The sequence below is a fragment of the Ambystoma mexicanum genome, chromosome 1q, assembly GCF_040938575.1.
Source record: "Ambystoma mexicanum isolate Mex_15411 chromosome 1q, UKY_AmexF1_1, whole genome shotgun sequence".
NCBI lineage: Eukaryota > Metazoa > Chordata > Amphibia > Caudata > Ambystomatidae > Ambystoma > Ambystoma mexicanum.
In genome coordinates, this window is record NC_090922.1 from 726797446 (window position 1) to 726941624 (window position 144179).

Genomic DNA, 144179 nt, shown 5'->3' on the forward strand with positions numbered 1-144179 from the left:
GCAGCAGGCCAGCAGCTGCAGCACCACACGTCCCCACATTGTCCACCACCGAAGGCACCGCTTCTGCAGGCAGCAGCACCGTAGGGGAAACAGCTGCCATTGCAGCATGCTCTGACTCCGATACAGAGGAGCCCGATGTTGGACGCCCCACTGACCTGCCTCATTCCCCCTGTTTGTCCCATACCAGCCCCCATGAGGATCCCACACAGGGGCACCCAGAGGAAGAGGACTGGCCATCCACCCCATGCCCCGCTGAAAGTCCACAGGAGGGGAGCAGCCCCTCCGTGACACCACCTGGAATGGGCATGGCCCAGCAGAGGCAACAGTCCCTTGAGGATGTCATTGCACGTCAGCAACAGCTGTCCACGCTCCTCAATGAGCATGCTGCGGAATGTGGGGGGGCTAGGGCAGCCATAGAACAATCTACGGAGACCCTAGTGTCCGAAATTGAGCAGAGCACGGAGACCCTGAGGGCTGCAATGCAGTCCACCTCAAGGGACATTTGTGGGGAACTTGCCGCCGTGCGCTGTGTGCTCTCGGAGCTGTCCCACACCCTTCAGGAAATATATGCACGTGAGCAGCCAGGGACATCCTCCGCTGCCAGTTCTGCCCAAAGCAGCCCCGTCCGACGATCAGGACGGAACCTGCGCTCCACAGGCAGGGGTGCCCCGAGGCCGGGAAAGGGGGCTTACAATAGCGTGTGCCAACTGTTACAGGCATCTTTAGCCACTCACAGGGTGTGTGTTGGGTTGTTCAGGGCGGAGGGGGTAGGGGGGACGGGGTGTGTTGGGGTGTTCAGGGGGGAGGGTGGAGGGGGTGTGTTGGGGTGTTCAGGGGGAGGGGGGAGGGAGGGTGTCACACATTTACACACCAGCCGTGTGTGCTAGAAGCATTGGTCGATGATATTTTGACGCGTTTCACGCCCCTCCTGTGCATCGCCTCCTCCATGAGGTGCGGTCCCATCTGCACCCTTCTCATCCTCATCGTCAGGTGGTTGCAGTTCTGCGTCAGGGGGCAGGGGCACATTTCGTCTGACGCACATATTGTGTAGCATGACACATGCCATGACCATCTTTGCCACCTTCTCATGGTGGTACAGGAGTGCCCCGCCAGACCTGCTGAGGCAGCAAAACTGTGCCTTCAAGAGGCCGAATGCCTGCTCAATGACCACACGGGTACGTGTATGTTCACGGTTGAAGTCCTCCTCGTGCTGGTTCTGTGGGTTCCGGACTGGTGTAAGGAGCCACCTCTTCAGGGGATAGCCTGCATCACCTGTATGTGGGCGAGAATGTATGTGTCAGTCATGACGTCTAATTCAGAACATGATATGCCACCATGGCTTGCATCCAACTGTTACTTTGGACCACTTCTAAATGCACTAATTGATTCACACTATGCGACCGGTATATGCTCATGGCTCTCATGGCCTGTTTTGCATGCCATCAACCAATGTATGCAGAGGGGTCGAGTGCCTTGTGAGTGGCCATCCACTGTGTTCGTTAATGCCGTTTGTTTTGGTGGCCTGGCACATGTCCTGTGATGGCAATGCGCACATCATTGCAACATTGCTGTCGGCCTCATCATGACCCCATTGAGCAATGCTGATGTAGACAGGGACATTTTGGGGGCCCTGCTGTCTGTGTAATGGTGTGTTGATGTTTCTGTCCGTCATGTGCCTCCTTCGTGCGCAGTTATGGGGGACAGGCCTTTCAGTTGATGGTGTTTGGTGACGTGCATGTAGGTGTATTTCGTTGTAGTCATTGTGGTCTGAATTGGTACAATGCACTTGCAGATGGTTGTGTCATGGTTGGGACACAACCTCATTCACATGGTAGGGCTGCATACATCATGTATTGGGTTTACTGGTGTTGGGTGAAGTTTGGGTTGCTTTAGGGTATGATCTGGCTCCGTTGTCTCTGCTACTCACAGCCAGGTGGAGTATGCATCATTCCCCCCCCTTTCAGCCAGGTGGAGTATGCATCATTCCCCCCCCTTTCAGCCAGGTGGAGTATGCATCATTCCCCCCCCCTTTCAGCCAGGTGGAGTATGCATCACTCCCCCCCTTTCAGCCAGGTGGCGTATGCATCACCCCCCCCTTTCAGCCAGGTGGAGTATGCATCATTCCCCCCCTTTCAGCCAGGTGGAGTATGCATCATCCCCCCCCTTTCAGCCAGGTGGAGTATGCATCATTCCCCCCCCCCTTTCAGCCAGGTGGAGTATGCATCATTCCCCCCCCCTTTCAGCCAGGTGGAGTATGCATCATTCCCCCGCCCCTTTCAGCCAGGTGGAGTATGCATCATCCCCCCCTTTCAGCCAGGTGGAGTATGCATTGGTACATCGTTCACCTACCCACTTCACATTTCCATGGTCATGACATTAGACTCACCGAGTAGCCAGGATCTTGGGCCTGCATGTCGCTCCATGTAGCATGGTATTGTGGAGTTCCGCAGGACCATTGAATCATGGGTTGCTCCGGGGACTCGGGCACAACAATGTGTGATGATCCTGTTGGAGTCACAGACCATTTGCACGTTGATTGAGTGGAATTGTTTCCGGTTGCAGTACGGTACCTCCATGGCATGTGGAACCACCAATTCCACATGGGTGCAGTCGATGGCACCAATGCAACCAGGTATGCCGGCTAGTGCATGGAAACCCACTTTGGTGTTTGCAATCTCCTGGGCAGTCCGTGGTAATGAGATGTGGTCGTCTGTGTGCTTGAGGAGGGCATCGAGCACTTGGATAAGTGTACGTGAGAATAATGGTTGTGAAATGACATGTAAGTGCCCCACTGTGTGCTGGTAGGTGCCTGTGGCCAGGAAGTGGAGTACAGACACTACCTTCAGTAGGGGTGGGATGGCGGTTGGTGTTTCTATCATGCTGACGATGTCGTTGTGTGTCATGTCTACGATGGCGGTGATGGTGTCCCGGTCCAAACGGTACAGGGTGTGGATATGCACACCCTGTGAGTGAGGTTGAATGGACTGGATCTGATGCGTGGGATTGGGGGCTGCCTGCGTGGTGGCACTGGCTGTGCTTGTGGGGCTTGCTGGCCCTGCCTTGCCCTCCTTCTCCTCCTGCGTCTCCTCTGTGCTGCCTGTTGTTGTTGTTGTTGTTGTAGCAAATGCATTGCTATCAGGTCCTCCAGCCCCAACATTGCTAGTCCTATTGGTATCATTGTGGAGTGTGACTGGGTGTGGGAAGGGGTGGGGTGTGCTCTTTTTGTACTTCATGAGTCTGTATTGCCTCCACCTGTGCTGTTTCTGTGCACCTGTGGCAGCTGGATTCACTTTACATGGCCATTTACGGTTGGTTCGCAATGGTGTAATTAGCACCATGGTGGTAAGGTACTTAACGGGCTGCGTGATGGCGTTAGGTGCATGTCCGCTTGGGTCGGCATTAGCGTACCTTTCCGCCATGCCGGTAATTACGGTGTGGGAGGTCGCGTGCACGCGTCCTTGGGGCAGTTAGCAGCAGCGTTAACTACGATGCCGCTAATGGCATCGTAGTTAACGGTCACGGGTCATAATCGGACCTAGCGGAAAACGATGGCGGTAATCATTTACCGCCATCGTTTTTCACTTAGCGCCAGGGTCGTAATGACCTCCATAGTGTTTATGGAATAAGACAACAATTGGACTACTGTGCTGTAATGGTGAAATTCACTATAAACTCACAGGAAGATCCACAAGAATGTCTAATGTACTTACTACAAGTACTGGAAAACAAAAACATACCTATAAATGAAATCTTTCAGATTTCATACATGTGGAAACATACATGCACTCTCTGCAACAATGTGGCACAAGAACAAATCCCCAATGAACGCTTTGTGTATGTATCAATACTTAATTGTGAATCCATTCAGCAACTTGTACAAAATGCAAACCATGGTAGATTATGTACTACCTGAAATTCGGATAATCGCTCCTCCTTACTAATACAAACACATACTAAATACATAATACTAATGCTTCTACGTTACAATGCAGATGGTACAAAAAACAACTGCAAGCTGACTGGATTCACACATGGTCAAGTATCACTTGGTAAGAAAACCTTCACAACAATGGGTATAATCTATCACTCAGAGACACAACCAGTGCAGGTCACTATACTGCATATAAAAAAAAAAATGTGGATGGTTTGAATATAATGATAGTCCCATTACTCTAAAGCAGAGATTACCTGCAAATCTTACAAACGCTTATTTAATCTTCTTAAAACCAAAATGTATTATCTAAACTGTACTTAAACCTTAACTAAACTTCTATTAAAAAACTATAAACTGTTAGAATATGCCAACAGGTATCTAACTGGCCCAAGATTCTACAACAACTAAACAGATAAATGAATACTACTAAATTATATCAAAAAATAGATAGAATACGCCAACTGGTATCTAACTACCCCAAGATTTTCAATAACCAAACAGATAAATCAATACCACTTCATTATAACAAAAAATAGACTGTTAGAATATGTCAACAGGTATCTAACTGCTCCAAAAATCTGCAACAAGCCAATATATAGAGCATTAGCCAGAAACAACAAGTGAACACTGAAAACAAACCAACAAATAGACTGTAGCATAACAAAAAAGTTTTTTTTTTAATCCAACATGGATTTTTTTTTTCTTCCACAGACCCAATGATTTTAGCAACAAACAAAGAAACTGAGCAAATTGTACAGTACACTGGTTTGTAATCTAATAAATATGAGGGTAAAAAAAAATGTTGATTATTCAATGTTATAAGTCATTACAAAATACCAATACTAACATTATCTTTTCTTTTATCACAGAAATAAACAAGAAATACATGTACTTCAGTTACTAAACCAAACAGTAAGTATATGATAATAAGTACAACCATCGCAGCAAATCACACCCATAGTGACTTATAACTTTGGTGCTTATAAATTTGGTGTTGTCCATGCACCCAAGGCTATACGCCCTGCCCACAACCACCACAGCATATCGCACCCATAGTGGCTTACAAGTTTGTTGCTTATAAATTTGTTCTTGGATCCCAAAGTTATAAACCACTATGGTTGTAATATGCTGCGGTGGTTGTGGCCAGGGCATAGAGTCTTGGGAGCATGGCTATATGGCCATGCTCCCAAGACTCTATGCCCTGGCCACAACCACCGCAGCATATCACACCCATAGAGTCAAACATTTTGACTATACCATATGGGCACTTTTAATGTCTGCGGACATGATGAGTGTTCTTCAAACACTTTCAACTTGACAGTGAACAATACGGACAGCGTCCTCAGGACACACCCATTTCGTCCATTTACGAACATTTCAGGACACCGCAGGTCTTCTTAGAACAGTTTCAACTTGCCTGCGAACAAAACGGACAGGCATACCGTCCTCAGGACCCCCCCATTTTGTTTATTCATGTACATCCCAGGACACATCATGGGTTATTAGAACAATTTCAACTTGCCAGCGAACAATACGGACAGCGTCCTCAGGACACTCCCATTTCATTTATTTAAGAACATTTCAAGACACCGCAAGTGTTCTTACAACAGTTTCAGCTTGCTTGCGAACATTACGAACATTCATACCGTCCTCAGGACACCCCCATTTTGTTTATTGACGAACATCCACTGTCCTGAGGAGACCCCCATTTTGTTTATTGACGAACATCCCAGGACACATGATACATTTTTAGAACAGTTTCAACTTGCCTGCGAACGAAACAGACAGACATACCATCCTCAGGACACCCCCATTTCGTCCATTTACGAACATTTCAGGACACCGCAGGTCTTCTTAGAAGAGTTTCAACTTGCCAGCGAACAATACGGACAGCGTCCTCAGGACACTCCCATTTCTTTTGTTTACGAACATTTCAAGACACTGCAAGTGTTCTTAGAACAGTTTCAGCTTGCTTGCGAACAGTACGAACAGTCATACCGTCCTCAGGACACCCCCATTTTGTTTATTGACTAACATCCACCGTCCTCAGGACACCCCCATTTTGTTTATTGACGAACATCCCAGGACACATGATGAATTCTTATAACAGTTTCAACTTGCCTGCGAACGAAACGGATAGACATACCGTCCTCAGGACACCCCCTTTTCGTCCATTACCGAACATTTCAGGACACCGCATGTCTTCTTAGAACAGTTTCAACTTGCCTGCGAACAAAACGGACAGGTATACTGTCCTCAGGACACCCCCATTTTGTTTATTTACGAACATCCCAGGACACATCATGTGTTATTAGAACAATTTCAACTTGCCAGCGAAAAATACGGACAGCGTCCTCAGGTCACTCCCATTTTGTTTATTTACGAACATTTCAGGACACCGCAAGTGTTCTTAGGACAGTTTCAGCTTGCTTGCGAACAATACGGACAGATGTAGCGTCCTCAGAACACTCCCATTGTGTTTATTGATGAAAATCCCAGGACACATGATAAATTCTTAGAACAGTTTCAACTTGCCTGCGAACGAAACAGACAGACATACCGTCCTCTGGACACCCCCATTTCGTCCATTTACGAACATTTCAGGACACCGCAGGTCTTCTTAGAACAGTTTCAACTTGCCTGCAAACAAAATAGACAGGTATACCGTCCTCAGGACACCCCCATTTTGTTTATTCACGAACATCCCAGGTCACATCATGTGTTATTAGAACAATTTCAACTTGCCAGTGAACAATACGGACAGCGACCTCAGGACACTCCCATTTCGTTTATTTACGAACATTTCAGGACACCGCAAGTGTTCTTAGGACAATTTCAGCTTGCTTGCGAACAATACGGACAGATGTAGCGTCCTCAGAACACTCCCATTTTGTTTATTGACGAACATCCCAGGACACTTCATGTGTTCTTAGAACAGTTTCAACTTGCTTGCGAACAGTACGGACAGTCATACCGTCCTCAGGACACACCCATTTTATTTATTTTCGAACATATCAGCACACTGCGTGTCCTAGAACAGTTTCAACTTGTCTACGAACCATACATACGGACATAGGGCCTGATCAGGACTTTGGCGGTAACCCTTAAATCCGGCGGTAGTGTTATTACTGCCGGATTTAAGGGTCCGCCAAATCAGGACTTCGGCGGATTTCACCCCAGCTCTGAGCTGGGGGGAAATCTGCTGAAAAGCCGGCGGTAAGAGCACGAAAAATTCTCCATTGAGCCCAATGGGGAATGGGGCATTCCCGAATGGGCTCAATGGGGAAAGGGGATTAACATTACCGCCGAACTCATGATCCGGCGCTATTAGCGCCGGGGAGTTTGGCAGTAGGGCTAATACCGCCGGCGGTATCATGATCAGGCCCATAGTATTCTCAGAACACCCCCATTTAATTTATTTAGAACATTTCAGGACATCCGTGTTGTCCGCAAACAAATCGAACACAACAAGGAGATCTACCACCTAAATAAATACAACATTTAACCCATTTCTTACTCCCCCACCCTCCCCAAGCAGTCTTACACACCAACACACTCTACTAAATAGCATTTCTTCACCAAGTTTCACTGCGCTGTCCGCGGACGTCCAGGAATTCAAGATGTCAGGCGTTCTGAAAATCTGACGTGCTTCACACTCTTCGCCGACCAATCAGCGAACACGTTGCATGTCCGTGGACATGACGCAAGCCGGTTGGCCAATCAGGACACTGTCCATGGCGCGAACAGGGAAATGGTCCGCGGACCGAACATAGATATCACTAATTTTTTTTAACCTATTTTTTGCTCATTTTATAAAAAAACTACTGGACGGATTTTCACCAAGCCGCTGCTCCTGGTCCAAATTTGGTGAAAATCTGTCGAGCGGTTTGGGCTGTAGGCGTGAGCAAAGTTTTTTCCCCATTCAGTCTATGGGAAAAAAAGAAGTTTTGAGACCTCCCGTATAAATTTGCCCCCCCTGGACCAAACCTCATCAAAGTTAGCATAAAAATTCAGAGAGACCTATATACTATTTCTGCAAAGTTTGGTGAGGATTTGTCCAGGCAGAGTGAAGTTATAAGCCACCCAAAAAGGGCTCTTCCTATGGAACCAGCAATTTAACCATAACTACACAGCCACTATATGTCATTTTGTATTGATGATGTTTTAGCAAATATTAAGCTTTTAGAGCTTTTAAAGATTTATGGATCGTTGTGATAATGTGTTTGTTGATGCTAATATGTATGTTTTACGATTGTGTTTTAGCTTTGTTTGTAACATTGTGGATTTGATGACTATGAACTTTTTATGAATTAATTTTAAGAATGAGTATATGTGTGTTAACTTTTACGTGTAAAGGTCTACGAACTAAAAAACGTTACATAAATAAATACATTAAAACAATGTATTTTGTAATCTATGAATTCATTTTCTTTTTCTGATGTTTATTTTGTCAATATGAACATTGGCCCTCATTCCGAGTCGGGCGGCAGGGGATACTGGGCACCGGTAAGCAGACCGGTGCTGGTAATCCCCTACCGCCCGATTCTAAGGTCCCCTAATGGGAACCGTAAGGGACTTGTGGTCGGACCACACATCCCTTACGGGTCCTGTTAGGGGACCAGGGCACAAATAACAGGCTTGCCATTCGCGAGCCCGTTATTTGCGCCCGCCCCATTCGCATTGAGCCCTATGCAGGCTCAAATGGGAATGGGGAATGGTTTGTTCAATTGGGGACTTACTGGTCCCTCCAGGGTCGGAATGGACTGGTAAATATCCATTGAACAACACCGGACTCAGTCCCGTTATTGGTGGCAGTCATGGAGCAAATAGTGCCATGTCTACCACCAATCGCGGAATGATGCCCATTGTGTTTTTACTGAGTTGACTTTAACGTTTTACTGAATAGATAGCATGAATATGACTCTGCTTTGTACCTCCATTCCACACAATGGGATACTGTGTATACAACCAAGACGCTCTATTTTTTATGAATAGTGTGCCCTGCAAATCTTTCACTTCTCTCAATGATGGGCATTTTTGCGCATAAAGCCCACCTTTACAGTGTACAATAAATCTCTCTATCGTTTGAAAGGGAGGTGAATGTGTACTGTAAACAGTAATCGTCACTTCCGGTTGCTCAGGTTGATGGAACACGTTAATACGCTTATATATCCACACCGTGGTCTTGAGGCTCTCTTTGTTACATATGATGCACGCTGTAAACGGCTAAATAGTGCAATAAATGGTGGTATTTTTCTTTGTTAACTGCAAAAGCAAATGCCTATTACAGCTTTTAGCTAGTATTGCAGCGGGCCATAAATAGTCCCTAAAAGGTTAAGCTCTTCATCTTGTATCCTCCATGGTCATATAGATGACACACAGCCATTAACTATCCGGGGAGTTCACAAATTGGAGTAAAAAATATAACAAGTCCCGGAGTGCTCATTTCGCGGCCGCATATTCAAAGCTGGCTTTCATCATTTTCGGCCGAACGAGTACACAGAGCATTAAACTATAGTGTATTATCACAGCCCGAACATCATTAAAATACTTATAAACAGTTTCTGCTTCACACAGTAACTTGCACTCGGTGGTAAATTGCTCCCAAGCAGTGGAAGAAAATGGAAGCAGTGTCATGTTTTACTCAGTTTCGAAAATGAAAAAGATATCGTGCAGCGTGGAGCTACTCCGCAATAAGAGCCAGCAGGAAAATCGCTAACGCTGGATATTGTGTTTGTAGAGAGAGCTGAATTGGCAGCAGTGCTAGAATCTGCTGCTCTTGTTTTTGTATTTCTTTTTTTTTTTTTTTTGACGACCAGATGCAGATGCGACTTATTCACTGCACACCCCTCTTAGTCTCCAAGAGGAGTAAGCAGAGGTTTGGTGCGCATCACTCATTAGATACTGGTTCATCTGCATAGCATAATGAAAAACGAAAACAATTCAATAAGCCTGGTCAGTGAGTTCACATATGACTCCATTTAAATTAGTATCTTTCCAAATGCACATTACTTTACATTATGTGACTAATAGTTGATGCTCCGAGGATGAACCAGGTGTGGGGTTGCCATTAGAGATTCACAATCTTGCTGTGGCAGCTGCACGTTTTGGAGAAATGGCTCACAGGATGCAAGTTGTGATACCTTGTACTAAAATAACTGAAAGGTAGCAATGGCTGAAAGCTATGTGCATGTAGCTGTGGGGTAAAGTATGCATGCATTATGCTATTTTGATTAACAAAAATAACTAGAGAAAGAAAACAGGAGGAGGAAGAGAAGGAAGGAAAATGAATCAAAGGGAAAAAAGAGGGGAAGACAAAGAAAAACAACGAAAATGGCAGAATGGGTAAAAGGTAGAAGTGAATCATTTGGAATGTGACATAGAAAATGAATGGTGGCAGAGAGAAAGGGCTAGTGATAAGCAGAGACAGTGAAAGAGAGAGTGAGGTGCATCCCAAGGTAAAGGAACAGGAGGACATAAAGGAGAGATATGAGTGCACAGAGAAAGTGAGTGAGATGTTGAGGAGCAAATAAGAGCTGTTGGGTCAATGATAGAGAACAGGAGCGAGATAGGCCGAGAGAAGAGAACAAGAGAGAGAGCAGCAGAGAAAGGCAGAAGAGAAAGAAACGATGAGAAAAGAAGACAGCAACAGAGGGCAGAGTGAAAGAAGGAACAGAGAAAATGGCGTGGGACACAGAAAGAAAGAAAAAAGGAGAATCCAAAATTGTAGAGGCAAAACGAGAGGGGAGGACCAAAAATGGGCAAAGGTGGGAGAACAAACAAAAAGAATGATAAATAGAGGAGCGGGTTGTCAGTGAATTGAATCTCAAAGATGAAGGTGCTTTATCTTCTAGAGAATACATCTAACATGCAATGTTTTCAAGATTAACGGTCTGTTTACGAGGTGGGTGGTTATACCAACAGTAATTTTGCTGGACGGAATTACTGTAGTTGTGGTGTCCATCGGAATTACCGCCTCATTACAAGGTGATGGGAGCACGGACAGACCATTGGCGGTAATCGTCTAGCAGAATCACCATGGGAAATCAACTTCGGACAGTAATTCTGGGGAATTAACATTGCCAGTGATTCTGGTGAGTATGAATGTTCACTCTCCCATGAGAATGCAGTGGCCAAATGCACATCACAAGCCTGTGTACCCCAGCATTAATGGACTCAATGGACAGAGGAATGGCCAACTACATGACAATGTGTAAAAAGCATTGCTGATACATGTGTGTGCAAGTGAAGAATGGAGACTGATCTAATATAAATGCACTTTTAGGGGATATGTGCATGTGAGACCATGCAACCATGAGAAGCAACCATATGTGCTATGAAAGACAAAGTGGCAAAAAGAACTCCCAAAGCCATATTTCCAGCCAACAAACTATGAACCCATGCATGCGCAGTGTACTGCCTTCACAGACGCTACTCCCACCTTGCATTAGCTGTTCTCATTGTCCTGAAACCGACCTAGTCCATTAGACCACGTGTATGTAGCATGACCATTTAACATATTGCATGAGTGTGGTGGTAGCCCATATACAAGTATGTATGATGACTGACAGCATGTCATTGTCCACCGAACAGGTTCATAGACCACTCAGTGTAATGAGGTGGGGCCATCAACATCCAGGTGAATGTCCACTGGCAAGCACATCAAACTCCACCCCTGCACTGCGTAGTGAAGGGAAAAGCGGAAGCAATGCACTAGAGGTAGGACACAACAATGCCACAGAATCCATGCCAACTGGAGACACTGCCACACCCCCCCAAAGTGTGCCAAGCTGCCCCTCCTCCAGCAGTGCACATGCCACTGCTGGCACAGCACCTGATGGCAGTACACGACACACAACTGCAGGTGCAGCAGCCCTGGCAGCTGCAACTTCCACTCCACAGCTGACCCCTGTGGTGGTTTCTGAGGAGCCACTGGCTCCCATGGCTCAACACCCATATCCACGTATCTGCCCCTGGTCCCTGCACGTCACCTGAGGCAGACATCCAATTACATGTGCAGTGTGACATGGATACAGGAAGTGTCATTGATGCCAGTGGGGCATATGACACAAGTGACAGGGGTTTCAGGTCCCCCTGCATCAGCCCCAGCCATCTCCATAGCCCGCTGTGCTTGCCTCAGCATTCTCTGGATGCAATCTGGAGGAGGCTGGACAATATGGGCAGCGACAGGTACACATTGAGAACATTGCACATTTGCAGGTGCACCATCTGCAGGCCATTCAGAACCCGATTCAGGGCTTGTCACGCAGGATTGCCAGATCCTTGGACCAGCAGTGCCAGCAGTTGTCCATGGCAACTGCTGCCATAACTGTTGTGGGCCTTAGTGTAAGGGAGCCCAGAGAGGGAATTTCAGCATTTGCTGAATCAAAGCATGGCATGCTCGTGACCCTACAGAACAACGGGACTCAGCAGTCTGACCCAACCACCTCGGTCACCTCCACGGAGGGGGTCATTGTCTGGGAGCCCACATCGCTGCTCCCAGCGAAATGTGGCATGTTCACTGCGGAACAGCCTATCAAGATTAAGTACAAACCAGGGTGTCCATTGGACAAAATCAATGTATAGCACAAAGTATTATTATAATTGCTTTCACTAAACTTGAATCTCTTCACTTGTTGGACATTGGAAACTGTGGGTTATATTTTATATTGAAAAAGAGCAAATTGCGTGTTTGCATCAGAGTGAGACATACAGCATGTATTTAACTTGATCAAATAATAACTGAAAAATGTACAGTTGATATATACATTCAAATTGCTGTGCACTTGGCAGTGTCAGCAATATTACAGACTAAGTGCTGAAAAGGCAAAGTATGAACGAAGAGTAAAGGTGGAACCAAAGAGAAGAAAAAAAAACATAGAGTGTACAGTACACTAAAGAATTTCCTATTTTCTGCAATTAATGCATGCATAGTCTTTCATATTACAGCATGCAGCCTGACTGCGAATACTCTGAGTTTATGCTTGAGACAATTCGAACTTTTCATAGCATTTCCTATTAAACACAATTACCACATTCAAAGCCTTTCATATTCCAGCATGCTACCTAACTGCTCATACTGTAAGGATTTATGCAACCATAATGTATCACATTGAAATTCATATCGGAGCAAATGGTTCTTCTGACTGTCGACGTATGTTGAAAGCCAATGCTGGCAGTAGAGGAGACTATTTGGTGGAATATACGCTTCGGTGGGTTGGCTTAGGTGGGAACACCTTCGTCAGGACTGTGACTTGAGACGCTGTATTTCAGAAACATAGATGTAACATGTACATTTAACCCACTGGTATTGGTTGCCAGGACTCTAATATTTGACGCCAGAATTAGCATGGTCACCAAATTCGGCTTGGGCTACAGTGAAAATATAGAGTGGTAAGTGTTAGACAGTGTCTTCACTATGATTTACCAGATTTATGACAACAATCAATTAAGTGTTAATTGTAACACGCACTCCTGGAGAAGTCATTAATTCGTTTTAAGAGGAGGAGAATCCTTTCCCATGTTTATGTATTTCAGCTGGATTGTGCCAAAGCTAATTAAGAACGAAAGGGAACAATTCAGTCTCTATCCTCCAGGGTGTCAATTGTAGTTAACACGTATCGAGAAGTCTTGTAATTTCATAAACTCTATGCAGCTTACATTTGATTAATTAATTCACTTACTAGTGCAACACTGAAATGTTGAGAGGATGTTTGTGATTCGTTTGTTCGTGTCTAGCACTGAATAAAAGGGAGTAGATCAGTGGTTGCCATCAGTGCTTTAAGTGGGGTAAGAAATTGGGGGGGGTCGTTTGGGGGTGCGGCTTCCATTGTGGGCGTGGCCTAACACTGCACGAATCATAGTAAGGTGCGCAAACAAATATATAAATGTATGTGAGCATTTATATATTTGTATGCATACCACTATGGTTTGTGTACTTTGCAAGCCATCTTGTTTAGTTACATATTTCTATGTTTATAAAAGGTGACTTGAAAGTGCACAAACCATAGTTTGTGTGCTTACCTTACTATGGTTTATGGACTTTTCAAGCCAGCTTTTTTAAACATAGATATTGGTAATATATCTCTATGTTGATAAAAGATGGCTTGAAAAGTAAACAATTCAAGTCATCTTTAAAGCGTTGAAGACGGACAAAACCCAAGGTGGCTTTGTCAGTCGACAAAGCTTTATAAAAGATGCCTTGAATTATGTACGTTTCAAGCCATCTTTTATAAATATAGAAATATGTCTACGTTTATAAAAGATGGCTTGAAACGTACACAATTCAAGGCATCTTTTATAAAGCTTTGCCAATGGAGAAAGGCGCCTCGGGCTTCATGATCTCTCCTCAGAGCAGACAGATCACAGAGCCTGAGGCGTCTTTCACCCTCTGCAAACCCGCGGCTCCATGATCTAATCTGCATATTAGATCATGGAGCCCGCGAGGGTCAGTGACCTGGACAGCAACTTCCTCTGATGAGGGAGTTACAGTGACTGACAGAAGTGCCAGCCAGCCTCAGCGATGCTGTGCCTGGCTGGCACTTCTATCATCTCGACTGACGTTAAACTGGCGGGTGCATCTCCCGTCGAGACTGCAGCCGTGGCGGGATAATGCATCCCGCCAATGTTTTGTGGGTCCGGGGTGAGAGGGAGCCGACTCAGCCCCACTTTTTGGAGACTGCCGGGGCGGCCCTGGCTGGCCCCAGCCCACTTAAAGCACTGGTTGCTATGGCAGTGTATCGAGGCTGAACGAAAAGAAACACATGGAAGAAGAAGTCAGTTTCTATCCTTGTGCGTGTGTGTTTAAATAAAGGTATGAACGTTGTATTTTCAAGGCGAAATGTTGTTTGGCGTACACAAGTTCAGTAGTTCTCATTTATCATTGCAAATGTCAGGTAGATTCTCGTGTCCTGAGATCAGAGGCGGTTGTCAAGGAGATTTAACAGAGAGAAGTAAAGGTTGACGTGCCCATTTTTAACTGGCCCATTACATAGTGCCATGGAAACACAGTTAATCAACCTGAGTGGGATTTACATTATACGTTGCACCCATTCACTTATTCAACAGTCACTCTCAGTTCAAGAACTGCATTAGATGGAAATGTTTCCTGTTTTAAAACGTCCATTGTGAGTTATCATAATCACTCATTTTAACAAGTAAAACGGGGGGATGCAAAAGTACATGCACTAATGGCTACACCCCATAAAAGTTTGGATTTTCATGTAATGCCGTGAGCTCAAGTAAACACACTGCAGTAATGACAGTGTCATACACCAGGTAAGAACAGAGTGTACAATATACGTTTATTGAGCAATAAAACCACACGCAGGTCCAGGCGCTAGGGTGCCGGGTCTGGAACCAACAGTTGGGTTCCAACTGTCAACGGTCACATCATGTGGTGCACACAATGACATTCCAGAATGGAACGTTGAGATGTCATTGCATGGTGAAACAATACAACATATGTTTCCTCTTACACTTATCAGGAAAACTGCAGGAATTGAAACTATCAATCATAAATAAATTATACATGTACCTAATATGAGTACAGTAGTGGAATCCGAAAAGAAGATGTGTTGATATAACTTGATGTGTGAAAGACAAAGCACAGGACAGACAAAAAACAAATAAATAAATAATCATCAAATTTAGATGGTCTTCTTAAACGACTTGAGGTGCAACCAGCACTCTTTCCCATGCCCATTCCATTATGCCCAGAACCTTCTTCAACCTCCCCACATTTTCCTTCCTGTGCATCATAATTATTGCCATAAGAACGAACATCACTGTATTGAGAGGACCTTCACCACTGTGCTCTGTACTACAGCCACTGTTCTGAAACCCCCTGTATCATTCATCACTCTCATCCTGCAGTGCATCGCTGTGCCCTTCCCTGGAATCACACCCCTTTATGTGGGGATGGCACACAAGGGCAACCCGGTCCATACTCCACCACCTGCCATCACTTGTCACCACATGCCCTTTACCAACTCTCACCAACTTCATAGGATTGAAATAACGACAGCATCCTTTGTGCACACTAAATGGCTTATTTATATGCACCACATCACCACAACACACCATCCTCCGTTCCACAAAATTATGCTCGTTCACACTGTGTCTGTCCGCAACCAACCAACGAGGGAATAACCCTGAACGCATCTTCCTACCCTTTATCATCTCAAAAGGTGAAATGCCCGCCAGCACATGATGCATATCTCAGAACACACTCCTCCTTTCCTGGATGCTTTTCTTCCAGTCAAGACCATTGGCAAATGCAAATCGGATAATTGTTTTAATACCATTGGTGCGTTCAATTTGACCATTGGCCTTGGGATTATATAAGGTGGTGCAGTGATTTTCAATTCTGTTACCATCCAAGTATTCACACATCTCCTATGACACCAATTGACACCAATATATGACTCATGATCTTGGATATCCTTGTCTGGAAAATAACCTTTCCATAAACTCATTCACATACTAGGTCGATATGCTTTCCACAAATTCCACCTCCAACCACCATGACGCATAATTTACCACTACAATGGCAAATCTATGTTCCTGACCCAACAGGTCCCCATGAAGTCCCCCATGAAGTTGATGGTCACTTTCTCCCATGCATGGTCTGGATATTCCGCACTCCCCATCTCCATATTCTGGATTTTTAACAATTTATCACTTGCCCCACAAGGAATGCAAAATCCCACTTCCTCCTCCACCATGTTGTCCATGCAGGGCCACCAGAACTTACCCCTCATCCTGCGCTTGATTAAACTCTTGGCAAGAAGGGACCCATGAGCACGCTTAACCCATTATCGCCAAAGTGATGTAAGAGGAACCAACATTTCACCCCTGGCCATACCCCACATCGAACTGCTCACCTCATCCCTAGTCTTATAGAAAGGTGAACTGATCTCCTCACTAGAGCACCACACCTCACTCAGTCCTAGACATGCCTTCCTTCAAATCCATATCACACTCACTGACTTCCAACCAAATCTCATTAGAAAATGCACTGTCCACAGTATTCCTCACCTCTGCAATCCATTCATCCCCCACTATCCCTCCCTCCACGTAACCCATCCTGGGAGTGCATGATAAACAATCGACAACAGCATAAGAGTGGACTGTAACAAACCTGACCATAAAGTTAAAACCTTGCAACGCAGATAACCATCTAGATATTCTTGGTGTAGCCTTACCCTGACCCTGCGTGGTAAATAAATGCACAAAAACGTGTGTAACATGGGTGCATGAGACACCTCCTGCTTCATCCTCCTGAATTCCTGATCTTGTTCCTTCCCCCACCCAAACTCTGCCCTCACTTTCAATACACCTCCTTAATACAGCACACTTTGCTGAAAAGTTCCCCACAAATTTGGCATAAAATTCCATCAAACCTAAGAATGACTTCAACTGATCCTTGTTTGATGGTGATCTAATCTCCAGAATAGCATCAACCATCTCTGGGAGAGTTTCCATACCTTTTCCAGACAACGTGTGACCCAAGAATGACACCTGATGTACTTTGAATTGGCATTCATCCTTTTTCACAGTCAATCTCGCCATCTCTGGCCTTCTCAAAACCTCATGCACTTTCAAATGTTCCAACTCCAATTTAGCTCCTATTATAATATCATCTTGGAAGCATTTTACCACGGGAATATCCCCAATCAATCTTCCCCTTGATCATTTTCTTCACTAACACGCTGAGTGCTGTGGGTTTCCTAACAGCTCCACCCCAAGGTAGGCCTGGAAGGCTCTCTTATAGAGTCTTCCCACACCTTCCCTGAGTGAAATTCTGCACTTTGTTTTTCATCTTGTTCGGGGGCACGGCATGGCCTGCTTTTAATTCCTGATTCAATCTTGCTGTTGCAACATCACACAGCTGTGTAGGCCTTACATGTGTACGCCGTTAGTGTTGAATCAGAGAGGTGAGCAGTACTTTTGTGCTTTGGCTGTGCTTCAGCCCCAAATTCTGTATTTTTAAAAGATGGCTGCTCTGTATACACCATCTTGTGGCTTTTCTTTGTGCAAGCTGACTGGCCATTGTGATTGGGCACAGTCCACCTCATTGCCCAATCAGGGACACCAGGAGGTGGGAGCAACTGAGCCACACATCAAAGGCACCTGTCTGCTCCCTGTACGCTGCCAGAACGCTACTTGGGGTCTTTTCTGCACCCCAGCACTTGTTCTTCCATGATGCTGCAATCTCACTCTTCAAAGACAGTTGGACTGCCATGAAATTCTCACCTCCTTAACTATGGGATAGTTCTGGCTCACCCCCACCCTCTTTTGACTTTCACTGTCCTTCTCCGCTTGTTTCTCTCATGTTAACACTCTCATTTGTATTGCATTTCTACACCGTTTGCTAGCATCTGAACTCAATTGTAAATTTCAAATCTTGCTGTGTTTTCCATTTTGGTTAAAAGTCAAATATTGCAATATTTTTGCATTTTGGTTAAAAGTCAAATCTTGCTTTATTTTGAATTTTGGTTATGAGTCAAGTGCAGTTGTGTTTTGCCTTTTGGTTAAGAGTCAAGTCTAGCTGTGTTCTGCTAACTTGCTCTGCACTCTGCTTGTATTGCTGCTTCTCTGTAACTTGCTGGCCCAGTGACTTCACTGTTCTCTATGTTCGCCTCTTACCTGCTCCACCTCCTGCTTCTCCCATTTTTCTCGCTACCACTCCCATGTTTTTTTCTGTTTATCCTATCTTCTCCAATTGCTTCTCCATTGACTATCCTTCCCTTCTCACTAAGTCTGGTAGGAAGAAGTTCAAAAAGGACAGCTTGGCCTCCAAGCCTGGTCCCCCTATCGCTGCCACCTATTCCAGCGCTTCCAGCGCTTCCTCCAGGCAGACCCTCATTGACATACTCTTTGTTGTTCCTTTGCCAGATCTATGGACTCTTCATATGATCTCTGTGCCCGCCTGTCTCCTCCTCTCCCATTAATGGTGGCACCCACTGGGATGTTCGCATGGCTCCCTTCAACTCCTTTAAAGTCCCCTAACTGAAGCCCCAAGGTAGATGCAATCGGCTTACTAACTAAATCATTTGTTTTTAAATTCCTTGAAAGTTGTTAATCTTCTCAGGTCTAGGGGGATCTGATGCCATGCTTTTGGGGCTGCCATGAAGAAAGCTCAATTACTGACTGCAGCAAGCTTGCATCTAGGCACCATGAGAAGATGTTTGTTATCAGATTTAAGGGATTTTACATCTGATTTCCAGAGCAATTTATGCCTAAAATAAGGAGAATTAAGACCATTCAGGCATTTAAATGTTATAGCTAAAAGCCTGTATTCTATTCCCGCTTCAATGAGCAACCAATACAGCTTCTGTCTTGCCTTAGATAGAAACAAAACCACATTTTATCAGTCCCAGCACTGCTCTTACTGTGCTATTTTGAAGAGTTTGTAGTTTCATACAGTCCCCTTTCAAGATCCCAACTAGAAGACCACTACGATAATCAATTATGGATCCAACTATTGCCCTGGCTACAGTCTCACAGCTTTTAGTAAAGATTTAATCTGTGCTCACATACCAAGGTTTTGATCAAAGTAAACTCCCAATGTTTTTACGTTCTCTTTGGTAGCGATTTTGCAGCCCACGAACTGGAAAAACTGATATTCAGAGCCAAGATTATTTATTCTGGTACTGGTGCCCATTCCCATAAATTCCATTTTACCACCATTGATAGATAAATTATGCGATAAACATCATTCAACAATTTTGAGTCTTCTTCATGTTTCTCAGAGAGCGGGATGACACATTGTGTGTCATCCGCATAGTTAGTAAAGCAAATGCCCTTTTCATCCAACCGCCAAAAAAATGGCACAGTGAATATGTTATCAAGAGCAGGAGAAAAACATACACCATGCAGGACACCATATTTCAGAACAATAGGACTTTCTTCTGGCATATCACTACAGACCCTAATAGACCTGTTTTCTAAAAAAAAAAAGATTGAACCACGCTCCTGCTTTGGCACTAAAATTAGTAACACCATTCGGCCTTTCAGCAAATAGCGCATGACTCATCAAATCAAATACTACTTACATGTCCAAGAGCCTGAGCTGTTATTGTTATTTATTTCTTATAATGTGCAACCCACCCATCCGCTTCAGCAGGGCGGTTTACAATCAATTTCAGATCAGATGACATATTAGCTAAAAAGCTGGGAAGATTAGTATGACCACATCCATTGATTATGCAGTCCCTATTGATTTAAGAACATCAGCCATCTTTCTTCGTCCTCCAAATAAACTTAAAATCAGAGCTTCTAATGATCCCAGGTCAAGTTCTTAGTCACAGCCAGGCCAGTTCCTTGCTCCTAAGAGCATCCCTGGGTTCAGGCCCGATTACGACGTAACATTATTGATGATGATATTTCTTTGTTCCAAAACCAGATCTTTCAGGGACTTGCCCACAATAGCTGGCATCTGTGTGTGTAGTCAAGCATAAGTCCATAAGATAATTAGAACAAGATTTTGAAGAACTACAGGGATCAAATAATAAAAGTCCTGGGTCTGATGGCACATCAGGGATTAAAATCTGAACATGAGCTTCCTCATCATTGGCACCAGGTAAAGGTGGTTGCATAATATTTATGCCAGATTGCTTCAAATTCTCAGCTTTCAATCAATCCCACATATTAACAAAATTATGCTCAGACTGGCTGAATGTATCTTCAAAACCACTGCCTTGTTCTGACATATCTAATACAGGAGACTGCTGGAGACTAATATTAGCAGCTTTCACAACCATCAGTGAATCCATTTGATATGAATTATCCACCATAACGGGACACCCTAGCTTTGCAACTTTGTCTATTAAGGCAAGCCATATGCCGAAATCATGGGAGTTTCTACACTGAAAAAGATCAGCAGCATTTGCCTCTTGTGCTTGTTGTCATTAAACAGTAAAGATGCTTGACCTTTATCCATATGTTGTAACATATTTGCCTTAAGATCAAGCAAAGCCGATTCTGTCCCAAAATCTGGTCTGAAGCCGTATTGCCTCTTATTTAGTATGTGTGCCTGTGCCAGAATCTGTACACACGCTACTCTGTCCAATATCTTTAGCAAAAAAGGAGTGTTTGTGATAGGTCCATAATGTGTTGGAATCTCAGGATACAAAAACGTTTTTTGATCAGTGGAGTGATTCAGGACCCATTCAACTCGACTGGCACATGATTTTCCAAGAAAGATCTATTCACAAATTTGGGAAGCACTGGTATTAAGTCAGGAACACGAGCCTTAACCATGATTGTGGGGCAACTGTCCCCCTTGCATTTAGTCAGCTGATGTGTCCTTGGCAGGATGGACTCCCACTGCCAAAAAGAGCTGAGAAAAGTCCAACCTGAATTTGTAATACTGCAATTTAAATGTGCAGCCTGACCTAAATATGGCATAGCGTTGAAAGCCAAGTGCCGGTCCCTTTAACCATGCCTGTATGAGCTATGGCTCACCAAAGGCTTACCAAACATTAAACAAATCGCCTGGCCAGACAATGGCATTACACCCACAGAACAGCCAGTGTATGACGCCAGCAGAATGGCTGTGGGAGAAGATATCCCACACAACCTTCAGCCAGCTAATGCGAGAACATGTTAATGTGGCATTCTCCCAATACTGCATTGTCACCAGGAAGCACAGCAGCAGTCACGGAGCAGTAGAGCTGCCCACATGGCACCAGAGGCACTTGTCCCAACAAGGGTTCTGGTGCTTTGACATTGATATCCCACCTCCCAGATCCCTGACACAGGGCCCGATATAAGGAGGCTCCAGAGCCAGCACTATGGGCTCCAATACAAGCCCCAATCAGGAAACTCACCCGGAGGCATGTAAGCACAGAAACAGTCACTGAGCAGTAGGGCTCCCCACATGGCATTGAGGGAACTAGCCCTGATAAGAATGTCCCGATATAGGGAGGCTCTGGCCTGGCTATTAGCAGCTTTCTCCAGAAGTGAGGAGCCTAGCCCCACCACTCCGAGTTCCAATATGAGCCCCAATCAGGAAACTACACTAAGGCTACCCCACCACCAGTTCCCGATGGGGAAATAGCAGGACTCAGCACTACAGCCCCGGTACAGAAAATTCTCCAGAGGCAATGGCACTGATGTGGAGCGTCCACCTAACTAAAACCAGCCCAAAAGCCCACCCGACCTTACACTGTCGCATGCTAAAAGCATGAATAATTCCTTTGAGTTAGAAACACACTCAGATTTGGATCCCATCGATAATTATTCCTTTTTGACCATGGTATTAAACTTAAAAGATAAGACAATGGTGATACCTAGCACAAGCAGATATGTGCCTCCCACAAATGAAGCTAGAAATGAAATTCCATCAACTGATATTGAGAAATATCCTAATTTAACTGATAGGGTTTTTCCGTCTATGGTGCGGAATAGATCTTCGTCCTCCTCTAATACCTCTGAGGAGGAAGAACGTTGTGAACCTAAACATCTTGGTCTACTAAAATAATTATTTATGATATGTAATTCTATATTTAAAGAGCAGAAAGTGTTGAAATAAGGTATAACTGTGTTGGTGGATATTGCGCTGCGTCATTAGTATGGGGTAGATAAAACAACAGAGAGGGGGCCCTCATAGTAGCACTAAGGCACAGGATATGAGACATGATAATGGAGTAATGGATGCTAACGATTCAATATTGACAACACTTGATACTGAGTAGAGTCCCGGGGAGATGATACATTCTACAAGACCCTGCACATACTCCCAAAAAAAGAAACACCTTAAAAGTAATAATGAAAATCTGATATGGCCAAATAAAATCGAAATTCCCAGCTGCTATTTCATCTGAAAGAGTTAAAATGTGTTGAGTCTCCCTCGTCCTACACATTAGCCGAAGAGAACAAACCAGTAAAGGGAAGAAAGATAAAACAAAAATCTATCTCTAAAGAAACAACCAAAATGAAGCAATTAAAAGGGCAGTTAACAAAATAATAAGTCCTAGAGACAATAGGAAACAAGTTTCTATTGATTTAACTGAGAGTTTAGAAATTGACCATAATGATGAGTTATGGGATGACAATATGGAGGGATGGGAGGAATTGGAATCTGATACTATCAGTAAATTGAGACCATTATCCACATATACAAGGGACAAATCAATAAGGGACATGGTCTCAAATGTGTAATTAAACACGTAAAGCTTTAAGATCTGGGCCCGTATGCCACGTCCTGCAGTCCTTTACTAAATATAAAACATATGCTGGAACGAATCCAATAAATCCAGGATTTGAGGATTATAATAACCAAAGATATTGCTAGAGTTGAGATCCCTCACACAGCACAAGAATCTAATTGGCAATGATATTTGTGATGTCATCTTTGATGTCCTGGGTGTTAGTCTTAGCAATGCACGTAGATGGTGCGCGTTATGGTTGCTTAGCTTACCATAATGGGGGAATGTGCAGTGGTTTTTGGTTTCACTATGAAGTATAACATTCCTTTAGTGACTTTTTTTACTGAATGTACATATATATGTATGGCAGGGAACGAAAAGAAAGGGGCTAAACAAGTGATGTCGTCATTGATGTCATCATTGACATTTGAGATGACATCTTTCATGGTCTGGGTGTTAGTGTTAGCCGTGCACAGGGGTGGTGGCAGGTTTGGGGGCTTAGTTTACCATAACTGTCGAAATTCAGAGGTTTTTCAGTTTTAATTTGAAGCATAAAGGGGAGGTGGAAAGTATTTTTTTAGTGACGTGTACAGGTTTTTGTTAGGGCAACTTAACCATAACGTTCCCTCAACAAAGTTTCTTTGTAGTGAATTTTACAGGTTTTTGGGAGGGCAACTTAACCATAACGTCCCCTTAACAAAGTTTTTTTTGTAGTGAATTTAACTGGTTTTTGGGTGGGCAACTTAACTATAACGTCCCCGTAACAAAGTTTTTTTGTAGGGAATTGCATAGGCTTTTGGAAGGTAGAACTTAAGCATGAAATGGTGGCAACACTGTAATCATATGATTTTGAAAATTATGTAGTATAATGTACGTACTTGACATAGATTTAACATAGAACATACAGAACCCCCTCCTTAATGATATTGAAAGGGACGAACTGAGCGCCTGTTTGCGGACGGGGTTGGACAGCATCAACATGACCCAAAGAGGCGGGGGATAGCTGAAAATGTACTATTGTCTTACACAAAATATGTGCAACGTAGAAGAAGGAAATAAAGATATTACAAGTAGTAATAAGTAAATATGGAAACCTGAAGTTAGGAAAAGAAGACCACACATTTTATAACCATGTAGAATAAAGTGGATGGTACCATAAAAAAGAAAGGATGCCTCCAGCGTAATCACTTCACAGAAACTCGGCAGCCTAGAACGACAGTGGACGGACGCAGTAGGACAAAGGCACATTACAGCAAAAGAGTGAGTACAGGTCACGTTTTTATATGGGTGATTTGTTTTGTGGTTTTGTGGTATGTAGTCCATAAAGAGTAATTTCTTTCTGTTGTTGTGACTCAGAAATGGCAAGTACTTTGGAGTGGTTGGAGGAGCATTGCCCACATGACAAAATGTCTGAAGACAGCGACAATAGTGTTGCAGAGTGCTCTGCATATGCAAAAAAGTGACCAGTATTTTAGAGGCATTCAACCTATGGATTTTTTTTTTTAACAGACCAGGGAAGAAAAGAAGAAAGGGCAACAAACGAGACAGAAGAAGACAGGATAAAAAGGATAGAGAAGAAAATAGACACATTGAACGACAATTTTCAAAGTTTATGGGAGTTTGTGGAGGACTGTGTGAGAGGAAAAGTTTGTTATCATTGCCCCACCTGCACCTACCCTGCTTCTCCATTCCCTAGTGAACCATCCCCAAACCATGAACTGGAAAATAGACGTTGTGATGAAATATCCATCCCTTCTTCCCCTCACAAATCTTCTCCTCATAACCAGCCCGTGTTGAATCCTAATTCCCCCATATTTGTTTCCGTGTCCGCTTCCCCCGCTATTTCTTTAGATTGATGTGTGTGTATGTGTGTGTGTGTGTGTGTGTGTGTGTGTGTGTGTGTGTTTAAAATGTTTTTGTGCAGTAGGTGGAGAGAAAGAGTGTCTGTGTAGAATTTTTTTTTAAAAAGACGTAAAATGTTCGCGAAAAGCGCGCCTGTTCGACCTAGCCACAAGCAATGGAATGTGGGTGCTGTCTAATGTGAAGTAAGACGGATGTGATGTGTGATTGCACCATATTTAGAAAATGAGCGTACATAATCAAAAATGGGTGCCCAAATGATATACTACGTCGGAGTGCCACTTGGAAACGATATAATACATGGTCGTAGAACACACAAGATGTCCGGAATGGGTGTAAATGAGTAAAAAGGGAGTGTGTGAAGGACACTATAGCAGTCCGTATTGGGCGCAGTCAAAATGGTGCCGTCCGTAGAACAGGCACAGTGGCCGGCAAGTTTGTAGGCAAACACAATGGAGTTCTCCTAAGTACACTGGAACTGGCCATACAGTGAACATAGCATGCGTGCACATGCGCAGTACAAACTTAAGTATTGCAAACAGTGCGCCAGTTCCTAACTGTCCATCTCACTTGTGTCGCACTTTGAAGTAGTTTGAGAACCCGAACAGTGTCGGTAGGGCACTTGTGCGCATGCGCATGTTTGATTCTTTGCATTTGATGTCCAGGGGACTTTCGTTATGGGGCGGATGTGTTGAGGATGTCATCTTGTGACCGCACCTACGCTGAGTGTGGGGTCTAGTTTCCGCGGTTTGTGTGCTTCTGCAACAATAAAAATGAACTTGTAGACACAAGGCAAAGTACTGTGGAGTATAAAAATGTAATTTCACACATCCCAAACAATAGGGCACCTCAGGAGTTGCTGTGTAAAATGTGTGTACCACTTTGTAGGGATGAAGACGGTCACAAGGCACACCCCTGCACTCCTACAAAAGGCCACGCCCCAAGCGCATCTTCATTGTCCTGCTAGCTATAGCAGATTGAGGTGTGTTGGCTTTACTGCTGTAGTGACCAAAAGGAAATTAAATGGTATGGCTTCCATGGCTGCTGTTGGGTTATTAGGCTCTGCACCACGCCCAAACCCGCCACCATCACCACCTCACCAAGGGCCTGCAGAGAGATATACGGGTGAGGATGTAGAGATTGAGAAAGAAGAGGAGGAAGAGAATGAAGTGGAGGAACTCCGCACTAGGAGCACTCGGCGGGGGTCGTGGGTGTGGCGGTTGTTTTCCATTTATGGGAACATACCAAAAGCACGTCCGAACCTGGTGAAGTGTAACCAGTGTGATGTGGTGTTGAGTCGCGGGAGATTTGGAGCGTACAGTTTTGGTACGACAACCATGAAGCGACACCTCACTTCGTTCCACACTGCGGACATTTGCAAGGTGGTGCCATGTGAAGAGCGTAGTCGTTTGAGTTCCTCCACAGCATCCTCGGAATCCTCTCCTCCCACCACAAGAGACACTCCTGTTGGGGAGCGCCTCCCTCCAGCTGCTTCATAAGCCATTCACAATGCTGTGGACCCTTACCTTTCAAAGGTGACAGTAGTGTGCACGTATTGTGACGCAGTCCTCTGCAAGGGGGAGAGTTTTCAAAGTGCTTTTGAGTCTGCAGTCACCGAGCACCAGAAGATTTGCTCCTTACCTAAATAAAGATCACCCATAATATTTGTCTGTTTAGTTGCCCTTTCTTATCCCCGTGGCTGGTGTCCCTTCCTTACCCTCCTTTTGCCTCTTCTCCTAGTGTGTCGAGTGCTGTTAATTAATGAACGTAAAAACAACAAAAATGACAGAAAAGGCTCTTTCAGAGCCGCCTTTCTCAGTGTAACAATAGAACTATGAAGTGACGGTCATAGACCCCTGCGGAGTTCTGAAAATGTTTGTGGACAGTCGTAGAGGAAAAAAGGGAGGGTGCAAGCGGAGCAAACACAATAAAGTGTACTTTGGCAGTAAGTGGCAGCTCTGAAAAGAGCCTTTTGGTGGTGTGTTGTGTGGGTCAAAAACAGTGGATTGGGGAAAATGGATTGTCAGATAGGTTAGTGTGATTGCAAAAGAGGGCGCAATGCATTTTGTAAATTGTGAAGAAACATCTGATTACCAGCATATGTGAGGTGGACTCCATCTCTGCGGAAAATGAAACTGCTAAGAAAAACAATATGTTATCATTGTGGAAAGAGGACATGCCAACATCTCTTAAAAAGGCACACACAGCCTTATTCACATTGTGTCTCGCTTTCTCCATTTGTGGACCAAATGCAGAAGAACGCAACCATTTTTGTCTTTGGGCAATACGGGAAACATGTCCATGAGCTTCGCGAGTCCTTCCTTCATCGCAAATTGTAAAGAAATGCCAGATACATGGCCTAAACTGTTTCCTCCACAATGAATGATGAGTATATCTGGAGGACGCTCTGTAAAGTAACACAAAGAGGTACCAAGTCCACCCATCTCATGCCACGCATGCCATGCCAGTGCACTTCCGCATGTTGAAATCCGAGATTTGTAGATAAACTGCAGCTTTCGGCATGCACCTTCAACCAATGTATCCATGAGTCTCCCACAATCCAGATAATCTGTTTCGGAGCATGGAAAGCCATGGCTGTGTGGTGTCCTGTGAGGGAGAAGACAGTCTTACTAAAGTATGTCGGTCAGAACACACCTACTGAACTTTATGGACCAATCCCTGGCTCCGCTCATTCTCATTTACATGCGGCTCCACCCTTCAACCCCCGGTGGTGATATGTGCTGGCTGCTAACTACCGCCATGTTCGCAGACATGTACAGGATCAGAGCATGATGACGGTACATTAAAGTACTATTCCCCGTGAAGGTAGGCTCTGAAAAGAGCTGTTTTTTTCTTATTTGTGGCCACATATCGTACAGACATGTGGTATTGTATGTATTTTTTTGTATTTTTTATCCTTCCTTTACTCTTGCAAGCATTACAGAACCTTCTCTAAAGCAAGTCTTATGTTCCAAAAAACATTGCATTTCCCAAAGAGGATAGCGCAACACCATCTCCTTCAAACATGGAGCAATGTTATCGTGGATACAAAAAAACATACCAACTCGTAGCATGAATGCACGCATGCCGAGATTGATGATGCACCTCCCAATGCTTTGATCTAGACAGAAAACAGACGTGTTGTTCCATTGCACTCTCGGGAGTAAAGCACAAAAAATAACTTTCGATGTTGGGAAGATGGTCATGAGTGCTTCAACCAACTGTGCCAAATCTGTCAACAAAGTACGTGAAGTCAGGTATCCCAAGTGGCAAGCACCGTAGTGAAAAAGTACCACATGAGGAGTGGTCATTCGACGCATGTCTCTGCAAACTTGCAGAATTGCCACAGCATTGGCATCAGTGTCAGCGCTCCACACCACCTCCACTCCTCGCACATCAAAATGGTGTGCCACATGCCTACTCTCGGCATAGTGTTGTAAGGCTTGCACAAAAATGTCTCCAAGCAGCAAAACCCTGATCCTCTGCACCTCTGCCATTTTCAGTGTGCACACCATCTTTCAACACAAAAGACTAATGTGAACATCTGATTGGCTGATCCCTACAGTCATCTTTCCATGCAGGATTAGCTGTAGAAACCCGTATGTGACACGCCCTACCAGCGGACAAGCGTTGCCTACGTGCGGCACGTAACTCTTACAAAGTCCGTCCACCCTTTCTACAGCAGTACCAAAGCGAGTCCCTCATTGGACACAACTAAGCGGGCGCACAAACATCCACCAATCACATAGAACATTGCTAATTTTAACTCTGTCATCAACATTGCACACTTCAAAATGACTGTTGATGATTCTTAATGGAAATCGCATACCATTGCAAAGCACCTACTTCACAAGCGACTGTGCAATGATTGCGAATTTCTACGTACAGCTCCATGCATGTGCACATGCATCAGTATAGAGTACAGGTATGTACATTTTAATCAGAGGACATATGGAAGCCTTATGATTTAAAACAGACAAAGTAATGGTGGTAAATTTCCATAGGGAACACATAACAATGGACCCCTTTTAAAGTGGAAAAATGCCGATTCGTCATTAACAAATCGCACAACCGCTTAGTGTCTTCTGCATAACCTGTACATACGTCGCAAGCATGCCTATTTAGGCACAGCTCTCAACCATTTTTGTCTTAAAGGCGGGTGAAATCAGCTGATTTTGTTTTTGGTGGGTGAGACGCCCATTGGATTGAATGGACATGCAGGAGGCTTGGCGGGTGAGTCATCCCTTTACAAGGCAGGTAACACCCGCCAAAAGCGGGTGTGTTGAGAAGTAGAATTTAGGACAGACCTCAATTTTTAGTCTGTACTGCCTACAGTAATGCTACTTGCAATGTGATCGCATGAGAATAGTAATCGCTCCCGATTGTGGTGCTGGCATGACCTTCGGAGGGTCTCCCGATTTTGGACATCGTGCTTTTCATTAACAAGTACAAAATGTTTGCCCATCTAGTACTTTGCCCTATCGCTTACAAACCTCTCTCCTATGCATACTACACTTTGTAAAGACCAAGGCATTTCCAAACCCTTAAAAAATGTATTTATTTTGAAGGACTTTCAAGTACCATATTGAAAGTAGTATGGAAAGACTGCACAGAGAGAAGTGAAATGTGCACGTGGACTGGGTTCAAATATGAAAGTTAAATCCTCTGACGAAAGAAGTACAAGTAAAGTCTGCAGTATCATGACCGCTGCAAACACACAAAGTAATTGATGTTGTTGATACTGTCCTGAGAATCAACAGCATCTACACTGCAGACGACATATCCAAAGAAACCTGGCCATCTTGTACAAAAAAATAAGTACAGTACAACCTTCATATTGTAACTACTCCTTAAAGAGGCTGCGTGGGTTATTTGTTTATTTTGGGCACCAAAGCAAGCATTCATTTGTAAACCATTGTACCTACAAATATCCATTTATTGAGCAAAGAATAACAGGTGGAATGCTTGACAAATCCCTGTGTGTTTGGTACTGAAATAACATAGGGAATCCTTAGAAGGTTAGATTGTGAAAGTAAGTTGTGGTAGCAAGTTTTTGCCATTTCGGTTATTAATAATGGTTCTCGTCACAAGTAGGGCACTTTGTACTCTCATCTAAAGCACACTGTACTAGTATACAAACAGTAAAGTAGCCTTACCAAATGATAGTTAGAGGTCACTGTGCGTTGACACACCATGCCAAAGAGCTTCCCCATCACACTTATGCACACATGCACACAGCACACATACATTGGACAACAGACCAAAGTATACTTTTTTTTCTCAACAGACACCAAAGAATGCCTACCAAAAAGCAGCTCCGTAGAAAGGAACGCAGAATTAGAGCAAATAAAAATAAAGGTGCCCAATGTAAGCATAGACCTGTTCTAGAGTTAGTGGAGAATCTTGTTACAAACCACCTAATGCAGTTGGGTAACATAATAAAAGAAGTCTCAACTACCGAAACTGTACCTCCTCCATCAAAAAGTGTCACAAAACACAGAAATGTTGTCAAATAAACAGCTGCCAGTACAGCTAACAATGTTCCTAATAATCCTGATAGTGTAAGAAGAACCCATAGTAAAAAAAGTATTTTAGCAAAAATGTTTCGTCACAGAGTCCTTCAGAATCTACTAAGAAGAGGACCAAAATCATCATCGTCCCTTAAAACGTACCATAGAAAGTTAATTCTACAAGCACTCGTGGACAGTGGAATACTTCTCAAAAGGAAGTTGTTCATATTAGTGTTAAAAAGGATGAAAGCACTAACAATACTAAGTACCAAACTACAAATGAAACTCAGCAATAAACGGAATGTGAACAACATTTCTTTTGCATGTTTGTGGTGGTGAATGAAGTCACACAATAACCACAGAGCCATATTTTAATGAAGAAGCATACAAACAAAATCAAACAAACACAATTATCATCCCTAGCAGTGGATGATGGTATGAGAAAATCAGTACTACCATCATGGAACAAGAAACACTGCTTACAAAACTATCTTCTAGAAACTCGTCTGGATCCAGCTACAGTATCCACTCCTTTGGACCATTACACAATTCATCCATTGCATTCCAATGAAAGTATAGATGATGCACTAGAAACTTACCAAATGCGACAAACCAAAGGTTCACCAATGAGTATTTGGGAAAAAAGTATAGAAGCATGTGCTTTTCCACTGCCGTTTCCTACTGGCAAAGGTAGGAGATACGATGATAGACCCACTCAGATTGGGCATCAGAATACCACTCATTATGAATGTATTCGCAAGATCCCAGATTTAGGCAAAATGTGGAATACATATCCACCTACTCTATGAAAGTGAATTAGCAACACTATGTTATGGAGTTTCACACATTCTTAAATCTGGAACGCACTTTCAAAATATGTCAGCTACGCAGTTAATACAAAATGTACAAGAAAAAAGATGAGGTTTTACAATCAAGTATAACAAATTTGTTTGCAAACATGCGTGGTACAAAGGAATACTGGTTTAGACAGCACGGAGACGTGCGTTGCCTGATCAGAAACCTTGGACCACCAACTTGGTTTGTTACGCTAAGTTGTGCAGAATATGCATTGGAAGATATACATGAGTTCCTACGCTTAGCAAACAGCAACAAAAACAACATAGATATATTAACACCTGGAGACCTTTGCTCTCTAGATCCAGTTAATGTCTCAAGATATTTCCATCATCGTTTCATTGCAATGCTATACTTTATTTGCAATAAAACTGTTCCTCCCCTTGGAGAAGTGCAACACTTCTTTTGGAGAAAAGAATATCAAGTGAGAGGAGCACCACATATTCACATACTGTTATGGATCAAAGGTGCTCTGAAATTTGGCACGGCAGTGATAGCACTGTTTTGCAGTTTATCCAAAAATATATCATATATGAAATCACTTCACAACATACACATAGTGAGCTGCATGGGCAGATTCTGCAATTTCAAAGACACAAATGTGGCAAATATTGTCGCAGTAAATACAAAAACAAAGATACATCCTACACCAAATGCTGCTTTGGTTTCCCTAGACCAGTTACAGAAACAGGTGAAGTAAACAACTTCATGTCTTCAGTTTGACATAGTGTTAAAGGTAAATCACCTAAAAACACGTATTACATAAAAAGAAGGGAAGAATCAAAATATATCAATGATTACAGTGCAATAATTGCCCTATTATGGAATGCAAACATAGATGTGCAGTACATTGCAGACAATTCAACTGCCGTTGCACGATATGTTACATCCTACTTAACAAAAGCAGAAAAAACAGAGCCTCAAGACCTCTGGGATGACCTAGCATCAGACAAAAGATAATCACAGAAATTTTACAGCCTACGCATACAAATGCTCTCTCATAGAGAATGTGGGGCCTGTGAAGCAGCAGATCGTTTAACCGGCACTGCTTTGTATGCAAAATCAGACAACATATTATGGCTCAGTCTCGGTCCTGCAAAATCTAGTAAAAGAGTGATAAAATCATATGAGGACATAGAAACAATTGCCAGAAATGACCCCAACAGCCAAGACATTTAAAAAACAATTTACTGGACACATACTATCCGAACAGGAGTACCACTCTGGAAAGCATGTGTCTATACCACATAGCTCAAAACTTTGCATTCAAAAATAATGTTAAACCCGATGAAAGCAAACGTAGATATAGAGTGGCCGATTGTGAAGGGAGTTTAGGAAACTTAACAAATGAATCATAATTAATCATATGAAATTGTCATTAAAAACTCCTCAACAGAAAGAACTATATTACATGTCTCTGTTACAACGTTTCAAGCCATGGAGAAAAGAGGATGACATACCAGATAATTATGAGTGCTATGAAGATGCTTTCAAAGCAAATGAAAGCACTATCACCGATGTTAACTTTACGCAGTACAAAACAATGTTACACAATGAGCAGCAACAGGAAGAAGAAATTCAGGCCCAACTAGATAAAGACTCTTCCGACAGTAGTCAACCTTCTGTAACAGGAAGTCAAGAACCATTAGGACAACCACTAATAGCAAATGAGGCTGAATTTGCTATGGCAGAAGTAGAAAACACCATGTATCAGTATCAAGAAGATACAGAGGACTTAACTGTACAACAAGCAAAACTTAACAACGATCAGTGCACCATTTTTGAAGAGGTAACAAAACAAATTGTGCATGGCGTTCAACACGAGAATAAAGAATGTACCTGCCAAAATTACAAACCTATACTGCTGTATGTCAGTGGTGAAGCTGGATCAGGGACAACATTCTTAATCAAAATTATCAGCAAGTTCCTTCAACAATTGACAAACAACAAACTGTCAGCTGTTGTAACAGCCCCCACAGGTTTAGCTGCCTACAACATAGGCGGTGTGACTTTACACTGATTATTACTGCTTCCAGTAGAGCATCAAAATAAATTAGACTACGACAAACTTTCTGCAGAAGCTGCAATGGAATTACATAGAGTATTGAAACAAATGAAAATGCTGCTAATAGATGAAGTGAGCATGGTCTCCAATCTAATGTTGGCTTTGATTCATCTCAGATTGCAAGAAGTACTTAAAGGTAATAACACTTTGCTGGGAAACACATTATCGTTATCGGAGTTCTTCTACAATTGACACCACTAAAAGGTGAACCGATTTTTAAAACCTTAGGCCACAAACTCTGCCGTAAAACTGTTGATCTCACTTATGCCAACATCTTAAAAAGTATTAGAGTTGGTGTATTATCGCAAGAAGCACAAGCTGTATTGAAAAAGCGGCATTTACATGCACTTTATGGCGATCATGCATGTGCAACTGATGTTATGGAACAAATAGTGCACACAAATGTCAATTGTATGACCTTAATGCCAACTCTAGCAAGCTGTTTCAAATTCAATGAAACAATGTTAAAGAAAGAAATCCAAGCAATAATAGAAATTAGCGCCACAGACAAACTAGACGTACATGGTTTGACAGTACCCATGTGTGAGCAAGCCACAACAAGACTAAATAGTTTAGAAAATTCAATCTCCGACACAGCTGGGTTGGAAAAAGTACTGAAATTATCATTAAATTGTAGAGTAATGCTTAAACGTAACCTTGACGTAGAGCAAAGGCTAGGTAATGGAGCACTGGGCACAGTTGCTGGCTTTCAATCATACCCACGTGATAGCAGCATTCAGTTTGTAAATATTCGCTTTGATAAAGTTTCAGAAGTGAAAAGGATAGGGCGCTCAGTGGCTCGATTTCTTCTCTTAAAAGACATGTATGTACGTAGAGAGCAATTTCATCTAACTCTTGCATATGCAGTTACCAATCATAAATCCCAAGGTCTTACTCTAGACAAAGCATTGATGGATATTGGAAAGACAGTGTTTAAGGAAGGCATGAGCTACGTAGCATTATCACGCTTACGTTTGATTCAAGTAAAGTCAAAGCTGATATTCCTTGCATTCTAGAATACAATAGAGTGCGTTCACTGTACACCCCTCATCTGAAACAATACCCTGTTCCAGATAAAGTGAAACGTGGTAAAAGAAAAGTAAATGAAACAGAAATGCAACAGAATGCAATAGTAAATTCCGCAAAAAAAAGAAAAGAAGCTAAAGTTTCATCAATTGCCGCAAACATAGAACAACCAATTAGGGAATGTAAACCAGGCACATCGGCAAAGAAGCAACAGAAAAACCAAAAAATGCACTCCGATACAGAACTTGCTGGCCCATTCATATTTACAAATGAAAGTGGGGTGAGTTGCTATGCAAATGTAGCAATGAATATTCTATTTCAATTGCCACCAATTGTTAACAATATTTACCTGCACAGCACAGACCAATTGTGTTTGCAAATATTAGTGCTGCATAGAAATGCAAGAAGCAATCCTGACAACACATACAGGGGCCGATTCATGGAACAAATGTGTGCTGAAAAAAGTGGCGCTGGCTGGCACAAGCAGGCGCAAGCATGAAAAAGTAAGCGCACGCGCACGTGTGCAATTCATGGAAGTCACTGCGCGTGTTTTTCTCGGGATGTGCGCCAAACCCGTGCATTGCACACATGGGCGCACATGTCATTGCAACATCCCGAATGCTGTGCGCGGCATGCACAGGGAAAGCGCTCAACATCCGCGCACACACCAAAAAGGGGGCAGGACACAGGGTGTAACACGCGGAATGGGGAACAACGCGTGAAAAATAAGGCGTAACTGGGGATGTACTGCAGGGAAATACACGGAACACCCACACGCACACGAACAACCCGTATTCATGGATTCGAAAACGGGAAACCCACGCACGGCAAAAGACGCGCATAGGCGTCAATGCGTCCGCCACACGAAGGAAGGCGGAAGCGTCCCCGCGCACTGTACAAAAGTGCGTGCAAACAACAAACACGTATATACAGCTACGATGAATGCCCCATTTACATGCCCAGAACACCCGCAGAAAGGCAGGCCGTGGTCCAGGACTTTTACAGGGTGGCACACTTCCCCAAAGTGCTCAGTGCCATAGATTGCACCCATGTGGCCCCATGTCCACCTAGGGCCACTGAGCACATCTATTGAAACCGCAAGCACTGGCATTCCATCAACGTGCAGGTTGTATGCGATGCTAAAGGAATCCTCACCTCTGTCTATGCAAACTACCTTGGCTACACTCATGACAGTTTCATATACAGAATGTCTGCCCTGAGCCGGGCCCTGGAAGCTGGGCAGCATGGCGACACATGGCTCCTAGGTGAGTACAAATGCCTGTGCACATGCATGCAAGTCACACACAGACAAATACCCAAACCCTAATAATCTCAACTATTATCACCTCCCCAGTGGACAGTGCCTACCCTCTGAGCAACCACATGATGAAACCAATCCGGAACCCCACCACAGCACCCCAGGTAAGATACAACGATGACCATATTGCAACACATTCGGAGTGCTCAAGTCACGCTTCCGCTCCCTTGACCGCTCTGGTGGGCAGCTACTATATACACCCCCAGTAGTGTGCAGGATCATTGTGGCAGCATGTGTCCTGCACAATTTTGCAACACAGCGGGAGGTACCGGGGGACATGGTGGTGCCCCCACATCCACAACCAAAGGCAAAGGCGCTGCCCATGGGAGGGGACAGGGCACGTGGGGAGGCAGCCCGGACCCAGCTTGTGGCCACATTTTTCACCTAAACTCCCACCCCTGCGGAGTGCACACAGTCCTGGCACATACCAGGTGACAATCGATGATGACAAAGAGACAGTCAACAGTCACAACCTTACCACCCTGAGAATGTTGCCACGGAAGTGCTACATTGTGTGCATCCCTAGCTACTTAAACATAACCAATCCTGTGTGACCAAAAGGAACACATGAAAGGTGTGTAGCACACACCCCTGCAAAACAGTCCATCACAATCCCTGGTATGTCACCCAATCCATTCCAAACCACATCACCCTTTTCTGCTACACCATGACATTGCCTGCAATAGCAAAAGGCCAAACCATGACCAATAACATTCAATGTGACATGTCATACATGAAAAATGGCATGCGACAATGATGTCGGACATGGAATCAGATGAAATGACTGACCAACAACCTCCCGCACATACAAAGTCAGACACAAATGCTTTCCAACAGTCGTAGCATGAACACAACACTGAATGCCCGTTCACATGCACATTGGGCATGGCCCGACTCCCGAACCTGTGTGCTGTGTGTGTCTCCTGCAACACACTGCTCAGCAAACAGCACTTTGATCAGCCATAGTGTTGCAGATACACCTTGAGCATCACATGAAAAAGACCAATGAAATCTACCACCAAATGACGCATGCACAGGGTACCCAAGTGGAAATAGATCATGTGCTGCATGGCCACCGCAGGCCTGAGAATGCAATCTGTGTGCACCTGTGTCCATGGAATGGTGGATGTACGTGTGGTGGATCATCGTGCAACTGTGTGTGTCATTAGGGACATGCACTCAATATATGCATGTGAATTCAAGTGATCCTCAGTGCCCTGTACACATCACATCTGAACATTGCCCACGTGAACACCCCAGCATGTCAAACCACACCAATCCCCTGACACCTGAAAAGTAAAGACAACACAGCAACAGACATTGAACAGCACAACACATCATGTACATAGTACCCCACGATTACAATGTCAGAGTGCCCAAAACACTGTAGGTCAAGCCAACTGTCCAACAACAAAAGGCCCTCCCTTACACATCACTGTGACCATCTGAACAACTGTCTCTGGGGTATGTAGCCTTCTTTCTTCAAGTCTACCTGGCTACAGGATCCCTACCCCTTGGTCTCCTTGTTCCAGCTTGCGTGTAAATAGGGTCCAGCCCCCTCAGAGCCAACTTGACTGGTAAAAATACCAAATCGCAGAGAACTCCAAGTAGGCAAACCCACAAAGCAGGGAAAAAGGCTGTAAGCACCAAAAAACCCTGTAAGAGTCTCCAGGAGATGACTTGACGTAGCAGGAAATGTCAAAGCACATGTACAAGCACAATGATAGAACAACCAAGGTAGCTCAGTTGAACAATGGTCCAACAGGATGGGTACCATTTACGGTACATTACATACAATGATGATGCAACAACTGATGGGTAGTGTCACAGCTCCGGTACCAGGCGCAGGAGTAGCACGAACCATCCACCCCCTCCTTGGTCTGGGTACCTGCAAGGTCAAACTAACACAGGCCTCTGAGACCCCGGCGGGGAAGGAGGGTCAGGGATATGTTGCATGGACAGGCATGGGTATTCAGGATAACCGGAAAGAGGGGCAGGAGAGTGGATGTGGATTTGCAAGGGACAGTAGGCAAAATACAACTGTTCAGTAAAACACATACTCAATTACAGCAAACATGTTCATCATGCACATTGTACCAAATCAGTCAAATGCAAGCCAAAGAGACACTTATCTCTGGGGTGAGTGTTGGCCTCCTGCCTGCGCGCTCTCAGGTCCGGTAACAGGAGCACTTCAATGCTGCAAAGAGAGCGTGAGTTACTAATCTGAATGTGTGTTTACAACACACACACAACCCCATCCATGCCTCAAATTAAGTGACTTCTCCACAAACAAACACCCCTGTCTGCTGCCATGTACCCATACGTTAGCTTGGCCCACCGATGGCTCATATACTGTCAATGCAGTAAGGCCGGCACATGTGGCTGCGCGGGAAATGGAAGACCAATGGGTAAATAATCAGACATGATACAATGGTCCCTGGGTGAGCTGCTAGACGCGTGTAGCACGGTGCAACTTCAGTACAAGTTGTGTTCTGGCCACCACTGATTCAAATAGGTAGTGCACGTGGCAATTTGCACATGCAAATGACATGCACTCACCACGAGTCTGAGCCTCGCTGGTCATCCCTGTGCACTGTATCAGTTCCTGGCTAGGAACGTTACTACCCTAATTACTCTGCTTCAATGGAGCAGGGGGTACTTGAGGATATGTTTGATGGCCCCTGCGTGTGCCCCTGACAACTTGCAAAGGAACTTGCCATGTGGCCCTCAAGGCATGTCAGCTGTACTGTGTGCTTCTCCAACAATGCCTGGCAAAGTTCCCCAGCACAGGTGCTACTTAGCATCCATGTGCACGTGGCCTGGTGGAAGGTAGTCTGCGGCGTGGGCCCTTGTGTTGTTCACCTTGCCAGGAGCTCCTGGAAACATCCACACATCTGTACCAACGAACGCGGCCAGTTTCCTGGATGACTGGTCCCTGTGTCTGCTGCCAAAGGTAATCTGGAGGCTCATCTTACTGCAGAAAAGGCATTAAACAAGGCAATAAGGCTGGAAACTTCCCTGTGTGTGTGTCTACATGTTGGTTGTCACGGGCCAGGTTACAGAGCTACATCCAAACTCCTCCTACCATCAGTGTCACTTTGACCGGCCAAAGGTGCAGGCTACTGTCTACAGCATGAAATGCATCAAGCACATATACAGGCAAGAAAATGATATACATCACAATCCACATCAATTAATGAATAAAACAATCACATACTCACCCAAATTCATTGCAGACATCGGGTGGATGAAATGCAACCAATTCGCACTAGGGGTGTTAACACAAGTAGTACAGCAGCAGACAGGCCACAGTTATCAGGCAAGTCCAAAGCTCTTGTTTAATATTTTGTTACACCGAACCATCCTAGCGAGCCCATGGATAAGGGAAGCAGGAGTGGCCTATGTGAGTCAGGACCCCAAGCTGCAAACACATACACAAGACAAGCTTCAAGAGCCCAGCTGGAACAGACAGTTGATGCTTTCAAAAGCCACAAAGCACAACACTGTCACATGAAAGCACAATAGACAAACAATATTAAACTATATTAACTAATTAAACTAACAATGAACAACCTACAAAACCTAATTAAAATTACTATCAAATAGTTGATATTAACTAAGTAAACTAAAATCATAAATCAAAAATGGCCACATACGACCTGGGGGGGGGCACCCAGGAGGGGGGAGGTACAGGGTGCACCTCAACACCCACATGCAATGATGGTGAGGCAAAAAAAAACTTGATTGGTTCAATGCCTGCACAGCGTGACCTGTGTGGGAGATATTTCATTGCCCAAGTCTGCCTCATCCAGAATAGGAGTACGTGGGCCAGGAGCCCGAACACGCCTAGGCGCAGCTTGCTCCTCATCGACAGCAAGTCTGCTGGAAGGGTGAGCCTGGTTCTGTGCGGCAATGACACGCAGGTCTGCATGCAGAACCTCCCGTGATACACGTGCTTCCTCTTGCAAGGTAACATGTGTAACACAGAGTTCTTCCTGCGTGGTCTGGCTGGACAACTGATGCACCTCCCGGCCAGCACGTAGCTCAGCCGAGATGGTAGGCTCATTATGCTCAAACCTCTCCTGCGACCGCACCCTCTGGGACGTCAAGAGGGCACGCAGAGTTGATCTGAGGGACTGATAATCAGCCCTCAGAGCCTCCATGTGTGCCTCTGCGTGAGCAGTAATTGCTTGATGCAGAGAAAACTTTTCAGCCTGGCATGCCCTGCCAGAGGCCGCCATGCCCAGCCTGAGTGAGCGGGCCGTGGACTGCGCCGCCTGCCGCTGGAGAAGCACCTGCCTAGCAGGGGGGAGCACGGATGGGCCACACGTCCCATGCTCACAGCGATGTTATTAAGTGCTGCCCCCTGACGTTCTGAATTGGCAGTCATGTCTTTCTCCCACTCAGTATACCTCGGTGGCGCGCGGCCACCGTGTTGCTGGGCTTGACACCTCGCTGGGTTGGCACCGCCCGCAGCTGCACGACTACATGCCCCCGTCTACGTGATGCCCCAGGCACATCAGCGACTGGTGTGGAGGGTGACCCTGCATCCCGATCCACCACAGGCGGAGGTCCCACCACTGTCTGGCCCCTCAGTGCAGGTGTCACGGTAAGAGGAGTGTCCACATCAGAATCACTCACCCCTGACGTATGGACCTGATGCACATCCAACTCGACATGGTCGTCAGAGTGGTCATCTGGGCTGGACTCATTTCCAGCCAAAGACAAGATGAACTGTAGCACACGTGGGTGCTTATGGTCTACCAGCCCACAACCCCCACTTGTGCCAGTTTGCGGCTTTGATAACAACCCTGTGCCTGGCATGACAACACCATCCTCTGCCTCCATTGCGTCATCATCTGAAGAGTGGAGAGAAAAAAAACATTAGTACACATGTTAGAAGCACATAACACAGTCACACATGGACATCACACAGACAGCCAACACATGAAGCAGACATGTCACACACAAATGAGAACCTGCCATGCATGCCTGGTCAATTTGACATTGCATCAGGGAGTACGCATGTAGAACGGTGTTGCATGGCTCAGAAGTGGGTTCATGCAGTGCAGAACATGTGTCCGTTACTCACTAGCTACATGAACAAGTACTTCATGATGTGTATCAATGGGTTGCATGGCTACAAGCGAACCCCCCGCCCTCCCTGAGTGAAATTCCAGGGATGCCTTGCATGGTAGCAAAAGGGTGACCAGAGACCTGTGTATTAGCAGCCAGTGTTGACTAGCATCAATGGCATCATCTGAGTCAACTGACAACACAGCAGATGATGATGGGACAGTAAGCAGGACACATGAGGAACCCTCAGTAGTACACCCATCTGTGCAAAACCCACTACACCAGTTGGACAGAGTCAGTGGGCCTGAAACTGTGGGAGGACTGTGCCCGACACAGACTGTGACACCCTAAACATGTGTGTGATGCAGGACTGGGCCAAAGTGGCCATGGGATGGATTGTGGAATGCCATGAAATGTAGGTCACCATGGACACGTACTACAATGATCATCCAGTCAAGGACACATAGGGGGGTGCATGGAATGCACATGGAGCATGAATGGGCAATCAGGTCCCTGCGGAGCTTCTGCCATCTGCACAGTCCAAGTGAGACACCCTGTATGAAGGACAGAGGATGTACCCCACTGCATGTGTCTGGCAGGTTGGCTGGTGGAAGTTAGCATGTACACAGGAGGCTTGAACAGACCATTGCAGTACCACAAAATGATGCACAACAGTGCAATGGTGAAATTGAGGTAGAGGGGGGTGGAGGGGCAAGGGAGCATGCCTACGTGGAGTACCCGCATGCAGGCAGGGGACACATGTACGTCACTCATGCACTGACATAATCCCAGTGCTGAGAGGAAGGACAACACAGGCTACATGCAGAAGGGCCAGTGAGCTGGAACATGGACCAGAGGGCCATCCGGGTGACTAGCATGTGAGTATGGTGCAAGTGTGGTGATGAGGACAGTCCCTGTCTGCTCAACATGTCCACCATCCTGCACAGCAGGCACGCATCAGTGAAGCATTGCATGACTTGCACATGAAAACGGTTCTAGGGCAAATGTTCGAATGCAAAGGATCGAATTACCAAAGGGTCCATTTTTTTTGCTTTTGCCCAATAGTTTGTGGTTTCCCCCCACAACCCCAGTTACTGTTGCAAAAACCACTTCTATTTTTAACTATACAAAAAGCATTAACCATATGTATATGATGTATGACAAATTTGACCCTTTTGTTTTAGGTCCAATAACCCCGACCCTTGCATCATTCAATCCTTTTGGTGTTGAATCTTCCACAGGACACCAATGAGAACCATGTACACATGACATGTAGTGGCAGTCATGTGCAACATATGACACGAGTAAAACAACCATGGCCTCGATAAACACGCAGCAACAATCACTGGACTGGGCATCAAAGTCCTGCATCTCTCCCACTCCTTCGACCAATTGTGGTGGTATGATCTCCGCTACGAGTGACTGGTGCGGAGTGAGGTCTACCTCCTCAGGTGCCAGCCCACTGCCAGTCACCAGGGTCATGTTGTAATTTGAGGCACGCTTCGCCCTAGCGCTGCGTTTGAGGTCATTCCAATGCTTTTTGCACTCTTGGGCTGTGCGCACCTCATGGCCGAATGCACTCACATCTTCCGCGACTTGCTTCCAGTGGGTATCACAGTGGGCAGCCGTAGTCTGACAATTCGGCCCCACTAGCATGTCACGGTTGTGGTCCCACACGTAGTCCATGAGGCAGTCCAGTTCCTGATTGCAGAAAGGCTTCTTCCTCAACGTGCAGGAGGCCGTAGTTGTGTCTGGGATCCCAGTCTGTACTGCAGGTGCAACATTCCTCCTTTTGGACACTGGACCGGACCCTGGCTGGCAAATGCTGCCCTGATCAGTATGGGCAGTGGCACTGGTGGAATGAGCTGAGGGAGTGGCAGGTGGAACATGGAGTGAGGACCTGACTTGCATCAGTGGCTGCTGGGTGCCCTGCAATGGACCCTGCACAGCAACATCCGCTGGGCCAGGGTAATTGACCGGGACTGTCCTGGTTGGTACACTCACAACCGTCGTGTGGGCTGCATCTGCCCCTGCAGTTGCCGACACCCGGCTGGTTGGGCCAGCAGATGGAATTACTGCCCCAGGGACACGTGCCTCGGTCTGGGCAGCCCTGCGTACACCTGGAAATCTTCCATGGACTCCTCAAGTGCCAGTGCAGCCTGCGCTGGCAGACCCAGAGCCTGGGTGGTGGTGTCCACAACTGCAACTGCAGCTACCACTACCCTTGGGCCCGTGGCAGTCGATGAAACAGACTGCCGGGTCACACGGGCGCCAGTGCCAGATGTGAGAACTGCATCTTGTGGAGCTGCAGGGGGTGGTGGCATGACTGCACCAACATGTGGCACAACATCGTCCCGAGCTGGTGCACCCCTGCCTCTTCCCCATCTGCAGCCACCCTGGACCCCCTCGAGTCCCCCTACTCCCTAGTCACCCCGGCCACATCCCTGACCACGCCCGCCACGAGGAGTATGCCCAGCTGAGGCATCTCTCACCTTTGGTGGCTTCCCAACCATGGCACAGATGGAGTAGCGCCGGCACAGATGGAGAAGTGCCAATGGGAGGTGTATACGGCAATTGTCCTGGGCAATCGGGGTGAAGGGGGTGGGATGCAAGATGTTAACAGCAACCCTGCACCTACAAGGCAGTATGTGACCCCGGTGATGTAGTGACGGGTCACGCAATGCTCAGGCACCCCAAAACTGCTGTAAAACCGTGCACACAACCCCTGCAGCCTACATGCGTGGAATTAACCTCCCGCAGTACACGGTGGCACCCAGGAACACGAAAAACTCGTATGCGTGGGACACGCAGGCTACTATGACCTTGAAAACGGGTACGCGATAAACAGGGGCACCCGCAGTGGGAAAAATAGCATGCGCGACTCACCCTCAGACTAGCGTGATAATGAAAAACACGCATAGCCAATATCCCCGTCAAAAGAAGAGATACGTCCTTGATCCGCTGTGAAGTAGTGATGGTGCGCGATACAACATGAAGTAGCAACACAAACGTCGGTCTCCACGAAAGGCACATACAACGAACTGCTGGCCCCGCTCACCTTTAACCCGTGCTGGGGGAAATGCCCGCGCGCCTCACGTCACTTACGCGCTTAGGCTCTTTCCTCGAATTACATGCATTCCCACACAGACGTGTGGTTTTTTCACGTGCTGATCCACTATGCACCCGTGTTGAGGGAAATGCCTGTGCACGATACGTTACAGACGCACTTATGCGCTAAGGGCCTTTCCTCGAATTACGCACTGACGTGAAATTTTCACGTGCCAAAACACTCCGTATCAAGCTGACCACGCGAAAAAACACACGGAAGACCACGCTCCTGCCCAAAAGGCCATTTGCCTGCCCCGAAGAGCCCCAAGCACACTCCCACCTGCCATCTGCTGCTGCCTGCCTGCTGCCCACATGCCCTGCTATTTGGTGCCTGCACGTCAGCCATCTGCAGAGGTCCAGTTGCTGTGCACACCCCTGCTGGAATAGAAGACTCCCGACTGGGATACCATCGCTCCACAGCCCAACCCCAGGACCCAGTTGCTCCCCCACACCTGCCTCGGGGGTCACCATGTTGGGGCAAACACCATCTGAGACCACTGGCGACCCCCAGCAAGAGAGGCAGATGGCCTCCAGCTTCAGTGAGAAGGAAGTTGGTGTCCTGGTGTGGCATGTCCTGCCGCATTATGATGCCCTCTTGTTAGGGAGAATTCTCTGTTTAGGCTGAATTTCCTAACCTAGTGAGTCCCTCAGCAGTTTTGCTGGATTTCTGGAGTTTGTTTTTTTCCATCCTGCCAAGAGTGAGACTCTTTTTCTCCCACTCTTGGACATGAATGTGTGTAATTCCTTTGATTGTCAATGTGTTCTATGGGCTATGGGGTCTTTTACTCCATAGGGTCTCATATGTTTTTCTATGTGTGTTACACTGCACCCTACGTGCCGTAACACTGGGGCGTCCTAGCGGACCTCCATCATAGACTCCATACCCGGGGACTGACTACTGTCTCCCCGGGCATGTAAAGTCACCATTGGCTTTACTAGACCTAAATTTACTAACAGAACTAGTACAAACCATCCTATTGTGGACGTACTAGTAGGGGTAATTCGATTACTCCTAGGTCTGTTATTGGAGGGGGCACTGTCCCATCCCCCCTCATCGAGTTTTGGCTGGAGGCAGTGGAAACTACTTGTTATATTCGACCACGAATATAACCCTATGGGATTCTTCCCATTGTTAGGGATTGATACTGTTTCTCGTTAATCTCTAACATACCACCGGTCTACTTATCTTAAATAAGTCTATCGGATGGTATTTTCTGCCAGAACTCGGTTTTTTAAAATGGCGTCTCTGTGACTCCTAAACCAAAGGTCGAGCCCTTTGTTCCACTTTTGGCAGGCTCTGTACAGAGACCCTCCAAAGTGGTGCCATTCTGTCTGGGTTACCACAGGGGTGTGGGAGGGGGTTTAGGCACCCTGGACCGAGTTGCCTTGCCAACTCCGGTCGCACTCTGGTGTGATTGGCCCAAGTGGTGAGCCTCCCCGCTCACCACTTAGCATGTGTTGATTGACAGCTAGGCTGAATGAATGGGGGTTTTCTGCATAAAAGCAGGGCTTTTGGGACTGGATCTTCAGAAGTCGCCACAGGACCTAAGAATCCGACGAGGGTAAAGCTGAGCCGACCTGCAACGACAACACCTCCGGTGGAGCCCTGCTGAACCGACTCACCACTTCCGACGACAGAGGAGATCTCCCTGCCGGAGAGTCTCTTCCCCTGACTGGTGGGAACAACAGTCCCCTTTGCTTTTTCTTCGCCTCAGGACGCAGTGGTCGAATTGCCCGTGGAGAGCACCTCGGCAACCGGATAGCCACTACCCCTGTACCACGACCAAAAGGTGGTGCCTTGTGACGGAGCACTCCGCGGCTGGTCTCTTCCCTGGTGGTGCACCGGACTTCACTTTTCTTCGACGACGAGATCATCTCTACTCTTGGCAAAGACCCGACGTGCATCCACCACCAGGAACAATTGCCCCCGCTGGAGCTGCCCTCCACAACAAGGTACCGTGTCCGCCTGGCTTCCCTTTCGATCGGTTCGAGTGAGGTGTCTTAATCCTCTCCTTTCCGTTGGGTTGCCTCCAAGCTTTCTCACGTATTGTTCTGAACTGGTTCAATCTGCTGATAACAATTTGCTACAAAGACTCGAACGCATTTCCACTAGAGACTTTTGGGACATATCGCCTTGCCTCTCTCCGAGTGGGCCTGGCCTCTGAACGTCATGATCTATTGTGGTTCTTGCCTTCTTGCCTTGCATTTTTCCCGTGAAGTATTGAACTGCGTTGATTCCGTAACCTGCTTATTTTTCTCTCCTGTCCTAACTAATATTAGAGTGCCATCTAAGTTGAGGCATACACATCTGTCTGCAAATAAGTGATGCTGGTAGAACCTAGACTTGTCGAAATATTGTTAGGGGGATTGATCGTTTCTTCTTCGTAGAGTAATTGTATTTGACTTGTTTGCCGTGATAGTGCCATAGTGTTTTCGATAGATGTTCCGTTATAAATAAATACCTTAATATCTTTACACTGAAGCCTCGTTGCGTGGTTGCTTGTCTTACTGTGAAGAATTGCCCTATATTGTATACTCCACATACTGCTTAACTCTTCTTGAGGGAAGTCTGACTGGTCAGCCACAGCTACCAAGTGAATCTGTGTGGTACAGACTGCTACCAAGTGGGTTTACTGCCAAACACCTGTAGTCCTAAATCTTTTGCAGTGGTCCCAGAGGGAACTGCACAGGTTTCCGCCTAACACTGGTGTACAGCGGTGGGATTTGTATCGAGTATACAGTTTAGAGTGCTTTTCGACATTTTAGGATAACTAACCACAAAGCTTAGCACTAAAACAGTAACTTTCAGAAACATGTCTGCGATGGAAACTTACAGTCAAGAGTCCTTGTCAGGTGAAAATACTGAGAGTTTGTGAACTCTCTGTAGGCAGGAGAATCTTCCTGTAAGAGGCAAGAAGTTAGAAATAATAGAGAGATTGCTGGCGAACCAAAGTCTGGGTACTGGTTCAGAGGAACCAATTTCTCCAGCAAATGTAGATAACACTGATGGTGTTGATCTAAACCGTAATTCTGATGATAGCGTTGAAGAGGCTGAAGAGGAAGGAGAGGCTAACAAAACTGTCTCCCCTGCTCCTCTACCTGCCTTACCAGCTGTGCCTACGGGGCCCATACCAGGTCCCACAAGTAACCCTGCTTATTTTGAACTCGAAAAAATGAAGCTCGAATTAGAATACAAACGGTTCTTGGCTCAATCTGAACGAAACCAAGAGCTCGAGTTCAGACGGATGAATGCCCAGGCTGAGCAGAAGCAAGCTGAGTTAAGATTCAGGGAAATCGAACTTAATCACGAATTAGAGATGAAAAAGTTGTCTATGGAAAATGCTTCTCTCTCCTCTGGTTCCTCTAGGAGCTCCAGTCCCAAAAGACCCCGGATGCCGAAGGAATTAGTGGGTATGTATGAACCGAGATTGGATGTGTTGGATTGGTTAAAACTGTTTGAGTACAATCATGGGCTCCAGGACATCACCGGGAATGATTTACTTCCCTGGTTGTTCTCTAGGCTCCCTCCTGTTGCGACTGATGTGGTAATGGACTTGGGGGAGGCGGATCAGACGGATTACGAAAGTGTGAAACTAGCTTTGATAGCTAGATTCGGGAAGACCCCTTCCCAGTATCTTAAGAGGTATAGAACCCTCAAAAAGCATGATGGTAACCCCTTGGGCTACCTGGGTGAGTGAAGGGTTGAAAAACTTAGAGGGATGGATTAAGGGTTACAAAGTGAACACTTATGAGGGTATGAGGAATCTTTTTATGTTGCAGTCTATTTATGATGCCTGTTCTCCTGAGCTCAGACAGCACTTGGCTGATTCGAAGGAATTGGATTCCCGGAAGCTAGCTAAGGCTGCTGACTTATGGGTTGCCAACAGGGCTACTCATAAGGATTCTGGGGCAACTCAGAAAAAGGATGAGGGAAAACAGCCTAAAAAAGACTCAAAAGAGAATTCTAATAACTCAAATTCCAAAGAGGGCCCCAAACAAAACCAGAAGGCTAAGCCACAAGGAAAACCACAGCAGAATAGTGTGTCTTATGGTGCCAAACCGGAAAGAGGTCAGAACAAGCCACCATTCCAGAAAGCATTCGGTATATGCTTTGTTTGTGGCTCGACTGACCACATGAAAGGAGATCCCAGATGTAAGGGTAAACCTTCAGGGGTCCAGCTTGTCTCCTTAGACTTCGCTCCAGAGGAGGAAGTCCAAATGGCAAGTGGAAACTTTCTACTGCTAGCTGACAAACACATTGGAGTCTCAGCCGGCGTTTCTTTAGTATCTCTGGGGTTGTGGGAACAACAGAATTTAGATGTCTATAATTCTATCCCCGATAATACTAAAGAGTATTATAAGGACAGTGTCCAGGTGAATGGTCAGGAGACTCCTGCCATTAGGGACACTGGGGCCAGCATAACTGTGGTGGATAAATCATTTTTTCAGGCTGAGGATGTTGCTAAGGCAACCAAACGCCTCACCAAGTTAGCTGGAGGGCCTGTGCAGATGCTTCCCCAATTACCAGTAATCATCCAGTGTAACGACATGACTGTGAAGATACCTGTCAGCATACAGAGTGAGGTACCAGGACGCGTACTGTTGGGTAACGATTTGAAAACTCTCAGAGTTGTATCGCATACTCCCAGACCTCCTAGTAAACGGTTACAGGAGCTAACCAGACCCGCAAGAGAGAGGACCATGCGCGGTACTCTCCAGGAGATGATGAAGAAAGAAATCACTCCTGCTCCACTGGAATTGTCGGCCGCTGTCTCCAAGAAATCAGAAGCGAAAGGGCAACCTAAGACTTCTATCCCGAAACCAGCAGCCAGCATTCCAGTGCAGCCAACACGGACTTCCCCGCGGTTGTCCAAAGTTACACCCGTAACTCCACCTCCAGCCGAGACTGAGAGGGAGGTACAACCCTGTGTGGTAGAATTAGACTCTGAGGAAGAGCTAATGGAAGGCCAGGAACTCATTGGAGATCTGGATCCTGTTGACCATCCTGAGCTGCAGTCTTTACTGGCAGAAGGTGGACCCAGCAGGGCAGACTTCAGTAAGGGACAGAGGGAATGTCCAACTCTGGAAGGTCTTCGCCACCAGGCAGAAGCTCAGGCTAAAGGGCAAGAGCCTGGGAAATACAGGTTGCACTGGGAAGATGGCCTCTTCTACAGTGAACCGACTGAGTCTGCACCTGGAGACTACAAACGACTTGTAGTACCCCAATAGAACAGACCACAGTTCTTGCAGTTAGCCCACGAGATTCCTTTGGCTGGTCACTTGAATTTCAAGAAGACTAAGGAAAGGCTCTCTCTCTACTTCTATTGGCCGAAGATGGGGGCCGAAGTGGAAAAACACTGCAGGAGCTGCCACACCTGCCAGACCTCTGGTAAGGTTGGCTCCAAGAATGTGGCACCTTTAGTGTCTCTCCCAGTTGTGGGAGTCCCATTTGAGAGAGTAGGTATTGACATTGTTGGTCCCCTTGATCCTCCAACCTCCTCAGGCAACAGGTTTATGCTTGTTGTAGTAGACCATGCTACTAGGTATCCTGAGGCAATTCCTATGAGGACTGTTACAGCTCCGGCTGTGGCTAAGGCCCTCCTTGGTATTTTTACTAGGGTCGGGTTTCCTAAGGAAGTAATCTCTGACAGGGGGTCAAACTTTATGTCCCACTACATGAAAGCCATGTGGAAAACCTGTGGAGTTACTTACAAGTTGTTTACCACACACAAACCAATGGGTTGGTAGAACGGTTCAACCGAACCATGAAGAGCATGATAGGTGCTTTAGAGGAACCCCTTAAGCGTAAGTGAGACCTTCTACTGCCATGCCTTCTCTTCGCTTATAGAGAAGTCCCTCAGGAGGGAGCAGGTTACTCTCCCTTCGAGCTTCTCTATGGTCATCCCGTCAGAGGTCCATTGGCCCTGATTAAGGAGGGGTTGGAGAGTGCTCCTTCCCCCAAGCCAGTCAGAGTGACTGACTACGTGATAGGTCTCCGGAGGAGAATGTCGCACATGATGACGGAAGCGAGCGATAACTTGAAAGCTGGACAAGCATTGGTCAAGCACTGGCACGATCAAAAGGCTAACATGGTTGAGTTCACTCAAGACCAGCTCGTTCTCGTTATGATCCCAACAAGGCAGAGGGCCTTGCAAGATAAGTGGATGGGACCCTTCAGAGTCATGGGTAAACTTGGAGAGGTCAACTATCTGATGGACTTGGGCAATCCCAAGGAGGCTCCGACAGTCTTTCACACCAACCGACTCAAAGCGTATGTCTCAAGACCCGATGTAGGAGTGTTGCTTCTAGCATCATCCGAGGAAGAAGAAGAGAGTGAAGCTCTTCCGGATCTCCTCAGAGGCTTACCTTTAGATGAAAAAATTGAAGGAGTAAATCTCTCCTCCAATCTGATACCCGAGCAGCAAGAAGAGTGCAAATCTATGTTTAATCAGTTTGCCTCTCTGTTCTCGCTTTCACCAGGCTTGATCCCTTGGGGCCAGCACGACATACTCACTAGTGACTGTCTGCCGGTCAAAAGCAGAGGATACCAAATGTCAGAGAATCTACGAACCCACATCAAAGGTGAGGTCAGCAAGATGCTTGATCTCGGGGTAATAGAGCCCTCTACTAGTCCATGGTCTAGCCCAGTTGTGTTAGTACCAAAGGCCGGATCTAAAGAACTTAGATTCTGCGTGGATTATAGAGCTCTTAATGCAGTCACCAAGACTGATGCCCACCCTTTGCCAAGAACAGATGAGTTGGTGGATAAACTTGGCGCCGCCAAGTTCCTCAGCACATTTGACTTGACGTCAGGCTATTGGCAAATAGCCCTGACACACCATGCCAAGGAGAAAACTGCATTTTCTACCCCCGTTGGCTTATACCAGTTTAAGGTAATGCCTTTCGGATTGAAGAATGCACCTGCTACGTTTCAACGGATGGTAAACCAGGTTCTGAATGGGATGGAGGACTTCTGCATGGCATACTTGGATGACATCGCAGTGTTCAGCAATTCATGGCAAGAACATGAAACCCACCTGAGAGATGTTTTGCAGGCTCTTGGACGAGCCAATCTGACCATAAAGGTGAGTAAATGCCAAATTGGACAGAGTAAGGTAGTCTATCTTGGACATGAGTTAGGATGTGGAGAAATAAGGCCTTTGCTCAGTAAGATTGAAGCTGTGCAAAATTGGACAACACCTACTACTCAAACCCAAGTGAGAGACTTCCTAGGCCTCACTGGGTATTACAGGAATTTCATAGAGAACTATGGGACCATAGCTTCTCCACTGAATGTCATCTCCTCGCCCAAATTTCCTAAAAAGGTTAGATGGAACGAGGAGTGCAATCAGGCTTTTGAAAACCTGAAAAAGGCTCTTTGCCAAGCCCCAGTACTCAGAGCTCCTGATTACCGCCAACACTTCATTGTGCAGACAAATTCTTCAAATGTAGGAATAGGTGCCGTACTCAGTCAACTGGATGGGAAAGGTAGGGAGCACCCCGTTTGCTTCATCAGCCGCAAGCTGAAGGATCCTGAAATAAGGTTGGCAACAATCGAAAGAGAGTGCTTTGCTATCGTGTGGGCTCTGAAGAAGTTTAGGCCGTACTTGTATGGTTCTACTTTTGTCATTCAGACTGACCACCAACCCTTGAGATGGTTAATGCAAATGAAAGGGGAAAACCCAAAACTATTGAGATGGTCGATCTGCCTGCAAGGGTTTGATTGAGCACAGGTCAGGATGTCACCACCAAAATGCTGATGGTCTCTCTAGGATGTATGTCATCGACTAGATGTATGAGATTCATCCAGGAGTGGATTAAATCCTCCTGTCCCTTAGTCTGGGGGGGGTGAGTGTTAGGGAGAATTCTCTGTTTAGGCTGAATTTCCTAACCTAGTGAGTCCCCCAGCAGCTTTGCTGGATTTCTGGAGTTTGTTTTTTTCCATCCTGCCAAGAGTGAGACTCTTTTTCTCCCACTCTTGGACATGAATGTGTGTAATTCCTTTGATTGTCAATGTGTTCTATGGGCTATGGGGTCTTTTACTCCATAGGGTCTCATATGTTTTTCTATGTGTGTTACACTGCACCCTACGTGCCGTAACACTGGGGCGTCCTAGCGGACCTTCATCATAGACTCCATACCCGGTGACTGACTACTGTCTCCCCGGGCATGTAAAGTCACCATTGGCTTTACTAGACCTCAATTTACTAACAGAACTAGTACAAACCATCCTATTGTGGACGTACTAGTAGGGGTAATTCGATTACTCCTAGGTCTGTTATTGGAGGGGGCACTGTCCCGTCCCCCCTCGTCGAGTTTTGGCTGGTGGCAGTGGAAACTACTTGTTATATTCGACCCCAAATATAACCCTATGGGATTCTTCCCATTGTTAGGGATTGATACTGTTTCTCGTTAATCTCTAACGTACCACCGGTCTACTTATCTTAAATAAGTCTATCGGATGGTATTTTCTGCCAGAAATCGTTTTTTTAAAATGGCGTCTGTGTTCGTCTCTGTGACTCCTAAACCAAAGGTCGAGCCCTTTGTTCCACTTTTGGCGGGCTCTGTACAGAGACCCTCCAAAGTGGTGCCATTCTGTCTGGGTTACCACAGGGGTGTGGGAGGGGGTTTAGGCACCCTGGACCGAGTTGCCTTGCCAACTCCGGTCGCACTCTGGTGTGATTGGCCCAAGTGGTGAGCCTCCCCGCTCACCACTTAGCATGTGTTGATTGACAGCTAGGCTGAATGAATGGGGGTTTTCTGCATAAAAGCAGGGCTTTTGGGACTGGATCTTCAGAAGTCGCCACAGGACCTAAGAATCCGACGAGGGTAAATCTGAGCCGACCTGCAACGACGACACCTCCGGTGGAGCCCTGCTGAACCGACTCACCACTTCCAGACGACAGAGGAGATCTCCCTGCTGGAGAGTCTCTTCCCCTGACTGGTGGGAACAACCAGTCCCCTTTGCTTTTTCTTCGCCTCAGGACGCAGTGGTCGAATTGCCCGTGCAGAGCACCTCGGCAACCGGATAGCCACTACCCCTGTACCGCGACCAAAAGGTGGTGCCTTGTGACGGAGCACTCCGCGGCTGGTCTCTTCCCTGGTGGTGCACCGGACTTCACTTTTCTTCGACGACGAGATCATCTCTACTCTTGGCAAAGACCCGACGTGCATCCACCACCAGGAACAACTGCCCCCGCCGGAGCTGCCCTCCACAACAAGGTACCATGTCCGCCTGGCTTCCCTTTCGATCGGTTCGAGTGAGGTGTCTTAATCCTCTCCTTTCCGTTGGGTCGCCTCCAAGCTTTCTCACGGATTGTTCTGAACTGGTTCAATCTGCCGATAACAATTTGCTACAAAGACTCAAACGCATTTCCACTAGAGACTTTTGGGACATATCGCCTTGCCTCTCTCCGAGTGGGCCTGGCCTCTGAACTTTATGATCTATTGTGGTTCTTGCCTTCTTGCCTTGCATTTTTCCTGTGAAGTATTGAACTGCGTTGATTCCGTAACCTGCTTATTTTTCTCTCCCTTCCTAACTAATATTAGAGTGCCATCTAGGTTGAGGCATACACCTCTTCTGCAAATAAGTGATGCTGGTAGAACCTAGACTTGTCGAAATATTGTTAGGGGGATTGATCGTTTCTTCTTCGTAGAGTAATTGTATTTGACTTGTTTGCCGTGATAGTGCCATAGTTTTTTCGATAGATGTTCCGTTATAAATAAATACCTTAATATCTTTACACTGAAGCCTTGTTGCGTGTTTGCTTGTCTTACTGTGAAGAATTGCCCTATATTGTATACTCCACATACTGCTTAACTCTTCTTGAGGGAAGTCTGACTGCTCAGCCACAGCTACCAAGTGAATCTGTGTGGTACAGACTGCTACCAAGTGGGTTTACTGCCAAACAGCTGTAGTCCTAAATCTTTTGCAGTGGTCCCAGAGGGAACTGCACAGGTTTCCGCCTAACACCTCTTCACACCATCACGCGCTGACAAGGAAGGATGGGAGAGGATCAGGGAGGACGTTGTGGTTGCCATCAACGCGGAGGGGGTGGCAACCAGCGACATCAAGCACATCCGGAAGCGCTGGGAGGACTTCAGGTCCAGGACCCTCAAGAAGGCCCGGCGCCTCGTGGAGGCAGAGGATGCAGATTGGTGCTGGGTCGACCTGAGCAACATCCAGATGAGGGTCCTGGAAAGCATAAGACCAGTGCTCCACGCCCAGATCCTTCGGAGGAAGACCCGCCTGGAGTCGAGCAGTAAGTGGCCATGTATTGCTGTGTGAAACAGGGCATGTTGCAGTGTGCTGGTAGTCAGCTACTTGCCTGTATGTGTAACATAGGCCATGTATGGATGTGTGTGCGCCGGGACATCATGGTAATGTATGTGAGACCAGTAATGCATGAACCACATGGATGATGCATGTCTTCCAATGAGACATGGTGAGCTGCATGCGGAATGCACACATGAATGCATGCCAGTCCCTGTTCTCGGACATGGATGGGGGTGAGTGATGGGTGCTGCTCTCATGTACATGTATGGTGTGCATGTCTGTGTGTCTGAGAAGCGTGAATGTGACTTTGAAAGGCCATGGGTGCATGACACATGTCTGTGACGATGTGTAGATTCACTCATGCAGTGTTATTACTGTTGTATCCATTGTGTCTGTGGTGTACAAGCCATGATGCATGACCCTCCGGTGATGTGTGTGCATGGGATCAGTATGAGCTTTGATGCATGTGAGTTTAAAGGCAACATTTATGTCCATGGAGGGCCTTGAACATGGATGCTGATATTGATTGCATGCGCCGTGCCTGTTTCTACATATGTGTTGCGTGCATTGACCTATGTGTTGTGGAGGGACAGGATGGAAGTGACGTTTGACAGTGCCACTCATGTGTTATTGCTTCCTGTCTAGGGGACTATTGTACAGTACCCTGATGCTTGTGTTCTATGTCTCCCTCTACGCACCGTCGAGTGAAGAAGAGGGCGGAGACAGCACTGTGGAGCTAAGCGGCGGGGAAGCCTCCACCGGGCGGCGACGCAAGGCCCAGCCACCCTTCCAGGAATTGCCATAATCCGGGAGCAAGGGGACTGGTGCCGCTCTGCCACTACGGCTGTAGAGGAAGGGCCGGGTGAGCCCCCACAGGGGCTTGCAATGGCGGAAGATGGTGCAGAGACATCCAGGTTGCTGGTCTCCACAGAGGAGGAGGAGCCCGCTACTGAGCCACACATGGGGCCTGGTGGGGGTAGGACCACTGGTGCAAGTGGTGCAGTCCAGGGCCAGGGTCAGGAGGCAGCACAGGTCACCGCGGAGGGGCCTGTGCATGTTGCTGTCCCTGACCCTGTGACTGCACCACCATGTACCAGCAGGGATGACCCATCCCAGGCCCGTCCGCAGGTAGGGGGAGGCCCACGTCATCTGGCTCTCCACTACCTGCGTGCGAGGAGTCCCATGACTGTATAGGCTCCGTCCTGTATGGTGTCACATTGCGCACGCGTGACATTTGTGATGACGTGCGTGCTTCCTGGTCTAGAAAAATGGATACCTCTCATGATGAACGACAAACGTATTTTGGTGGCCGAAGGCCACCCATCTCATACACGAAACAATAGAAATACAGGTTTCTGAGTTTACCAATGAACGGCCATTTTGATGTAACAAGGATCGCCATTTTGTTTTCTAACAATTGCTCATTGCTTTCTGTTCATATTGTTTCGCAGCACATTTTCTGCTTACACTGCTCGACTGTTAACATTGTTGTCTGAACGTGAAAGGACAAGGCCGCAGGGCCACGAGGCTAATAAGAGTTAGTTGAAACACAACGTAGGCAGCGCCGGGAAGGAATGCCCGGCTCCCTCCCGAATGTAGCCTTGAAGCAGAGCCACAGGGCATTTAATCATTTCACAGCTGCCAGCCAGTCTCGTTATTTGGTAGAATATGTTAGAATAAAGCAGCTAAAGGCTTGAATTATGCTCTTCTTACAGCCCCCCTTTTCCGAGCTCTGTAGAGCGTGTCGGCTCCCAGGACACAAATAGCACCTCATAGATAGCAAGGTCTGGAATGTGACTCTTCCCCCGTATGTAGCTTGCTTCCAAGAACAGAAGCACTGTGTTCTGTTCAACAAAGAAAAGATGCCTCCGCACTTGCAAAGTTGCATATTGTTGCTAGGATAGACGTTTGAAGGTGTCACATTCCTCGAAAGTGTCCATCATCAAACCGAGTTCAAAGGAACCCAATAAATGGGGGTGTTAAACATGTCACAGCTGATTGTATGATATGCATTTTGTATATATGTATGTACGTAATTCGCTCTCTTGCATCCGTAGAGGTCTAGAGATACACGTTGCGGGGCGTGAGACCGAGTTGGCCAACTGAGACTATTTGCTTTGCAATAAACCCTAGCTTTGGGAATACCACCTCGTGTCTGGCGTATTTATCGTGTGTGGTGACTTGCCTTGTTTCCACAGACGTGAGGGGCCCCTAGGGGCCTCTTTCAGGAGCACGCACACCATCACGAAAAGCTGCGTGGCAACTTGGCACTGTTGGGAGGGGCCATGGTCGGTGGGTTCCTACATGTGTCGCGCACTCTGGCGGACCTCTTCTCCTCTGTGGAAACTGGGCACCAGTCGTTCTCCCTGCCGTCTTCCGGCCCAGATTCCACCAGGGCCCCCTGTGGACCTGGCCTGACCAACACAGCCAGCTTGGTGGAGATCCCATCCCTGCCACAGTTGGGAGTCGGCGGTCCAGCAGGGGTGGACACCCCAACAACTGGAGACCAGCAGATGGAGGATGTGCAAGCATAATCGGACAGGGCACACGGACAGCAGCAGCAGCATGCTCTAGGAGGGAGCGATGATGGCTCTGGGCCATCAACATCAAAGGGGCAGGCATCGGCCAGAGGGCAGGAGAACCCTGGAATGGGAGTGTTTTCTGTGTGGCTGCGGTTGGGCCAGCGGATAGATGCGGAGCGGCGGCGGGTGGAAGAGGCACGGCTCACCATGGTCAGGGCAGAGTTCTCCATGCGTCGGGCGTTGAGGCGGGCTGAGTGCCTCGAGGCAATTCGCAGGGAGTTGGAACAGGCCATGAGTGCATCCCTGCGAGACCTCGGGTCCAAGGCAGAGGCCCACCTCCGGGACATCGACATGGAGTTTGATGATGACCTGGGCCACAACATCACAGTGTGACAGAGTGAGCCGAAGGGCTTGCCCGCCGCCATTGTATATAGTTAGTTAGTGTTAGGTTTCCTTTTTTTTTTTTTTCTTTTCGGACGCTTGGACAATGCCCCACGTTTTTTTATATAGTTGTAAATTAGGTAGGGTTTTGTATATAGGTTTCATTTCATTTGTTGGGCTCATGGACCCTTGTTGCAATATTTGTGCATAGTTGGACAGTGGATTTTTTTTCTTACATCATTTACCCTCACTATGGATCAATGAATTTTTGGATTTTGGTTTCCTTTGGATTTACTTTGGTGGACAAGGATTTTTGACAAACTTTATTTTGGATTCATTTGGATTGTGTCATTATTATTTTTTTTGGTTTTGGACATGCCTTTTTTCTCGTTTATAATTATTTACATGCTTTGAATCATTTTAATTATTTTTGTGCACAATACATTTTGATTTCTTACTTCCATGTGTGGTATTTGCTCTTTAGTTTGCTGCATGTCACAATGTGGGTTTACACAATCACTCACACCCAGTGTGTGTGTGTGTGATGGACATGTGTTGATGTGCATATTTGACTTTTGGTTAGTGACAAGTAATAGGCCTTTCAGTGTCGGGTGGATGGAAAACATGATTGTGTCTAAAGACTGGGGTGGCATGCAGTGGGATTTTGGTGGACATGAGGCCCATGAATGTTCATCTTTATGACATGTTGGGTGGGGACCAGAGTCAGGGCCTGCTGGCAGGTGCCCGTCAATGATGGGGGGGTGGGGGTGCTGGGGGACATGAGTCAGGGCCAGACCCTCAATGCTGAGGGGGTGGGGCTGCTGGGGGATATGAGTCAGGCCCTGACCCTCAAAGCTAGGTGGATGGGGGTGCTGGGGGACATGAGTCGGGGCTTGCTGGCAGGTGCCCGTCAATGCTGGGGGGGTGGGCATGCTGGGGACATGAGTCGGGGCCTGCTGGAAGGTGCCCGTCAATGCTGGGGGTGTGGGGGTGCTGGGGGACATGAGTCAAGGCCTGCCTACAGGTGCCCGTCAATTCTGGGGGAGTGGGGGTGCTGAGGGACATGAGTCGGGGCCTGCTGGCAGGTGCCCGTCAATGCTGGGATGGTGGGGGTGCTGTGGGACATGAGTCAGGGCCTGCCTACAGGTGCCCGTCAATGCTGGGGGGGTGGGGGTGCTGGGGGACATGAGTCGGGGCCTGCTGGCAGGTGCCTGTCAATGCTGGGGGGGTGGGGGTGCTGGGGGACATGAGTCAGGGCCTGCTGGCAGGTGCCCGTTAATGCTGGGGGGGTGGGGGTGCTAGGGGACATGAGTCGGGGCCTGCTGGCAGGTGCCCATCAATGCTGGGGGGGTGCTGGGGGACATGAGTCGGCGCCTGCTGGCAGGTGCCCGTTAATGCTGGGGGGTGGGGGTGCTGGGGGACATGAGTCAGGGCCTGCTGGTAGGTGCCCGTCAATGCTGGGGGGTGGGGGTGCTGGGGGACATGAGGCGGGGCCTGCTGGCAGGTACCCGTCAATGCTGGGGGGGACGGGGTGCTGGGGGACATAAGTCGGGGCCTGCTGGCAGGTGCCCGTTAATGCTGGGTGGATGGGGGTGCTGGGGGACATGTGTCATTTCTCACTTGTGCGTGGTGAAATGTGGGCTGGCTGGGGGGCTTCGCCAGGGTGGATGTGATGCCTGTGGGGCATGGCCAGGGGTGCAGTGTGTTCCCCTATGTTGTGGTCTGCCTGCAGGCCCTGGGGAGGGGGGAGAGGGCACACCTGGGAGGACACACACTGCCAATTCGTTGGGGCACCCCCGTAATACACGTACCCCACTCGCACAGGGCCAATCGCGTGTAAAACTTCCTGCACACCCCCGAAATACACGTACCCCGCTCGCACAAGGCCAATCACGTGTAAGACTTCCCGCGCACCCCCGAAATACACGTACCTCACTCACACCAGGCCAATCGCGTGTAAGACTTCCTGTGCACCCCCGAAATACACGTACCCCGCTCGCACAAGGCCAATCGTGTGTGAAACTTCCCACACACCCCCGAAATACACAGTCCCCGCTTGCACAAGGCCAATCGCGTGTAAGACTTCCTGCGCACCCCCGAAATACACGTACCCTGCTCGTACAAGCCCAATCGTGTGTAAAACTTCCCGTGCACCCCCGAAATACACATACCCCGCTTGCACAAGGCCAATCGCGTGTAAGCCTTCCCGCGCACCCCCAAAATACACGTACCCCACTCGCACCGGCCAATCGCATGTAAAACTTCCTGCGCACCCCCGAAATACACGTACCCCGCTCGCACGAGGCCAATCGCGTGTAAGACTTCCCGCGCACCCCCGAAATACACGTACCCCGCTCGCACAGGGCCATTCACGTGTAAAACTTCCCGCGCACCCCCGAAATACACTTACCCCGCTCGTACAGGACCAATTGCATGTAAAACTTCCTGTGCACCCCTGAAATACACGTAACCCGCTCGCACAGGGCCTATCGCGTGTGATTCTCCCCATGCAGCGGGGTACGTGTATTCGAAGGGGTGCGCGGGGAGTTTTACAGATGTTTTTGTGGTTGGGGGGGCTGTATGCTGATCCACTGGCCTGTGTGCCATGTACGGGATTTGTGCGCTGTTCATGGCGCACAGGGAGGGTCTGGGGACGTAACTGGCACTGCTGCAGGGTCGCTGTGCCACTCTGCGCCATGGCTGGTTATGGGTGTTAAAATCCATGAATACGCTGTGCGCAGAAATGGATTTTGGCGCACGCGGCTGGTGCAGCCTGCCGCATGCGCACCCTGTGCGCCAGCCGGGTGCGCCACTTGTGCGCTGAATTCTATGAATTACCCCCACAGTGTTCATGGAGAAAGGCAACAATTGGACGACTGTGCTGGAAGGGTGAAAATCACTATGATATCACAAGAAGATCCACAAGAATTTCTAATGTACATACTATTAGTGTTGGAAAACAAAAGCATACCTGTAATGAAATCTTCCAAATTTCGTACATGTGGAAACATACGTGCACTCTCTGTAACAAAGTGATACAGGAAGAAATCCCAAATGAGCGATTTGTGTATATTTCCATACCAAATTGTGAGAGCATTCCATTTCAGCAACTTGTACAAAATGCAAACCATGGCAGATTATGTAGTATTTGCAATTCAGACAATCGCTCTACCTTACTCATACAATCACATAGCGCCTACATAATAGTTATGCTTCTACGTTATAATGCAGATGGCACCAAAAACAACTGCAAACTAACTGGATTTACACACTGTCAAGTGTCACTTGGAAAGAAAACCTTTACAACAGTAGGAATAATCTACCATGCAGGAGCTACAACCAATGCAGGTCACTACACTGCATACATTAAACAGAATTTTGGATGGTTTGAATGTAATGATAGCACCTTTACTCTAAAGCAGAGGTTACCAGCTAACCTAACAAATGTGTATTTAATGTTCTTGAAGCCAAAATTTACGAAATAATATGTACTTCAAAATTGTCAATAAAGTATGTGAAAGACTACAAACAGTTAGAATACACCCACAGGTATCTAACTACCCAACATGATGGAAGAATGACACAAATAAATGATTATCACAGATCGTTTGAACAAATGCACAGGCAGAATACACCTAAACGTATCTAACTGTTGTTAAAAATCGGCAGAAAGGCAACAAAGAAAACATTAATGGGAAAGATAAAGGAAACAGGATATGTCAACGACACAAATGAATGAGTATCACAAATCTGTAGGAACAAATGCACAGTTAGAATACGCCTACAGGTATCTAACTACCCAACATGATGGAAGAATGACACAAATAAATGATTATCACAGATCGTTGGAAACAAATGCAGAGGCAGAATACGCCTAAACGTATCTAACTGTTGTTAAAAATAGGCAGAAAGGCAACAAAGAAAACATTAATGGGAAAGATAAAGGAAACAGGATATGTCAACGACACAAATGAATGAGTATCACAAATCTGTAGGAACAAATGCACAGTTAGAATACGCCTACAGGTATCTAACTACTCAACAGGATGGAAGAATGACACAAATAAATGATAATCACAGATCGTTGGAAACAAATGCAAAGGTAGCATATGCCCATAGGTATCTAAGTGTTAGTAAAAATCGGCAGGAAGGCAAAAAGAAAACATTAATGGGAAAGATGAAGGAAACAGGATATAACAACGACACAAATGAATGAGTATCACAAATCTGTAGGAACAAATGCTCAGTTAGAATATGCCTACAGGTATCTAACTGTTGTTAATAATGGGCAGGAAGGCAACAAACATAACATTGATTAGAAAAATGAAGAAAACACTAAAAGGAAAAAATGAAGTACTTAGTTGCATAAGAAAGGATTTTTTTTTAATCTGACAAGGATTTTTTTCCCCAGACCAACGGATTAGAAAAACCAACACAGAAACGGAGCGCAATGCACAGTACACTGGTTTGTAAACTAAATATGAGGGTCTAAAAAAAAAGTTAACTGTCTATTATGCAATGTGGCAAATGTGGAAAAACTGCAAACATTAACACACCTTTTTCTTTCATCACAGAAATGGAAAAAGTAATACTTCCGCCAAGTACAATAACCAATTTTTAAAAAAATGTATGGATTCTGAACAAGGTAAGGAGTAAGTATGTTGGCAGGCATTTTCTACACATGGGAATCAACTTGTCTAATATATGGTAGTAATATGCTGCAGTGCCTGTAGGCTGGCCTTTCATCTGCGGTAAGTAACCTACCACCTACGCCTTGCAACCAAGTTCCAAGGAGTACAGTTCCTATCCACAACCATCGCTGCATATGTAAAACATGGTCCTTGTAAATTAGCTGCTTATAAATGTACTTTGCGGACCATCATCTTAAGCCATGAAGTGAAGAAACTAGGGCATCAACACAACAACCACAATCCACCACACCCATATTAACTTGTAACTCCAATGCTTATGACTTCAGTCTTGCATGCATGGGCTTTAGCCATGCACCCAAGACTGCAGGGTCTCCCCACAACTCCCTCGGTGATGTGTGGTAGTGGGGGTTATTCTATAGGTGTGTTATCGTTAAGCACCTCTGCCCAGAGGCTTCCCTCCTAGGTGTATGTCTGTAAATCCTACATGGGATGGGTGTGCAGCCTTCGGCCATCCACCCAAGACTGCACACACTCCCCACAACTTGCCAATCAAAATGCAACACTACAGGTGTGTGCATGGGTGGCACATGTGGCAGTGGTTGTGGCCAGGGCCTACAGTCTTGTATGTACGGCCTTCGGCCTTTGGCCGACGGCCATGCATCCAAGACTCTAGGCCCTGGCCACAACCACCGTAGCATGTGCCACCCATGGTGGCGTACTAATGAATATAACGATAACCATTAGAAAAAATAATGCATTCATAGCATGTTGTCAATTTCAATGTTCCCTAACACCACACGTGTCCTTACAAATCTAACAACTCCCCCGTGCACTGCAACGGCTGAAATACTGGCCTTATTGGACCCCTCATTTTCTGTGCGTACAAAGTGGCCAAAGGACATATGTCATAAAGTAGGTTTAAGTGTACTATTGGGTGCATGGCCTTCGGCCCTGCACCCAAGAGTGCAGAATCTCCCCACAACCACCTCTTAGTTCTTGGGTGCATGGCCTTTGGCCATGCACCCAACACTGCACGCACTCCCGACAAATTGCTAATGAAAATGCAGCACAAGGGGTGTATGCATGAGTGCCACATGCAGCGGTGGTTGTGGCCAGGGCCTACAGACTTGGAAGTAAGGCCTTCGGCCTTTGGTCGATGGCCATGCATCCAAGACTCTAGACCCTGGCCAAAACCACCGTAGGATGTGCCAAACATGGCAGGGTACTAATGAATATAATAATAGCCATTGGAAACAGTAATGTATTCACAGCATGTAGGCAATTTCAATGTTCCCTAACACCACACGTGTCCTTACAAATGTAACAACTTCGCCATGCAGTGCACAGGCTCAAATACTGGCCTTATTGGACCCCTCTTTTATGTCCGTACAAGGAGGCCATAGAACATACATCATTAAGTAGCTATAAGAGTACTGTGTGTACAAGATGTCCATACACATTACATCATGATGACCAACCCCCAGAACAAGTGCATTCATTACCCATATGTTAAGACTGTAGCCCCTGGCCACTACCACCGTAGCATGTGCCACCCATGGCGGCGTGCTAATGAATATAAAAAAAGCCATTGGGAAAAATAATGCATTCACGGCATGTTGTCAATTTCAATGTTGCCTACCTTTACCCGTGTGCTTTCACGAGTTACAAAATTTCCTGTCCACTACATGGACTGAAGTGTTACAAATTTCCTGCCCACTACATGGACTGAAGTGCTATCGTTATTACCGCCCACATTTACTGTACATACAAGGTGTCCATAGAAATTACATCATGACGACTGAAGATCAAATGCATACATCACCCATTTCTTACTGTCTGAACCTTTTTCAATGCTCTGTGACACAGCAAAATAGGTTAATAAAAAAAGCATGTGTACGCTGGTTGTTGGTCCGCTTTCCGCAGATCCAAGATGTCGGGCGCATCCAAACCATCTGACGCAGAACACGTCTCGCAGCAGCCAATGGGCAGAGACGTCACGTGTACGCGGTCATGACGGAAGCCCCTTAGCCAATTGGTTTCTTGTTTGTCGACCGAACAGGGAAGTGTGACCGCGGAGCGAACATAGATATCGCTATTTATTTCAGACCTACATTTTAATAATTATAAATAAACGTACTGCACGTATAGTGACAAAATTTACAACAGCACGCTTTCTGGACCAAGCCCCTGTACTTGCTGCAGATTTCGTCAAAATCCGTCCAGCGGTTTCACCTGTAGCCATGCGCAAAGTTTTTCCACCATTCAGTCTATGGGAAAAAAAGACGTTTTGGGACCTCCTCTATAACTCCGCTCCCCCTCGACAAATTCTCACCAAACTTTGAAAAAGAATTCAGAGTGGCCCATAAACTTTTTTTAGTTTGGTGAGGATTCGTACAGGGGGAGCAGAGTTATAAGCCGCCCAAAAAGTGCTCTTCCCATGGAAACAGCAGCTTAACCATAACTATATGGCCACTACTGTGGCCATGTAATTAGAACTTTACACAAAATCATTACAAATCTAAAATTTAAAAAGTCAATAGAAACATCTCTTTCACGATTATACAGAATTCCCAAAACTTCATAGCTCTTCAATCTGGAAAGAGCTTCAAATTACATAAATTACATAAAATTAGTGTATCTCTAATTTAAACAAATAAACATACAAACAAATACATGGCTCAGAGCAGTACCAAAGCATGCTGTATAAATCAATATCGGCAACGCCAAAACAGAGTTCTATAGCAGTATAGTCAAATCAGCAATACTAAGTTAAATTGGTAGCAATAACTTTCTAGCCTGTGACCACACTCTAAACAGGACACGTTGAGAATATTTTGTGTATGCGTTGAGATAGTACACCCAAAAGGAGTCTCCAACTATACTCTCATATCTATGTACCAATCTTCCCAGCAAGTTCATACATAATGGGCCCAATTTAGGACAAGAGGTAAGAACATGTCTGGCAGTGTCCAGAGAATCTGGTCTCTTACAAATAATGCAAGACCTGTCACTTAAAGCTAAACCCTGATGAACACCCGTTATAGCGAGGACCTGCAATTGGTTAGTTCCCAGCCTTAGCAGAAAATCCCTCACCGCCGGGTCGGGGCATAGTTATAAATAGGGCTGTGTTCTCCTATAGCTATGAATTACGTTACACACAGCCTCGTACCCTTTCAGCTTTTCAAGATGGGAGTAATTTTCACACCAGTCCCAGCGATTTAATTTACGCAGAAATTATTTTTTTCAGATGGATAAATGGTTGCATATTCTTTTCAGCATGAATCCAACCAATCTCTAAGAAAAGTGATTCATTGAGTTTTTTAAAATTGTTTTACCGCAAAACCTTCTCAGCATCATAGTTGTTTCTCACTATCGCAAGCAACTTACATTTTGGTAAAGTGCAAGATTTTAGATAGAAAACTAAGCTCGAGCCTCAGGAATTGCATAGAGCAAGACGGCCCCGAACCTAACACTGCTCGCCAATACTGGCACTCTAGAATATTGAGCCAGTTTAGGTCCCGCATAGCCAATGCTTCTAGGCCATAGAGTATAGCTGGGACAAAGCACTGCTGGTATAACTTTATGGTACCTGCCAAGCTGAATCCCACATTCCCTCTTGAGAATGTACAGGCCTGCAGTGTCAGTAATTTGGCCTGTCTTTTTTTGCAAGCAATTATCCTTTTATAATTTGATGATGTATCGAACTCCAAACCCAAGTAAGGATAGGAGTCGGCAAACTCTATCAGGCCCAAACTAGATTGATTTCCCAACCTGGTGGGACCCTTTCTGCTAGTCAGCATTGTCTTTGTCTTCCTTAAATTGATAGCCAGACCCAGTTCGGAGGAGTACTGTGCAAGTTCCTCCAGCATACTCTTGATGCACAATAATGGTCTGTCGAACAATATCAGGACATCTGCATAAAGCATACCTGCTATTGGAATGGTCCCCAACTTGGGGGGAAGTTTGACTTGAATCCCATACGTTGGAGTAGATCAGAGATGTAAAGATTATAAAGCGTGGGTGCCACCACATGAATGAATGGTTATACTATACATGTGTACATTTGCATTGTCACTACGAAAAATCCTGTTCACACAGCTCACACCCACCAGTTGTTAAACACATGGCCTGTTCAAGGATTTTTCAATGTGCATGTTGTCTGTGTTAGCCCTGTGCGGTGATGTGATGCATGTGCCCTGGAGGGAATTTGGTTGTTGTTTTGCATGTTTCAGGCTTCCGTGTTCCTGGTATAATGGATTCACATACCTGGCTTGCAGCTTACATGCCATCACTGTCCCTATTTATTGTGGTTCCTGTAGTCCTCTGTTTCTGGATATGTACTTGTTGGAACAATTGCATCACTAATATGACACTGCATTGTCTTGCAGGGAATGGTATTTTCAATTGGTGGATGTCATGTATGGGGTGAGGGGGCAAATCCAGCATGTACTGGGCCTTTGCAGGGCATGCATTGATTAGTAGATGCAATGTCCCCCGTCACATAGCATTTCACTTGCAAGAGTATTATGTGTGATGGCACTTGTACCTACCCAGTAACTATGTCCCTTGGTCTCTGTGGCTCTCCATGTATGCAGGAAAGTGGGCACAGCATTGTGTTATTGTAAGGTCAGCATTGCAGGCCACCTGTACATGCATAGAATGATAATGCTTCCTCTTGCGGTATACCACATCTGCTACTTGGGGGCAACCAATACTACAGTGCAGTCCAGAGCGGTGATTACGCTGGGCAGGTGGGCTGTCATGTAAAAAGTGACTTAGTGGCATATATTTGTACCTGGATGTAGGGCATGGAGATGTGCTGGGGTGCAGGAGTGCTTCCAGCACTTTCCAACTGTGAAAATGTGGGCTGTAACATGCTATGTCCACGTGTGTTGGTAGGTGCTAGTTGCTAGGAAATTAATCACTGACACAAGCTTAAACAGCATGACTAAGGCAGTTCTGATGTTTATCCTGGTCTGGATGTCAGCATGGATGAGGGATAGTATCTCTGCAATGGTCTCCCTGTTCAGCCGGTATAGGGTTATCAGCATGACATCAGTTAATGCCAGGGTGGGGGCCCAACTCTGGACATGTGCTTGCCTTGCATGGCATCTCATCTTCCTCTCTTCTCCATGTGCTCTCTGGTGCTGTTCCTTACTCTGTACCTCAATGTGGAGAAGGAGATCCTGCATATCCTAGTTTGCAACTGCTATTGGCAGCATGGTTTTGGAAAGTGTGGTTGGTCATGAGTGGGCCTTTTATACCGTTTCTCAGTGTCTTCAGCGCCCCTGTATTTGATTCTCATCACCTCTATGTATTTACTTCCACCTCTTAAGTGGAGGAAACTGCACTGTGTTATTGACAGAATAATTGCCCATTTTGGCAGTATTTCGGCAGTACTTCTTCTTGTAATACGGAGGAAACACCAATTTGCATCCTGGTGGTAATGTTGCTGTCAGAATTACTGCTGGAGATTATTCAGCCATATGCCAACTGTTATTCAGCTAGCGCTAATTCTCCAGTGTGGTTAAAGTGGAGGTAATTCTATTACCACAACATTTACTGAACACCGCGTACTACCTATAATGAGCCCCTAAGTGCCTTAGTCTGTGACTAAAAACACAAATAACCAAAATCAATCAAAGGGAAGCCACGGTGGAGCCAACCACAGATATTTGTTTTCAAGATTCTCTTAATATTATTATTAGATATAATTGTCTTAACGTGATAGAACATAGGATGGAGGTATTAGCTAAGGCCAACCACCAAGAGCTAGGTGGAAGTTCTAAGCTCACGTTCTACCTTCAGGAGTCTCTGGAAAAAATCCTATTCTGGAAATAGCTTGGAAAAAAGCTGGAAAAGGGACTGGTGGGTTGTGAAAATATCAGTTCCTGTCAGCCACCCAGCCTCAGACTAAGGAATTTCTGCCTCACACACCAATATATCCATTACCTTATGGACCCTAGAAAGGATTAAGACTTAGGAACCTCCAGGAAGGTGTACTGGGGCTTCATCCCTCAAAGAAGAAGTGTTTGAAATCCCACCCTCAAATGTGCCCATATTTCTGCCCACATTCACCATCCATAGAACCTTGCCGTTCATGGCTGTTCGGCTTAGGGGATTAAGCAAAAGTGCTTTGCATGCTGTCTTTTCTTGGGCATGGTACCATGCCTTGGCTCACCATGACACTGTGGACGGCTCACCAGTCTGACCATGGCTAAGCCATAGACAGGCTTTGTGTCTTCAAGAACCTTGCACACAATTCTAGGGTTTTGGCAACCATGACATAAATAGGGAAACCCAAACAATTTAAGGTTTCATGGAGCTTTTTGCCAAACTTGGTAAATTTGGATTTCTGAAATACAGCCCTTATAAAATGTTGTTGGGGATACCGGGAGGTAAGTATAAGGGCTTTGCTGTCTGTGTTTTCTTTGACATGGCTTCAACATGCCATAGGCTGACTGGGCAATTTTAAAATTCTAGACATAACCCCCTGGAGCAGCAAAAACCTCTTCTCGAGCTCTCTCTCCTTTTGGTGATGTGCCTCATAGAATACAGTTGAATCCCACAATAAATGTGGTACAACTGTACACATAGCTTCTCCACCTTTTCCTTCTGATGCCTTCCTGAGCATCTTATCTATCCCCCACCTTCATCCAAACTCTCTACATGACTTTGCTCCTCTCTACCGGAATTAGCCAAGTTGATCATAAAAAATGTGACCGATTTCATCAGTACCATTCAATCGATTTTTCAAAATACCAAACACGGAGAGCAGGGGTTGCAGAGATGCCCCTGCTCCCCATGTTCTGTATTTTTGGCTTTCAGTGGTGCAGGGGTGTCCCCCACTTCCTCAATATTGGAGTCAGAGGATAAATAAAGAAAAAAAAGAAAGAAAATAGAAAAAGGGACCCTGCAGTGTTGGATCCAACACGCATTAGAGGGAGAGAACTGTTGGCGCAGGGTACAGGAGTGGCAGTGGATGGTGAAAAGGTAAGTTGGGGGATGAGGGGAGTTTATGGATGTACTGGGGAATTGGGGGGACATGGGTTTGTTTTGAATTGATGCAGTAAAATTGTATTTGCAGTGAAAATGACTACGATTAATTCCACCACAAGCAAGGCAATTGCTCTCTGGAACAAGCTTCCAGGCCACCTTAGATTGGAAAGTAACTACTTTTCGTTTAGAAAGCAGCTGAAAACTTTACTTTTTCGGTAGTTGTTACATACTCAGCTCTGGACTCATACTGAGTGCTTCTCTTCTCTGTTTTATGTAGTCCCGTGATCTCTTCTACTTTGTGTTTTTGTCACGCCCTAATGCTTGCGAGCTGCGGCTCGTTATAAATATATAAATAAAATAAAATAAAATAAAGCAATTCTACCACAGTCAAACATCCCAAATCCTCTCTACCACTACTGAATGTTCTATTGTACTCCTACTTTGCTTTGCTGACATGCAGAAACACTACAACACCATTAACTATGGCAGGAGGCACCATACAAATGCATGATAACATAGCAAGATAGCATATGTTGGTGAACATTTTGGGGCCCTTTTAGCCTTAGATATTTTTGTACCAACCATACCTTGTTTCTGATTTGATACTATGGGGCTTTAATTTGTTTTTTTTTATCAGTATATTTCTTTTATTTCAGTTATTGGGCTGTCACAGATGATCTTGTGCTGACTTTACTGTGTCTTGTAAGCCTGTGTGGTGTTATTGCACGAGAGTACTAGGGTGTCGATGGTAGAGCTGCATGAATGAATCCTGTACACACAATAGAAAGGGGAGAGGGCTGTTGACAAGTTGGTTTGTGTTTCTATATGCAAATTATGTGGTCCACAGTAGATTGAGCCAATCCTTCTCTTCTTTGGTCATGTTACATAAGATGTACAGTTCTAGCGTTTGATTGGTACGTTCTGTTTGCCCAACCGTTTGTGGGTGGCTGTTAGTGGATAGGCTAACATCAATTCTGAGCTCCTTGCAAAAGGCTTTACAAAAGTATGATGCAAATTCTCCATTGATCTGTGATAATAATTTCAGGTAGCCCATGGAGTTTAACATCCTGTTGTTAACGACTTCTGCCAAAGTTGTGAAGGATGATAGGCACTTCAGAGGCACAAAAGGTGCAATTTTTGATAGATGATCCACCACCACTAATGGTCTGTTGTAATCATAGTGGTTGGGAAACTCCAAAATGAAATACTTCCCCCATGTGTGCCATTGTTTGGGAGGGATAGGCAGAGTTGGATCAGACCCCAGCCGCAGGTGATTTGAGTGATTTTTTTCTGGGCTCATGCCACATACTTCTCCACACCTTGACAAGATTGGCCCACGAAAAGTGTTGTTGTATCAACTGAAGAGTCAACTTGGTTCTAGTGTGCTCCTCGCCAAATGGGGAGTCATGTTTTCTTTCAGGGCACATTTTTATGGGCCCTTAGTAATGTGAAAGAGGAGTCCATCATGTAATGGTAATCCATGTTCCACACTACGGTGTGAAAAGGTGCTCATGAAGCAAAGCTACAAAGAGTAAAGTGCATTTTGATTTCTTGGTTAAACAATGGTTTATCTATCTTGAATACTCTGCCTAAAACACAGCAGGGCGACCAGACTGATGGAGATGATGGCCCTTCTCCTTCAGGGATAAGATTGAGCATCTGCTTTGCCATTGCTTGTTCCATGCCTGAACTTAATGATCAATTGGTACTCAGAAAATAACTGCATCAAGTGTAGTATGTATGTAAGGCAGGGCAGAATTGTGATGGGCCAAGATGGGCGCTGATAGGAAGAGTCTTTTCAGAAATCCAAAGGCCTGTTCTACTACCATGGTTTAAACAAACTTTTTTCTTTTTGGAAGCTCCAGCAAAACTGCATGTACATTGTGCACATGCTCCTCCAGAATCTTAGAACAAAATTGAATATTGTCTGTGTACTCCCTGAATACTTCATTCATGAAAGACTGGAATGTGGCTGGAGCATTACAAAGCGTAAAAGGGCATCACTTGGTATTCAAATAAACCATACTGTGTCCGAAAAGCTGTTTTCCACTTGCTGGACTCCTTGTAGGTCTAATTCCATTGATATATTTGCCTCTTTAATTTGGTCCAAGAGTACCAGAATTAATGGCAGGAAATGCCAGTTTTCAACAGGGATACTATTCAGCTCCTTTTGGTTGTAAACCCATCTCTATAATTCGATATGACAATTCAAGGCCTGAATAGGACATGCACTCATCAGTTTGGCTCACATGCCACAGAGTATGCTAGTTTTCAGTCTGATTCTTGCCTTTCGCATTGCCATTGGCTCCTTCCGTCCCATCTCCCCTCAAAATCGTACATGTTATCTTGGAGTGAACTGTGCATTCCTGAAAGAAATGTGCCAAGGCTCATCAGTATAAACATAGTTTCCTTAGGCTTGGAGCTATCCTGTTTATTTGTTGCAGGTTTCTACTTGATTCTGACCACCACAGACAACCAGCCAACTCAGAACATGCCCCTCATCTGCTCAGATAAGTAGTGATCCAGTTGAACTAATTATGTGTAGTCATCGTCTGAATTGACGACCAGTGCCAGAATGTCCTTCAGTACCCCTCTGAGGCCTCTGTAATATGCAGGTATATTTTCTCAGCAGGCTAATTGGTTTCCACTACCAAGCTCTTAAAAGTGGTGATATAAGTGATTACATTCTGGTGACCCTGTCGTAGGGTCCACAGCTCATTATCTAGTGTTTGTTCATGTGTCCTGTGTGCAAATCATTTTCCAGTTTTCTTTGGAACCCCTGATAACTTTTCAGAATTATGCCATCTCCTTCTACCAGTGGAAGGGACCAATTAGCAGTTTTGCCCCCCAAATACGATGACATGAAAACGACCTTGGCACTGTCACTTACAAATGCCTGTGGCCGACATATGAAATGCAGTTGACTTTGATTTATTAATATAGGGTACTTATTTGAGATCCCAAAAAAGTGCTCTGGGGGAGCCAATGGTACATTAACGGGGTTCAGAACTTGTATGGTTTGTGCTGTGCAGTGGTCGAAGTGTAAGAAAAGAAGTAGTGGAACTATGTTCCCTGCTAGCCTGTCCCGCTCCTAACAAACCCCATTGCCCTGCTTCCTCCCACGCACAATACAAGCCCCCAAACACATGTGCCTGCTGATTAAGGGAATGTTCAGTGCAGTGCACTGAAAACGCAAGTTTCAGCTTCTTCCTACACTGTTATTTTAAAACAAAACCGTTCCAATCTGCTCTGTGATCATTTACAGATGAGGAACCTCTGCCAGAGAAGGAGAAGGCATCCTCATCAACCAGCACACGGCAGTGGCCAGTTGTTGGGGAGAATACACAGGGCTTGCATACAGTCATCAGCAGGCCCTAATATTCTCTGTCCTCTGAGCATATTCCTATTGATGTTTGGGAAATAACTAAAGAATGTCTGGTGGAGTAAGAGTCCATGCTCATGATGACTCAGGGTGCGTTATCCCTGCAGGGGACAGCATCATCTGCTAAGTGCTACCTGAAAATAGATCCACTTCTGTTGCATGTGGCCAGACCACTGCTGCAGACATGCCCCCTGAGGCAAAGTTGCCTGGCTCCAGATTGTGTGCAGATACTTTGGAACACAGACCTCGACGATGTAATCCTGTTTCACAGGTAGCAGTGCCTACTGAAGCTGCTGGAGCGTTGACTGTGCCACCTGCAAAAGAAGTTGATAATGTGTAACGATTCTGTCCTGACCCATTGCCTCTGGCCTTTGTAGGTTCCCCACGATTTGCTAACCCTTGTAGGTCGTGCTCATGGCAGCGTGCTGCCTCTGGTTTGACATTGAGATATGAAAGACTGATGTCTTCCAAGCTTTAGAGGTCCCCACATTTGGGGGCTTCAGTTGGGGAGGCAGGTGGACTTGGACATGATCAATGCAAGCAGAAGGCAACAGTGGTTCTCGGAGAACTTGTCAGCGAACACCATGAAGATTTAGTAGGAGGTGGTAAATATCATTGCTTAGAATTTTCGGTAGGTGTACACACCTAGGGTGTGGGTACAATAGGTGGTCTTGTCCAAGCATCTTTCTCTCTTGTGAAGTGGAAATGGAACATCTGGCTTTGGCACTGGCACTGGGTGGGTGGAGAGGGGATGTAACGCAGCATCTGGTAATGAGGAACAATGACATTTTCATGACCTGGAAGGGTAAAATCTGAGAGATTGTCTTTTTTTTATTGTGTAGACAGTTTTGACAATAAAAAACAAAAACTTTTACACATTAAATACATCTTCCAATTTACATCACAAAATCATTCATCAATATCGTATTAATATTTAAAAAAGGAAGCAAAAGCGATATTAAAAATCATCTAAAAATACATTGTCCTAATATAATCCTAAATCAATAATAAAAAAGAAATAGAAAAAAAGTTAATACATATCTATCAAATACAATGCCATTTATATATAAGTATCAGCTATTATCAAGCTCTTCAAGTAGCTTAACATCAGCCTCAAACGTATGCAGTTTCTTATCAACACATCTCCATACTTGTGTTATGGCAACAATGTTACTACGACTATATCCTGCTAGGCATCTCAACCAAAATAATTCACTGGCAATTCCATACATATATAGTAGGCACGTTCATATATGTTCACATCTAGTGAGGACTTGTCGAGCTGATTCAAGTTCTTGCTTATCGCAGCAAATTCGACACGTTCTTTCATCTACTGATGTACCCGTCCATGCTCCTCTAGCTTCTAGGAAATCCAGTCAATTGAGCTTAATATTTAAAAATATCTGTCGCGTTATCTGAGACATTCATTGACATGGGGACTGTAAATCAGACGTGGTGCCTACCCCCTCCTCCCACTCCTTCTTGTGTCATGTGCACTTCAGAACATTTGTTTGAGCACTACAATGTGTTGACCATGTTAGACAATGATAGTTAGTATCAGTGTTACTGTATTATTTGCATGCTTTAGCTTGCATAACTTTATTTACGTGTGCGCCTCTGAGTGTATTTGGCTGGGCCATCACATTGTGTTTTTTGGGATGAACTTTGACATGTTATGTGAGCTGCCATGAGTGTTCCCTGTTCCACTCCACATGCATTACACTGATGTGTCTGCTACAATGATTGTGATGTCAATCTAGTTTATGGTTTGACATAAAGTGCTTCTGCAATCTCTGTCCCAATCCCTGCCTGACGCAGTTGTCCTTTAATAGAATCATCACTATTATTTGGTGACTTGTATTTTTCTTTGATAATCACACAGATTGACAGGTATAGTGCATTGTTGACTGTGTCCTTCTAGTGATATTTTGATATGTAAGGTGCATACGCATGCCTCTAGTCTGTGTGCATGCTATTTAGTAATGTGCATATTGGTGGCACAGTGTATATAGGGCCCTAGGTGCAGTGGACGTGTATGTGATTGTTTTTGAAGGATGCATGCATGAGTTAATGTTGTTTTGTGTTTCATGATGTATGTTTGCAGCATATATGTTGAGGCAAATTTCACATGTGTTTCTTCTCACATTGTGGCATGACTGATTATGCCACCTGGATGGGCACATTCAAGTTGATGTGTTAGCCAAACAGATATTGGCTTCTATCATCATTCAGTTTCGTTTATGTAGAGAGTTTGCATCCTGTCACAGCATGGGATGGTCTTCTTGTGAAGAATGTACTATCACAAAGTACCATGCAGTCCCTCCCTGGGCCCCTACACCCATTTGAGTTATGGGTGCAGAACATTGAATGGGAACCACATCATCCTGCAATGTTACGTGTAGCAATGTTGTGCAAGACACAACACGCAAGTATGGTTTTGGTGCTTATAGCAACATGCTGCCACCAGCATGGTCAAGGCAACAGAATTGTGATTTCTGCACACCAAAGTGTCACTCCACTACACCTCTAATTGTGATGTGTGTTCCATTGTAGTGTTGGTCAGCAGGCATTGAGGCATTCTGCATGGGCGCGAGTAGCAATGGTGACAATGGGTGCCCATTGTCCCCTGCAAAAGGATACGATAAGGAGCATTACATGGATTTAATTTCTGGAGATGATATATTGCTACGATGTGGTTTGTTGTTTATATTTAATTATGTATGGAATATGTTGTCCTCAGCAAGCAGTAACATGTGACCAATGGTTCCAGATGTGAGAGTCTGGTGGAGTGGTGAATTGTGGAGGATGAAACTATGAAGTTTGGGGCCAGAAAAAAACGTGTTGACGTGCATTATGATGCTCTGAGCATCAAAGATGACTTGGACATTGACGGAATGCCAGTTCATCCAGTTCCTGTGTAGGTGTTCTGCCAGTCTGGGTGGCTACAGGCACACATGTAAGCATTCAATAGATCCCAGAAACCTTTGAAATCTAAAGTGGAATAGAAGACTTACACTACTCTCTGCCTTGCCAGGATGGTAGGGTGCATTGGTATGTGTGCGCAAAGTTGAGCCCTGATGCATTGCAGCACCTGATTTTGTTTGGTTCATCCACCGTCCATCGTTTTTGTGCCTCATTTCATTGTGAAGGACCCCTAGCAGGGTTGCAGCATCACTATGATAATAAATGCCTGGTGCCACATCAAAACCTGGAGAGTTGTGGATGTTGGTGGGATAGGTTCATTTTAGACTGTGTGAGAAGTGTTTTTTTGCCCTGCCCGGACTGGTTCTGCCCTCATGAGTAAAAAGTCCCAGAAGGCCACTGAGCGAGCATGTTAGTGAGATTTGAGGCATCTCACAACATGCTAGCCAATTTATTGCGTAAGGTGAAATGCGGACCTGTGGTCATCACATTTCAAGCAGCCCTTCCTCTGAGCCTAAAGCTCTTGGAAGATAGCTCACAATAATGGCTACGTTTCTAACCTGCACCTTTCCCTTGCATACTGACTCACAGATGATTGTTTTGTTCCTTATGGGGTACAATGTATATATATATTTTTTTTCATTATTTTTATTGGTTTGTTACAAACCTTTAAAAAATAGAAAAAGAAGAGAAAAAAAGAAAAAAAAAGAAAAGATCTCAGAATACATTAGAAAGTTCATTCTTGAAGAAGAAAGATCGGCAGAAGGAGCTCCAATCGGAAAATAAGGGCAAAGATAGACAGAAAAACTAGAGGAAAGCGAAAGGGAGAGGCATAAGACTAAGTATGCAGCGTTGCAGTCCAAAACACTCTTAGATTGCCAATGTTCAAGCTGAAATTAGGGCGACTTTGATGTCGTTTTCATGTTTTTCCAGCTTTTCGATCATCTTTTCAAGAAGGAAAGTCAATTCGATTGTTAGGCTGCGTTCCACGTCTTGATGCATCATATCCCACCAATCCTCAGCAGACAGAGTTGGTCTTGCCACAATATATTTTCTCAAGTGGATAGATCGTTCCTGTCGCAATTGTGTGCAGAACAAAATAAGGTGTTTCAAAGTTTCATTTTCCTCCCCACATAAGCAACAGGTCATTATTGGACCTCCATCTTTTTGTCGAATTGCCAACATTTCTCTTGTTGGAAATTGGTTCAAGCGAAATTTCATATAAAGGAGTCTACGGACAGTATCTGGGAACTTAAGCAAGTAAGATTGAGGATCATTTAGTTTTCTTGCTTCGGCTGGACATGTTCTCATAATTCTATGAGTTCCTCTTATGTCACCTATGTCAATCGAATCTTGTTGCCATAGTAGTAATTTTACTTTGACAGGATTCATATGAAGTAACTCTCTATTGGTGCATAGATCACTGAGGATGTTGTCACAGCGTGTTATCCATTGGGACAGAATACAGTTTGTCGGTCCTGTGTCTGCATTGGTTAGAATCTGATATTGAGGAGCAGTTGAATCAGAGGTTATTTTTCTAAATTAGTTTAGAGTGGTCCACGTTACTATTGCATTGATTGACAAGAGACTTAGCTCGTATCTTATGCAAGCAGTTGGTACGCCCATTGGGAGACGCAAGACTTTGGACCAGAAGTGATGTTCAAGCGATGGCCATAATGTGTCTGGACATCCCAGAGCACTATTGGCTCCATGTGTAATTGCCAGAATGAATTTCATTTTATAGAAGTCCATGACAGGTTTTAATGAATGTTTACCAAACTTCTTGTTAAGTATACAGGCCTGTGCTGTTAGTTGTTTACATTTATCCTTTGTTTTCGCAACCCAAGGAGACTCGTTGATACTTGAGCTAAATCACATGCCAAGATACATGGTCTGGTCAACGCTTTTTAAGGACTCCTTCCCAATTCTCCATTTAAACTTTTTCAGGCCCTCTGTCTTTTTGTTTTTTTGAAGATCTTGCAGAGTTAGGCTTACAGATTTTTTGGAATTCACAGTTAATCCGTTTTGCGTGACATATTGATCAAGGATCTGCAATTTCCGTTGCAGTCCTATTGGTGTTAAATCCAATAGGACTAGATCGTCCGCATACAGGAGCCAATTTACTTCATTTCTGTTTATTTTTGGAGCGAAGGCATTGTTATTTTCAAAGGCAGTCCCCAGGTCTGAGATGAACAGATCAAATATTATGGCAGCAAGTGGGCAACCCTGTTTAACTCCTCTATAAGTTTTTATTGGCTCAGAGAGAAGTCCTTGTTGATTCAGTCTCACCCTTATCACTGTATCGGAGTGAAGTGCTTTAATTGCCAAGAGTAGACTGAGAGGGCAGTTCCAGGTCGCCATTTTCTTCCATAATAATTCTCGGTCAATGCTATCAAATGCCTGGGATAAGTCCACGAATGCAAGATAGATTTTCTTGTTTGCTCTTATAGCATCCATTTTCAAAATGTTCAACAGTAGCAGATTAAGGCCGCAACCAACGCCTCGGACAAAACCAGTTTGTCGGAGGTCCAGATGTTTTGTAGATTCAATCCATTTCATCAGTTGGTTTTGTAGCTGGATAGCAAAGGTTTTTCCAAGGACATCTAATAATGCTATGGGCCTATAGTTTTTCGGATCTGCTCTGTTTCCATTCTTGAAGATGGGAATTATAATTGCTGATTTCCAGCTAGATGGTATGGTGGCTTCTTCCGCGATCTTTGTAAACAGTAGCATGAGGAACTCAGACCAATCCTCTGGGTTTTGTTTTATTAGATGGTTGGTAAGTCCATCTGGACCCGGTGCTCTTGAAGAAGATGCTCGTAGGATGCTCTGTGCTATGCTCTCCTTGTCGGACCTTAAATCCCACTTGGTGAGCTTCGGAAATTTAGGTTCAGTTGTTGAGCTGTTTTTTCTGTAAACCGAATCGAAATGGGTAACCCATTTAGCTTGCGGGACCATGTTTGTCTGAATTGCACTTTGTTGACAGTTCATGTTGTTAATCAGATTCCAAAAGTCGGCTGAATTCTTGTTGCTGAGCACCGCTAACATGGCTTCGCTATCCTGTTGGTATTGGATGGATTTGTGCGAAATTAGCCAGTTTTTATATTGCTGCTTTGAGGCTTTTTTAGCAAGCTGTCGCTGATCAAGATCGAGTTGTGCGTGATGTCTTAGCTCTTTTCTTAATTGCCTCTTTCTTACTGCAATTTCGTGATTATGGCAGTGTTTGGGAGCAAAGTCCGGTCTTTTTCAACCATTATGAATTGTCATAAACTGTTTTAATACAACAGTGTATTCAAGGCTAGCGTCTGTTGAGTTTGTTATGAGGTTATGGTATAGATCTGTAATCCACTTCACCTCAAATGGCTTTATTTTCAGGCGAATTCTATTAGATTCTGCTTCAACCTGATTCCTCCAGCTGTTTGGTTTCACTACAGTCGGAGAAAGCAGAGTAAGTGTTAGCTTACTGTGGTCACTGTTTAGATCTTCTAATACCGTTAGTTCCACGGTTCGTTGGCTCAGATTATCAGAAATAAAGAAGTATTCTATACTGGAAGATGATTTTCCACTTTTCCATGTTTTTTGTGCTGGAATATCTCCACTAGTGTTCCCATTTGCCATTGTTATGTTTCTTTCTTGCAAGGCCGAGCACCATTTTGCTGCCAACTTTTGCGTTGTGGTTGATGCTGCAGAATCTTGCACATCCCTTAAACATGATAGATTGAAATCACCACAGCAGATTATGTTGGGTACTTGTTGCTCGCAATTAATCGCGTCAATTAGATCCAATACTGTATTCATAAATTTGTATGTACCAGCTTCTTTATGATGCCCGTATAAATTGATTATGTTGAGCTGGATTTTTTCCCGGGATTCATTGAAATAGCGTCTGCTATTGTGTGTTGGATGTATGGAGTATAATTACAGGCACTTTTCACTTTCCAACCCGAGTTTTTTCCACCATTGTTATTAGACCAGCAGATGGGCGACCTTTTTTTCTCGCTATGGATGGGTTCATGACTATTTCATACTCATCTGACAATGGGCACAGAGTCAGCCACGTTTCCTGCAGACAAATCACTGTTTGATTCAGAGGATTTTTTTTAGATTCATTAAATAAATGCATGAATCCTCGGGTGTTCCATGAGAGGACATTCATGTGGGGACTACAGCGTCCCTGATGACATTAGCTAGATTGCCCTCCCAGAACGCCAGCTAGCCAATTTCAATTTTTTGTCGTGTTATTGTCTTCCAAAGTTTGTGAGTGGATGTTTTGCTTGCAACTGCAGAATTTGTTCCCAAAATTGTAATTTTGATGTTTTCTCCCAAATTAAAAATGTTTTCTTCCTGTGGGAGGCTGTTTAGTTCCTTATTGATTTCTGGCTTGTTGTTCGGTGTCGTAATGACAGCTTTATTGGGAGGATTTAAGTTAGCATTGTTTCCAAAGGTAACCTTGTAGGTTGAGGACAGATTGTTATCCATTGCTACCATTGCCTTTGTGGAACAAGGGTCTGCAACTTTATTTTGAGTGACCTCATGGATGTCAAAGCCCAGAGATAGCAGAAACGAGACTGCATTTAGGAGTAAATCACAGACAAGTCTGGAATTTATATGCAGTCCGACTTCGCCATTCTGATGATCATTGATGAAGGCCACTGTTTGAATGTCATTGGACTCTATTGACCGAAGTCCTGGAACATGATGTAAAAGTCTAAGGACATTGTTTCGATTCAAAGTTAGGCCATCTTTAGTGTCCACTATTCTTTCCAATATTAGCATATACTTTGCAGGTTTTACCAGTTTGTCTTTGTTTACGAAGAGGTTTTGTTGCGAACTTCGTTGGTTTTTGTTAACCACGTTTGATGTTGCAGTTGTTTTGGGATCCTTCAGGATGGGCTGAATTGTACTAGCCGTATCAGTCATGTTAAGTTTTGATTTAACATTTTCTTCAGTCTGCATTTTGCTATGGTCATTCCAGCAAGCTGAGCTGTTTTCAGTTCCAAATTTTGGGCTTCTTTCCGAGCACCCAGGCGTCTTCTTTTTTCCGCCATAGTTTCAAATTTGTTAGAGTTTTCAATGGGGGCCATCGGGATCGCTTCTGTTGGCGGGAGTATTAGTTCACAAACTTGCCCGTTACTGGCTCGGGGAGCTCCATTCGAAGAGTTTGGCCGATCAATTTTTCCTCAAGACTTGTGATTTTGTGTCCCGACTCCTCATCGTCTATTTCAGCATTTGTCACATCTTCATAGACTGATAAATTTAATAGCTCTTGCTCATCAGTTTCGGCGCTTTCATCTAGCACAATTGTCGGTTCAGAGTCATCAGGGCACTTTTTCAGGACATCTATATTGGTCTTTTTAGATGGTTCATTTGCTTTTTCTGTATTAACAAATACATTAACTGATTTTAGATTTCTTAGAAATGTCCTTGATCCCATGTTGTTACCTTTTCGTTTGCATTTTTGTTTCTTTGATTTTTTTTCCTGCAGTTTGCTTACATCGGCAATGTGTGCTTTCTGGAATATTTCATAAGTTTTATCTTTTGTATCATAACAGCGGCTTGCTTCATGTTCTGAGAATCCAGTAATTCCTTCAGCATTAGCAGACGTAGATGGCACAGGGATACCTACATCCAACAAATTGTTTTCAGGATGAGTAGATGGAGTAACTGAGGGAGGTTTCATTGAGGTTTCAGATTGATCGATAAGAGGTGATATAATGTTTACGTCTGGCAGATGAATAACATCAGCAACCCGAACAGTCGGTGGTAGCTTCTGTGACGAATCTGAATGAGACACATCCGAGGGATTGGCTCCCTCGCTCATGGATTTTTCATCACCCAGGGGAACCCTATGGGGAATACTCACAGTCGGCTGCGTTAGTTGAGGCCTAGAAGTATTTGCCTCCTCTTGTCCATTCATTGTTCAAAGTGAAGCAATTGTCCTCAATGACTTTCCTGGATCATTATTGCAAAGGACACAGCCTTCCCGCACAGTTGATAAGGTGTCTGCCATTAATGGTGTGGACTCAGATTCCCAAGAAGCTGGATGGGACTCATCATACGTTCTCTTTGGTGGTTGAGCCTGTTTCAGCAGACTTAACGCTTCCAATGTTATTTCAGACATTAGTCGTTTCTCATCAACGTTTAAGCGTTTCTGATCCGCAAGATCCTTGGTTAAGGCTTCAAATCTTTGGATATAATCCTGCATTTTGGTATTTCCTCCATTTTGGCGACAATTCTGCTGTTGCAAGTTTGGAGTTTGTCAATGCTGCAAGTGTAGTTAGATCTTTGACATTGTCATTTAATTGCTCATACAGTTTGAGCATTGGAGCCATAGCTATGGTCAGCGAGGACAAAACAAACGGTCTAAGATCATTTAAGGCTTCTTTCACCATATTCTGCAGCTTGAGATCTTTCAATGTTTGGGAGGTGGATTTTCTGTAGTTGGATGATTTCCCTTTGGGAGGATGATGTCTAATAGGAGAGGCATTCAGCGATTCGTCCAAAGATGAAAAGTCAGACAGCTCCTCATTACATGAAGATATGGGCAGCCTTGTCTTGGTTTTCGTGTAACCTCTAGGTGACGCTGGAGAGGTTTGAGCCAAAGAAATTCCGTTCCGTTGATTTCTATTTTGGGAGCATGGCATGGGGGGAGAGTCACTGGAAGCAATTTGTCTTCTTTTTCTAAGACCCCTTGGCCATTCGCTACTTGGTCGTACGTTAACCTCAAGCTCTTTTGCCATGAAACAGGTTTCAATGGTGGTCAGTCCACTATTCGGATCAATGTCATTTGATGTTGATTTGGCATTCAATGAGCTGTTCCTTTTTGTTAAATCCAAGAGGAGTTTGTTCACTATGGCCAAGGAATTGCTTTTTTCTTCATAAGGAGTTTTCGAGTCATTAAGGTTGATGAAGTGATGAAGTTAAAGGAGGGATGGTTGCATTTAGCTTCTCTAGCGCCTCGTTCCGCTGCTTCTGTCATAATTTCAGACAAATTACTTATCAGAACTTCGTTGGCGAGGACTCTTTCCTCCGTCTTGGAGGAAGTTTTATTGGGAGACGAGGGGCTGGGAGCGTCTAACAGAGGTTGAGAGACACAAGACTTGGGGGACAGTGAAGAACTCCCCGTGAGAGAAGTCATGGTTATCAGGGAAGTAGTATCAGAAGTACATTCAAGCCATGAGCCAGTAGCTTCCGAGGTTAGCTGTTGCGATTTGCGGTTGATTGAACCCCGCATATCAACAGCTAACACTGCTGCTCCCGGTAAGCATACAGGCTCTGCCAAGTCAATGGGTTGTACGCATGGGGGTCGGTCTCCGTCAGAGCCGACAACATTGTCTACAAATGGGGACTCTCCCAGCGCTTGTGCACCACTCCCAGGAGGATAACGTACACTTGTGTACATATTACTTAGCGGGACTCCATTACCTTCTCCCCGTACTTCACTGTCACAGGGCCCCCCTTCATTCACTCTGGAATCAGAGTTAATAGAAACATTTCCTGTTTTTTTTTAAACTCAATAGGCTATCGGGAGAAGGGCAACAGTCTGGCTCACTGTGGGAGCGATTTACACAAGTAACAACAGCATGCGTGGTTCGCACGTCGCTAGCACAAACGCTCAGTTCTTCCATTGACACGCGCGGCAATGATATTATGCGTGCGGCTGGGGGAGAGTGAGATTTGGATTTCCTTACTTGATTGCTCCCGGCTGTTGTAGTAGACACGGCAAAGCGGTTCCAGGACACAGGTAAAGTTCCTTCAGATCCTTCTTTAGCACGTTTCAGCAGCAGGCGGGTAAAGGGGTGATGTACGATTCTTGTCGGCACTTTAGATATTTTTCCTTGATCCATGGGGGTTGTGCGATGGGGGTTGTGCCCCTTGAGCCTCGGGAGCCTCCAGAGACTCACGAGACTCTGCACCGACTCTGCGCCGCTCCGCGGAGTACAGGGGGTTATGAGCACACCCCTCGCAGTTGATGAAGGTAGAAAGAGGACTGTAAAGTTCCAGTAGCAGTCCAGCAGGCAAAGCAGACTCACGAGACTCTGCACCGACTCCGCGCCACTCCGCGGAGTACAGGGGGTTATGAGCACAACCCTCGCAGTTGATGAAGGTAGAAAGAGGACTGTAAAGTTCCAGTAGCAGTCCAGCAGGCAAAGCAGACTCACGAGACTCTGCACCGACTCCGCCTGTATATATCTGAGACAAGAAATGTGATGAATGATCACCTGGAATGAGTATGCATTTACAGATACAGGGAAGCTTAAGTGTGGACCACTTCGTGTATTCAGAAAGGGGCATAACTTAAAACAGACTTAAGTGAGGAGGTGTAGTGAATGCAGGAACCAAGCATTATATACCTCTTTGCACTACCACTGGATGAATTCCATTGTAAATATGGGTTATGAGGATCATGCCCTTATACCTAAGAATGCAAGGACTGTGTGTAAAAAAATACGGAATAGAAATGACATTTTTATTTAAACTGTAAATATCCACATGTGGTCCAGATAATTAAGAATCTATGTGAAGTATGTTTTTTGCAAGGCTTACACCACAGAAGAAGGCCATCAGGTTTAGGACACAGTGTCAGAATTCAAGCAGGGCTCCCATGCAAAAAATGTGTTGGCAATTTTATAATCAAGACCCATACCTTCTTCGAATAGCATTTGTAATTGTGCCACGCAGAAGACGTAATGTGGGCACGTTGTTGTCCCGTGGATCACAATATGTGCATCTGACTTTGCACTCAGCTGCTGCAGGTCTTAATAGTCAGGTGGATTTTATGTTGTCAGTGAAGCACTCAACATGCCTGACATCTACCATCAATCTTGCATTTTATCTATAAGACGTAAGCTTGGTCTTTAAATTGCCATTGTGTAGGGTTACACACATGGACCTACAATCATCATCAACAAGCCATTCGGCGGAATGGGTATGGAGGCACCTATACTATTTCATTTTCAAATCATTCAGTTTATAAAGACACAATGTTGTGGCCACTCAATTGTTTTGATTGTATGTCAAATGACTGATATTTGGACTATGAACTGACTGATATTGAGAATCTCGATGTCCCCTTCCACTTAGCTTTACAGTAACCCCATCCACTCCACTGACTGTTCTATTATGGCAACGCCATTCACGGGTTGGTTCGATATAAAACATGTAACATCTGTTTCTACGACTGTTACAGTAGCAATTTGCTTCTCCCTACTTGATTGATGGCAATCATCTCTATTTCAAAACAATGTGCCAAAAAGGTTCGAATCTCTGCCCAAAAACATAACCACGGGAACAATAATGAATCATTGCCTCGTGTTGCTGGTGCCAGTCATTCCCTTGGATGTGTGTGTTCACGCACTCACTGGCAATGATTTGAACATTTAACCTTCATACTAAATGGCAAATAGATAATGTTCGACAACTGATGGTGGGGATTATTGCATACTGATATGTGGACTTCTACATGTCCTACAGTTCTTTAACATATGTTAACTCCTGGACAGAAACTCAACCTAGTTTATTAACATCTGAAATACCGATCAGGGTTCTCATGGATGTCTGTGACATCTAGCACCACCCATTGTCTATCAGGCAACATTGTTGTGTGTTTAGAATTATATCAGTTACACATTTCATTGGTTGCCTTGCCATTATTTTTAGGAGGCTTCACTTACATAACCCATAATGGTCAAACGCTTACAAGGTTCTCATGGGTTGTCCGCATAGACACTGATTGTAATTCCTGTAGTACTAATGGTCTTTGTGTTTTGCTGTGCAGCCGTTACATCAGGTATAATCCTGGGATCCCCATTAAATAACTATTTCTTGTCAAACTGTAGGATGTCAAAGGGAACAATGGGGATGTTTGATTCATTTCAGTATTCTGAAATATTTGTGTCTGTTGTTTATGTGTGAGTATCTATCGCCACTGGTTGATACGAAAACCGTATAATATGCAATTACATAGTTTGTGTTGTCAAGTAATGTCTATGAAATTTGCACGAGTTAGTTATGCATGTGATGTGTGATCCAACCGTAGTAAATGGTAAGTCCCTGCATGACCCCTTCTCTGAATGGCTATATGGTAGCTGTAGTTCCATTTGTGTAACCATGAAATATATACCAAGGTGAGCTTAACACGTTCAAGAGGGAAACAACGTTTGGTGATATTCGTGGTGAACCTCCCCAGCACTAAACCAGGGAAAGTTTGGTTACATATTTGATGCAAATGCATGCTCTTGAAAAAGAGAACATGTCTATTTATTTATTTGTGCTGTTTCGTAACGCTTCACAGACAGAATCATGCTGCTCCAGAGTGCTCAGAGCTATATATGGCTGTGGGCGAAGGGGTACGAAGGGAATGTGTATAGGCAGGGTAGGACGAATTGAAAGCCGGCTATAAAGAGAGCATGAGAGAAGCCTCATTCTTGTAGAATGTAATACATTATTTGATGTGTTTTGTTGTAAATTTTACATATCACATTACGCGATATGTCAAAATTTCATTATCTTATTGATCTGTGAATTATTACATAGGCATGTAGTTTGCAGGAAGGGGTTGCCACAACCCAGAGAATGTGGAGAACACAATGCCAGGAGGGGGAATCATGGGAGTGTTGATGGGGGCAAAGGGCAAACGGTCTGTGAATGCCATTTCTTGGGGACTGGTTGTGAAACAATTGAGTTTTAAGGGTTTTCCTCAACCAAGAATTGTCTTCTTGGAGTCTAAGTTTCTCTAGGCGGCCATTCCATAAATCAGGGCTAATATGCACCAATATTCCTCCTGCAGGTCGTGCCTTTTATGCTTGGAATAACAGCAGGCCTGATCCAGAATACCACAACACCCAGTGGGGCTTCATTTGTGCCTTAAATTCAATAAACATCTATTGTCATTTGCACTATGTACACGATGTTGAAGTATACCCTATTTCCATTTAGTAGCCAGTGTGGGATTTGAGCACCTCAGTTATGTGATTCTGTTTTCTTGAATTGAGTACCTGACGGGTGCCCAATTCTCGATCACGTGTGTTGCTTCAAGGTGTTTAATGGGAGTCCATATACACACAGGTGCAGTTGTTGCTCTTCACAACATTAATTACCTGATGGTTTCCATTCTGACACAAACTTTAAGGAATCACCTTTCTGGGTCAGGGATGGGTATTCTTGGATAAAGTACCGGCCTAATTATGGATGGGCAGCTTGCTATCAAAGGTGGCTTTGTGCCCCTTCACAGGGATTGGTGGGTAACCCATTGTTTTCCAGCTAGGTGAAAAGAAGTTGGGGTATGCCAGACATCCGAAACAGTAGTATCTTAGATTTGTAGCCGTTCAGAGAGGGCTTGCTGCAAGACATCCAATGCTGTAATATCCATCACAGCTGTGCTGCGATATCCTTTGCTGGTGCTGTCACTTGGCCGAGGTTAACCAGGATCTGTGCAGTGTTGGAATGGATTGGGAAGGGACATAATCGATTTGGGTAACGGCCACATGTGTATGTTAAACAACCATGGTGAGAACGCAGAGCCATGGGGAAAACCAGGTTTCAGGTGGGCAGACTTTGAGGAAAACAGAACCAGGGCACCTGCACTAAACAGTCTGTGAATATGGAGCGGAGCCACATCTGGGCAATGCCCGTGTTTACCACATAATGATCAAGTTGGTGAAGCAGGGACTCGTGTTCTACTCTGTCATATGCTGCTCATACATGAGTAACATGCTGCTAAAATACATGCAAAAATGCATGATACTGGAATGACATCACTGAGGGTTTAGCAAGTATCAACATTCTGTCCAATATTTAAAGTAAACAATCTGATTGTAAAATACAATTTTAATTAGAACACCATTGGGCCTGACTCAGGGCCTCAACCATACTTGTACATAGAGTAATACAGGCACTCAAGCAGCTGTTTAGCACGCCTCTATGAGGTTCAGGACTCCCAAACCTCCTAGAGTCTCATTAAACACCTACCCAGGACTCGCTTTAGATGCTTGCCTGCATCTGTTTTTTATTTATCACTATCCCTGAAGACGGCAACGATTTGCCGTCTTTAGGGATAGTATGAAAACAAAACAGAGGCGAGCAAGCAAAACTTACTGCGCAGTGTTCAGTGTCGAGATGATGAACGAGAGCCAGGCCATGGACTTGTGCTGCCTTCACCAATCCTCTAACCAGATACAATTTAAATTAACTGCATTTGAAGAAATGGCTAACCTAAGCATTGTATAGCATATATAGCAGATCAGGCCAACAAGACGAATCATGAACTATTTTGAAAGGACACATGTTAATTCAATAATGTTTTTTCACCTAAGGACTCAGTATCCGGTAAGCAACTATGAGTTCAGAAAACATTTGCTCAACATAGAGGTGGCCTCCTGATGAACGAGATAGTGATGAGTCAATGTATGGTTTAAGATCGAATGACTTTCCATTGCACTGTTAGATTAAACGTTTGCAGATATTGTGGCAATGCTTTAGTTATTACAAAGATGCCCCTGGCAATGCCACCAGCCTCATTATTTTACTTGTAGTGTTTGCTTTCTTGGCCATTGTGATACTATCATGGATTACATGCATTTGGACTCAGAAAAAGGTTTTGTTCATTCTGATATTTTTCAGCATTAGATACACCAGAGTTTACGACCCATTCTTCTTCAAACCAAGTTTTACATACATTGCAGCTGGAATGAGATAGTGGATGAGGCAGGTAGCACACTGAATGTTTAGATATAGGGTGATGTGTCCCCAAGGATATATTAGTATGGAAAATAATACTCTTTGGAAGCCTCTATGTATCTATTAACTTAGGGGGTAATTCATAGAATTTAGCGCACAAGTGGCGCACGCGGCTGGCGCACAGTGTGCGCGTGCAAATCCCTGCGCAAGCCGCGTGCGCTAAAATCCATTTCCGTGCACAGCGTATTCATGGATTCCAGCTACCAAAATCAGCCGTGGCGCACAGTGGCGCAACGACCCTGCAGCAGCGCCAGTTACGCCCCCAAGAACGCCCGTCGTGCAGGGAAAAGCCATCAAAATCCCCAAGCTAGCGCAAAGGGCTGCGCTAACCCTGTACAAGCACGGCAAGCGGGGAACGTGTATCACTGGGGATCGCGGGAAGTTTCACACGCGACTTGCCCTGTGCGAGCGGGGTACGTGTATTACTGGGGTGCGCGGGAAGTTTCATACGCAATTTCAGCAGGGTACGTGTATTACTGGGGTGCGCGGGAATTTTCACACGCGATTTCAGCAGGGTACGTGTATTACTGGGGTGCGCGGGAAGTTTCACACGCGATTTCAGCACGGTACGTGTATTACTGGGGTGCACGGGAAGTTTCACACGCAATTTCAGCAGGGTACGTGTATTACTGGGGTGCGCGGGAAGTTTCACACGCGATTTCAGCAGGGTATGTGTATTACTGGGGTGTGCAGGGAGTTTCACACGCGATTGGCCCTGTGCGAGCGGGGTACGTGTATTACTGGGGTGCACGGGAAGTTTCACACGCGATTTCAGCAGGGTACGTGTATTACTGGGGTGCGCGGGAAGTTTCACACGCGATTTCAGCAGGGTACGTGTATTACTGGGGTGCGCGGGAAGTTTCACACGCAATTTCAGCAGGGTACGTGTATTACTGGGGTGTGCAGGAAGTTTCACACGCAATTGGCCCTGTGCGAGCGGGGTATGTGTATTATTGGGGTGCATGGGAAGTTTCACACGCGATTTCAGCAGGTTACGTGTATTACTGGGGTGCGCGGGAAGTTTCACACGCGATTTCAGCAGGGTACGTGTATTACTGGGGTGCGCGGGAAGTTTCACACGCGATTTCAGCAGGGTACGTGTATTACTGGGGTGTGCGGGAAGTTTCACACGCAATTTCAGCAGGGTACGTGTATTACGCGATTGGCCCTGTGCGAGCGGGGTACGTGTATTACTGGGGTGCGTGGGAAGTTTCACCCACAATTTCAGCAGGGTACGTGTATTACTGGGGTGCGCGGGAAGTTTCACACGCAATTTCAGCAGGGTACGTGTATTACTGGGGTGCGCGGGAAGTTTCACACGCGATTTCAGCCGGGTACGTGTATTACTGGGGTGCGCGGGAACTTTCACATGCGATTGGCCCTGTGCGAGCGGGGTACGTGTATTACTGGGGTGCACGGGAAGTTTCACACGCAATTTCATCAGGGTACGTGTATTACTGGGGTGCGTGGGAAGTTTCACACGCGATTTCAGCATGGTACCTGTATTACTGGGGTGTGCGGGAAGTTTCACAAGCGATTTCAGCAGGGTACGTGTATTACTGGGGTGCGTGGGAAGTTTCACACGCGATTTCAGCAGGGTACGTGTATTACTGGGATGCGCGGGAAGTTTCACACGCGATTGGCCCTGTGCGAGCGGGGTACATGTATTACTGGGGTGCGCAGGAAGTTTCACCCGCGATTTCAGCAGGGTACGTGTATTACTGGGGTGTGCGGGAAGTTTCACACACGATTTCAGCAGGGTACGTGTATTACTGGGGTGCGGGGGAAGTTTCATGCGCGATTTCAGCCGGGTACGTGTATTACTGGGGTGCGAAGGAAGTTTCACACGCGATTGGCCCTGTGCGAGCGGGGTACGTGTATTACTGGGGTGAACGGGAAGTTTCACATGCGATTTCAGCAGGGTATGTGTATTACTGGGGTGCGCGGGAAGTTTCACACGCAATTTCAGCATGGTACGTGTATTACTGGGGTGCGCGGGAAGTTTCACACGCGATTTCAGCAGGGTACGTGTATTTCGGGGGTGCCGGGGAGTCCTACATGTGATTTGGCAGTGTTGGTCCTCCCAGGTGTTCCCTGTACACCCTCCATGGCCCCTGCAGGCAGCCCACACCACAGGGGACTACCCTGCATCCCTGGTCATGTCTCGCAGGCAGCCCACCTAACATGGGCATGCCCCCCAGCAAAGGCACATGTCTCCTTGCACTACTGATCACCAACTCATATCCCCTTGCACCCCCACCCCTCAGCATTGCGGGGCACCTGCCAGCAGGCCCCCACTCATGTCCCACTCATGTCCCCCTGCACCCCCACCCCCCAGCATTCCGGGGCACCTGCCAGCAGGACCCACTCATGTCCCACTCATGTCCCCCTGCACCCCCACCCCCCAGCATTGCGGGGTACCTGCCAGCAGGCCCCCATTCCTGTCCCACTCAAGTCCCCCTGCACCCCCACCCTCCAGCATTGCGGGGCACCTGCCAGCAGGCCCCTACTCATGTCCCACTCATGTCCCCCTGCACCCCCACCCCCCAGCATTATAGGGCACCTGCCAGCATGCCCCCACTCATGTCCCACTCATGTCCCCCTGCACCCCCACCCCCCAGCATTGTGGGGCACCTGCCAGCAGGCCCCCACTCATGTCCCGCTCATGTCCCCCTGCACCCCCACCCCCCCAGCATTGTGGGGCATCTGCCAGCAGGCCCCCACTCATGTCCCACTCATGCCCCCCTGCACCTCCACCCCCCAGCATTGTGGGGCACCTGCCAGCAGGCCCCCACTCATGTCCCACTCATGTCCCCCTGCACCCCCACCCCCCAGCATTGTGGGGCACCTGCCAGCAGGCCCCCACTCATGTCCCCCTGCACCCCCACCCCCCAGCATTGTGGGGCACCTGCCAGCAGGCCCCCACTCATGTCCGACTCATGTCCCCCTGCACCCCCACCCCCCAGCATTGCGGGGCACCTGCCAGCAGGCCCCCACTCATGTCCCACTCATGTCCCCCTGCACCCCCACCCCCCAGCTTTGCGGGGCACCTGCCAGCAGGCCCCCATTCATGTCCCACTCATGTACCCCTGCACCCCACCCCCCAGCATTGTGGGGCACCTGCCAGCAGGCCCCCACTCATCCCACTCATGTCCCCCTGCACCCCCACCACCCAGCATTGTGGGGCACCTGCCAGCAGGCCCCCACTCATTTCCCACTCATGTCCCCCTGCACCCCCACCCCCCAGCATTCCGGGGCACCTGCCAGCAGCCCCCCACTCATGTCCCACTCATGTCCCCCTGTACCCCCACCCCCCAGCATTGTGGGGCACCTGCCAGCGGGCCCCCACTCATGTCCCACTCATGTCCCCCTGCATCCCCACCCCCCAGCATTGTGGGGCACCTGCCAGCAGGCCCTGACACATGTCTCCCAGCCAACACGTCATCATAATCTAGATCCCTGGCCCTTATGGGCAGCCTCCACATGCCAAACACCCACCCAAGTATTGCATCCACCCACTTAGAAATGCCAATTACATGATACAACCCCAATGGCAAGTATGTAAATGAACACATGTCCCTCACATACACACAATGGGTGTAAGTGAATGTCAAAACCCATATCATGATATGCATGAAACCAATGAGATGATACTACACATTGAAGTTTGATGAAGAAAATGTATTAAAAGCAACATAAATGGAATTAAAAATAAACAAACGACAATGGGAATTAAAAACCAAAAGCAGCATGTCCGTAAAATAATGAAAAAACACAAATCATAATCCAAAGGAAAGGTGTCCAAAGTCACAGTTCAAAAAAGTAAATCCAATGGAAAAACAAAACCGAAAATCATTGCTCCATGGGTAAATCCCAAAAAAAAAACTATAATCCAACAGTCAACTATATACAGATAAACAATCCAGAGTCCATGATCCCAACTGAAGAAATGCTACCTAATAAAAAAACTATACACAAAAATGTGGTCCATTGTCCAAAAGGTCCAAAATAAATAAAAAAGCAAAGGAAACCTAACACTAACTACATAACTATTTACAAGTGCATGGGCTAGTCCGACGGCTCACTGGTTGTTGTCATGGGCCAGGGCATCATCGAACTCCTGTTCAATGGCTTGAAGGTCTCTCAGGGATAATGCAGTGTCCAGCTCCAACTCCCTGCGAATACCCTCGAGGCACTCAGCCCGCCTCAGCGCCCTCCGCATGGAGTTCTCCGCCCTGACCATTGTGAGCCGTTCCTCCTCTGCCCGCTGCCGCTCCACACCTATCTGCTGGCCCAACCGCTCCCACACGGAAGACACTCCCATTCCAGGGTTCTCCTGCCCTCCGGCCGATGCCTGCCCCCCTGATGTTGATGGCCCCGAGCCATGATGCCTCCCACGTCGAGCCTGCCGCTGCCTCCGACGCAACTGCCTGTGCCAGCACGACAGCATCCAGGCTGATGGAATCCACCGACACCATCGTGCACGTGCCCTGCCCGATGATGCCGTCACATCCTCCATCTGCTGGGGTCCAGTTGCTGGTGTGTCCACCCCTGCTGGACCTCTGACTCCCGACTGTGGCAGGGATGGGATCCCCACTGAGTTGGCTGCTTTAGTCGGGGCAGGTCCACAGGGGGCCCTGGTGGCATCTGGGCCAGAAGACGGCATGGAGAACGACTGGTGCATAGACTCCACAGAGGAGGAGAGGGTCGCCAGAGTGCCCGACACATGTACGAAACCCCCGACCACGGCCGCTCCCAAGAGGGCCACGTGGGCACGGTGCCCTTCGTGATGACGTGCTTGCTCCCCCCAGGAAGCATGCACCTCATCACGAATGACACCCGTGCGCAACGCAACACCAATCAGCACCTTCTCCATACGGCCAGGGGTCCCCTCGTCCGCAGGTGGAGGGGAGTCAGATGACATGGGCATCCCCCCTACCTGCGGACGGTCCTGGGATGGGGCATCCCTGCTGGTGCATGGTGGTGCAGTCACAGTGACAGGGACAGTGACATGCACAGGCACCTCCACGGCGACCTGTGCTGCCTCCTGCCCCTGCCCCTGGACTGCACCACTTGCACCAGCAGGGATGCCCCCACCAGGCCCCATGTGCGGCTCAGTAGCGGCCTCCTCCTCCTCTGTGGAGACCACCAACCTGGATGGCTCCACCCCGTCTTCCGCCGTTGCAAGGCCCTGTTAGGGAGAATTCTCTGTTTAGGCTGAATTTCCTAACCTAGTGAGTCCCCCAGCAGCTTTGCTGGATTTCTGGAGTTTGTTTTTTTCCATCCTGCCAAGAGTGAGACACTTTTCCTCCCACTCTTGGACATGTATGTGTGTAATTCCTTTGAATGTCAATGTGTTCTCTGGGCTATGGGGTCTTTTACTCCATAGGGTCTCATATGTTTTTCTATGTGTGTTACACCGCACCCTACGTGCCGTAACACTGGGGCATCCTAGCGGACCTCCACCATAGACTCCGTACCCGGGGACTGACTACTGTCTTCCCGGGCATGTAAAGTCACCATTGGCTTTACTAGACCTAAATTTACTAACATAACTAGTACAAACCATCTTATTGTGGACGTTCTAGTAGGGGTAATTCGATTACTCCTGGATCTGTTACTCGAGGGGGCACTGTCCCGTCCCCCCTCGTCGAGTTTTGGCTGGTGGCAGTGGAAACTACTTGTTATGTTCGACCCCGGACATAACCCTATGGGATTCGTCCCATTGTTGGAGATTGATACTTTTTCTCATTAATCTCTAACGTACCATCGATCTACTTCTCTTAAATAAGTTTATCGGATGGTATTTTCTGCCAGAACTCAGTTTTTAAAATGGCGTCTGTGTTCGTCTCTGTGACTCCTAAACCAAAGGTTGAGCCCTTTGTTCCACTTTTGGCGGGCCTCTGGACAGAGACCCTCCAAAGTGGTGCCATTCTGTCTGGGTTACCACAGGGGTGTGGGAGGGGGTTTAGGCACCCTGGACCGAGTTGCCTTGCCAACTCCGGTCGCACTCTGGAGTGATTGGCCCAAGTGGTGAGCCTCCCCGCTCACCACTTAGCATGTGTTGATTGACAGCTAGGCTGAATGAATGGGGGTTTTCTGCATAAAAGCAGGGATTTTGGGACTGGATCTTCAGAAGTCGCCACAGGACCTAAGAATCTGACGAGGGTAACGCTGAGCCAACCTGCACGACGACACCTCCGGTGGAGCCCTGCTGAACCGACTCACCACTTCCCGACGACAGAGGAGATCTCCCTGCCGGAGAGTCTCTTCCCCTGACTGGTGGGAACAACCAGTCCCCTTTGCTTTTTCTTTGCCTCAGGACGCGGTGGTCGAATTGCCCGTGCAGAGCACCCCCGGCAACCGGATAGCCACTACCCCTGTACCGCGACCAAAAGGTGGTGCCTTGTGACAGAGCACTCCGCGCTGGTCTCTTCCCTGGTGGTGCACCGGACTTCACTTTTCTTCGACGACGAGATCATCTCTACTCTTGGCAAAGACCCGACGTGCATCCACCACCAGGAACAACTGCCCCCGCCGGAGCTGTCTCTCCACAACAAGGTACCGTGTCCGCCTGGCTTCCCTTTCGATCGGTTCGAGTGAGGTGTCTTAATCCTCACCTTTCCATTGGGTCGCCTCCAAGCTTTTTCTAACGTGTTGTTCTGAACTGGTTCAATCTGCCAATAACAATTTGCTACAAAGACTCGAACGCATCTACACTAGAGACTTTTTGGGACATATCGCCTTGCCCCTCTCCGAGTGGGCCTGGCCTCTGAACTTTATGATCTATTGTGGTTCTTGCCTTCCTGCCCTGCATTTCATCCGTGACGTATTAAACTGTGTTGATTTCGTAACCTGCCTATGTTTCTCTCCCGTCCTAACTGATATTAGAGTGCCATCTAGGTTGAGGTATACACCTCTGTCTGAAAATAAGTGATACCGGTAGAACCTAGACTTGTCGAAATATTGTTAGGGGGATTGATTGTGTTCTTCTTTGTAGAGTAATTGTAATTGAATTGTTTGCTGTGATAGTGCCATAGTGTTTTCCATAGATGTTCCGTTATAAATAAATACCTTAATATCTTTACACTGAAGCCTTGTTGCGTGTTTGCTTGTCTTACTGTGAAGAATTGTCCTAGATTGTATACTCCACATACTGCTCAACTTTTCTTGAGAGAAGTCTGACTGCTCAGCCACAGCTACCAAGTGAATCTGTGTGGTACAGACTGCTACCAAGTGGGTTCACCGCTAAACGCCTGTAGCCCTAAATCTTTTGCAGTGGTCCCAGAGGGAACTGCACAGGTTTCCGCCTAACAGGCCCTGTGGGGGCTCACCCACCCCTTCCGCTGCAGCCGTGTGGGCATCCCCGCCACTTTGCTCCACAGCGCCGTCTCCGCCCTCTTCTTCACTTTGCGCTGTGTAGAGGGAGACATAGAACACAAGCATCAGGGTACTGTACAATGGTCCCCTAGACAGGAAGCAATAGCAGATGAGTGGCACTGTCAAAGATCACTTCCATCATGTCCCTCCACAACACATGGGTCAGTGCAGGCAAAACACATGCAGTAACAGGCATGGCGCATGCTATGGACATTAGCAAACATGTCCAAGGGACTCTTGAAACATACAATGTTGTTTTTGAACTCACATGCATCATGGGTCATGCCTATCACATGCACACACTTCACCGTACTTTCATCCATCTGGACTCGTACACCCCAGACACAGTGGATGCAAGGATTACTAGGCTGCATCAGTGATTCTGAACATTGTCACAGACATGTGTCATGCACCCATGGCATTCTCAAGACACAAACATGCAGGTCAGACACACAGACATGGACACCATACATGTACATGGCATCAGCACCCATCCCTCACCCCCACCCATGTCCAGGAACAGAGACTGGCATGCTCTCATGTGTCCATTCTACATAGGGCTCCCCATGTTGCATTTAAACACATACACCAACCGTGTGCTTCACACATTACTGGTCTCACATGCATGACCATGATGTCCCTGCACACACACACACGCGTACATGGCCTATGTCACACATACAGGCAAGTATCAGACAACCAGCACACTGCAACATGCCCTCTCTCACACTGCAATGCTTGGCCACTTACCGCTTGACTCCAGACGGGTCTGCCTCTCAAGGATCTGGGCATGGAGCGCTGGGCGTACGCGTTCCAGGACCCTCAGCTGGATGGCACTCATGCTGCCCCGGCCCCCCTCCACGTGGCGCCGGGCCTTTATGAGGGTCCTGGACCTCAAGTTCTCCCAGCGCTTCTTGACTTGCTTGATGTTGCGGGATGCCACCCCCTCTGCGTTGATGGCAACCACAAAGTCGTCCCAGATCATGTCCCGTCCTTCCTTGTCGGCGCGTGATGATCCAAAGAGGGCATCATAATGCCCCAGGACAAGCTCCACCAGGACACCAACTTCCTTCTGACTGAAGCTGGTGGCCCTCTGCCCCTCTGGCTGGGGGTCACCAGTGGTCTCAGATGGTGTTTGCCCCGACATTGCGACCCCCGAGGCAGGTGTGGGCTGTCAACTGCGTCCTGGGGCTGGGCTGTGGAACGATGGTATCCCAGTCGGGAGTCTTCTGTTCCAGCAGGGGTGGACACAGCAACTGGACCCCTGCAGATGGCTGATGTGCAGGCACCAAATGGCAGGGCACGAGGGCAGCAGGCAGTCAGGCAGCAGCAGATGGCAGGTGGGAGCGTGCTCGGGCTCTGGGGGGCAGTGATTCGGCCTTTTGGGCAGGAGCGTGGTCTTCCGTGTGTTTTCGCGTGGCCAGCTTGATACGGAGTGATTTGGCACGTGAAAAAATTGCACGTCAGCGTGTAATTCGAGGAAAGGCCCTTAGCGCGTAAGAGCGTCTGCACGCATACGCAATTTCATTGGACCGAAGGCCCTTCAAGCGTAAGCACCTCTGTGACGTGCCTCTGTGATGTGATGCGCGCAGGCGTGCACGGGCATTTCAGCACATGTGAAAAACTGCACATCCGCGTGGGAATGCGTGTAATCCGAGGAAAGGGCCCATGCGCGTAAGTGAGGTGATGCGCGCGGGCATTTCCCTCAGCACGGGTTAAATGTAAGCGGGGGCAGCAGTTTGCTGTACGTGCCTTTCTTGGAGACCGACGTGTGTTGCTGCTTCCTGTTGTTTCGCGCACCATCACAACTTCACAGCTATCAAGGACGTATCTCTTCTTTTGGCGGGGGTATTGGCTACGCGTTTTTTTCTGCATCGCGCTAGTCAGACGGTGAGTCGCACACGCTATTTTTCCCACTGCAGGTGCCCCTGTGTATCGCACCCATTTTCGAGGTCATAGTAGCCTGCGTGTCCCACGCGTACGCGTTATTCATGTTACTGGGTGCCACCGCGTACTGCGGGAGGGTGATTCCACGCACGTAGGCTGCAGGGTTGCGTGCACGGTTTTACTGCAGTTTTGGGGTGCCTGAGCGTTGCGTGACCCGTCACTACATCACCGGGGTCACATACAGCCTTGCAGGTGCAGGGGGGCTGTTATCATCTTGCTTCCCACCCCCTTCACCCCAATTGCCCAGGTCAATTGTGGTGTACACCTCCCATTGGCACTACTCCATCTGTGCCTACACTACTACATCTGTGCCATGGTTGGGAGGACACCAAAGGTGAGGGGCGCCTCCGCTGGGCGTACTCCTCGTGGCGGGCGTGGTCGGGGACGTGGTGACCAGGGAGTAGGGGTACTCCAGGGTGTCCAGGGCAGCCACAGAGGGGGAAGAGGCAGGGGTGCGCCACTTGAGCACAATGTGTGCCATGTGTTGGTGCAGTCATGCCACCACCCCCTGTGGTTCCGGGGGATGCAGCTTCTGCATCTGGCACTGGTGCCCGTGTGACACCACTATTGCACCCTACTCACATGCTGGTTACAAGTATGTCCCTCCGGTCCATGTTCCAGCTCACTGGCCCTTCTGCATGTGGCGTGGGGTGACCTTCCTCTCAGCCCAGGCACAATGTCATTGCATGACTGACGTGCATGTGTCCTCTGCCTGCATGCGGGTACTCCATGTAGGCATGCTCCCTTGCCCCTCCTCCGCCACTGTGCACCCGAGTTCCACCTTGCACTGGTCTGCTTCAATCTTGCCATTGTGTACTTCCTGTTTATGCGTCCTGTGTACATGCTAACTTCCAGCGTACAATCTGCCAGACATATGCTGTGTGGTACAGCCTTAGTACTTGATGCAGGGTATATCACTTGTACTGTGCATAGGTCCGATGTCCCGCAGGGACATGAGTGCCCTTTTATACTCCTTGTGCATTGCACGCATGCCCCTATGTGTCCTTGACTGGATGATCACTGTAATACAAGTCCTGGATGACATACATTGCATGACATCGCATCAGCCTTCCCATGTCAACTGTGGCTCAGTACTGCGTTGCACACATGTTTAGGGTCTGACAATCTGTGTGGGTCACAGGCATCAGCCTGTTTAATGGCCAATGACTCTGTCCGACTGTTGTAGTGTCTTCTTCACACGTGGGTGGCCTACAGAGTTTTCATCATGTGTCCTGCTAACTGTCCCATCATCATTTGCAGTGTTGTCACTTGAATCACATTAAGCTGTTGATGCCAGTCAACACTGCCTGTCAATACACAGGTCTATGGTCAGCCTTTTGATACCATGCTAGGCATCCCTGCTTTTGTACTTGGGTGGAGGGGTGCTTTGCTTGTAGATATGCTACCCATTGAATGCACAGTGCACGTGATGCCTGAATTTAACCTTGCACTGCCTTCACATTTCCTGACACACACCATGGAGTCCTTGTACATGTAGGTAGTGAGTGACATACAGATTTTCTGCACTCCATAGACACACTTCCATGCAAACTGCTACCTTTCAACAGGTCTGATCACAGAAGCAATTCAAAGTTGACCCAGCATGCATGCCAGGTTCTACGTTGTGTGTCACATGTCTGCCTGATGTGTTTGTTGTCGGTGTGTGTTTGTGTTGTGTGCTCCTGACATGTGTAGTGAACGTTTTTCTCTCTATTTTTCAGGTGATGACGCAATGGAGGCGGAGGATGACTGTCCCGTCCCCCCTCGTCGAGTTTTGGCTGGTGGCAGTGGAAACTACTTGTTATGTTCGACCCCGGACATAACCCTATGGGATTCGTCCCATTGTTGGAGATTGATACTTTTTCTCATTAATCTCTAACGTACCATCGATCTACTTCTCTTAAATAAGTTTATCGGATGGTATTTTCTGCCAGAACTCAGTTTTTAAAATGGCGTCTGTGTTCGTCTCTGTGACTCCTAAACCAAAGGTTGAGCCCTTTGTTCCACTTTTGGCGGGCCTCTGGACAGAGACCCTCCAAAGTGGTGCCATTCTGTCTGGGTTACCACAGGGGTGTGGGAGGGGGTTTAGGCACCCTGGACCGAGTTGCCTTGCCAACTCCGGTCGCACTCTGGAGTGATTGGCCCAAGTGGTGAGCCTCCCCGCTCACCACTTAGCATGTGTTGATTGACAGCTAGGCTGAATGAATGGGGGTTTTCTGCATAAAAGCAGGGATTTTGGGACTGGATCTTCAGAAGTCGCCACAGGACCTAAGAATCTGACGAGGGTAACGCTGAGCCAACCTGCACGACGACACCTCCGGTGGAGCCCTGCTGAACCGACTCACCACTTCCCGACGACAGAGGAGATCTCCCTGCCGGAGAGTCTCTTCCCCTGACTGGTGGGAACAACCAGTCCCCTTTGCTTTTTCTTTGCCTCAGGACGCGGTGGTCGAATTGCCCGTGCAGAGCACCCCCGGCAACCGGATAGCCACTACCCCTGTACCGCGACCAAAAGGTGGTGCCTTGTGACAGAGCACTCCGCGGCTGGTCTCTTCCCTGGTGGTGCACCGGACTTCACTTTTCTTCGACGACGAGATCATCTCTACTCTTGGCAAAGACCCGACGTGCATCCACCACCAGGAACAACTGCCCCCGCCGGAGCTGTCTCTCCACAACAAGGTACCGTGTCCGCCTGGCTTCCCTTTCGATCGGTTCGAGTGAGGTGTCTTAATCCTCACCTTTCCATTGGGTCGCCTCCAAGCTTTTTCTAACGTGTTGTTCTGAACTGGTTCAATCTGCCAATAACAATTTGCTACAAAGACTCGAACGCATCTACACTAGAGACTTTTTGGGACATATCGCCTTGCCCCTCTCCGAGTGGGCCTGGCCTCTGAACTTTATGATCTATTGTGGTTCTTGCCTTCCTGCCCTGCATTTCATCCGTGACGTATTAAACTGTGTTGATTTCGTAACCTGCCTATGTTTCTCTCCCGTCCTAACTGATATTAGAGTGCCATCTAGGTTGAGGTATACACCTCTGTCTGAAAATAAGTGATACCGGTAGAACCTAGACTTGTCGAAATATTGTTAGGGGGATTGATTGTGTTCTTCTTTGTAGAGTAATTGTAATTGAATTGTTTGCTGTGATAGTGCCATAGTGTTTTCCATAGATGTTCCGTTATAAATAAATACCTTAATATCTTTACACTGAAGCCTTGTTGCGTGTTTGCTTGTCTTACTGTGAAGAATTGTCCTAGATTGTATACTCCACATACTGCTCAACTTTTCTTGAGAGAAGTCTGACTGCTCAGCCACAGCTACCAAGTGAATCTGTGTGGTACAGACTGCTACCAAGTGGGTTCACCGCTAAACGCCTGTAGCCCTAAATCTTTTGCAGTGGTCCCAGAGGGAACTGCACAGGTTTCCGCCTAACAGGCCCTGTGGGGGCTCACCCACCCCTTCCGCTGCAGCCGTGTGGGCATCCCCGCCACTTTGCTCCACAGCGCCGTCTCCGCCCTCTTCTTCACTTTGCGCTGTGTAGAGGGAGACATAGAACACAAGCATCAGGGTACTGTACAATGGTCCCCTAGACAGGAAGCAATAGCAGATGAGTGGCACTGTCAAAGATCACTTCCATCATGTCCCTCCACAACACATGGGTCAGTGCAGGCAAAACACATGCAGTAACAGGCATGGCGCATGCTATGGACATTAGCAAACATGTCCAAGGGACTCTTGAAACATACAATGTTGTTTTTGAACTCACTTGCATCATGGGTCATGCCTATCACATGCACACACTTCACCGTACTTTCATCCATCTGGACTCGTACACCCCAGACACAGTGGATGCAAGGATTACTAGGCTGCATCAGTGATTCTGAACATTGTCACAGACATGTGTCATGCACCCATGGCATTCTCAAGACACAAACATGCAGGTCAGACACACAGACATGGACACCATACATGTACATGGCATCAGCACCCATCCCTCACCCCCACCCATGTCCAGGAACAGAGACTGGCATGCTCTCATGTGTCCATTCTACATAGGGCTCCCCATGTTGCATTTAAACACATACACCAACCGTGTGCTTCACACATTACTGGTCTCACATGCATGACCATGATGTCCCTGCACACACACACACGCGTACATGGCCTATGTCACACATACAGGCAAGTATCAGACAACCAGCACACTGCAACATGCCCTCTCTCACACTGCAATGCTTGGCCACTTACCGCTTGACTCCAGACGGGTCTGCCTCTCAAGGATCTGGGCATGGAGCGCTGGGCGTACGCGTTCCAGGACCCTCAGCTGGATGGCACTCATGCTGCCCCGGCCCCCCTCCACGTGGCGCCGGGCCTTTATGAGGGTCCTGGACCTCAAGTTCTCCCAGCGCTTCTTGACTTGCTTGATGTTGCGGGATGCCACCCCCTCTGCGTTGATGGCAACCACAAAGTCGTCCCAGATCATGTCCCGTCCTTCCTTGTCGGCGCGTGATGATCCAAAGAGGGCATCATAATGCCCCAGGACAAGCTCCACCAGGACACCAACTTCCTTCTGACTGAAGCTGGTGGCCCTCTGCCCCTCTGGCTGGGGGTCACCAGTGGTCTCAGATGGTGTTTGCCCCGACATTGCGACCCCCGAGGCAGGTGTGGGCTGTCAACTGCGTCCTGGGGCTGGGCTGTGGAACGATGGTATCCCAGTCGGGAGTCTTCTGTTCCAGCAGGGGTGGACACAGCAACTGGACCCCTGCAGATGGCTGATGTGCAGGCACCAAATGGCAGGGCACGAGGGCAGCAGGCAGTCAGGCAGCAGCAGATGGCAGGTGGGAGCGTGCTCGGGCTCTGGGGGGCAGTGATTCGGCCTTTTGGGCAGGAGCGTGGTCTTCCGTGTGTTTTCGCGTGGCCAGCTTGATACGGAGTGATTTGGCACGTGAAAAAATTGCACGTCAGCGTGTAATTCGAGGAAAGGCCCTTAGCGCGTAAGAGCGTCTGCACGCATACGCAATTTCATTGGACCGAAGGCCCTTCAAGCGTAAGCACCTCTGTGACGTGCCTCTGTGATGTGATGCGCGCAGGCGTGCACGGGCATTTCAGCACATGTGAAAAACTGCACATCCGCGTGGGAATGCGTGTAATCCGAGGAAAGGGCCCATGCGCGTAAGTGAGGTGATGCGCGCGGGCATTTCCCTCAGCACGGGTTAAATGTAAGCGGGGGCAGCAGTTTGCTGTACGTGCCTTTCTTGGAGACCGACGTGTGTTGCTGCTTCCTGTTGTTTCGCGCACCATCACAACTTCACAGCTATCAAGGACGTATCTCTTCTTTTGGCGGGGGTATTGGCTACGCGTTTTTTTCTGCATCGCGCTAGTCAGACGGTGAGTCGCACACGCTATTTTTCCCACTGCAGGTGCCCCTGTGTATCGCACCCATTTTCGAGGTCATAGTAGCCTGCGTGTCCCACGCGTACGCGTTATTCATGTTACTGGGTGCCACCGCGTACTGCGGGAGGGTGATTCCACGCACGTAGGCTGCAGGGTTGCGTGCACGGTTTTACTGCAGTTTTGGGGTGCCTGAGCGTTGCGTGACCCGTCACTACATCACCGGGGTCACATACAGCCTTGCAGGTGCAGGGGGGCTGTTATCATCTTGCTTCCCACCCCCTTCACCCCAATTGCCCAGGTCAATTGTGGTGTACACCTCCCATTGGCACTACTCCATCTGTGCCTACACTACTACATCTGTGCCATGGTTGGGAGGACACCAAAGGTGAGGGGCGCCTCCGCTGGGCGTACTCCTCGTGGCGGGCGTGGTCGGGGACGTGGTGACCAGGGAGTAGGGGTACTCCAGGGTGTCCAGGGCAGCCACAGAGGGGGAAGAGGCAGGGGTGCGCCACTTGAGCACAATGTGTGCCATGTGTTGGTGCAGTCATGCCACCACCCCCTGTGGTTCCGGGGGATGCAGCTTCTGCATCTGGCACTGGTGCCCGTGTGACACCACTATTGCACCCTACTCACATGCTGGTTACAAGTATGTCCCTCCGGTCCATGTTCCAGCTCACTGGCCCTTCTGCATGTGGCGTGGGGTGACCTTCCTCTCAGCCCAGGCACAATGTCATTGCATGACTGACGTGCATGTGTCCTCTGCCTGCATGCGGGTACTCCATGTAGGCATGCTCCCTTGCCCCTCCTCCGCCACTGTGCACCCGAGTTCCACCTTGCACTGGTCTGCTTCAATCTTGCCATTGTGTACTTCCTGTTTATGCGTCCTGTGTACATGCTAACTTCCAGCGTACAATCTGCCAGACATATGCTGTGTGGTACAGCCTTAGTACTTGATGCAGGGTATATCACTTGTACTGTGCATAGGTCCGATGTCCCGCAGGGACATGAGTGCCCTTTTATACTCCTTGTGCATTGCACGCATGCCCCTATGTGTCCTTGACTGGATGATCACTGTAATACAAGTCCTGGATGACATACATTGCATGGCATCTCATCAGCCTTCCCATGTCAACTGTGGCTCAGTACTGCGTTGCACACATGTTTAGGGTCTGACAATCTGTGTGGGTCACAGGCATCAGCCTGTTTAATGGCCAATGACTCTGTCCGACTGTTGTAGTGTCTTCTTCACACGTGGGTGGCCTACAGAGTTTTCATCATGTGTCCTGCTAACTGTCCCATCATCATTTGCAGTGTTGTCACTTGAATCACATTAAGCTGTTGATGCCAGTCAACACTGCCTGTCAATACACAGGTCTATGGTCAGCCTTTTGATACCATGCTAGGCATCCCTGCTTTTGTACTTGGGTGGAGGGGTGCTTTGCTTGTAGATATGCTACCCATTGAATGCACAGTGCACGTGATGCCTGAATTTAACCTTGCACTGCCTTCACATTTCCTGACACACACCATGGAGTCCTTGTACATGTAGGTAGTGAGTGACATACAGATTTTCTGCACTCCATAGACACACTTCCATGCAAACTGCTACCTTTCAACAGGTCTGATCACAGAAGCAATTCAAAGTTGACCCAGCATGCATGCCAGGTTCTACGTTGTGTGTCACATGTCTGCCTGATGTGTTTGTTGTCGGTGTGTGTTTGTGTTGTGTGCTCCTGACATGTGTAGTGAACGTTTTTCTCTCTATTTTTCAGGTGATGACGCAATGGAGGCGGAGGATGACTGTCCCGTCCCCCCTCGTCGAGTTTTGGCTGGTGGCAGTGGAAACTACTTGTTATGTTCGACCCCGGACATAACCCTATGGGATTCGTCCCATTGTTGGAGATTGATACTTTTTCTCATTAATCTCTAACGTACCATCGATCTACTTCTCTTAAATAAGTTTATCGGATGGTATTTTCTGCCAGAACTCAGTTTTTAAAATGGCGTCTGTGTTCGTCTCTGTGACTCCTAAACCAAAGGTTGAGCCCTTTGTTCCACTTTTGGCGGGCCTCTGGACAGAGACCCTCCAAAGTGGTGCCATTCTGTCTGGGTTACCACAGGGGTGTGGGAGGGGGTTTAGGCACCCTGGACCGAGTTGCCTTGCCAACTCCGGTCGCACTCTGGAGTGATTGGCCCAAGTGGTGAGCCTCCCCGCTCACCACTTAGCATGTGTTGATTGACAGCTAGGCTGAATGAATGGGGGTTTTCTGCATAAAAGCAGGGATTTTGGGACTGGATCTTCAGAAGTCGCCACAGGACCTAAGAATCTGACGAGGGTAACGCTGAGCCAACCTGCACGACGACACCTCCGGTGGAGCCCTGCTGAACCGACTCACCACTTCCCGACGACAGAGGAGATCTCCCTGCCGGAGAGTCTCTTCCCCTGACTGGTGGGAACAACCAGTCCCCTTTGCTTTTTCTTTGCCTCAGGACGCGGTGGTCGAATTGCCCGTGCAGAGCACCCCCGGCAACCGGATAGCCACTACCCCTGTACCGCGACCAAAAGGTGGTGCCTTGTGACAGAGCACTCCGCGGCTGGTCTCTTCCCTGGTGGTGCACCGGACTTCACTTTTCTTCGACGACGAGATCATCTCTACTCTTGGCAAAGACCCGACGTGCATCCACCACCAGGAACAACTGCCCCCGCCGGAGCTGTCTCTCCACAACAAGGTACCGTGTCCGCCTGGCTTCCCTTTCGATCGGTTCGAGTGAGGTGTCTTAATCCTCACCTTTCCATTGGGTCGCCTCCAAGCTTTTTCTAACGTGTTGTTCTGAACTGGTTCAATCTGCCAATAACAATTTGCTACAAAGACTCGAACGCATCTACACTAGAGACTTTTTGGGACATATCGCCTTGCCCCTCTCCGAGTGGGCCTGGCCTCTGAACTTTATGATCTATTGTGGTTCTTGCCTTCCTGCCCTGCATTTCATCCGTGACGTATTAAACTGTGTTGATTTCGTAACCTGCCTATGTTTCTCTCCCGTCCTAACTGATATTAGAGTGTCATCTAGGTTGAGGTATACACCTCTGTCTGAAAATAAGTGATACCGGTAGAACCTAGACTTGTCGAAATATTGTTAGGGGGATTGATTGTGTTCTTCTTTGTAGAGTAATTGTAATTGAATTGTTTGCTGTGATAGTGCCATAGTGTTTTCCATAGATGTTCCGTTATAAATAAATACCTTAATATCTTTACACTGAAGCCTTGTTGCGTGTTTGCTTGTCTTACTGTGAAGAATTGTCCTAGATTGTATACTCCACATACTGCTCAACTTTTCTTGAGAGAAGTCTGACTGCTCAGCCACAGCTACCAAGTGAATCTGTGTGGTACAGACTGCTACCAAGTGGGTTCACCGCTAAACGCCTGTAGCCCTAAATCTTTTGCAGTGGTCCCAGAGGGAAGTGCACAGGTTTCCGCCTAACAGGCCCTGTGGGGGCTCACCCACCCCTTCCGCTGCAGCCGTGTGGGCATCCCCGCCACTTTGCTCCACAGCGCCGTCTCCGCCCTCTTCTTCACTTTGCGCTGTGTAGAGGGAGACATAGAACACAAGCATCAGGGTACTGTACAATGGTCCCCTAGACAGGAAGCAATAGCAGATGAGTGGCACTGTCAAAGATCACTTCCATCATGTCCCTCCACAACACATGGGTCAGTGCAGGCAAAACACATGCAGTAACAGGCATGGCGCATGCTATGGACATTAGCAAACATGTCCAAGGGACTCTTGAAACATACAATGTTGTTTTTGAACTCACATGCATCATGGGTCATGCCTATCACATGCACACACTTCACCGTACTTTCATCCATCTAGACTCGTACACCCCAGACACAGTGGATGCAAGGATTACTAGGCTGCATCAGTGATTCTGAACATTGTCACAGACATGTGTCATGCACCCATGGCATTCTCAAGACACAAACATACAGGTCAGACACACAGACATGGACACCATACATGTACATGGCATCAGCACCCATCCCTCACCCCCACCCATGTCCAGGAACAGAGACTGGCATGCTCTCATGTGTCCATTCCACATAGGGCTCCCCATGTTGCATTTAAACACATACACCAACCGTGTGCTTCACACATTACTGGTCTCACATGCATGACCATGATGTCCCTGCACACACACACACGCGTACATGGCCTATGTCACACATACAGGCAAGTATCAGACAACCAGCACACTGCAACATGCCCTCTCTCACACTGCAATGCTTGGCCACTTACCGCTTGACTCCAGACGGGTCTGCCTCTCAAGGATCTGGGCATGGAGCGCTGGGCGTACGCGTTCCAGGACCCTCAGCTGGATGGCACTCATGCTGCCCCGGCCCCCCTCCACGTGGCGCCGGGCCTTTATGAGGGTCCTGGACCTCAAGTTCTCCCAGCGCTTCTTGACTTGCTTGATGTTGCGGGATGCCACCCCCTCTGCGTTGATGGCAACCACAAAGTCGTCCCAGATCATGTCCCGTCCTTCCTTGTCGGCGCGTGATGATCCAAAGAGGGCATCATAATGCCCCAGGACAAGCTCCACCAGGACACCAACTTCCTTCTGACTGAAGCTGGTGGCCCTCTGCCCCTCTGGCTGGGGGTCACCAGTGGTCTCAGATGGTGTTTGCCCCGACATTGCGACCCCCGAGGCAGGTGTGGGCTGTCAACTGCGTCCTGGGGCTGGGCTGTGGAACGATGGTATCCCAGTCGGGAGTCTTCTGTTCCAGCAGGGGTGGACACAGCAACTGGACCCCTGCAGATGGCTGATGTGCAGGCACCAAATGGCAGGGCACGAGGGCAGCAGGCAGTCAGGCAGCAGCAGATGGCAGGTGGGAGCGTGCTCGGGCTCTGGGGGGCAGTGATTCGGCCTTTTGGGCAGGAGCGTGGTCTTCCGTGTGTTTTCGCGTGGCCAGCTTGATACGGAGTGATTTGGCACGTGAAAAAATTGCACGTCAGCGTGTAATTCGAGGAAAGGCCCTTAGCGCGTAAGAGCGTCTGCACGCATACGCAATTTCATTGGACCGAAGGCCCTTCAAGCGTAAGCACCTCTGTGACGTGCCTCTGTGATGTGATGCGCGCAGGCGTGCACGGGCATTTCAGCACATGTGAAAAACTGCACATCCGCGTGGGAATGCGTGTAATCCGAGGAAAGGGCCCATGCGCGTAAGTGAGGTGATGCGCGCGGGCATTTCCCTCAGCACGGGTTAAATGTAAGCGGGGGCAGCAGTTTGCTGTACGTGCCTTTCTTGGAGACCGACGTGTGTTGCTGCTTCCTGTTGTTTCGCGCACCATCACAACTTCACAGCTATCAAGGACGTATCTCTTCTTTTGGCGGGGGTATTGGCTACGCGTTTTTTTCTGCATCGCGCTAGTCAGACGGTGAGTCGCACACGCTATTTTTCCCACTGCAGGTGCCCCTGTGTATCGCACCCATTTTCGAGGTCATAGTAGCCTGCGTGTCCCACGCATACGCGTTATTCATGTTACTGGGTGCCACCGCGTACTGCGGGAGGGTGATTCCACGCACGTAGGCTGCAGGGTTGCGTGCACGGTTTTACTGCAGTTTTGGGGTGCCTGAGCGTTGCGTGACCCGTCACTACATCACCGGGGTCACATACAGCCTTGCAGGTGCAGGGGGGCTGTTATCATCTTGCTTCCCACCCCCTTCACCCCAATTGCCCAGGTCAATTGTGGTGTACACCTCCCATTGGCACTACTCCATCTGTGCCTACACTACTACATCTGTGCCATGGTTGGGAGGACACCAAAGGTGAGGGGCGCCTCCGCTGGGCGTACTCCTCGTGGCGGGCGTGGTCGGGGACGTGGTGACCAGGGAGTAGGGGTACTCCAGGGTGTCCAGGGCAGCCACAGAGGGGGAAGAGGCATGGGTGCGCCACTTGAGCACAATGTGTGCCATGTGTTGGTGCAGTCATGCCACCACCCCCTGTGGTTCCGGGGGATGCAGCTTCTGCATCTGGCACTGGTGCCCGTGTGACACCACTATTGCACCCTACTCACATGCTGGTTACAAGTATGTCCCTCCGGTCCATGTTCCAGCTCACTGGCCCTTCTGCATGTGGCGTGGGGTGACCTTCCTCTCAGCCCAGGCACAATGTCATTGCATGACTGACGTGCATGTGTCCTCTGCCTGCATGCGGGTACTCCATGTAGGCATGCTCCCTTGCCCCTCCTCCGCCACTGTGCACCCGAGTTCCACCTTGCACTGGTCTGCTTCAATCTTGCCATTGTGTACTTCCTGTTTATGCGTCCTGTGTACATGCTAACTTCCAGCGTACAATCTGCCAGACATATGCTGTGTGGTACAGCCTTAGTACTTGATGCAGGGTATCTCACTTGTACTGTGCATAGGTCCGATGTCCCGCAGGGACATGAGTGCCCTTTTATACTCCTTGTGCATTGCACGCATGCCCCTATGTGTCCTTGACTGGATGATCACTGTAATACAAGTCCTGGATGACATACATTGCATGGCATCTCATCAGCCTTCCCATGTCAACTGTGGCTCAGTACTGCGTTGCACACATGTTTAGGGTCTGACAATCTGTGTGGGTCACAGGCATCAGCCTGTTTAATGGCCAATGACTCTGTCCGACTGTTGTAGTGTCTTCTTCACACGTGGGTGGCCTACAGAGTTTTCATCATGTGTCCTGCTAACTGTCCCATCATCATTTGCAGTGTTGTCACTTGAATCACATTAAGCTGTTGATGCCAGTCAACACTGCCTGTCAATACACAGGTCTATGGTCAGCCTTTTGATACCATGCTAGGCATCCCTGCTTTTGTACTTGGGTGGAGGGGTGCTTTGCTTGTAGATATGCTACCCATTGAATGCACAGTGCACGTGATGCCTGAATTTAACCTTGCACTGCCTTCACATTTCCTGACACACACCATGGAGTCCTTGTACATGTAGGTAGTGAGTGACATACAGATTTTCTGCACTCCATAGACACACTTCCATGCAAACTGCTACCTTTCAACAGGTCTGATCACAGAAGCAATTCAAAGTTGACCCAGCATGCATGCCAGGTTCTACGTTGTGTGTCACATGTCTGCCTGATGTGTTTGTTGTCGGTGTGTGTTTGTGTTGTGTGCTCCTGACATGTGTAGTGAACGTTTTTCTCTCTATTTTTCAGGTGATGACGCAATGGAGGCGGAGGATGGTGTTGTCATGCCAGACACAGGGTTATTACCACTACATCAACCCGGCACAAGTGGGGGTCGTGGGGTGGTAGGCCACGAAAACCCCCAAGTGCTACAATCAATCTTGTCTCTGGCTGCCTATGAGTCCAGCCCTGATGACGACTTTGATGTCCATGTCGAGTTGGATGAGAATCAAGTCCATGTGTCAGGGGTGAGTGATTCTGATGTGGACACTCCTCTGTCCGCGACACCTGCACTGAGGGATCAGACAGTCTTGGTTCCTCCACCCGTGGTGGATCGGGACGCAGGGTCACCCTCCACACCAGTCACTGATGTGCCTGGGACATCAGGTCGATGGGGGCATATAGTCGTGCAGCCGCGGGCGGTGCCAACACAGCGAGGACACCCAGTCCTTGGGTCCCGCAGGGGTCAAGCCCAGCAATGCGGTTGCTGCGCGCAACCGCAGTATACTGAGTGGGAGCAAGACATGACTGCCAATTCAGAACGCAGGGGGCAGCAATGGAGAACATCGCTGAGAGCATGGAGTGTGTGGCCCAATATGTGCTCCCCCCTGCTAGACCGGTGCTTCTCCAGCAGCAGGCGGCACGGTCCACGGACCGCTCGCTCAGGCTGGGCATGGCGGCCTCAGACACGGCACGCCAGGCTGAAATGTCGTCTCTGCGTAAAGCAATTGCTGCTCATGCAGAGGCGCACATGGATGCCCTGAGGGAGGAGTATGCTTCCCTCAAATCCACCCTGGGTGTCCTTATGATGTCCCAGAGGCAGCGGGCAGAGGAGAGGTTTGCACAGCTTGAGCGTACCATCTCGGCGGAGCTACAGGCTTGCCGGGAGGTGCATCAGTTGTCCAGCCAGGCCTTGCAGGAGGAACTCTGTGTTACACGTGCTACCTCGCAAGAGGAAGCACGTGTATCACGGGAGGTTCTGCATGCAGACCTACGTCACATCGCCACACAGAACCAGGCTCACCCGTCCGGCAGACATGCTGCCGTCGAGGGGCAAGCTGCGGCTAGGCGTGGCCAGGCTACTGTGCCACATCCTCCTTTCCAGGATGAGCCAGACTCGGACGACCATCTATCTCCCACATAGGTCGGGCTGTTCAGGCGTTGAGCCCATGGAGGTTTTTTTTTTGGCTCAGCATCATCGCATGTGGGTGTTGAGCAGCACCCTGTACCTCCCCCCTCCTGTGTGCCTCACCTCCCCCCTGGGTCGTATGTGGCCATTTTTGATTTTTCTTTTAGTTTAGTTAGTTAAGTTTCTGTTTGATAGTTAGTTTAATTAGGTAACGTAGGTTTTTCATGGTTAGTGTCATTAGTTAATATAGTTTAAAATTGCTTGTCTATTGTGCTTTCATATGACGGTGCGGTGCTTTGTGGCTTTTGAAAGCATCCACTGTCTGTTCCAGCTGGGCCCTTCAAGCTTGTCTTGTGTATGTGTTTGCTGCTTGGGGTCCTTGACTCACATATTACACTCCTGCCTCCCTTATCCATGGGCTCGCAAGGATGGTTCGGTGTGACAGCCTATTACACAAGGGCTTTGGACTGTCATATCTGTGGCATGTCTGGTGCTGTGTAACTTTTGTTAACACCCCTAGTGGGGATGATTGCGGTGTTATTGACCACTGTTCGGCTTTTGCTAGATGGGGTATTTCATGATTAATGTGTACATTCATTGCTATGCATTGTGTAGTATGTTTCTTATCTTTACTGTACACGTGCTTGTTGCAATTCATGCCGTAGATAGTGTGTTCCACACTTTGGATGTGAAAGACGGACTGATGGTGTGATTTCTGATGTACGTCTCTGACATGGTCCAGAAATGAGATGCCTGAAGAGACACACACAGATGACTTTAAAGCATTAATCATGTGTTTCATTCCCTTTCTGCAGGGGGATGAGCCTCCAGACCACCTTTGCCAGCAGACATGGCCCATTGGACGTCTGGATTCTGGACACATTTGTTGGTGCGCACATGCACATCTGTGCGCAAGCAGAGGAACATGGATTGCAGACATACATCCTAGAACTGCTGACGTGTTCCAAGGAGCTCCAGGCAAGGTGAGTAGCACAGGGGGGCCACAACACAGCAAAGCTTCCACCAGGCCAGTTGCACATGCAGGCTTAGTAGCAGCACTGAGGGTGAGCTTGGACGAATATTGGTGTTGAAGCACACAATACAGCTCAGATGTGTTGGTGGACTGATGGCTGTTGATTGTAAGGTTGTCTGGGTCAGCTGCAGGGGCAGTGGCACATACCCTCCGGTACACCAAGGTCCATTGAGGCACTTGCATCACCCATGTAGCCTTCCGAGACATGGAAAGGAGCAGCTCACAGGGACATACAGCAAGGGACATACTCGGGTGCATTGCATTTCATTTCCATGTACATTTTGAAACATGCACTGCCTACTTTGTTTCGATCATGGTGGAACACGACTTGTTCTGAAGTCATGCCTTGCTATATGGGTCTGTCTGCTTACCCAGGGAACATTGCATTTTGTGTGAATTGTGACACATTGGTGTTCCCTTTGCCACACACCCACCGGCGGCTGACTTACTGCATTGACTGTGTATGACCCATCACAGGGGTAATGTTACATATGGGTACGAAGCATCCACACCAGATTGTCCGTTTGTAGAGTAGTTTGTTGCTATGGGGCATATTTGGTGGTGTGTTTTTGTGTTATGGGTATGCACAGATTATTAACTGTGGCTCTCTTTGCAGCATTGAAGTGCTCCTGTAACCGGACCTGAGAGTACGCAGGCAGGAGGCCAGCACTCAAAACCAGAGCTAAGTGTCTTGTTGTTTTTCTTTCAAGCTGCTCTGCAAGGGCTTGCTGGGGGGTGCACTAATGCATGGATGAATGTGTAATTCAACTTGGTATGTTTTTTTCCCCTAATCACCCAGAGTCCTATCCAATTCTAAACCCTGTACCCTCTACCCGGTGTTCCCGTACCTATCCAACCAACGTTCCCTAACCCTCTTTCCCCGCTGGGGTTGTGGATGCCTGTGTAAGCCCCAAGCTTGCAGGCGCTGAAACCCTAGAGGGGGTGGTTGGTTCGTGCCACTCCTAAGCCTGGACTCGGGAAGGCCCTGACAATGATGTACAAGTTTGTTCGGATTGTGTATGTGTTCATTGAGGTAGTACATTTCCGTGCATTCCCTACTTTCACGTATCATTCCTCCTCCCCTCTCCTGCCACTCATTCCAGTTATCCAGTGTGCCAACGCCTGTCCCGACTGCATATCCCTGACCCTCCTTCCCCTCCAGGGTCTCAGAGGCCTGTGTGAGTTTGACCTTGCAGGCACCCGGGCCACGGTGGGGGTGGTTGGTTCGTGCCACTCCTGCGCCTGTACATGGGAGCTGTGACAGTACACATCCGTTTGTGGTGCATCATTCTATGTTATCCTATGGTATCCTATGTACATGTTGTGTTCTGCTGATCAATGCCTGTTCATGTGTTGTGTTTACCTTTCAGGTGTGAGGGGATAGTTGTGGTTTGACATGCTGGGATGTACACATGGTGAATGTTCACATGTGATGTGTAGAGGACACTGATGGTCAATTGATTGCACATGCATATGTTGAGTGCATGTCCTTACTGACCCACAAACTCACACTATGATGCACTACATGTACAACCACCCTTGTATGTCCACGTGTACACTCTGTTTGCCTTCTGGTGCCCACTGTGTCCCTGCAGCACATGTTCTGTGACCAATTATGGATCCTGTACATGCCTAATTTGCTTTTTGATGTGGTTTGTCGCTTAGATGTGATGCTCAGGGTGTGCATCACACACAATAGCTGTTCACTGTGCTGTGCGCTGAGCAGTGTGTTGCAGGAGTTGGACACAGCACACAGAAGCTGCAGTGTTGATTTTGCAATGCACAATGTGCATGTAGACAGGCATTCATTGTTATGTTACGGCTACAACTTTTGTAATGCATTTGGGAATTACTTATTTTGGGTGGGAGGTTGTTGGTCAGTCATTTCATCTGATTCCATGTCAGGCATCATTGTCTGATACCAATGTACATTTTTCACATGGCAATGTGTACCTTATTGGTACTGTGTTGGTGTATGGCTATTGCTTGCCATGTCATGTGGTTTGGGAGGGTTTGAGTGACATAACAGTGATGGTCATGGCCTGTTTTGCAGGTGTGTGTGATTCACACCTTGCATGTCAGGGTCAGCCGCTTCTCGAAGCAACGAGCTGGGGTTTGATCTCTCTCCGTGGCAGGGGCCTCCCTCTGGAACAGCCTCCCTGCCTCCCTGGAACTTGAGGAGAACCATCTCAGGTTCCCGAAGCACCTCAAAACCTTCCTCTTTGCTTCTGCTTTCTCCTTCCCTCTCCCTTGCTAAATTCTTCACTGAAACTGCACTGAATCTGCAACTGGGCCACTCTCACCAACCTCGGTCCCTGGCCCAGCCACTCTCCACTTGCACTGCCTCCCTGGCAACCCCTGCACTGCAGGACTGTCTCTCTATCCCTACAGCCCCCCCTTCCCAGCACTTGCCTGCACTTACCTTTGCAGTTGCCACCAGCTGGCCTATTTATTTGTTTTTTATTCTACTTACTACTGCACTCCCCCCCTCCCCTTCCCCGTGCACTTTTCCCTTCCCCCTACCCCTCCACTTGCGCAATCTAATTGACACCTGGCCTTGTAGGATCGTTGTCTGTCTTCCCTTGTTCCACCCTCCCTGCCTCATTGCACCTTGAAACACTTGTCTATAGGCACGTTACAAATGCCATATCATGTCATGTCATATGTGTGCCTTTTGGTCACACAGGATATCTTGTGTTTAAGTAGCTAGGGATGCAGACAATGTGGCACTTCCATGGCAACGATCTCAGGGTGGTAAGGTTGTGACAGTTGACTGTCTCTTTGTCATCATCGATTGTCACCTGGTATGTGCCAGGCCTGTGTGCACTCCGCAGGGGCGGGAGTTTAGGTGAAAAATGTGGCCACAAGCTGGGTCCGGGATTCCTCGCCACGTGCCCTGTCCCCTCCCATGGGCAGTGCCTGTGCCTGTGGTTGGGGTTGTGGGGGCACCCCCATGTCCACCGGTACGCCCTGCCGTGTTGCAACATTGTGCAGGACACATGCTGCCACAATGATCCTGCACACTACTGGGGGTGCATAGAGTAGCTGCCCGCCAGAGCGGTCAAGGGAGCGGAAACGTGACTTGAGCACTCCGAATGTGCGCTCCACTATGGTCCTGGTTGCAATATGGGCGGCGTTGTATCTTACCCGGGGTGGTGTGGTGGGGTTCCGTATTGGCATCATCATGTGGTTGCTCAGAGTGTAGGCACTGTCCCCTGGGGAGGTGTAAATGGTTGTGATTATTGGGGTTTGTGTATTTGTGTGTGTGACATGCATGCATGTGCAAGGGCATTTGTACTCACCTAGGAGCCATGTGTCGCCATGCTGCCCAGCTTCCAGGGCCCGGCTCAGGGCGGACATTCTGTATATGAAACTGTCATGGGTGGAGCCAGGGTAGTTAGCATGGACAGAGGTGATGATTCCCTTTGCATCGCATACCACCTGTACATTGATGGAATGCCATTGCTTGCGGTTTCGGTAGATGTGCTCAGTGGCCCTAGGTGGACCTAGGGCCACATGGGTGCAATCTATGGCACCGAGCACTTTGGGGAAGTGTGCCACCCTGTAAAAATCCAGGACAACGGCCTGCCTTTCTGTGGGTGTTCTGGGCATGTATATGAGCCTGCAGACTGAGGGGCGCGCTGTCATGATTGCCAGTACCTGGTGTAGGCAGCGTGACTGCGTGGCCTGTGAGACCTCTCCCACTATGGCAGTAGTCTGCTGAAATGACCCAGTGGCCAAAACATGCAGAACATTGAGCACCTTCTCCAAGGGGCTCAATGCTTGGGAGCAAAGGGTGGGGGATGTAAGGTCATCTTCCCACTCCCTGACCAAGTCTAGGATGATATGGGGTGGAAAACTATACCTGCCGTAGACCTGGTCGTCAGGCATCCCAAAAAGGCTTGTCCGTGGTGCGAAAATACGTGCCCTGGCTATTCTCCTCCTCCTGCGGTGTCCCCCGATCAGTGCTGCGACAAATGGGGCATTCAGCGTAGCTGTACATACGTGGTTGTTGTTTCCGCACACTTTTATACTGTACTTATAATGTATACTATATACTTTTATAGTGCACGCCGTTTGGTGGAGTGTGTGCCGGCGTGCGCCATGCAAGGATTTGGCGCTGGGTTTCTCACGCTTGCGCCACCTTGTGCTGGGATTTTCGGCGCATGTTTGCTCCATGAATTGACCCCTTAGTGTTTTGTTAACTCTTATTTATTTAATGTATTAATAACATTTATGTAACACCCAAACCTAAAGGTTTCACGGCAAATGTACAGAACAGGAAGTTGTGAACAATGTAAAAGTCAGCTTTGATAGCCTATATAAGGCATGGACTGATGTTTCAGTGTGTGGTCATTGTTCAACTCCTGAAACCATCGGTTTGTCACCCATGAGAATGGTCCCAGCATTGATGTTTGATCTAAAAGGTATGTCCATCAGCTTTAGGTGCATATCAAGGTATACAACTTATATTCATTTTTTAGCATGCTGTTAACTTAATTATGTTGATCAATCACGTGTGCAGTTAATTTCTTTCAAAATTAAATGGATAATTAATTAATCATACCTATAGGTGTTGAGGATAAGTCACTACCTACCTATTGTTTGATCACTTGCCGTAATAGGTAACATGCATTACTTGAGGGAAGCACACATCTTCTTGATTATTTTATAAATAGTCCAATTTGGACATGCTTTAAGCTGGATGTCTCAAACCATTGACATTAAGGAAGATCATTTTAATTGCACTCTGAACAGACATTATGCACGCTGATAAAGCAAGCTACCAGTACGGGGAAGAGAAATTTAGTTTGCAAATATTGCAAATGATTCCTGCTCACCTTGTGAATAGAATAAACGTGTCAATATAAAAATGAACCACAGTATATGTCTTCCTTATAAACACCAGAGAGGAAAAACAACAGTCACATTTGCAGAGTCAGCGATGGTGCAGAAGTTGAGTGTTATTTTGACGAAGATACAGCTTGTGATCGAGACCACTTAGCCAACTCCAGAAGAGCTGTCAAACAATCTGTCACCCAGCACTCACAATCTTTTTTAATCTTCTCAATCAAGAACACACAATGCTTAGCGGCTTGTGGACAAATATATTAGGGTGTTTCGGGCTATATCCAGAATGTGGATGTGTGTAGTGGATGTCAGACATTGCAGCATGCAGATGGCACTCAGCTATACCTTAAGGTCAGTGGCCTGTAAGATTATTTAGCAATTTCTTTCATGCAGCACCACTGCATGGGTTTGGTGCATTGCTATAATGCGGTACAGCAAGGCATGTGTTGCCAGCGTGACATGGACATGTAAATGAAAACAGGCTATTCAGTCAAAAATGATTTCTACATCTAAAATGCAAATCATTTTTTTCACTGTTAAAAGCATATATTTTTTTTATCACCTGAAATTCCTCTGTTGCAGGAGACACATTTGAGGATTAATGAACTAACCTCATTAACAATACTAACATGATTCTAACTCATTAATAATATAATGTGTTCTCCAGTGCAAAATGAGATGGAAAATGACAGGCTCTGAAAGTCATTTTAAACGTGCATCCAGATTTTCTTCTCTTTGCTTCTATCTGTGCTCTGTCCACAGTATTTGCAGGAAGCAAAGACTCGAATAAGCAGGAAATCAGTTTTGTTACAGTTGCAACTGTATAAGCCAAGCCATTGTTCAAGAGAAGGAGGGTAGGACATGATAGAATTTCATTGGTTGAACTCGTTTGGTAGGATGTAACAGAGCTTTTCTAATGAATCTCGGGGAAGAAGAGAGTTAGAGAAGACATTTTACACAGCTGGGAGAAAGACCTGGCTGGTGGCTGGGGAGTTTCCTGATTGAAAAAGCAGATCCCAGTGCACTGCTGCAGAGACTGGGAATTCCAGTCAATAAGCCCCAGTTTGAGTGACGGCAGATGCTCGTCCTTGCTGGGGTGATCTAAGAGGGACTTCCAGAAGGCGACCAGCCAAAGAATTTCACATGTTGGACAGGCTTGGTAATTATATTGCAGAGTGCGGGGGCAGTGCGTATGTGCGCGAAACTATTCAGTCAGAGTAAAAGAGGGAATTCCAGTGTTTTATCAACATGTTTAATGTTGCAAATTGAATATGTTCTCGCCGCTCTCTTCTCATTTTGTTACAGATAATGTTGTTACTGTGCAATTTCCATTTATTTCTGTAAAAAGAGTAAGATTGTGTTGAAATGTAATTTTTATAATACACAAACATATCTGAAAGCAGACATATTTTCTCTTTTATTTGTGCATCTACCATTACAGTTCTGATAATATGGGGAGAGGTTTAGACAGTGCAATTGTCATTTTTAAGGTAGCTAAAAATAAGACTTGACGGTAGCTGTGTGCATGATTCCATTCAGTATATAAGTGTGTGTTTTCTGAACGGAACATAATAATAAAATAATGAAATAGCCTGCTGCTGGAGGTACATGAGTCAGCAGAAAGAGAGGCCCTGGGCATAGTTCACTGATGTAGATAGGTTGGTGATGAATACCACACGTTAGCTCGCTGCCGTAGATAAGTCAATGAGGACAGCCCATGGTGGCACTCCAATTGAAAAGGTGGTGTTCCTGAAATGTAAGCCTGAGGCCTCTCTAGTGATCACACGACCAAACTAAGCAAAAATAAGGGGTTCTGGATATTGGGGCCACATATAAAACAAAGGAATTATGCTCACCAGAAATACCACCAATAACGCATACCAACATAATGTATACCACTAAAAGTATCTGTGTGCTGAAATAATGTATGTATACTGTAGTACTATATACCAAATCTAATCTGAATGCAAAGAGTGATTATTACTGAATTATGTTCATTTTGGCGGTAAGAAAATACTGCTAGGCCCCAAATCTATACAAAATACCCAACAGGCCCCCGTGACACTGATTGTATCCACTACTATCCAAACATGGATGTTAAAAGCTTACTTGAACCAACAAAGAACGCTATTGTCCTCATCAGTCCCCCCACCAAACAACAAATCATGCAACATTGCCTGGATGACCTATGCCTGGAAGAATTCACCTCTCAGCTGCCAAACTCAGCAAAATCCCTGGGTTTCATTGTTGAAGTATCCTTTCCTTCCGAAAGCACATAGCCGAAAAGGCACACACAGCATGCCTACAGCCCCACACACTGTGCAAAACCACATCCTTCATTCCCCCGAACAAATTCTGTACTGTGGTCCAAGCCCTCGTAATCTCACACAACGATAGGGAAAATAACATCCTTACTGAACATCCAGCCCCACACCTGGACCCCCTCAAAGCGGCGCACCATGCTGCATCCCACCTCTTTACACTTGAACACAAATTTGAATCTTTCCAACACTAAGCACATTTCATTGGCTCTCCCTCCCCGTTGGGATCATATTCAAAACTACATGTATCACCTACAATGCATTCTGAAACAGAAAAAAATACTTGGTGGTAAACACCCCTGGAGGCTCATTTACCTCATGCAGCAACATCATCAAAAGGTTGTAGTCAAAACTAGCCTGCAAAGAGAATACTGGCAAGCAGTCCTTCTCCTGCCATATCAGGACCATGTTGAACTCAATCCCGGTAGAGGCTTGAAATGCCGCCAACATCCTTCAGTTCTGCAAAACACTAAAAATATATCTCTTTCAACAATACTTGCTGGATGAATACAACTCCCTCTACCCCTCTATCAACAGTACTGTGCTACTGTATAAAATGCCAAGCACACTTATGGCAGCCTTCCTTTGTAAGGCACGCAGCTGCTCTTGAGCTAGGTTTGCACTATAAGTAATAAAATATAATATGGTGCAGCCCCAGGATTACTGATAATCCAACAACATCAGGGAACATCTTTACAATAACATGTGGCCTGCATTGCTGCCTGGTGTCTTCCCTTAACTTTTTATAAAAAATCACAGTGTTAATTATGATTATTCTCTCTGCTTTTTCCCTCAAATTAACCATGTTGCTTACTCCAGCTATTAACAACTCCATCCGCATTGTCAGATTGTGCAATCCCTCTCTTCTTCTGCTCACATCTCTGCCGTCTCCACTCTCATTTAATTATACTATGGTAATTTCCTATATCTTGGACTTCCCTCCTATTGCCTCAATCAGCTTCAATAGTGAAGAATGCAGCTTCTGGTCTCATTTTCAACGCTCACACACTTGTATTTCTCCCCTTCTCTGATCCTTACATTGGTTACCCATCCATTGCAGAGTTCTGTTCAAAGTCGTTGGGTTCTCACACTGCTGCTTTTTACTGGTTCTTGAACCAGTGTCTTACAATAACATTCTCCTGCCTCATTGCTCACAGATCAACCAAATTCTCTATTCTGTGCATCCCCAAAATTTGCTGTATTCATATTGTCAGATTGTCTTGTTTATTCCTTTATGCTCTTCAATGGCATTTCCTCTCCCCAGATCTACACTCTATTACTCAACATTCCATCTTTCATTGTCACATCAAAAGTCACCTTTTGACTTTTCCTGTTTTGCCTTTTCAAGCAGTCCGAAGCAAGCACCAAAAAACCCTCCAGGTGCAAGAGCTCTTATAAAATACATTAATCATAATAACCTGTTAGTTATATAATAATTTCAACAGATTTGTTTTCACAGAACATGTTGTACGTGTTTTACATACAATTATCATCCGACCGAAGTTGGCACTCATTTAACAACCTCGACTCAGAAGGTTGAAAGGATGAGCTTGCATTGGCAGCATTTGAACCTGTGACCTGCAACAAAAACACTGATCTGAACAAGATGTGTTTAACCTGCTGAGCTATTTTACCAGCAAAAAGAGGGTTGATTGGCACATCCTCTTAGACAACAAAAGGTGCTTATATTATATTTTCTATGTTTCCATTTGCAAAACCTTTGCCAGTTCTAGGTACGGCCATACCTAAACTTAAGTTATTGTTACTTTAGCAACAACTTTTTTGGAATAGAAATGAGAATCCCTTAGAATGTAAACAGTCAATTCAATTGTTAACTGTGTATCACCACGACCTGCTGGCAAATTGATAAATACAAACAAAATAGCTGGCTTGGTCTAGTGAACCATAGGAATACATGATTATACTGTCAAAACTATGTTGATGTCATTTAATTGTCAAACTGATTTTGATAAACTCATGCAACTGTCCAACATGTATGTACCAGTGTCTGGGGTGTTTCACCTAAAACAGACCATTGGGTTAAACACTTCTTCTCTGAGTAAGCGTGTTGCCTTCCTAAGAGAAAAGGATATACCCTAAAGGGGTAGAGGACCTGTGCTTCAAACCAAAAGAAAACCTTGCCAGCACAATATGGTCTGTCATACCTGGGTTGTAATTATAGCAGTCTATTTGTTGTGAAGCAGGCAGGAGAGCCATAGGAGCCAGGAGAAAGGTCCCACGATCCTGTGATGTCTTGGGTCACTCACACTCCCTGCACCACTTCAGTTCCGCCCTCCCCATCTCCTCAAGACAAATCACTCTGGGGCTGACGTTCCCAGGAAAAGTCTCTTGAAACGTCAGCAAGTATTGTTGAGAAACGTTGAGCAACTTACTTTTTGGAAAGTGTGACTGCCTGCTTTGACAGTGGTACCCAGGACTGTGCCTACTCAAATTGGCTGTCCTCTGGCAATCTTTGTGGCTGGCAAGTGCAGGTGATGGACTCTGCTTCTCCCAGAGACCCTGTGCAGGGTCTCACAACACACCAAGGGCCTGCTGCTTGGAAAGCCCACCTGTGTCTGGAAAACTGGTCATCAGAAGTCTGACTACTGGAAGCAATAGCGCTGAATGTGCTCTTTGGCATTTCTCCTGGCTGGGATTGGCAGAAGAGGACTTACCTTCCATCAGAGACTGTGAGCAGGCCACACATTACCCTAGGTAGAAAATAAGCTTCCTCTTGGTCTCTGCACTTTCAAGCTGCTTTAGGTGCTTGCAACCTATGTCAACCCAAACATAGCCTGCAAGCCCCAATCTTGTTTGCACCAAGTGCCATTAGCAATTGTTAAACTGCATTGGGTGCTGGAACCAGTCAACCAGCTTAACTACCCAATTCAGAATCTATTTCTCAGAGAGCACCCTGACTCCCAGCTCAATGTTGCTGAGTTTAAAGAATAAGACTAAAAGGTATCTTTATTGGTTGTGTCTCTGTGGCCAGATTTTATGAGCCCTAGTGACTATTAAGACCTTGCCACCTATTTAAGACGCTGCCTCTTATCTTTTTATAAGCTTATACATAAATGTGAAAATTGCTAAAACGACATTTGTCTGCATAGTGCTTTCTTCATACACTAATAGCCCCTTTCAACCCAACAGTTACATTCTGGGTTGGTAGTGTTTTATTAGTTTGTCTATACTTGTTTTAAAGATCCTTGATTCTATATTTTTTTTTATTTTGGCACCAGAGTACTATTTCTGTATTTGATCTTTCCTTACTGGAGCACACCCCTCTTGAATAGTTTACATCCCCCTTGGTCTCTGCAACAATACGAGGTGAAGGAGGTATACCATTCATGTGGTGCCTGAATCACCTTTATGAATGAAGTCACTGTTGGTTTAGTAGTAGTGTGGCTATGAGTAGGAGTTTAGAAACCTCTAATCATCCCTGAACTCTTGCATGGCAGTAGCCATTTCATCACATATTCATTTGTTTTTTGGTGGTGGTCTTTACATCTTTGCTTCCAATTGCAATTTAGAAGTTAACCTTTCTGTCACTGCATTCTTCATTTCCCCTCTCGTCCACTGTGTTGAAAAGGACTTCTGTTCTGCTGGAGTATGAGGATCAGAAGTGGCTAAACCACATACTCAGCCTACACACTTTTACAAACCAACAGTGATCCCAATTGTAAAGGTAAAACATGCACAGGTAAGAAGTGTGCCTCCTTTGCATTTTGTGGTAATGTGGGATGAGGTAGGGCTATACTCTTAGAATGGCTCAGAGTATGATTCAGTAGCAGCCCAAGCATCAAAGTACAACCGTGCAAAATAAAAGGAATTTCCAATCAAGGTTCTATGAAAATATTTTTACGTTCATCAATCACACCAATGTACAAATTACTTTAAAACAATACAAAAAAAACACACCTATATGATAGAACACAGAATATGCAATAGAAAGGAACATGCAGCACTAGGAGTAGAGAAACAGAACTAACAAGGAAATAAGCAACCAAAATGAATTAAAAATTAAGGCCTCAGAAGTTTGGCGGTAGCCTTGCTGGTAAAAACGGCAGGCTGCCTCCAAACTTCCAAAAATTTCCGGTACCCATGAATGGGCAATTACCGGGTCATTACGGCCCTGCCAGACCTGGTAAATGCCCATTGACGGGTGCCAGAACGGAATGCTCCTCATTCCCATTTGAGCCTAATAGGGCTCAATGGGAATGCAGAGGTCAAATGCACCGGTACCGTTATAAACGGTGCCGGTGCATCCGACATGCTGTGCTCGAGTTTGCCGGCTCGGGAACTGCAGTACCGTAGTTCCCGGACCGGCAAACTTATAATGAGGCCCAATGTGTCTATTAGTGGAAAACAGTGCAAGCATTACCTAACCAGTCTCTATCATCCAAAGATGCACTAGTGGCATTTATGTCTTAATAGCATCTTTGCACAGTTCTTAGTAAGACAGCATTGGATCAAGCTTCAAGCTGTGCCACAGTTTAGGTCGAACCAGGTTTGGGTGTGGTCAAGTGGCAAGCTGGCATCCAGTGGGTTCAAATTGGGAGCATGGCGAGGTTTGAGTTCAGGGTTTGCATTGTGCGGTTCAGATGATTCACCAGGGTTAAATTGGGAGTTGAGGTGGTTCAAAGAATTAGTAAATGCTGGTTCAAGTAGGCATGTCATAAGGTTCTCCAGCAGTTCGAGTCGAGGTCCTTCGGTTTGATGTGATGACCTTGGTGCTCTGATACAAGGTGCAAAGGTGCAGCAGTTCGAGTTAGTCCACAGCGGTGTGCAGATTCCTACAGCCGAAATAGTGGCATGCTCTACTTGACATGATGCAGCAGCATGTCAGTTTGACCGATGCAATGCAATGGTAGTTTCAGTTTAGTGGTGTGCCAAAAGCAGCACCATTGTGTCCCTCTTGCATGCATATGATAAACATAATTCAAATGCATTTTGACCAGTTCAATATGGCACAACAGGATGTTTTGGTTGATCTGTTGCTCCAGGTGATGTGGGGCCCACCCCAAAATCTCTAAAACAAGAGGAGTCCGCTCAGATTCTGGGGAGGTTTGGTGCCAAATGGTAGGTCCTGGTCCTCAGCAAGGGTCAACCCCAAAGTGCTATGTCAGTGGATAGGGAGCAGAGCTTGACTCTGTCTTGGACTGCTCCTCCTTCACCCCAATGGCAGAGGGTTTGTGAAAGGTCAACTCTCCAAAAAGAGGTCCAAATGAATAATTTCTTAAGTCTTGAAGTCCAAAAGTGAATTAAAGACAGAGTGGGGATCCCCCCTTTGACAGGCAAAAGCCTGCATGTGATTGGACAAAAGAAAGCCTGCTTTCAGAGGTCCAATGCCTATCCATAAAACAAGTGGTATTTGCCTTTTGATATCATACCAAAAGGGCTTTGTGCTAAAGGAAGTATAGGAGAAATGAAGGAAAGATATGTATAAATTTGCCAGTTGTGGTAAGCTAAGCAACCATAGCTCACACCACCACTGTGCACTGCTAAGACTAACAACCAGGACATCAAAGATGACATCACACATGTCATTGATGACATCACTGATGACATCACATGTCTGGCTCCCCTTTTTTCCTTTGCTGACATACCTAGGTGATCCAAAATGTTAATTGTGAGGCACACGTTGTTCTTTTTCCGCACAGTAAGTGTTTGTTTTCGATAAAATAACCGCTTGGGTCGCACAGTAAATTCCAGGGCTTCTGCATCAACTTGGGCTTAGACCACCATAAAACCAGTTATTTTACTCCTAATCGCTAGTACAGTGTACGGGCACATTGGCTCTGGCCGATCATCCCAAAAAAACAGTCACTGTGATCCAGGCGTTGGCAACTATGTGCAGCTGCCGATTAAAGAAGCCATCAGTTGGCATCTGGAATCTATGACAATCGCAGAAAGGCAGGATGTAGCTATTTCGAAAACATTACAGAAAATGTGTCTCAATACCCGAACTTTATTACAATGTATCTATTGACTTTTTAATTTGGCATAGAGTTTAAACTAACGATTACCACACACATCAAACAATCTCAACAAAGAGAAAACAACGTTGAAACTGATACACAATTCAATATGGTCATACATGACATTTTAATGAAATATTAGCGTTGAACCTGGGTGGAGCTAGTGATAGTCTACATGCACCTCGATCCTGCACTCCCCATAACCACGTAAAAAAGACAACTACACACAAAGACAGTACTTGCGTTACATTGCAATAAGCAACACAGAACAAACAAATAGAATATAACCCAAAATTAATCTTCAGATAATAATAAGTTAATGCTCATTCCGGTATACAATTGTCAAAATCAAACTTACATTATATTCACCATTCCCATTCTCTTGGCGTAAATCAGACTGTAACGCTCACTGCACTCGCACCAAAGATTCTTCATGAACTGAATTTACATGTTCCTTACACACTTTTGAAATGCATAAACTTATCAAATGTTCATTATTACAAACCTCCTCCCATTGCATTCCTTACGGAATGGTTCCTTTCTCTCAAGGTCAAAAAACAATTGAACCTTATACTTTGTGTCCCATGCGTGGGCTTCCTTAGCTCGAAACCAAAAATTCAAAGCTGGTGACCTTCACTCAGAATCTAAATACATTCTCACTTTACAAAAAATGTCCTCACCGACGCCATGAGAACTGTTATTCTCATACACATGCAGGGCCGCTCTTTGCATTAGACACTTCAGGTGGCTGCCTCAGATGCCAGACTCTAAGGGGCGGCAGTCTGACTCCATTATTATTTTAAATACATTTTAACTCAGAGACCTTAGTCCTTCGCCTAAACTTTACGCACATTATATTGTGAAACACCTCCAAATGTACCGTATGACTTTTGTGACAAAAAAACATCTGTTTTTTGCTTCTTGCTGCCATATCCCATCCCATCCTCATCAAGCCTCACCTCCCCAGACAGTATTTGATAAGTTTAACAAGTGAAATGTTGTGTTTTTTAATATGTTTTTGCGGCGATGTCCGCGGACACCAAAACACGGATCCAAGATGGCGGGCACATCAGAACAATCTGACGCACTTCACTCTCTACACCATCCAATCACTCAACGCGTCACATGTCCGCGGACATGATGTGACCGATTAGCCAATCGATATCCTGCCCGTGGAGCGAACAGGGAAGTGTGTCCGCGGAGTGGACATAGATATCACTAATTTGTTTAGACCTACTTTTTGATCATTTAAAAAAAAAGAATACCGGACGGATTTTCACCAAATGTAAAAAAGCATGCTCTCGGGACCAAGCCGCTGCTCCTGCTGCAAATTTGGTGAAAATCCATCCAGCGGTTTGAGCTGTAGGCATGCGCAAAGTTTTTCCCCCATTCAGTCTATGGGGAAAAAGACATTTTGGGACCCCCCCTATAACTTTTCCCGCCCTGGACAAAACCTCACCAAACTTTGCAAAAGAAATCAGAGTGGGCCATATACTTGCAAAGTTTGGTGAGGATTCATCCAGGGGGAGCAAAGTTATAAGCTGCCCAAAAAGTGCTTTTTCTATGGGATTAGCAATTTAACCATAACTATACCGCCACTACCGTGGCCGTGTAATAAAGAAAGAATATGGTGGAGTCTACCTCCAAATATTCTGAGCTCACTCTTTCCACACCAACTGTCCCCATCCCTTGTCCATTGCATCAAAGGACGATTCGGTATGCAGAACATGATGTGTGTGCCCTTTCATTCCTGATTCCCCGGACAGGTCCTGCTGGGAGGCTATCCTGATGGTGCAGACCAAACCAAAGAGAAAATGAGAGGCAAACTCATTCAGTCTCCTGTCCTGCAAGCTTGCAGGGCCAGACTGTCTGCACGGAATACACATCACATTCCAGAGCTGAGCTGAACTCTCACTGCTAACACATGTACAGTGTTAATTTGTTGTGGCTTTAATAATTATGAGTTACTAGCCACTAAGCCTTAAATGTAGGTAGGACTTATATTTAAACTTTACTCTTGCCACCGGGATAACAATTCGCATGGTTATGTGGTTTGGATACATAGGTTCATATTTTAAATGCAGCGCTGAGCTAAAGTCACCTGGCTGTCACTGCAGCTGTCAAGAGGGAACCTGTAACCCCTGAATCTGCTCTGCGCTACTGGAGAGCAGGCTGTGTAGATCAGGCTTCTAATTCAGCAGGTCACAGGTGGCACTATGGTTTTGGCACAGAGTTTTCTGAAAGAGGAGTCTAGTTAGCAGGCCTCCCTTTCTGAGGCATAGCTATATGCATCATTTCATTCAATAGTTTCTCATAACTATATTTAAAATACTTTGCCCCTGCATGCTGTCACTGTTTTTTCAGCTTCACTCTCATGAACACTTAATTTAATCAGTTAACAGGGTTAATACTGGATTGTCATTTTATCCCTCTTGTGCTTAGACATATAAGTCCACAAAGTCAACAGGCACTCCACAATGTGCTGCCCTTTTCATTCCCAAATCCAGTTGTGATTCTTTCCTTGTGCTCCATTTAGATCCCACAGACCAAACAATGAAACAATCAGAGGGTTCTACCCAGAGCATATGGAGAAGCCTCAGTATATAATATTTTCTAAAAAACACCAGAAACACATTAAATATAAAAAATTATGGATTTAATGTCCTCTCCTAATGAAAGATAGCACATGCCAAATCGCTCTCATGATTTCTCTGTCCGCAGTTAATGACCTAAATTCTTGAACACTAACACATTTAATTTAATATTGAATAGGTTGTCTATGTTTCACCTCCCAAGAAATGAAACCCATGACGGCAAAATAAAGACACCCCAGGTTAGAAGTCCTTGAATTTGGCTTTGCATCCTTCACATGATGCATCCTATTGTCCTTGGCACATTTAGAGCCAATTCCCACCTGGTAAGCTGATACAACCATTGTTGATGTTTCAGAGCTTTCTGCACTGGGATATAATGGCCATCAGCACTCCCTGTTCCCTAACAGTCACAGCTGAACTTGTCTCTGTGTGCACCATGCTGTGGTGGCCATCAACCTTCCTTGCTGCAAGCATTCTCGCAGATACCCTACAACAAGCAAAACATATATGTGGTCACCAAAGCTAGCAGTGTTGGCAATGCATAAATATGAATGGATATTCATGATCTTTAGGTTACGACAAAAGAAGGCTTCCTATTAAATAAAAAAGCATAGTATATAATACATCTGAAGACTAACCTTGCAGTTTGGTGTGGAATTGCTTGCAATGTTATAACTACACAGGTGTACATATTATTGCAGAATCATTGGGCATATGTTACAAGGTAGTGTGATAAACCAGAAGGTGTCTCTACCACTAGTCCCTGCAGATCGCTCTCTCAGGATGCCAGGTTACAGCCATCATCTTTGGATCCAAACCCTGGGATTGGACTGTTGCAGGAGGATCACCTGGGTGAGGGGTCTTCAGGGAGTGGGAGTGGGCATTGGATGGCGAGATGCAGTATCCCCTTCCCAGTAACACCTGTACCCCATTTTACCAGGTAGGATACACAGGAAAGCTACCCTCCTTTTCCTATTCGAACACATTCACATAGACAGCCCACTCTGCGAGAAAACAGACTAATACCTGAACAATACACTGACGTGTCCCAATACAATGGTCAGACGAGGTGGTCAGGCAATTACTGACTGACAGTCACACCTGACTTCCATTAAGCTTCCCCACACGGATAACAGGCACAGCATGAAAGCACACTCTTTGTGAGGCAAAGCACATGAGGAAACAGCAGTTTCGAGATGGCACATTAACGAGAGAATACGGCAAAACAGGAGGGGATCGCAAGGTGGGAAGTTCCCTTGACCTTTCTGACAAGACACCATTATTTTCAAGAGCCCTCGGAGATTAGAAAGCATAAGACCAAGAAACCAGGCTAAAGAATCTTGTATTGTGTGTTGGAGATAACCGGGTCCCATCCGCATCACTAATCAAGGTGGGGAGAAGCAGCAGCCCCATTGCTACCGTCCTTGGCTCCAAGAACAAAGCAGCGTCAGTGAAATCAAAACAGCCGGTGAGTTGGAGAGACTGATACAGGACCAGTCTGTGTTGAAGCCAAGGTTACAAGCAGCAACATTGTATGGGGAACGCTGGAATGAACATTGTTAAAACGCGTTTGATAAAAGATACAAGTAATGTTGAACTGCTGATGAGTGTTTAAACTGTGAAAAGCCAGATACAATACCTTTGACAGAGTGGTCCGGCACCACATGGATGCTCACTCAAAGGTCTCTGTAAGGTATACAGATCAGAAGTGGCAGAAGTGAAAGTTAAAGGGTTGTACTAAAAAGAGAAAAAAAGAATTGTGAATCGAAATAGCCCTGTGACAGGTCAAGCAAAATCCTTTGCACAGTCGAAGGTCTTCAATTTGATACAGTAAAGAAAGTTTGGAAAATTAGATACATTTGGTCCGAGGTTGGCGGAGGGAGACCAATTGTTTGTTTGTTTGTTTATTTATTTGATAAAGTGCACCAAACCCTCAGGTAGCTGGGCGCAGATGTTACAAGTATACTTGAAGCTTAGTTACATAGTAAATAGGGTACATACATACAGGAGATACACAGGATTACTGCCACATAGTTTACACAGAGACTAGTGGTCACTTATAGATATTACATAATTCCGGTCGACTGGTGCAATAGTCGCAGATACATTGAGAGCAGTAGGGCCAGACAGGCATTAGGTAGTAAGTGCAGTCAAGGTATGAGTAAAGGAAGAGAAGAGTTAGGGAATCGGTCGCAGCAGGTTTAGGAGTCATTTGTTCGTATCCAAGTGAGGACTTTCCATCTAAATCTGGATTAAGGTTGGTCAGTTCTGAGATTTAAGGGGAGAGCATTCCAGGATTGCACGGCTATGACTGGGAAGCTAGAGCCACCAGCGGTGGTGCGTTTGAATCTTAAAATCTCTAGGGTGTAGGCATTAGCAGATCTCATGGAGTGGGCAGTAAGTCTCTTGTTTATTCTTTCTACAAGATAAGGTGGAGCTATATTGTTCAGACATTTGGACGTGAGAGAGAGTGTTTTAAGAAGGATGCTGTCATTGATCTTCAGCCAGTCGACATCTCTTCTAGATGTAGAGATGTGGTCTCTGCTAGGGATATTTAGAGCTGCTCTAAGGGCATTGTTTTGAAATCTTTGCAGTTTGTCAATAATATACTTATTGGCTCCCAAGTACAAAGCTGTATATCATGAGGGCATTAGCCAGGGTAATGCAGCTTGTTTCAGAGAGGAATGGTCTGCAGGCACGGATCAGTTTGCATGTATATGCTGTTGATGATGCTAGTGAGTTGACTTGCTTCTTAAGGTTAAGTGCAGAGTCCAGGTAGAAGCCTAGTGTTTTGACTAAAGGCATCACCTTGATGACGTTATTGTCAATATTGAAGGAGGCATAGCTGGGATTACGTTTTTTAATAGCCGTCCCTGAGCATAGGATCAGTAGCTCCGTTTTGTCGTCATTCAGGCATAGGCCATGGGATGCCATCCATGCCTGAATGAGGAGGTATATCTTGTTTACTAAGGCCGAGTCCTCCAGAAAGTTGCCAGACAGGGGAATGAGGATGTGGGTGTCATCTGCGTAATTAGAGTAGGTGACGCCCAGTCTATCCAACTTGTCAAACAGGGGCTTAGTAAAGATGTTATACATAGTATACATAGTAGGAGAAACACATGATCCCTGGGGTACACCGCAGGAGACTTGTATGGGATAAGCTGCTGCTGACTGGGCGAAGACTTTCATTGTACGGTTAACTAGGAAGGACTGAACCCATGTTATGGCATCACTTGAAAAATGTGAAGCTGACCTGAGGTGATCGCATAAGAGAGCGTAATCCACCAAGTCAAAGGCTACAGATAGGTTGAGGAGGAGTAGCATAGCTGATTTCCCATTGGCTTTCAACTCATCAATTTGGATCTTGAGGTCTATTAGGGATGTTGGAGTGGGCGGAAGCCAGACTGGCGTGGTCCTAGTAGGTGGTTGGCTTCCAAGTAGTCCTGTATTTGCAAGTAAGCTACTCTATCGATAATTTTAAGTAAGAAGGGGCCTGTGGTGATGGACCTATAGTTGGTCGGGATGGAAGGATCTAGTGTTTGTTTTTTGAGCAGTTGGAGCACCCAGGATTCTTAGAGATTAGGCACTGAGTTAGTCTTGAATGAGGCATTGATGAGCTTCAAGATAAAAGGGGCTAAGTCTCTAGCTGCATCCTTTGTAATTTGAGCCCGGAAATTGTCTCCTTTGCAGTTTGAAGGTTTTAGCGAAAGTAAGATTTTTTCTGTCTCAGCTGAAGGGTAGAGTAGTACTTTCCGGTGTGAATAGTGGGGGTTATTGCTCAGGTAGGAGCAGTGAAGCTTTCTCCTTAGCTATTTAAAATTGGAGGGAGATGATTTTATTTGCTAGAGCATTTTGTATGTCCCTACACCAAAACTTATCTTTGCGAGTGTTATCAGCCTGTGGAATAGGCGATTCCATTTACCGAAGGATAAAAAATAGTTCCTTGGTGTCGGACTTTGCCTTAGATATTCTGTCGTTGAATATGTTCTCTTTTGTACTAATTATTTCATTCTTGTACCGTTTGGATAGGTTAGTTAGCTTTATTCTCTTCAGTGGAAGAGTGGTGCCAGGTGATTGAAGCTTTCTTTTTTGGAGTCTTAATTCTTTAATTTGCGGACGTGAACCAGGCATTAAGTTGAGACTTCTGTCTACCTTTATGAGTTTTGATGGGTGTTATAGTGTCCAAGGCCTTGATCATGGCACTATTGAAGACCTCCACTAGTGAGGTGGGGTCTGTATTGCAGGTTGTGTTGTTAATAGCAAGAAGAAGGTATGGGAGTAACTTTTCCGCTCTAATATCCTTTTTACTTCTAGTGGGAAGTGGAGGTGCCATGACAATGGTTTTTGGACAGGTAAGGTCTAGTGTTGCAGAGAAGGTGATTAGATCGTGGCCAGTCCAAGGTTGCGAGGTAATGTTAGTGATGGTAATGTTACAGTTCAGGTTGCCAACCCAGTATAGGGTCCTTCCTTTGATGTGGGTGGGGGTGAGGGCTTTTTGTATTAGTCCATGATCCTTGAGTAGTGCATTGACTGATTGGGCATGTTTGTCATCAGTGTGATTAAAGCCAAGATTAAAGTCACCCAGCAGCAGGATGTGTGCATGGTCTTTAGTATTATTAGCTAGGAGGCAGGTAAAATGGTCCTCAAAAGTTCCTAATGGTCCTGGCGGTCGGTATATCAGGTGGATAGTAAGAGTATGGTTATTAGATAAGGGAAGTTCAGCTGTGAGTATCTCACAGGATTGGTAAGAAGGAGAGCTAACGCGTCTGATTGGTAGTTTTGTTTTGGAAATAATGGCTAGTCCACCACCTCTGGTGTTTGGTCTGTCAGCTCTGAGTATCTGGTAACCATCTGGTATGGCTAACATCAGGGCGGGTCCTGCTGCCTCGTGAAGCCAAGTTTCAGTTATGGCAAGCAGGTCAAATTTCTCATGAGTTAAGGTATCTTCAATATCACTGGCATGGGCCACCAGGGATCTGGCATTGATGAGCGACCCTGATAGTTATAGAGTACTTATGGGTTTGGTAGTAGGGGGACGTATAGTAGTAGACGTCTTGACTCTTGGGGATGTTTTCAACGTGGTGATGGGATGTGCCGAGGTAGGATTGTAGGAACTGTTCTGCTGTGCACTTCTTGTAGATAGTTTTGTGGGTTGGGCAGCATTACATATGGGTCGTCTGCTGGCCCAGTTTGTTTTGGGTTTGTGTAGCCGGGGCAATCTTGATCTAAGTCTCAGGTTTCTATCCTTAGGTGGGCATGAAGCCAGTGTGGCGAAGGCCATTATAGCAAGGAGGCCTAATAGAAGTCGGGTTGTCTGGATCCTCAGGGTTTTACTCATGTTCATAGACAAGGATAGATACAAATTATCCGAAGGTGGGCTATTTGGGGAGTCTCAAGGGGTTATTCCAAGTAGAAGTGAAGTTAAAGCAGCATGGGCTGATAGACTTTAGGAGTGAGCTAATAACACTTGTATCAGAGTAGGCTATAGTCAGTTTTCCAAATGGGCTAAAAAATCAATTGCACACGGGTGGGCTGAAATCAAATACTAGAATGGTCTGATATTCCTGCGCGAAATAGGCAAACAACGAATTTACAGGAATAGGCTAAAGTCATTTGCACAGGAGTGGGCTAAAATCACTTTTACGCAAAGGCTAGTAACAGTTACACATGAATAGGCTAAAATCCCTTGCACAGGAGTGGGCTAAAATCACTTTTAGGAAAAGGCTAGTAACAGTTACACATGAATAGGCTAAAGTCAATTTTCATGGAATGGTTAAAGTCACTTTTAGGGGCAAGGCTACAGGGCAGTATTCACAGGTTCAATTGGTGCTAGGCGAATGAACACAATCACAAGGCAAATATGAGCAATAATCAGGGCGCTGGAAAGTGTGCATAGAATTATGCAATAAGTCGCCTAACGTGAGATATTCTTGCAATTGGTCAATCAGGTATGGCTGCGAGTGTGATGACACAGTAAAGTTAACTAAGGCGCATTAGAATGAGGCAAAATTGTTTGATAAGGTGCAATCATTAGGGCAAGCAGGAGACAGGCAGATTTCCATTTGCGGCATGGAAGTAGTGGCTGTAGAAGAGAAAGAGAAAGTGAAGGTTTTGTGTTAAAGTGGGTCTGAGCCTGGTGGATGGGGACCAGAGAAGTTGTGCATAAAAGAATCCTGAGGAGAAAGGAACTTTGAATGGTTGTTTGTTGCTTTGGGCCTTCTGAAATAAGAGACTTTGAATGGCAAAGAGACTTTGGCATAGAAGGTCCTGATACTGTGATTTATTTTGAACTGTATCCTCGTGCTAAAAAAGCCAGCATATATTCTAAGCTCAAGTCTTCTTCCTTGTCCAATGCTGAAAAAGTGGGGAAGGGAAGCTAACCGCTTAACTATACTGACATATCATTTTTGAACACTTTTATTTTGTATAACATTATTTCCAACACCAGTTGTATTTAGGCAATAGGTGTATTAGCATAGGCCCTTATTTTTGACAAAACATCATTATTAATATTTGATGGTCGTAGCTTGCTCCCATCTTTAGATTTAGGATTACATAGGCATTTTTAAAACCCAATTGAAGTTTAATAAACACCCATAACCTACGGTCACTTTTGTCTGTCTTACTGTTTGATACCATGCCTGGCTTACATTTGATGTCAATAGTGGGATCTTGTTATTTGTTATTTTTTTGCATTTATATAGCGCCTTATATACCATTGGTATGGTCTGAAGGCGCTGGTAGGTTGAACGCCCTTGGGAACCGAAGTTCGGGTCAGTAGAGAGGGTAGGGGGGAGTCAAAAAGTGCGTGTGCGCACTATGTATGTGTGCAGCTGGTGCGAAAACAAGAGGTAGCTGCTTCTTAGCTGTAGGTGTGGTGGTTGAGAGATCAGGAGTATGTGTTCGCTCTGGTCGGCTTTATCCGGAACGAGTGTGGCTGCGTTAGGCCTGAGAAGAACGCCTGGCTGGGTGGTGAGAAACCAGCAATGTTTACTTAGAGTGATGTGGAGTAAGCGGGAGATGTAGATATGAGAACAGTTATACCGAATGGTGTCATAGTATCTCTGTGTTCTAGATGAGTGGTGGTGTAAGGGAGAGAGTAAGCGTGGGGTGTGGCGTGATGTATGTTTTCAAGAGTTTCCTTCATTCCAAGGCATGTTAAGTATCGTCCGTTGCATATAATCGCCTGTTCCTCATACTCGACCGCTCCACACATTCGTCCAGTCCGCACCCTACGTTTGGTTCGCACCCTCGTCCAGACCGCACACTTCGTCAGGTCTAGACACTTGTCGAGACTATATGTGTAGTTTATCCACTCGTCCAGTCTACATACTGGTCGAGGTAGGACACTCGTTCAGTCCATAATCAGTCGTGCGCTCCCCACACTCATGCGCTCCCCACACTCATGCGTTCCCCACACTCATCTACTCTCAAAATCATCCGCTCTCCACTCTCGTCCGCTCTCCACTCTCGTCCGCTCTCCACTCTCAAACCGCTCTCCGCACACTCACCCGATCTCTACTCTCACCCGGTCTCCACTCTCACCCGATCTCCGCTCTCACCCGATCTCCGCTCTCACCCGATCTCCGCTCTCACCCGATCTCCATACTTATCCGCTCTCCATAGTCCTCTGCTCACCACAGTCCTACGCTCTCTAGAGTTCTCCGCTCTCCACCCGATCTCCGCTCTCCACAGTCCTCCGCTCTCCACAGTCCTCCGCTCTCCACAGTCCTCCGCTCTTTTCGGTTCCTCATATTAAGCCGCTCAATACACTCAACCGTTTTCCGCACTCAACCGTACTCCGCGCTCAACCGCGCTCATCCGCTCCTCACAACTCGTCCGCTCACACACACTCATGCGCTCTCCACACTCATGCACTATCCGCACTCCCCACACTCATCCGCTCCCCACACTCATCCGCTCCCCACACTCATCCGCTCCCCAGACTCATCCGCTCTCCACGCTCATCCGCTCTCCACGCTCATCCTCTCTTCACACTCACCCGCTCAACCACACTCACCCGCTCGACCACACTCACCACACTCGCCCGCTCTCTACACTCACCCGCTTTCCACACTCACCCGCTCACCACACTCACGACACTCACCACACTCGCCCGCTCTCTGCACTCACCCGCTTTCCGCTCTCATTTGCACTACGCTCTCGCTCTCATCTGCACTACGCTCTCGCTCTCATCTGCACTACGCTCTCGCTCTCATCAGCTCTCATCCGTTCTCCTCCGTTCTCATCCATTCTCCTCCGTTCTCATCCACTCTCCTCCGTTCTCATCCACTCTCCTTCGTTCTCATCCACTCTCCTCCGTTCTCATCCACTCTCCTCCGTTCTCATCCACTCTCCTCCGTTCTCATCCACTCTCCTCCGTTCTCATCCAGTCTCCTCCGTTCTCATCCAGTCTCCTCTGTTCTCATCCAGTCTCCTCAGTTCTCATCTCTCCTCCGTTCTCATCCACTCTCCTCCGTTCTCATCCACTCTCCTCCGTTCTCATCCACACTCATCCGCTCTCCACACTCATCCGCTCTCCACACTCATCTGCTCTCCACACTCATCCGCTCTCCACACTCATCCGCTCTTCACACTCATCCGCTCTCCACACTCATCCGCTCTCCAGACTCAACCGCTTTCCACACTCAACCGCTTTCCACACTCAACCGCTTTCCACACTCAACCGCTTTCCACAACTCATCTGCTCTCCAGTCACATCTACATGCTTCCGTTTAGTGTAATTGTCTGTTCTGTACGCTTCATCCATTCTAACTGTTTCATTTATGTCATTCACTGTATTCCCTTCTCATTCATTATGTCGTTTTGATCGGTTCAGATTTCCTGAGATTCTCGATGATTTATTCGTATTTTCTGTTTCATTGTTTTGATTTACTTTACTCGTTTAAGCCTGCTTGTCTTTCTAGTTTACATTCGAGTTTATTTAGCTGTCATTCTCGCTTCAGGTAGTTTGATGGGTCGGTATTATTGTGATGATGCTGGATTGGTTTTATGGGAAAAGCCAGGTTTTCAGTAGTTTGCGGAAGGACGTTAAGTCTTCAGTTAAGCGGATGTGGGGTGGGAGTGAGTTCCACAGGGTTGGAGCCAGTGCAGAGAATGATGATCCGCCTAGCCTGACTGAGTTTGTCTTGGGAATTACTAGGAGGCCGGCTGAGCTTGATCTTAGGGTGCGAGTGGGATGATAAGGTATTAGTTTGTCTTGAAGATATTGCGGTCCAGTTTTATGCAGTGCTCGATGCGAGAGGCATAAGGTTTTGAAAGCTACCCTACGGGCTACAGGAAGCCAGTGCAGTGTTTTAAGGGCTGGGGATATGTGGTCTCTTGGACTGAGCGCAAGTAGTAATTTGGCCGCTGCGTTTTGTGCTCTTTGGAGTTTATTCAGTTGGTAGGTATGGATTCCGAGGTAAAGGGGGTTTTCGTAGTCCAGTCTGGATATAACGATTGATTGGACAGCGGAGACTCTGTTGGGAAATGAGAGGTATGGAAAGACGCGCCTTAGGTTTTTAAGGTGATGGTGGCAGGACTTTGAGACATTGTTGACTTGGCGCGAGAGTGTTAGGTCGGAGTCTAGGGTGCATCCAAGGTTTTTTACTGTTTTAGAGGGTGTAGGTGAGTTGCCCATGGCGGGTGGCCAGGGTAGTGGGTGCGGAAGAAGGTCGGAGTTGCCGCAAACCATGATTTCTGTTTTGGAGGGGTTTAACAAGAGGTGGCTTTGGGTCATCCAGCGCTCTATGTTTACGAGGCAGGATGCCAGGTCGGGTTGGGAGCTGGGTTTCGAGTTCAGGAATTTTAGAATTAGTTGAGTGTCGTCGTCGTAGTTGTAACATAGGATGTTGTGTGAACGAATTATTGGTGGGAGGGTGATCAGGTAGAGATTGAATAGGAGGGCGGATAGACATGCTCCTTGAGGGACTCCCGTGTTGACTGGTCGGGCTTGGGAGGTAAAGCTGGAGAGTGTCGTTATTTGGTGCCTGTCTTTGAGGAATGAAGCTATCCATTTAAGAGCGATTCCACGAATTCCTAGTGAGTGGAGGCGGTCTAGGAGTATCGAGTGATTGATCGTGTCAAAGGCAGCGGATAGGTCAAGAAGGATTAGAGCGGCACATCCCGCGGAGTCTGCTGTCATTTTAAGGTCGTCCCAGATCGAGGTTAAGGTGGTTTCAGTTCCGTGACGTGTTCTGAAACCCGATTGGGCGGGGTCAAGGAGATTGTTGGCTTCAACAAAGGCGTTTAGTTGGGAGTAGGCGGTTCGGTCAATGAGTTTGGCGAGGAATCTGGTGTTTGAGATTGGGCGGTAGTTTTTGGGCTCGAGAGGGTCGAGCGAGGGTTTTTTAATTAGAGGTTTGACGTGTACCATTTTGAATGCTTCGGGAAAAATACCGGAGGAAAGGGAGGCATTTATGATAGATCTTGCTTGTTCTCCTGCGCAGGTGGGGGCAAAGATTTCTTTAAGGGTTGTGGCTGGGCAGGGGTCCAGAGGGGATCCAGATGGTTTGCGGACAGATAGAAGTTTGAGAAATTGTTCTGGTGATATTGGACTAAAGGATTCGAATGTTGGTTGAGTTGAGGTTGTAGTTGACGGGCTGGCCGGTACGGGTGGAGGATTGTCAATTGGTTGTAAGAGAGCCAGTTTGGTGTTTAGAGTTTTTGTCCTTTCAATAGCTGTGGTGTAAAAGTGGAGGGAGAGTGAGTCACACAGTGATTGTGACGGGGTCGGGACGGTTGTATTACAAGTTGGATTGGTGAATTCGGAGATGATTTTGTGGAGTTCTTTGCTTGGGTTTTTGCAGTTTAAGATTCGGGTGTTGTAGTGGGCTTTTTTAGCTTTCCGGATTTCAGCCTTGTACCGGTACAGGTGACAGGCCAAGGTGGTCCTGCTTTCGTGGGTTTTCTCCTTTTGCCAATTTTGTTCTAGGTATTTGTAGTGTCGTTTACTGGTCTTCAGCTCAGGAGCGAACCATCTGGGGAAAGGGCCACGGCGGGTTGATGGTTTGCATGTAGGGGTGAGTTGCATCAAAGATGCGTTGAGCCATGAGTCAAAGGCTTCAGGTGTTAGTTGGTTTTTAGGGTGGCAGGTGGGTGGTGGGGACTGGAGGAGTGCCTCGGCTAGGTCAGGGGTGATTATTAGTTTTTTCCAGCATTTGCGTAGGATCGGAGGTTCAGATGCGGATACGGGAAGGGGGCCGGGTGCGGGGATGGCAAACGAGAGAATAAAGTGATCGGACCAGATGATAGGAGTTGGGGGCTTTAACTGAATCTGGGTGTGGGAGCTAAAGATGGCATCGAGAGTGTGTCCTTTAAAATGAGTCGGTCCATTTATGTGGGGTTGGAGATTAATTGCATCTAGACCGTCGATTAGGGTGTGTGTCATAGGATTGGTGGGGTTGTCGAGCCATATGTTAAAGTCTCCGAGAAGGATGAGGTTGGGATGGTTTATTTGGAGGGTGGCAATAGAGTCACAAAGGTTGTTTGCGAAATGTCTATCGTAGCCAGGGGGCCTGTAGATTATTAGGAAGGTGAGTGAGAGCGACGGGGAGAGGGATAGTTTAACGAGGAGAGATTCACAGGATGGAATGGAGGGTTGGTTGTCCATGATTGAGGCGCAGAAGAGAGATTTAAAGACAAATGCTACCCCCCTCCTCTGGACGGACGGTTCAGTGGGATGAGGCAGTAGTCGGGCGGAAAGGCTTCATTTGCGATTGGGCTGAAGTCATCAGAGAACCAGGTTTTCATGATGAAAACTAGGTCAGGATTGACAGAGGTGAGGAGGTCAAAGATGCAATGTCTGTTTTTTGCTACAGAGCGGGCGTTAAATAGGATACAGTTCTCATCGGCAGGGAAGGTTGGTTTTGGTGCTGGAGCGGGATGGGGCGGAGGGGGAGAGAGTAGCGGGAGAGGGGTAGGGTTGGTGGTGCTAGGGAAGAGTGGGCGAGCCGAGAGTTTTGCAGGCTTCGTGCGGGGTTGGGTGGATGTGTGTGATGGGATGATCGGGATCTGACTCAATTGAGACAAATTGGGGGACCCTAAAACTCCAGAAGCTTAGTCATAGAGCCTCATATCACTCTATCGCCATGAAAGAATCCATAGGCTTTAATATGTAGCAGCAGAGAAGATATTATCCTTCCTGGAAAAAGAGGAATGATCCCCATAGACTTAGTCCTAATACCCCCTCAAGGGTGTTATATAAGATTGGCTCCAAAATCTGGCCCGGCCTGGAAGTTTGGTCTGTATGTCCTAGCTGGCTTCATAGATCCCGAATCAATTTGAAGTACACAGTGCGGACAACATGGTACAGGGATTCTTGAAATCACTCAATTTCCTCGTTTTTGAGAAAGTAAACAAGAAGAAACTGAGAGAGGTGGCTTAGGCTTTGGAAAAGCCATTAAACCACCTATCACTGAGGCAAAGACGGTAGAAGATCCTACCATCCTTCAGATCTAGCCTTTGCCCAGTGAAATGATCCAGCACTCACAGAGGCTTTTCTGAATGGGATTGCTGAAGGGGAAGGATTAGAGAAGGGAAGTCGATTTTTCTTCCTAAAGCAAGGATTACTGTATAGAAAGGAAACCTCCAGTGAAGGCCTAAGTAAATCTCAGTTAGCAATACCCAAAACCCATTGGAAGGTCATGTTAGAGAAAGCACATTCTCATTTGATAGGGGGACATTTAGGACAAACCATCACCAAACACACATCAGTGGGAATATTTTCTGCCCTTGTATCCATGATGACATAAATAACTTCATTTAGACATGTGAAATATGTAATAAATCTAGTACACATATTCCCTTACCTGCCCCTCAGATCCCTTTACCAATAATAGAAGTCCCTTTCTCCCAAAATGGGATGGATAACATTGGACCGTTGGAAACCACTAGACTGGGTAACAAATATGCCCCAGTAATTGTTGATTATGCAACCCGCTATCCGGAGGCCTTTCTCATGCGTAATAACACAACCAACACATTTTAAAATACCCATTGCCATTTTGTTTCTAGGTTTGGTTTCCTCAAGGAAATTCGGACAGATAAGGGATCCAATGTTATGAGCAACCCATGGGTGAAGTGAAGGAATTGCTCTATATTTCCACCTTAAGAACCTCAGTGTACCTCCCCCAAATGGACAGATTGGTAGACATATTTAACCAACCTCAAGATGATCTTGAGAAAGTTGGTAGGCAAGGATGGGAACGACTGGGATCATATGAATCCCTGGGCCCTATTTGCAGTAAGAAAAAAACCCTCAGACGTCCATTGGATTCTCTCCATTTGAACTGCTTTACGATAGAGAACTGAGAGATGTCCTAGACATACTCCTGGAGACTTGGGAATTGAGAGAAGAGGCACCTATTACTCGAAGGGGGGAAATGTTTAAAGTGGCTTGTGCATGTGAAAGCATGTCTCTTCTAATTTGGCATGCCAGATTTGTGGAATAATCCCCACTTCCCGCAGGCATAGGATTTGAACACCCTGAAAACTAAGACAAATATTTCAATGTATGAAGACTTGAAAGCCGACGCCACAACATTTAAATTCGGAATGGAATACCTTGAAACTACAGCAGTATTGGGGTTTAAGACCTACATGGATACCATTCTTTTGCCATGGGTAAATCTCTTTATGTTCGATTCAAGCTTGTTCTTTTTCCAGTAGCATGTATATAAGAGATGAAAGGGGTGCAATCCGACCTCTGCCCAATTTGTGGATCCCACACAGAGAATATTTTGCACTTTCTCCTAATCTGCAATAAAACCCATTACCTGAGATGTATGTACCTGTTATCTATTTTGAATAATGCTGATAAGAGCCATGTAATAATTGCTCTAAGCTATTTAAGAGAATGTCTGCTCCCATTTGTGTTTTTTGGAACTGCAAGTTTTATCTACAAGGCACGGTTGCTGAGAAATAGGACCTTGAAGATGCCTGTGGTAATGTGGTTAATGATGAATAAGTGTCCAAGGCTGCGAGCAATTGCTCTCCTTGGTCACTATTGTCTTACTATTATAGCTGCTAAACAGATGTGTGCTAATCATGTGCTGGCTAATGGAGCTCTGTTAAAGTTTTATTTTCAAACTTTGGTATGTGTATGCTATGTGATTTTTGCACTTTTTTTTTTGCTGCCGATTTGCAACAGTCGACTAATTCTGCGTATTTCCCCACTCCATTGACATAACATTTGTAAGCTTTATACAGGAACACCCTGTTCATTTGTATTTGAAATTTTGTATATGTGTATATGTGTATTTGTTTTTTTAATGTATTTTTGCAGTATTTGTCCATTCCTATGATGTAACAATTGCACAGGTATAACCTTCTGATTTTTATGAATTGTGCTGGTGAACCTGTTGATTTGTAAATGTGTGTTTCTGCCCATTCCAATGATTCAACATTTGTGAGCTTTACACAGGAACACTTTGCTGATTTTTATTGAAAGTTTTTATATATGTATTTGTCCACTTTTACTATGTAACAATTGCAAGTTTTGCACAGGAATAACCAGCTGATTCATATATGATACTTTATATGTGTGCTTGTTTTTTTATGCATTAACTATTTTTGGAAAGTGAAGGTCAAAACTGAATAAAAGTTTGTTTCACTGACTGACTGTTCCCACACCATTTGTATTATTAGCATAGGCACTTTTATTTTGACAAGACACCACTAGGAGTTATTATTATTTGATGATTGTAGCTTGCTCCCATCTTTAGATGTAGGATTAGTAAGGTGTTTTTTTAAACCTAATTGAAGTTCAATCAACACCCTTAAACTGTGGTCACTTATGTCTGTCTTACTGTTTGATATCATGCCTTCCTTACAGTAGGTATGGGAAATGATAATGGATTTGTCAAGTGTTTCTTCATTGGCGAAATCTGGACACTTTTAGATGATAATAGTAGAAAATCACCACTGTTATTAGATACATACATATTGAGTAGGAATACCTATTAGTGCTGGGGAACAAAGAGAGCAAGGTTGTCAGATTTTGACTGTTGGGAATACGATACAGAAGACTTGGTTTGGCAATACTGTATCTTCAGCTCTAGATTATTTATTTGTCTCACGGCCATTGTTAGATATGGAATGCTGTTCATAGGACATCGTGTAGTGAACATTCTCTGCTGGGATGTCATTTTAAATGGTCACTGGAGGACAGGGGTAAATTGGGGGAGCCCAATTTTAGGTCAACAATTTTGGAAATCAGTTTATATGGAATAACCGGTCTATTTCTAAATGTAATGATTTTCTAAAGGATTTGCTGGATTCTACTTCAGTGGATTCAGTTGAAGAGGTTCCTTCGGTACAGAATGTTGTTCTATTCATTGAAGGAGGGATCAGAGAGAATGGGATAAGGGGTGTTGGTTTCTCAAAGATGATAATTATTGATCATCTATTTGATGGGATAGTTCAGAAAAGGAAAAGAGAATTGAGGACAGAATTTAGGAGGCTGAGACAATATGCACGGCCTGCTGGTTATTGGGTTAAATCTACAAAATTAAAGCAAACCTTTAAGAATTGAGTGAAATGTCAGAAAGGCTTTTTATTTCAGTTACAGGAAGAGAAGATGTTTAATATCCTGCATGTTAAGGATAGGAAAGAAGTCTGTAGAGTAATGAAGGACAATCTGGGGAGACAATAATTCATTCAAGCAAATGGTATAGCAGAGAAGATGTGGGTAGAGTTTATTGAGGGAACCTATGCTTTGGAAGAGGGGCGTGTTGGTGGAAACCTACAGCTTGAGTTTGGTGGCTGGGATCTTGAGTTAGACAAAGAGTATATTGAGCACTTGATAACTGCATCGACATCTTCAAGGGCAGCTAGCCCAGACAGAGTGTCTAACTTCCTAATGAAGTCTGATCCGGCCTTATGGGCAGAGATTCGATTCACTTTGTTTAGAAATATCTTGCTAAACAAAAGGATTCTGGACTCTTGGAGGGTTGTGATTTTGGTGCCTATCTTCAAGAAGGGTGATAAATCTTTGCCGGGAAAAAATAGGCCTATCACACTTCTTGATTATTGTAGCAAGATTATTTTGACCTTCGTGCTTGAGATGCTAACGGGCTGGGCCTGCAGTGCCAGATGTATTGACGCCAATCAGTCCGGTTTTAGGGGGGCCTCAGGACTCAAGTAAATGGGTTTATTTTATCTATCCTGGTGAATATAAAGAGATTAGAGAGGAAGCCAATTGACCTGGTTTTCATGGATCTTTCCACTACATATGATGGAGTTGTAAGATGTCTCATATCCCAGAAATTTAAATTGTGCGGTATTCCTACTTATCGGTTGGGGATTCTTGTTTCCCTGCATAAAAACACAAGTGTCTGTGTCAATTTAGATAGTGAAGGAAGGTTGTCAAGGCTGGTGGCGACACATTGAGGTGTTAAACAGGGTTGTGTATTGGCCCCAGTCTTGCTCAATTTGTATCTTGCAGACCTGGGCTCCTGGTTGGATGTGGTCAACGCTTTTCTTGCTAGCATTGGTTCTGTGAAATGTAATTACATGCCACATGCAGACGCTATTGTGATCATTGACCAAACTCCAATTTGCCTCCAACAATCCATAAAGGCAATG